The sequence below is a fragment of the Triturus cristatus genome, chromosome 8, assembly GCF_964204655.1.
Source record: "Triturus cristatus chromosome 8, aTriCri1.1, whole genome shotgun sequence".
Taxonomy (NCBI): domain Eukaryota; kingdom Metazoa; phylum Chordata; class Amphibia; order Caudata; family Salamandridae; genus Triturus; species Triturus cristatus.
Window position 1 is genome coordinate 1415000398 of NC_140591.1, and position 144179 is coordinate 1415144576.

Below are 144179 nucleotides of genomic sequence, written 5' to 3' on the forward strand. Positions count from 1 at the left end.
ATACTGCTGGTTTGCCCAGGTAACCTTCAAAGGTCCTTGAAATGCTTAACACTTATTTTGGCAGCCTCATTTGATTGTCTGCCAAGTAATCTGCAGACTGCTTCATTTTGCAGTGCATCGTTAGAATATGTGTTCTTAATAAGCTTTGAAAGGAAAGTATCTTTCAAGGGCATCCTAAGGTTAGGAAATGTTTTGGCTTCATTTGGAGGCTGACTCATCCTTTCCTGGTCGTGTTTCAACTCAAATAGCTGGTGGGACTTCTGGGGATGTTTTGCATTGGAATACTTTGCTGCATACCATAAATACGAAACAAAGCAGCAGCTGTAATTGCCCATTATATGACCATATCTTACTCAGCCGGATAAGTATCCCAATGCATTTAGTAAGCTATATAAAATGATACAAGCAATATTTATTTTTGGACCATATATCACAAAGAGTGATCAAAAGATGCCTCGTGGCTACGGACAAAGAAACGAAAAATGACATATGTTTGTCGATTTGCAAATCACTGAATTCCACAGATTTATGTTTTGAGATATTGGCCTATGTTTTTGTTGAGCACTGAGAAGGCTAGTGCAGAGACTGGAGCACTGTCCAACGTGTTCGTGTTAGACCACAATTATCAGCAACACTGAGTTCTACAAGATGGTTATATACACTGTTGGTGGATGCAGTGACCGCGGTTGTGCTTGTGCCAAGAGCATGTCCAGAAGTCAGCATTGCAGCTGACATGCTGACTGGAAATGTCAAAAAAGGGCATTCTTCTGACCTGAAGAGTACTTTGAGTTCTGGGGACACGACCAGGCACATAATGAACACCCCTAACGCGAGCAGAGGCCTAATACTTTATACCATTCACTCATGGCTCCTGAAGTCTACATTATTTATTTTGGTTTTTTTTAGAGCGAGGGCATGACACTAAAATTGTACGGGAGCAAAAATTAATTAGGAGCTCATGAGAGGTATTTTTGGAAGAGAAGTTTCAACTCAAGTCTGAAGGTGTCCAGAGAGTTAGTGGTTCCTGGATTTGGTGGCAGAGAGAATAAATGAATTCTACCTGCACTCACAGTGAAGGATTGCCCCGTTGACAACAGACGATGACTGGGACTAGGCTGGGTCTATTGAGTTCAGAATATCACGTGACAGAATATCTTTACAATATTGTTACAATATCCAGAGACAAAGGGGCATATTTATGAGCCCCTTGCGCACCTTGTGACGCTCCGGCGGTGCAAACCACAAAATCATGCTTATGAGGCCGCACAAAGCCACTTTGAATGGCCTTATAGAGATGCAGTAAGGCAAGGCAGCGCACATTGCTAAGTTGCCTTACTCTGCGCTAGGGAGGCGTTCCATGGGCATTGCGGTGGGTGTTCACATGCAACACCCATGGATCTTGACACTTCCCCAGATTTACAAAACCATGTAAACCTGAGGCTGCGCCAAAAACGTATGCCTCGAAGCGCAACGAGGAGAAATAACTTTATTTCTCCTAGTTTTTCCCTCTTTCCAAGTGTGCTGAATTCTGCAGCACACATAGAAAGAAGAAAAAGCCTCCTAGGATTGTTTTTGTGCAGGGAGGTGCCCTTTGCTGCACTAAAACAACCCTGCCTACAACACAAGAACCCTTGCACCGTCGTGGTGCAGGGCCAGCTTTAGCGCTGATTGCTCCCAGTGCGACAGTCATTTTTGGCGCCCGACACCTCATGACCGCCTCCTCAGATTCTCTCACTGCCACTGGGAAAAAGTGCCCCTCATCTCTCCAATCATAAGTTATGGCTAAACACAATAGAATGTAAGGAACATTCGAACATTGGTCAAACCTTAAGAATAAATCTTTGCACTTTCTGAGCTCTAAAATTGGGAACTGTAAGGCCCTGTTTGATGATTTTAATATGGTTAGGCGTATTAACTGGATTGGCCAGTCTAACAAGTCCCTACCTGGGGACTGTGTGGTGTTGAGCTTTAAGTCCCCCGCTTTGGTAAGTTATATATTGGAAGACACTCATCACCTTTCCTCAGCACCTAACTCGATTAAAATTTTACCTTTGGGCTTTTTCTATAGGCCAGGCTTTTTACAGCCTATGCGGGCTAATCGTGTTTTTCCAACCTTTCCTGCAAGGCCCAATTTGCCCATAGTGACTTCCAATCGTTTTGATATCCTCTCATCATTGGAGGACAACGATTGACGTATGGCTGGTGTCTTATGTTTTCCCTCGCTAGCCCCCGGGTCCCTGGGTCCTACCTGCAATCAGTGCCTAGATACTACTATTGGGTCTCCTCCCCCTATTGGTATTCCTTCCATGCCTAATGTAGATGGTACCAACCTATCATACCCTGTTGCAACTCACACCCCCCTGGTTGTTTTAGGACCAGTAGTGGGCTCGGGGGTTGTTCATTCTTTTTTAAAGATTGGCTCATGGAACATCGCAGGATTGGGGTCTAGGCTTGATATTCCTGACTGGGCTAACTTCATTGATGAGTCTGAGATATGGGCATTTCAAGAGACCTGGGCATTGACTACCCATTTCCGCACAGGTTTTTTGAATTTCTTTAAGCCTGCTGTCAAGGGACTTAGGGGCAGACCCATGGGTGGCCTAACCACTTGGGTCCGTCAATGCGAAGGTGTCACGGTGTCAGAGGTCCCTATTGACAGTCCGGACATTTTGATCACGAGGCTTCAATCCCGAAATGGCCTCAACCTCCTTATAATTAACATCTATGTAAGGGGCCTCCCGGGAGGCAAATGTTCCCCCACCTGTCAACTCTTGGAAAAATTTTGGGGTCTGAACTAAAATTTATCAACAAGGTTGTGGCAGGTGATTTTAATGTTTGTTTTGAGCCCTTGGGGGTTGACAGTGGGGACTACACCGAAGATGAAGATTCCTCATGGGGTGTTCCCCTGCTGGAATTGGAACCTATAAGTAAATGGTCCCAAGCTGCACTGTTTATGAAAGGCCTGTGTTTAAACCAGTGCATGAGAGCAGCTAATGGGCGAACTAAATCAGATAGGTTGGGGAGGATGACTTTTGATAATGGCAGAACAGGGAGCCGAATTGACTACATTTTAGTTTATTTGGAATTTTGGTCGCTCATTGACGATATGGTGGTAGTATGTAGAGTTGAGAGCGATCACAATCCTCTTGTGCTGAGTATTAATGATAACAGCTTTGTAATCCCTCTATCTACTCTTGAGGGCTGCATCCCTATTGATGTTATCCCCACAAATGATCTAAGAAGGGTGAGATGGCCGAAAATCGCCACCTGTGAAACGTCACGGGTCGCTATTAGGGAACTAATATCCAGCACTACGGCCACACTTAAACAGATGAAGTCTCACTGTGTGAGTATGAATAACATTCGTGATATTCACAACGCGCTCTTTGCCGAATTGAAAACATTCTTTGTTAAGTCCCACTCATCTTCCGGTAAAGGTAATGCACCGAGACCACGTACCTGGTTTAATAAGGATTGTAGGCAGGCCCAAAGTTCCCTGTTACAGGCCATTAAAACTGGCTCTCCCCCCACCATACGTAAGTGTAGATCTGTATATAAAACTGCCCAATTTAAGGCCAAACAAATTTGGGATGAGGACCGCTGGAGGGATTTATATCAGGCTTGTCACGACCGTAATATGGTCCAATTCTGGTATCTACTAAAATGGGGTAACAGCCCTTCGGACATTTGTCCCACTAACCAAGTGGAGCCGCAACAGTGGGTTGTGTACTTCGAGGAGCAATTTAAGGTTGGTGATAGGATGGCTAATCACTTCTTACGTCCATTTGCAGCTGAAAACCCTCTAGAATTTTCCCCTGGTGAAGTGAAGTTGGTGTTAAGATCCATCAAGAATGGTAAGGCCCCGGGTCCAGATTGCATCCCTGCTGACCTATTTATTCAGGAGCAGGATGCTTGGATCCCGTACCTGACCTTGTTGGCTAATGCTTTGGCGGGTGGTGCTGCTGTCCCAGACTCGTGGCTTGGGGCAGAGATATTGCCGATCTATAAGAAAGGCGATCGCTCTGCCCCAGGCAATTATAGGCCCATTAGTCTTATTGACGCAGTCCAAAAAATTATAGCCCGCCTTGTACTGGGTCATATTCAAACCTGGATGTCTGACTTTGATGTGCTGTCTCCCCTCCAGGCGGGGTTTCGCTCACATATTGGGACCCTGGACCAAGTTTTTAGGGTTGTACTCCTTTATTGGAAGGAAGTTGTTTTGGGTGGTGGCAAGCTATACGCGGCCTTCGTGGACCTTAGGTCCGCGTTTGACCTTGTGCCGAGGGACAAGTTATGGGAAGTTCTTTTGGGGATGGGCATGCCTAAAGAACTGGTATCCCTCCTGGTTACTATACATGAAAACACGTATGCCCGGGTTCGTTGGGGCAAACCAGGGGAGGTGACGGACAAATTTAAAGTGTCTAAAGGTGTCCGTCAGGGGTGCGTGCTCGCTCCAACATTGTTCTCTCTTTTTATTAATAGGGTTACAAATTATTTTGCTAACACCCCTACTGATGCCCCTTCTTTGGCTGGTGTGAAGATTCCCCTTCTCATGTTCGCTGACGATACTCTTTTGATCTCAAAGATGAGGCAGGGCTTGCAGTTAGCCCTGTCTCGCTTTGAGACCTTTTGTCGCGAACATGAGTTGGAAATCAATGTTGGGAAAACCAAGTTTATGGTTTTCCGTGGATCTCGCCGTATCAAGGCGCAGGTGCACCTGGATGGAGTTAGTCTGGATCAAACGGCTGTGTTTTCTTATTTAGGGGTTACCTTCAGCGAGACATGCAGCTGGTCTCACCAGCTGGATCTCCTCGCTCTCAAACATGCCCAATTAGGTGGAGCTTTGTTGAAAGAGCATAAACATTCTCTCACTAAACCTTTAGCTCCCCTAATGAAGATCTATGGCTTTAAGATTCTGCCAGCCATCTTATATGGCGCTGAGATCTTGGGTTTCAGTAACCTATCTAAATTGACAACAGCCCAGAATACATTTTTGCGGTCAGCTATTGGTCTTCCACAATCCACTCCGTGAATCCCCTTATTATATGATCTGGGAATCCAGCCTATAGAGGATTTGGCAGGTTACAGACCCCTGGCGTTTTGGCGCCGTTTGTGGACCACACCTGAATTATCAATCTATGCTAATGCCCTCCTGGAGGTTAAAGGGTTGGTGGGTTCGCACAGGATTCCTTGGTTGTCTGGTATTAAATCCCTGTTGACAGATCTTGGGATGGGTGACTTATGGACCCACCCAGACACCGCGGCATTTCCGTCGAAAAATGCCCTCAAGGTGGCCTATTGGGGTTTTATTAAGAATAAGAGATATGCTTCCCCCCCAGGGTCTTCAATGTCTGTTTCATTTTTATCTCTTAAGGATGAGTCTGTCTATGAAAGCTACTGGGATACCATTTTGAAGCATTTCGATCGTAAATTGTACCACCAGTTTAGAGTGGGTGCCCTACCACTGCGAGGTCTCACTAAAAGCTGGAGTCCTCTTGGTAGTGACAAGTGCCCCTTTTGTGTAGATATGATCGAATCCTTGGATCATTTTCTTTTTTGCTGCCCAACCTATTTACTCCCCCGTCGTGTTTGGCTTCGACCTGTTTGCAGACTAATGAGCACTCGTTCTGCACAGGTCGCTGGTAGGATCTTGAAAACTGACACAACAGAACCCATAGTAATAGGCGTTGCCAAATTTATTAGTTGGGCTTGGGTTCTTAGGGCACGGAAACTTAAATCAGGACCTGTGTTATAAAACCTTATTTGTTACCAATATGCACTTTATTTGGATTATGATGTTAAACGGTGTGTCCCTCATCGAATTTTATCATGTTGTGATTACTTTTTTAATTAATCAATTTACATTATTATGTCCTAAGATTTTAGAAGTTTTATCTTGTATTGTAATATGAATTTTTTATACTTGAATTGTCTTTTTTTGAAATCGTGTACCATGTCTTTTATGATGTGAATCGAAAAAAGACTTGTTGACTGACTGACTGCTAAACACAGCTTCCCCCCTTAGGTCACGCCCCCACCATAGTTCAGCACTCAGTGCGGCCGCACCATTAGCTTCGCCCTAAAGCCGGTCCTGTGCAAGGGTGCCTGCATTGGCGTAAGGCTGCCAAAATGGTGCCAGTGCAGGGGGAAAGGCCAGGAATGCACTGTATTTGATAAATAAGGTGCATTCCTGCCTTTTCACTTTGACGTAGGGCAGCCCAGGAAGGTGACTTGCTGTGCAGTCCTACTCCAAATCCCCATAAATGAGGCCCAAAATGTTGAAAGGTAAGTTTCAATACATATTCTATACCTAACTTCATACATATGTGCCTTGTTGATATATAAATATATTAATATACGTCTTTTTTTCAAGGTATGTAGATGTGGGGTTAAGAATAGGAAATCCTTATGTTCCTCTGTGGACTTAGTTTTCGATATTTTGTCTCTCTATATTGTTGTAAAGATATTCTTCCCCCTCAATATTCAGTAATCAATATTCCTTACTAGAAGCCGCTGATTGACCCTCCCCACTGAAGCCACCAGTGGATTGAAGGTAAGGGGGAGGTGTTGAAACGAAGGTATGTTCTGGAGGCATGGAGCCTGCAATATCCAGAGGTGACAGCCAATGAGGCCGCTAGGAAGGTGGAGGTTGGCAGAAGCGGCTTGTGGATCATTTCCTTAGGAGTGTTTTGCTACCTGTACCTGATTTTATTTGTAGGGTTTAATCACCAGATTTTGTGTTAAATAGAGTGAATCATTAACATCTTTGAAAGTAGGTACCTTTATTGTAGGTGCCTTTGCTTATGGAAAGCATAAAAAATCTATTTGCAGTAATTTATCTCCTAAAATTTAACAACAATTGTAGCATGTGAAATTGGTTTAAATTTGATTACATCAATTTAGGAGTTTAATTGCTGATGGGGAAAGTTGAGAGATCGATATACCCAATTGGAAAGTCACTGGTGATATCAACCGGAAGAGACAATGACTTACATTTCATTTTCGCATCACAGTGCAATGCTATTAAGGTGAATCTACTTAAAGATTCTCTTTTTATCTTTGTGTATAAGCAATATTTATGTGTTATCTTGAATTTCTTTCTAGATGGCAATTATAATATGGTTGTGGGTGAGGTCTCACATTTCTTCAAAAGTATTTGCCGGACATCCACCTGGTCTACCTGGTCACCCAGATTGTTTGCATTTTTTCTGGACACTATTTTGGCTGGTTTTAGATCTCTGTGCACTTTGCAGATGTTAACCATGAGTAAAGTGTCTGTACTCCCCTCCGAACAAGGATAAATTGGCTTATTCTTTTTTTTATGTTTGAGCGCTTTATTGAAGAATTTATTAATACATAAAGATATTAGCATACATAAAAAACACACATAAATCCAATATAAAGCCTTAATACTGCTAATATCAATGATAAAAGAAAACCAAAAAGCATTTTATGAGGATTTTAAAGCTAAAGGAGGAGAAGAGAAGGGAAGAGATAGGAAGGGAAAGGAGGAGGGAGGGATGAAGAACTAGTATTACAAACCATAAACTATTAAATAATTACGGCATACAATCAAGTTATATAAGTGAACAATACAAAATAATCAGTATAAGCAAGAAATAGAACTGGATAAACCTATAAAAGATAACAAAAAGGAGAGAGTTGAATACATTCAGGGGGGTTTAAAATTTTCTGAATTGATATGCATAGACTTCTTCAAAGCCAATCGATCAAGATATGTGGTGAGGGGTAACCAAAAAAGATCAACATTACGTATAGGTTTGCAAGTGGAGGCAAAGGAAACATCCAGTCTGTGAAAATGACATAAAGAGTTCCACCAGCCTTGTAAAGAAATGTTTGTTAGAGATTTCCAGTTAGAGGCGATGTGCTGGAAGGCAAGAGCAAGTGTCAGGTCGAAAAGACCATGTAAGGGTACGGATAAATTTAAAGATTCAGAAAGACTACCCCAAAAGAGAAAAGTGATTGAGAAAGGAGTAGAAAGAGTGAAGATGCGAGAAAGGCATGACCAAACTTTCTCCCAGAAAGTAGAGACGACAGGGCAAAGAAAGAACAAATGAAGAAGGTCAGCATTAGGAGCGAAGCAAGTCCAGCATTTAGAGTCAGAAGAGGATGAGAAACAAGACAAGGAAAGAGGAGAGAGATAAAGTCTATGATACAGATAAAATAAGGATTGAGTAAGAGAAGCAGAACGAGAAATTTTTAAAGATCTGGACCAAAGTTTATCCCAAAGAGCAACAGACCAATTACAACCAAAATCTGCTTCCCAAGAAAGCTCCACTTTAGTTTTGGCACGGTTTGGATTAGGAGATACGAAAAATGTATAGATAAGAGATGCTTTAGGAAGGGTAGTAAGAATATTAAGAAGAGGAGATGGAGGTATTATTGGGGACGAAGAAGGGAGAGAATAGTAGCGGTCAAGGATTATTGCCATGAGGGTAGTAAATTTCAGCAAAAAGGACCGAGGACAATGAAATAAAAGTTGAAATTGGGGAAAGGAACAAGGCAAAGCACCATCAAAGAGTTGATTGACCCACATTACACCCCTCACTCTCCAAGATTTCCAAAAGATGGGTCTATTATTGAAAAGGATAAGTGAATTATACCAAATAGGAGTTTTTAAAAAGGATGTACGTGTAATGATAGAAGGAAGAACCAAAGATCTTAAAAGAGAAGAAGTGTGTTTGAATAAGGGAAACAAAGAATAGGGATTCCTGACAGAAAAACACACCACTTCGGCGAAGGAGAAAGGTAATAATAATGAGTGTTCAATGAGGAACCAAAGAGGAGTGAAAGGGGAAAGAGTTGATGAGATCCATCTCGAGGCTTGTCGTAAAGAAAAGGATCTATGATAAAGACGGAAGTCCGGAAAGTTAATTCCACCATTGGATTTGGGTTTACGAAGAGTTGCAAGGGAAATCCTGGGTTTTTTATTCTTCCAGAGAAATTGCGAAAGGAGAGAGTCAATACGTTTAAAGTAAAATGCAGGAATATGAACCGGTAACATGGAGAAGGTATAAATTAGAATAGGGGCTATCATCATTTTAATTGAATCCAATCGACCCCACCAGGAGAGAAAAAGAGGATTCCAAGTTGAGAACAACTGGTCAATCCTAGAGACAACTGCAGACATATTTAGTTTAACTGAAGAGGAAATAGAGTTAGAGAACCAAATACCAAGATATTTAATCTTTGAACTATTCCAAGCAAAACCGGTAGAGGAAAAAAAATGAGGGAGACAGGATGTGTTGAGAGGGAGAATTTCAGTCTTATCTGAGTTAATCTTATATCCTGATAGCAAGGAAAAGGATTTGAATTCAGATAATAAGGAGGGTACAGATGTTTCTGGATCAGAAATAAACAATAAAATATCGTCTGCATAGGCAGAGAGCTTCAATTGATTATCACCGTATGGAAAACCAGAAATAGAAATATTATTACGAATGGAAGATAAAAAAGGTTCAAGAGTCAAGACAAAGAGAAGTGGGGAAAGCGGACAACCTTGGCGAACACCCCTCCGAAGAGTAAGAGGTGAAGAAAGCTGACCGTTCATCAGCACCGAGGCCTTGGGAGCAGAGTATAACAGAGAGATAAGAGATATAAATTTGGGGCCAAAGCCATGCCAATTTAATGAAGCAAACAAAAAAGACCAATCGACCCTGTCAAAGGCCTTTTCCACATCAACAGAAATAGCGGCAAGAGGGGTTGAAAGTGAGGAAGCTTTATTTAGAACATTAAGAAATAGGCGAGAATTATCCAAAGTGAGTCTACCTTTAACAAAGCCACATTGTTCTTTGCCAATAAGATGAGGCATGAGGGGATCTAAACGCATCACGAGTAATTTGGCAAAAATGTTATAGTCCACATTAACTCGGACGATAATTTTTACATAGCTGATGGTCACGCCCTTCTTTTGGGATAAGACAGATGGTAGCATCCTGAAAAGTACCCTCTGCCCTACCAGATGAATAAAATGATTGAAAAGGAACCAAGAGTTTGGGCAGTAAAAGATCTGAAAAATGCAAATAAAATTCCACAGGAAAGCCATCAGGGCCTGGGGTTTTACCTTTGGTAAGAGAGGTCAAGGCTTCAGAAAGTTCATGTAATGAGAGGTCAAGTTCAAGTTCTGGAAAGGTAAAATGAGGGTTGGATGGTTTAGGAAGTTTCTCAAAATAATCCTGAATAAGGGAAGTAGTAGGAGGGCATTCTGGGGTGTAGAGTTGCTGATAAAATAATTGAAATTGGTCAAGGATTTCCTTATCTTTATGGAGAAGAACATTGTCAGAAGAGTAGATGGAGTCAATAAGAGAACGTTCTTTACGGGATTTAAGATAATTAGCTAAGAGTTTTCCTGACTTATTGCGGCCTCCATAATAACGGGCACTACTACAAAGAAGAATCGAAGAGGCATTATCTGTAGTTAATTTATTGAACTCCAGTTTTGCTCGTAAGAGATCTGGTGACATAAATTTATCTGAAGAGGTATAAAACTGGTGCTCCAAAAATTTAATATGTGCCAGAGAAGTTTTCCGTTTTTGCAGATATTGTTTTTTTTTCCGAGAGACAAAATCAATAATAAATCCCCTTGCAGTGGCTTTAAAGGAATCCCAGAGAATATAAGGAGAGATACTAGGGTCACTGTTAAAGAGAAAAAATTCCGCAGCAAAAGAACGAAAAGAAGAGGAGAAAGTGGGATCGGTAAGAAGCGCGCTATTAAAGCGCCAGCGAGAGGGCTTGGGACATGGTGGGAGCAGATCAAGATCTGTTACAATAGGGGCATGGTCCGGGGGCGTGGCTAAGATGGCCGCCGAGACGGACGCGTCTTGCTGAGGCTCCGGGATCGGGCTTACCCCTCGCATGTTCCCGGTGTGCCTGGGGGTGACACATGTGTTCCAGCAGTTGCCCAGCGGCTCGGGGAGCCCGGCGCTGATGTTCCGGTAGCGGAGCGGCTCTCGGGGGCCAGTAATTGCAGCGGGAGCCACCCGAACGCGGAGGAGCCGTCCACAAAATGGCGCCCGTCCGGCCCCGCCGCGGCTGTTGACGCCCTGCGGACCCGGGACGGGGACACCAGCTAGCGGCCCCAGGCGAGGATCGCCAGGAGTGACGGAGCTGGGCGCAGTGCGGAGGAGCGGCTTGGCGGGGAGTGGCACGGCCGATGGCACTGGCCGGTGAGGATTGCCGCCATTGCTGTCCACCGCGGCTGTGAGCAACCCCCGGGGGGGACCACGAAGCGGCTTCCGTAGAAGACCGAGGCGCAGGTGGTGTGCGGAGCTGGAGGCGGCGCCCCCCCGGGGGGGGCGACTTCTGCGGGAAAGGAGCCTCGGATATCACCAACGAGAGCGTCTGCCTGACTCCAAGATGGTGGTGAGTGGCAGTCCGGCGGAGTGAGCTGAGCGGCGAGGCGTGGTGACTGTGGGGTGCGCGTTGGCCCCCCGGGACCCGGAGGTGCTGCCCGGACTCCGCTCCCCCGGCGGAGTTCCTCTGGGATCTGTCCAAGGCGCAGGGCGGCCGGCGTGGGACCTGTGAGGCACCGACATCGGCTTGGTCACCTGGGCGGCGCACTGCTGGCTTGGTGGCGGACCCGGGCCTGGTCTGAAGGAGCGCAGTGGAGGGCGCAGGCCATAGGAGCGGGACGACGGGAGTCTATGCCGAGAGTGACACCTGCTCCGCCAGCGAGACGGCCCGGCGGCGGAGGCGGCCGGGGGGGAGTGGCGGCGGAGCATCGGAGGGCCCGGGACTGGCCTAAGAAGGTCTCAACTAGCCCGGATTCCGCGCCTGATCCGCGCCTGAGATAGCCCTGCCAGTCGCCATCATGGGCAAGTCCAGGGCGGTGTTGCCAGCATCCGGAGCGGCGTCGGGGGGCCCGGCCGGAATGCGGGGAGTGGCCCCGGCGGCCGCTGGACTGGTCGCGGACCCGTCCTTGTCGATCAAGTTGGATCAGGTCCTGGCGGCGATCGAACAGTCGCGACTCTCGTTGGAGCAACAGCTGGGCACCCTCACTACAGACGTCAATCTTCTCCGCGACGATCACCGTAAGCTGGCAGATAAAGTTACGGACAACGCCAAAGCGGTCGCCGACCTCCAGCCTATGGTGGACACACACCGGGACTCTATGCGTGCCTTGCTGAGTCGCATGTCCGCCATGGAGGACCGTGTTGACGACCTGGAGGGGCGGTCTCGGCGCTGCAACATCTGCGTCATTGGGCTGCCGGAGGGAATTGAACGGGCGGACGCGGTGGAATACGTGGAAGCCTGGACTAAGTCGTTCACCCCTGGCAAAGACCGAACAGCCTACTTCTCTGTCGAGCGGGCGCACCGTGTGCCAGCTCGTAGGCCGCAGCCAGGAGCCCCACCTCGCCCGCTGCTGGCCAAATTCCTCCACTTCAGGGACCGGGATGCAGTACTGCGAGCGGCCCGACAGGCGGGCCCATTACGCATTGAAAACAACACTGTCATGATCTTTCCCGACTACTCACGGGCGGTCCAGCGCCAGCGGGCATCCTTCCTGGAGGTGAAACGGCGCCTTCGAGCAGACAACATACAGTACTCTCTCCTATTCCCAGCCCGTCTGAAGATCATCCATGGCGGGGTCACCCACTTCTTCACAACACCGGAGGAGGCCCACGACTGGGCGGACCAGAACTGTACGGGGGCCCGGCGGAACGGGCGCCCTAATGAACAGCGAGCGACTGTGGGAGGCCGCAGGAGGCAGCGCTCGCGCAGACGAAACCGCCCGGGTACCCCCGGGGGGCCGTCCCACACCTTGGGGTCGCCAGACTTGGAGCAGATCGTCCTGGAAAGGCGCCAGGCCATCAAAGCGGTGGCGGGCCTACGTCCGACTTCCCCGGCAACGGACCTGGAGCGGGTCCCCCATGTCTTCACATCAGAGGAGGAAGAGGACAGTGAGGCGACACAGTCCGGGATTGACTCGGGGGCACTGCCTTCAGTCACCCCGCGAACGGCTGACGATCTGATATGAGTGACTATGGACAAAGGGACACACATTCGCAACCTGGGCTGCCGTTTCCCCGCTTCATGTTACTACTGGTCCGGCGCTACTGGCGTTCTCCCCGCTGCCCTGGGCACTTTCCCCCCCCAGCAGTGTCTACATTCCTCACGTGGCTCATCTTAGATACCGTACACAGCCCACCCGTAGAGCCCGCTGCAGACGCCAGCCGTACTCCTCCTTCCTACTAGGTTCATGCTCCCATGCAACCCGGGAGTCTGTTTGGACGTATCGCGCTTGGCGATATGTCCTCCAAGTTGGGGCAAGTTCCGTTCGCCTCGCCATAGTTTCCCTTTCCCTCCCCATGCACACCTTTTGCACTATGTCTCTACCCATGCGCTGCTGAGCTACCGCGCTGTAAGGCACGACCCGTGGGGGTGGGGTGCGGTGATGGACGCCGGGGGACCTTTGGGAGCCTCGACTGACCAGCCCAGCGATGCGCGCTAGACACATGCACTGATGGCACAAGCCGGTAAAATCACACTTCTCACACTGAACGTGCGAGGCATGCACACGGCGCGCAAGCGATACTCCGTATACGCATACATCAAGCGTCACCAGGCACACATTGCGCTCCTGCAGGAGACACACCTTGCGGCGGGGGAGGTGGCGAAGCTGCGAAGACGCTGGCGGGGGACCCTGTATGCTACGACTTACTCTGCATTCGCCCGCGGTGCCCTCATATGGGTGCGACCGGGGGTTCCATTTCAGGAGATATCGCACGTAATAGATTCGGAGGGTCGCTATGTCCTCCTACTTGGTCGGTTAGACGGCCAGACGCTCTTACTGGGTAGCATCTATGGGCCGAACGTGGATCAGTCCAAATTTTGGGACACGCTATCCAATCCCTTAAGCGCATACGCGCAGGTGCCGTGGATCCTGGGGGGCGATTATAATTGCGTGCAAGATATCACCCTGGATCGCTCCCATCCGCCCCCCCCACTTCCCCCATCGTCACGCAAGCCAAGCGGTTCACGGCCTGGCTGCATCATTGGTCCTTGGCGGATGCCTGGCGGGCTCGGAACCCCACCACTAAGCTATACTCCTTTTACTCCCGTCCGCACAACCTTAGAGTGCGCCTGGACTGTTTCCTCTGTTCCCCTGCCGTCCTTCCCACGGTTCTGGACGCTGACTACCTGGGTAGAACTATATCGGACCATGATGCCCACACGATCACGCTGCAGTGGCGCCCGCCGCATCCCCCCGTCCCCACGTGGCGCTTACCTCGGGACAGCCTTGAAGACCCGGTCTTCCGCCAAACCTTGGTGGACCACATCGGTCATTATTTCAGGGAGAACGCCGGCACAGCTAGTACCCGAGCGTCGGAGTGGGATGCCTTTAAGGTCGTGATGCGGGGCAATTGCATCCGACATATTACGGGGGTCCGGCGGGTTCTTGAGGGAGACATTCTGCGGACGGAGGAGGCACTGGCCGCACTCACTAAGGAGACGGATCCTGCCAAGGTCACGCCGGCCGCGCGGGCTAGTGCCGAGACTGCATACGCCGTGGCATTGGCTAGCATGCGCCGGTTTAATTTCGCGGCTTACGCTGCCAGGGCCCACACAGAGGGCGACCGGGCGGGTGCCCTGTTGGCGTGGCTCATACGGCAGGATTCGAGCCTTCCGACCATCACGGCCATCCGGGACGTCCGGGATACTCTGGTGAACTCGCAGGGGCAGATACTTAAGGCCTTCCAAGAGTACTACATGTGCTTATACACAAGCCCCCGTCCCGTGGCGTCGGCTGCGGCCCCGGCGGACTTCCTGGACCGTATTCAGCTCCCCCGCATTGATCGTGATACGCGCCAGGACCTCGATCGCCCTCTCAAGGCAGCCGAACTTCGGCACGCCATGAAGGCATTAGCCACCCATAAGGCCCCCGGCCTCGATGGCTTCCCCCTTGACTTTTACCAGACGTTCGCGACCCAGTTGGTCCCTCAACTTGAGTTGCAGCTCCGAGCGGCTGTAGACACGGGAGTCCTGCGGGAGTCCGTCATAGTGTCCCTCCTTAAGCCAGATAGGGACCCGCATCAGCTAGGCTCCTACCGACCTATAACTCTGTTGTCGGCGGATTATAAAATTTATGGGAAGGCCCTGGCGGATAGGTACCCCACGGTCCTCCCACAGCTGGTTCACCCGGATCAGAGTGGGTTCGTGCCTGGTAGGCACACCTCTTCTAACATCCGGCGGTTGTTCCACGTGCAGGACCAGGTGCGGGAGCGGTTCCCTCGGGCAGCGTGTCTGGTGCTTGACCTTGAAAAGGCGTTTGACACGCTTTCCTGGGCCTACCTGTTTCAGGTCCTACTGCGCATGGGCGTTGGACCCAAACTGTTAGCCTACACCCGGCTCAGCTACTCCTCGCCCAGCTCCAGAGTGCGCATAGGCCCTCTCATTTCGGACTCCTTTCCGATCCGGCGCGGGACAAGACAGGGGTGTCCCCTCTCCCCCCTACTCTTCGCCTTGGCGATGGAGCCGCTGGCGATCATGTTGCGCGGGGAGAGTGGGGAGTGGGGCATTCCGATAGGCAATTCTACCCATGCAGTATCGATGTACGCCGATGACGTACTCATATACGTCCGGGACATCACGATCGATTTGACCCCGATATCGCGCATTCTGCATGACTTTGCAGAGGTGACGGGCCTCAGGGTGAACTGGGCCAAGTCCACTGTCTACCCCTTGACACAAGTTGTGCCCCAGGGTCCGATACGAATAGGAGACGTTGAGGTCTTGTGGAGTCCCCAGGCGGTCCGCTACCTCGGCGTTAAGCTGTACCATACGCCGCAAGATATCTATGAGGGGAATTACCGCGCGCTGATGGGCACCATCCGATCCCAGGTCCATTTCTGGAAGGGCCTCCACTTGGCCGTGCCGGGAAGGATAGCCGTTGCAAAGATGATCCTGGTCCCGCGCCTGCTGTACCTCTTCTCCAATCTTCCGGTGGTCCCTCCGCGATCACTGTTCCGGGAGTTGGATACTCTGCTCGGGACCCTTATTTGGGGCAGCGGCCGCCGGCGGATAGCCCTGGCGAAACTGCAACTGCCCCTGGATCAGGGCGGGTTAGCGGCTCCCTCATTCGAGGCGTATTTCCTTGCCGCCCAATTGCAGTGGGTGTCGCGTTGGACGGCGGGCCGAGCGCAGGAGGAGTTGATCACGGCGGCGGGGCGGATCCCGGTCCCGGCCGTCCACCGCATGCTGCTGCCGGGTGCAGCACCGCCGGTATCCCGGCCCCTTCAGGTTATGACGGCGCGCGCCTGCCTAGCACGAGTTCATCGCCTTAGCCGGGGCACCCCCCTGTACTCTCCACTGCTGCCGTTGGTGGGGCTCCCTAGGGGCCGGACGTATTAAACAGAGAAAATGATGCGGGCGTGGACGGATCATGCGATAACGGAGGTGGGCATGCTGTTCTCCGGTGAAAGTTTGCAGTCCTTCGAGGCGCTGGCGGGGGACTTCGAGCTGCCCGGGGGACAATTCCTCAGGCACCGGCAGCTTCTCATGGACTGCCGCAGGCAGTGGGGAAGGATGGAGGCGGAGCCCCCCACACACCCGGTCATTCATGCGATACTGCAGATGGGTCCCGGTCGCCATCTCGTCACGTGGATAGACAAAGCGGTGCGAACCCTGCGGAGTCCTATGTTGGCGACCCTCCGGGACCACTGGGAGGATGACTTCCAGCGGCCTCTACATGACAGGGAGTGGGCTAGGGCCCTCGAATACACCAAAAAAGTATCCCGCAATTACCGGTTTAAGAACATACAGCTGCATATCCTGCACCGGGCGTATCTAACCCCTGAAAAGCTGCAGAAATATTATCCTGACGGGGCGTTCGGCTGCCCTAGATGCCTGGAGCCCGCGGCCTCGTTCAAGCACATGTTTTGGGACTGTCCGACGCTACACAGTTACTGGCACACAATTCACACTGCCCAACAAGCGGTTACGGGGTTCCGGGACTTGGACACATGGGAGGCGTGTGCGCTGGGTATTCATGAACGTCACAAGTCGCAGAAAGTAGAAAGGAGGTTCGCTTTCTTAATGTTGCTCCTTGCTAAACGGTGCATCGGTATGCACTGGAAGTCACCGGGGGGGCCCCCGGCGGCGGCGTGGGTGGGAGCGGTCAAGAAATGGGGCAAGGCGGAGGAAACCACACTTAGAACGGAGGAGGCCCGAGGGATGCGCAAACACCCGATCTCCATGCCCTGGGCCATGTTATTACACACCTTCACGCAGGAAACAGCGGCCGCAGCGAGTACACAACCGATTGACCCCCTGGGGGCGCCAGCGACCTCGGAGTCCTCCCGGGGAGCGGCGCGGGCAGTCCGACCGCCCGGTGCCTCGCAGAGGCAGGTATCGCATGCTACGCCGCCGGACCCCTCATAGGCTGCGGCTGGTGCCCCGGCCCCCCCGGCGTGCTCCCCCCCCTCTCGGCACCCGCGACCTCCCCGGCTCCCCCCCCTCTCTATCCTTGCTCTCTCACGTTGGTCCAGCTCTCAAGCGCATAGCTACAAGCATTCCTGATAGCCGACATAGTGCACCCCCCCCCACCCCCTGGTTTCTTGCCCCCAGTTTGTTCATAGTTACCCACTGGCTGCATTTCTCTCGCCTTCGCGACACCACGCAAAGGGGTCCAAATACACTGCGCGGCACCCCTGCGGCGCAGAGATCAGGCCGCGCTCCGGTAGGACGTACACAGCGGCTGCCCCCGGGAACGCACCGGCGGCCCTACTTCGGATAGGGTCGGATGGCCTGGGCGCCCACAAGACTGTGCGGCCAAGAAGGCTGCGACTGCGCAAGCTTGCTAAGTAAATTTCTGTGCTACTGGCGCTACCACTTATGCCTGTGTATGTCTTTCCATATAAATGCCAATAAAAACGTTTTTAAAAAAAAAACAATAGGGGCATGGTCCGATATGACAATTGGTTCAATAGAAGAAGACAACAAGTTCTGAGATAAAGGTTTAGAAAGAAAGATATAGTTGAGACGAGAAAAAGATGAGTGAGGAGGAGAGAAAAAAGAGTAGTCCAAAGTATCAGGGTGTGAAAGATGCCAAGAGTCAATGAGGTGAGATTGTGAAATGGTGTTAAGAAATTGTTTGTGAGATTTGTGTTGTGCGAAGCGAACTGTGGATATACGGTCAAGGAATGGGTCAACAATCTGGTTACAATCTCCTCCTAAGATAAATGAATCATCTTTATGTTGGATATATTTCTTTGTAATTAAAGGCCGAAAAGAGCAATCCGGTTGCACAGGTCCATAAACATTGAAGATGGTTAAAGGAATAGAGTTAAGTAATAAATTGGCTAATATCCATCGTCCTTCAGTGTCCTTTTCCTGAGACAGAACCGTACACTTTAACTTTTTGTGACATAGGATGGCAACTCCATTCTTTTTATTGTTGGAAGGCGAGAATAAGACTGTACCCACCCAACTCCTTTTTAACTTAAGAGATTCAGTATCATTAAGGTGGGTTTCTTGCAAAAGAACTATATCCGGGTTATAAGAGGCTAAATGGGAAAGAACTCTCTGACGCTTGATAGGATTAATGAAACCTTTTACATTCCAAGTAACAACTTTGAATTTACAAATAACATAAAATCAAGTAGGGTAGAAAAAAGTAAAAAAGATGCACGCACAAAAAAGCCGAAAAAGAGAAAAATATGAAGAATATCGAAAAAATAGAATAGAATAGAGAGATAGGGGAAAAATAGAAATGAAGGAAACATGGGTTTGACCAACAATTAAAGGAAGAGAAAAGGAAAAAGGAAAAAGGAAAAAAGGAGGAAATTGCAAGAAGAGACAGTACATATCCCAAAAGGATGACTGAGGTAAACATACCTGAGGGGAATACAAGAGAAGACAACGGGGAAATGGCGACACTCAACGAGACAGGCCTCCCAAAACGGGAGTCCAGACCGGGTCGCACCAGGATGAAGGACTTGAACGAAGAACCAAATGGGGAAGAAATCAATCCATCTAGATAAAGAAATAAATAGCATTTGAGATCATAGAAATATACAAAGAGAAACCAAGAGCAAAATGTTAAAGAATAACAAACAATTAGAAGAAATGAGGATAATGGAGAATTGAGATGCATAGAAAGATCAAGGAAGAACAAAAGGAATACATTATTACTAAACAAGGGGAAGAAATAAAGTATAGCTAGAATAAATATTGGAAAGGAACGAATTCACAACATAATATATAAAGTCTAGCAAATGGAAACAAAGATAAAAAACATAATTAGAAAAACCTGTAAAGGAAGATAAAGTTAAACACATTCAGGAACCCTGTAAAAGAAGAAAAAGTTAAACGATCAGCCACAGGAAGAGGAGGAAGTTTCCATAGTAGAATTAGAACGAATATGAATGAAGTTTTTAAGTTCAGCAGGATCTTGAAAGGTCCATGTTTGATTTTGGTGAGTGACTTTGAAAGTACATGGGTGAAATAAACCATATCTAGCACCAAGAGATCGTAGAGGAGCACGCAGAGACAAAAATTCCTTCCGTCGAGAAGCAGTAGCATTCGAAACATCCTGAGTGAGGAACACTCTCTGACCCAACCAGGAGACATGACGTTTAGATCTAGCTGCTGAGAGAACAGAAAGAAGATCCGTGAATTTCAAAAAAAGAATAATGACTCCTCTTGGCTTGGTTGATGTGGATGAGCGAGCGCCAAGTCTATGAGCTCTCTGAATATAAAGAGAGGTGGTGGACGGCATTTCCAAAAGCTTTGGAAGAAAGGAGGAGAAGAAGAGCACAGGATCGTCCCCCTCCAGAGACTCCGGCAAACCATAAATACGAAGATTATTCCTCCTATTTCTATTTTCCAATTCCTCAGTATGTTGCTGGAGCGGCAAAACAGACTTTTCCAGAGAGGAAACTCGTTGAGATGTAGATTGAACATCCGAAATCTGTCGCTCCACAGATGTCACTCTGTTATTCATGGACGACCATTTCTCTTCAAGAAACTGCATTTTACTGTTGGTCTCTTCTACAAACGGGCGTAAAGCACGAATTTCCTCCAAAAGCATCTCCACGGAGATGGGAGATGACGACTTATCTGGGGAGGAAGAATCTTGCTTGAGACGCTTAGTAGACGTAGCTGGAGGCGAAGATTTATTCGAAAACTGCTGCGCTGAGGAGGAGCGAGGAAGAGACACTCCCGCCATTTGGGCTGCCTTGGAAGGGGAGTCCGTTGTTGAGGGAAGTGAGGATGTTGTCACAGGAGTGCTCCCCGAGGGAATAAAGACAAATTTCGGATTGCGTAATTTGCCCATAGAAAACTCTTGCAACCGTGAAATAGGTGAGGAAATCGTAGGATGAAGGAGCCTACTTTATGAAGGAGTCCACGCACATGTAATGTAATAGCAATGTCCATAGGAGGGCAATAGGAGTGGTGAGAAAGACAATTCAAGAGCAGTCAAAGCAGTTCATCCCCAATAGAAAAAGAAAGGGTAAGGTTTTATCGTGAAGGAGATTAATGAACGGAAAAAGGCCCAAAACTTGAACAAAATTAAACATCCACAAAAGGGCAGGTTAGTGAGGGTCTTCACCAAAAAATATGACTGCAATGTTGGCGCCAAATACATTAACGAATATCCAAGCCAAAGGTGCAGCGAAGTGCAGCAAAAGAAAATGTGGTCTCACATTATAAAAAAAACAACAGTGAGAAAATTAACTCATTCATGTAGTATGGAAACACAAAAGTGTCAAGCCATCAGTAAAAACAGTCCAGTATCCAAAGTGGATGAAAAGGCATCAGTGTAAACAGTTCAGAATCCAGGGTGATTGTAAATCGGTCTCCAGAGTATAAGAAAAACATCAAAGAGGCCAGTTAAGAGTAAATGTAAATGAATAAAAATAAGCCATTATCAAGCGCGAGCGTCGCGCGTTAAACAAAATGGCAGCCGCACTGAGGGAATAACGAGCGCGGCAAAAAAAGAGGCATTTCTGAACTGAAATTGAAAAAAACAGCGCTCACCAGAAGCGCGCTATGTTCCCACAATATAATCCGACCTCAGGTGGAGTCAAGAAGTGCGGAAAACGGGACCGGCATGGAGAAAACAGTCCGGTGCGCCGGAGGTCCCGAATCAGGCGGCCATCTTCGTCGGCGCCGTGACCACGCCCCCCAAATTGGCTTATTCTTGATTTAGACATTTAACTTGCCTGTAAGTCCCTAGTATTTGGTGCAGAAAATACACCCAGGGACTGGAAGTTAAATGCCACTTGTAGATTGTAGCACCTCTTCTGCAGCCCACTACAGTGGAAGTGCAAACATGGCTTCAGGTCTACACTGTGTAGTCTGACTGCTGCAGTGTAAATCCTGCAATGTGACCTGTCAAATAACCCTTTTTGACAGTTAAAGATCTCTGTTTTAAATATTAGTAAATCAGCCGTATGTAGGCCTTGTAGCCCACAAGGCAGGGTCCATAGTAGTAGTTAATCTTTATCAGGTTTAAAGATAACCATAGAAGATATACATAATCCATAAAAACATACCATAAAAATGTGTATCCCATAAAACTTCAATAAACACACAGTAAATTGTCCAGCTCCCAGGTCCAACAATATAGCGTTCCTTACAAAACCGCTTATGTTATAAAAAAGGGGTCTCCTGACATTACAAAAAAAAGAAGTCCAATAAAACTTCAGTGAACACATAATAGATTATCCTTCCCCCAAATACACCAAAATAACATTCATTGCAATACAATATACATCACAAAATGGTCTTTCAAGCATTTCAGATGGTACAAAGGGCATCTGTTCACCCCTGACAGAAGCCAGGAGAAACTGTAGGGCATGACTCCCATAGCTTAATTACACAGCTCAGAAAATTGGAAACGCACACGCAGGTGTGAAAATCCCTAAGCCACAGAAGGTGTATGTTAGATTTGGGGGTCTGTAGTTGGCAGAGGTAGGTACCTTTGACCAAATAGGTACCCTTGAGTCTAGTCAAGGAAAGGGGCTACACTCCTAAAATAACCCCTGCTCACCCCTTTGGTAGCTTGGCACGAGCAGGCAGGCTTATCTCAGAGTCAGTGTGTAAAGCATTTGTGAACACATACAGTAATACAGTGACAACACCATAGATGGACACCACACAGGTTGTATTATAAAAATAAGTATTTTTATATAGACTTAACACAAGACCAAACGACAAAAATCCACAATACTGTACTCAAAAATAGACTTTAAAATGGTAGGAAATGGTTCAGTTCTCTTAAGATCGTAAATGTGACTCTTTACTCTAAAAGTACCTTGGAAGCGTTGGTTCCTTACACTCAGGGGAGTGGATGCGTCGGCTCCTTACTGCTGCGCAGGGGAGTTGATGCTCGCTTCCTTACTGTGTGAGGAGGTGATGTGTCGTTTCTTACTGCTCTCCGGTACGATGCAACAAGATGGTGCCTCGATGCGATACTTCTCTCTGGTGCGATGCGACAAAATGGCATCTTGGTTACGATGCGACAACGTTGATGCAATGCATGCACGGCCGTGCGGTGACTCGATGATCTTCGGAGCCATAATAGAGCCTGCGACACGCTTCTCCCGTGATGCGACGGCGACCTCTGCGGCGGCGGCATGCTTCTCCTTTGATGCAACGCGCTTCGGTGATGCGATGGCGACAGGGGCAGCAGCGGCACGCTTCCTTGGCGATGCGACGGCAACTGCTGAGGCGGCGACACACTTCTCGTCATTGAGTCGGGCTTCCAGCTCCCAGCAACATGCAGTCTCTCAGAAGGCCCAGCACAACAGCAGGCACTTCAATTCCCAGAAAGGGAATTCAGGGGGGAGCTGGTTGGTGAAGTCTTGTATCCCTGAGACTTCAGGCAGGAGGCAAGCTCAAAGTTCAAGCCCTTGGAGATTCTTCTTCAAGTTGATGAAAAGCACACTCAGCCCCCTTCTCATTTTTTTGGCAATGAAGCAACCACTGCAGGCCAACCCCCAAACACACAGCACAGGGGTAGTCTCCTCCTTAAGCTTCCTGGTTCTTCTCCTCAGCAAGGGTTTGTCTTGATTCCCAGAAGTGATCTAAAATTCTGGGGTCTGGGTCCCCCTTTTTATACACACAAATCCTTTGTCTCTGAAGGCAGAGAGTGTCTGTACCCAGTCCAAACCAGTTCTGGGTGCATCCTGCCAGTGTACACCTTCTTCCCTGTCTCCTGGACCCCCCCCTCCAGACCCTGTCACTCAGAAACCAGACATGGAATACACAACCTAGCAGAGGCAGGCTTGGATAGTTAGGCAAGAAAATACCTACTTTCTAAAAGAGGTATTTTCAAACACAGAATGTTAAAACCAACTTCACTAAAAGATGTATTTTATCATTCTGAGTTCAGGCAAACTAAATTTGTTTCCCTACCATGTTCCCTGGGTCAGTTATGATTATAAGGTGTTATAATCACACTGCCCTTTCTGGCCTATGGGGACAGGTAGCCTTGCAATAGTGAAAAACGAAAATGGCTGTAATTCACTATCAGGACATGCCACACACATCAGGGCATTTCCTACCTTTCACATACAATGCACCCTGCCCTAGGGCCTACCTTAGGGGTGACTAACATGCAGAAAACAGAAGGTTTAGGGACTGGCAAGTGGGTGCACTTGTCAAGTCAACATGGCAGTACCAGACTGCACACAGGCTCTGCAATGGCAGACCTGAGACACAATTTACAAGCTGCTCCGGTGGGTGGCACAACCAGTGCTGCAAGCCCACCGGCAGCATTTGATTTTCAGGCCCTGGGCACACGCAGTGCACTGTACTAGGGTCTGACATGTAAACCAAATATGCCAATCATGGAGTCACTAATCCATACATCAATTTAACATGGGTAGCACTTGCACTGTGGCACTGAATAGCAGTGGCACAGTTCCCAAAGCATCTAAACCAGCAAAAACATATAGCAAAACACAGGAGGCAACAGCAAGAAAATGGAAGGGAGACCCACGCCATTGGTGCCAGGTCTAACAGTGTAACATAGCAGGCCTCGCTTCTGTACATTTTTGGTTTCCAAAAAGGGATATTCCCCAAAACTTTCTAAGGCAGGTAAAAAAACAACAAAACAATACATTAAGATCGAGAGTTTGTGCAGACGAATTGTCACAGGGCCCCATTGGATAGGCCCTTGGGCAAACCTAAACCTTGTTAACAAATGCTGATAATGAACATTAGTCACCCATGTCAGGTAAGGTTCTGTAGAGGGTACTATTTTTATTAGGCAAAAGGCATGGGCAGCAGGTTTCTGTAATTCATCACTTTCTCTAAGCGCAACAACATGAGTGATGAAAGTGTGCTTACCCCAACTATGGACTGATTTAGTAATATTTACCAGAGTAAGAAATAGATCCAGACAGCCCATTCTGGTGACTTCAGACTTTATAGAATCAAGCCAAAGTATTGTTTTCACGTTGTCTAATGAAAGACAGTCCCTGGTTATCAATCTGTTGAGGGTTGGCTCACTTTTGTACCACGCTGAAATCATCGTAACATGGGACTTAATTCAATGATGTCCGAGATATATTTAAGACCCTGTTCTTCAAGAACAGAAAACGTTGAGGTGCTCTGTGGGACTGCCAATAAGCGTTTGCACAACTGTTCTTAACCTGAATCATGTGACAATCCTTTTACCCCCAGATATCTCTGCCATAGGTTGGAGCGGGACACATATTTAGCACTTTGAATTTGAAGAAGGGGTAAAATCGGTTTCCAAGCCAACGTTGCACCAAAATCCAGTACCGCTCCCCCTGTCTGAGCAAGCATTAATCTTTTAGACATAGGAAGGGATTCCTACTATCAAGCAAAATACCCAGGTAAATAAAACTGGGGAATTGTGCAATATTAAGCTTGTTACAATAAAAGTCTTTGTGTTTGGTGGGCTTACCACCAACAACCATTACATATGGTTGTCTAGTAAAAGTTGAATACCCATGGCCATCCTCAACATGAGGACAGCATTGTCTACAAAAAGCAGAACTGATCTCAAGTGCTGACTTAGTAGGGGAACATCACATTTCTTCTCCACTAACACTACCTCTAAAGGGCCCAAAAGCATCCTTGCCTGACACCACAGGTTATTGGGAAAGATCTTGAGCAATGACCATCCATTCCAGATGCAGACATATCGCTATGTAGATCCCCCGGGAAGGACACCAATATTCTGTTCTATTCTGTACTTCTTATATAGCAGATGGCTACCCGCAGGCCTCCCAGTACTTTAGGCAGACATCGAGTGATGGTAGCTGTAGTGGGTTAGTTGCTAAACAGACCTTCAAGGCTATGCATTGAATTTGGTGTTTCCCAGGAAGCCAATGGAGGTCTCTAAAAGCCCTAGTAGTAGATTAATGTTTAGGGATTTTTATCAGAAGTCAACTAGAGTCCAATCACATCTCAAGGATCTTTATCAATCTTTTTGGGTTAGGAAACTTGCTCAAGCAATTTGGTAGGAGGCTAGGGACATTGCTGCAGAAGTTATTGCCTCGCAGTATAACTTACGTTTTGTTAAGTTTTAGCTTGCAGCCTGCCATCCAGCTGGCATCTTCCTACAGGCAGGGAATAAGAAATAAGTGACTAGAGCTGGGGTCGGGGGAAATTGGCATAGCTAACTGGGTTTCATTGACGTAAGAAACCAATGACAACCTGAAAGAGCACACAATCTCAGCAAGGGGAGCATATAACGATTAAAAAGTCTGGGGCTTAGGGAGGAGCCCTGTGGAAGGGCGCAACTCAGGTGAAAATTGGCACAGTAGCAGGACTGGTCCAAGACATGGAAAGTTTGATTCCCCAAGAAGGAAGAGATCCATTTTAGAGCTCTGCCTTCAATACCGGCATTGGATATACTCTGAATAAGGGTTAGGTGGTTCATGGTATCGAAGGCAGGATGGAGGATGATGGCTGCAGACCCTCCTTGATCCAGAAGATGTCTAAGTTGCTTGACAACTGCCAGCAACGCTGTTTCGGTGCTGTGTTGGGTAGGATGGAGGACTTCCTTAGATTCGAGGAAGGCAGAAATATTTCTGTTGACATGTTTTTCTAAAAGCTTGGAGACTCCAGGTAACAAGGAAATTGATCTATAGTTACTCAGACAGAGGGTGTCAGGGTTGGGTTTCTTTAAAAGTGGTTTAACTACAGTGTGCTTCCATTGATAGGGGACCTGCCCATCAGAGAGGAAAAGATTTAGTAGTTCTGTTAACAGAGGGATAATACCTTCTGCCCCCTGGCATAGAATATGGAGAGGGGTCGGATCTAAGGGAGAGCCTGATTTCATTGTATTTAGGAGATATTTTACCGTGATCACAGTAAGATTTGTGAAATCCATGAGGAGGCCCTCTTGATGTCCAGGAGAGGATTTATTACAAGAGGTAACAGCCAAAGTAGGCATATCAGGAAAATAAGAATAAATATCCATGATTTTCATCTGAAAGAGGCGAGTCAGGTCATTGCTGTGTTTAGCAGAGGCATTGGGAGTGAAGCTGATAGTAGTGGGCTTGGTGATTCTTTTGAGAATCTTAAAGATCTCTTTCGAGGAGTTAGAAGAGTTAGCAATTTTAGTACAGAAGAAGGCAGCTTGAGATGCTTTTATTTCTGCATGATAAAACCTGATGGACTTTCTATCTTCAAGTGTGCTAGTCTCATAATAGGTCCTTCACCAGCTTCTCTCCAATCGCTTGAACTCCCTTTTCAAAGACATTAATTGATTGTTAAAATCAAGGAGATTTCTGGGCCCACCTGGGATCTTTTCACCACCTTACTGGTAGCACCACATCCAGTGATTTAGTAATCTAATCATTGAACTGGAGAGTGGTCAAAGCGACATGCTTCAAAAAGTCAGGTTTTGATACTTCCATAGCATCTAAACAGTTTTCTAGATTAAGTTACAGCCATTGTCCAGAGGAGAGGAGCAGGGGGGGAGATGTGATCAGAGTCAAACGGATGAGAAAATTGTCCAACCAAGTTAAAGGTAACAGGTTCTGGACCTGGAGGTTACATATGTTACAAAAAATAACATGGGTCAAGCACTGCATTAGATGTAGGGAGGACATGTCATGTAAGAGAGTTTTGGAGGCGCTATAATTCATGTCATCCATATAGAGATTGAATTCGCCAAGTAGAGTAAAATTAGCTCTATCCATGGCTATCCCCGCAATTGCTTCTGGTAGAGCATAAAAAATTGTGTAGAAGGACTAGGGGGTCTTTACAAGAGTATACCAGAGAAGGAGAAGGTAGGGCATAATGTTAGCGAGCAAAACAGACTCTCACAATCCAGGATATTAAGCAGTGAAGTTAGCCACTTTAACGATTCCCTGAAGATGACCGCTATCCCACCACCACCTTCACCCTGCTTATCTAGCCTTAGGATGCAATAGTCAGATGGGAAGGCTTAAACAATATCCAGCCCAGAATCCTCTGATAACCATGTCTCTGTGAGAAACACTACATCTGGGCTAGACTCTGTTAAAAAACCCAAAGATGTACAGCTTGTGGGCAGCCAGGAAGTGGCACATGATCAGACAAAAATGCCAGACTGAAGAGGAAGATATAAGGGGGGATGACGCTGGCTAGGCCAGGCTAAAATTACCAACCACAGTTGTTACAGGATCAAGAAGATTGGCTGGGTTCGATGGAATGTGAACAGAAGAACCCTCAGTTACCTTCCTTTCCACTTCCCATAGTGGATAAAGGATCAAAGCACCAAAAACTAAAGGCTAAAGTTACCAGTTGCAACAAAAAAACCTGCTTGCACAGAAAAGGAGAATGAAAGGCTCACTCTTAAGCCCCTTATGCATTTAGAGACAGTCTTACCAAGGATGCTCAAACAGTACCCAGACACAGAGTCAAGGTGGGTCGCCCTGCCCTGTCTCTCCCTAGTGCAGAAGGACACAGTATAGGCCTGCCCATGGGTGAGTCCACAATGCTTTATAGCATCAATTGCTGTAAGGGCCTCCTCTAGCCCTCAAGGATCCTTGGTAGTCCTCTGATGACAGAGCATCTCGCGCTGCAGGTGAGTCCAATGCACTTAATAGCCTCAAACACTGTAAGGGCCTCCTCTCGCCCTCAAATATACTGGTACTGGTAGTCCCCTGCCACCTCTGAATGCAGAGCATCCCGCGCAGCAGGTGGGTCCAGCATGCTTTATAGTGTCAAATGCTGTAAGGACCTCCTCTAACCCTCAAGAATCCAGGGGCGGGTAGTCCACTGATTTCTCTGAAAGGGTGCTTGGTATCGAAAGGTGGGACAGGTACAACATTATTATTACAATGTCCCTGCAGTGACTAGGCCCAAAATGCTGTTTTAAATATGGCAGGTCTAACTCTCCTATGTAGAAAACAAGATTTAAGAGTAAAATGTTGATGCTGCTAGTGTGAGCAGCTAGAAAAGTATTTAAGAGACTATTTTTAATAGTTAATAAAAATAATTTCAAGGGTGAAGTCAAAATGTTAATAAATATTATGGAAAAGTGACTTATAGAAAGTTATCCTTCACCTACCTGAGTTTCCAGATGGCTAAATAGCAATAGCCTCTGCCAACTCCTAACCTGTGCTCAGCCTTGAATGAGGTGTGAAGGCATGTAAAATTCCTCTTAGGGGCTACACAGTAGCTTGACCTGACTGGGCAGGGATAACTTCTCTGATCCCTGCAGAATCCTCGAGGTGGGAGCTTGTAGGCATTTTGTTGACAACACAGTATCAAATCCTGCCTGATACATCTGTTTAAGCAACGGCTAACACTTTGGTACACTTGAAAGGAAGAAAATCGGATGCCAGGACAAATTGTGTTATATCTCCAGTGTGGGTGCTCTAGGATATAGTAGGACACAAGTGATTATCTCACTCCACTTCCCTACACACACAAAACCCTCAAAGTGAAAGTTTAGTGTGGCCGAAGACTTTCCCAATCTTTGCAAAATGCCCTGACACTTGCCATTTTGGACCTGTTTGTAGTAAGGCCAAAAGGAACCACTTAAAATGTAAGTAGATTTGCCCCTGGAAACTGTTGCTTTTTTGGTTAGGTTGGGCCCAGGAGTCATTCGTCCACTAGCTAATGCCAGGCATTAATGGTACCCCAAGACACCCCAGCAAAACACTTTTTGGACCTGCAGAAGAATAGAAGAGAATTGGACCTGCTGCCTGTGATGTGAGAGGAGCCTTGAATTGCTGGGCCCACTCTCTTTTGTAATCAGGGCAACCAAGTGGACTCCTAGGCTTTTTTGGCTGCTCTCCTCGGTGGCTCCATCAAGACAACAATCTTCAAGTGGCCTTTTTCCTAAAGTGTCCAGATAACCAGTGGCAACTGGACCTGGACTAGACTTTGTTGTTGGCCTTTGTTTGATACACTGAGAGGGCCCGATTCACAGAACTAACTTAAGACAAAATCCTAAACTTACTACCATTTTGGTATTCACAGAAGGCACTTACTCATTTTGGTATTCACAAAAGGCACTTACTCATTTCGGTATTCACAGAAGTTAGGAGTCCTAACTTTAGGACTCCTAAATGCCTTCTGTGAATACCGAAAGTCTTAAAATTAGGATTTTTCTCAGTTTAGTAGTAGTATAGTTAGGACTCCTAACTTTAGGACTCCTAAATGGCTTCTGTGAATACCGAAAGTCTTAAAATTAGGATTTTTCTCAATTTAGTAGTCCTAAATTTAGGACTCCTAACTTTAGGACTCCTAAATGCCTTCTGTGAATACCAAAAGCCTTAAAATTAGGATTTTTCTCAGTTTAGGAGTCCTAAGGTTAGGACTCCTAACTTTACAACTACTAAACTGAGAAAAATCCTAATTTTAAGGCTTTCGGTATTCACAGAAGGCATTTAGGAGTCCTAAAGTTAGGAGTCATAAATTTAGGACTACTAAATTGAGAAAAATCCTAATTTTAAGACTTTCGGTATTCACAGAAGGCATTTAGGAGTCCTAAAGTTAGGAGTCCTAACTATACTACTACTAAACTGAGAAAAATCTTAATTTTAAGACTTTCGGTATTCACAGAAGGCATTTAGGAGTCCTAAAGTTAGGACTCCTAACTTCTGTGAATACCGAAATGAGTAAGTGCCTTCTGTGAATACCAAAATGAGTAAGTGCCTTCTGTGAATACCAAAATGGTAGTAAGTTTAGGATTTTGTCTTAAGTTAGTTCTGTGAATCGGGCCCTGCGTCTTTAAATGCCCTACCCTGAGGTCCTTTGAGCAATAGAAGTGCACTTGTGAGGTTGTTTGATCATCAGACAAAAGTTTGAAAACTTCAAAAAGCTTTTTGCACAGAGCCTCAGAACTACCCACCGTGAAAAGTATACGACTGGCATCGAATTGAATTTCAACTTTATCCCATATGGAGATCCCCACACCTCCGAATAAATCACTACACTCATTTCTACATTGGAACTTAGAAGACTTTTCAACCAAAAACTGAATAGATCCAGAGCATTTGTGGGACCAACCTGTTTCCAGTATACAACCTGTTGTTCCACGACTGTGACTCTAGTTTCAGCTTCAAACCACATGGAGAGGAGTTTCAACTAAAAGAAGTGACAAAGTCTTGTTGAACTAGGACTTAGAAATGGTTTAAAACTTGAACTTCAATACTTTTCAGCTGGAACAATCTACTTGTTGTATTTAACCAAAGTTAATTCACTGTTGAACTCAAATCGAGCATGCGTCCTGTCCTACCATGATCATTAGAAATCATTCACGCTATGTGCCTTTTGTTGTCATTTCTTCTTAAAAATCTAAAAATTCATATCTATGGCTCCTCCTTATTAGATTTATGTCATTGTGCTGTTATTTTATTATATTTTACTCGATTCAAGATTATGACTGCTTTCTGTTTTCACTTTATTACTGTTTTGGTTCTGAAATACTTTGCACATTGCCCTAAGTTAAACCTGTCAGATCTGTAATGTAGCTTAGAGGAGATTGTGTGCAGGTTAATTTAGAGACATCTTTGGGTTTTATCTGGCAAGAGTTGTGATTATTCCTTGAGGTGGGCAGTTGCTCACCACACACAATAATACTATTTCTTATAGTATACTAAATTAACCCAATTGTACCAAGTCCCTAAGTGATCGGTGAGTAAAAAAATCAGAAATGAAGTCTGTGGGCACTTTAATTCCTAGACATAGACACAGTCATTTGCCACACAATTCCAATAGTCATGAGGTTACTACACTCTTGGAAGGTCATTGCACTCACAGATACTTAGGGGCTCATTAGAATAACGGGCGGATCGCCACCACCCGTATGGCGGTGGCGATCCGTCCGCCAAAAACCTCCACCTGCTGCAAATTATCCCCCGCCACATTACCATGGCGGGGGGGACCCCGGCGGATGGGAAGACCATCTGCCGGATTTCCGCCGGTAGGCAATACGCCTGATTGCCTACCGGGCGGAAAAGCACTTTATATGGTGGCGGTGTCTGGTAGACACCGCCATCCATATTACCATGCAGGCAGGGATGTGCTGTTGCCGCCACGGAAAGGCAGGCGGTTTTTGCCATTGGGGGCCCGTAGTCGGCCCCCATGGATTCTGGGGGGTGGGGGGTGCACATGGGGGGTGCCTATGGTACCCCCCTGCAGTTCCATGCACAACATTGCAGGCACCCCGCGGTGCCTGCCACGTTGTTCATGGAAGTGCATGACATGCGTTCTTGGCATTGTGGCGGGCGGTGCTGAGAGCACCGCCCGCCGCATTGTCAAGTATGCAGGATGCGCCCGCCAGTGTGGCGGGCGAATCCTAATAGCACCAACGGGACCCCCGCACCGATGGCGGCCGGTCCCATTCCCCGAGAGGATCCGCCATCCTAATGACCCCCTTATTGTTTGGATACCAGGGTGAGATTTTATTTGTGAGTGGGTTACTGAAAGCAGAATTCTCTGACCTTAAGCTATATGCTCACACATTATATTTTAGATAGGGGGGTTATTGGGGAATTCAAATTTTCTTTTACATCAAGTATTAATGTGGTCAGATAGGAGCTTGAATAATGTGTCTTTTGGTTTATATGATTAGGTCCCAGCCTCACTGCACAGAGAGTACCTCTGCATCTCTGGGGAACACTGTACAATCATTAAGAATTTATGTAGAGGCTGTAGTACATTATTTGCAAATTTTTAGACTGGAAATAGACAGTACTAGAAGTTCTCATGTTGTCTATTCATTTAAGACATATAATAAGCCGTAGTGCAGAGAGAAGGCTATGGGTCAGCCCTCTTTCCAGCCATTAGCTTTCATGTGTTTTTTATGCTCTACTGTTGCTTGACTATGCTAAACATCCAACACATGGCTTTTGAGGATGGCTATATTCTATCATTTGTGTTTCCTTTAGCCTTTGGTAATGGATATAAAGTAGTGGGTTAGTAAGACTGAAGATACACTATGCTGACTAGCTGCTAATGGAGAGACATGTGCGTTATTTGATGTATTCTAATTGTTGACATGATTAAATTGTGATTGTTGATGTGGGTTCTTTTTTGTTTAGAAAGTGCTTACTCTTTGGATGCTGTATCTTGGCATAAACTCACAGTGCTAACCACTAAATACCCATGCACTTTCATTTGTGATTATGACTTTCCTGTCATGATAACATGATGTTGGATTTAAGGCTTTAATTTGCTCATAAAGTAAAGACACAGATGCACATTAGTTTTCTTAAAGAAGCAAAGTATATTCTTTCCAATATTTTGCAGTATTTAGCTTTTTAAGTTCACCACTTACAGCACAAAATTAATTTTCTAAATCATTTCATAACACTCATCTTTGAGGGTTCACCTTATTTCTGTAGTGCAGACTATTCACCATAGCGACTATATGCCCTGGTTCCATATTGTTGAATCCCTTCCTTATGGGATTTTCCCACTATTGAAGATAGGGGTAAAAAGTTGCCCAACTATTACAGAGCACTTTCCTAACAAGCCACACCTACTGGCTTTGCCAACGTGTGCCACCTTATATTTTAACCTATATCTGCAGCTGTCCATTTGCACAGAGTCTCACTTCAAATGTAAACGTTTTTAAGGCAATGCTTTGGATGACATATGTATGGTGCACTGATAATATGGTATGATGTTTAGTAAACAAAAATAAATCAATTATCTTTGAGAAACAGATTAAAGTCTAAAAATGTTACATGTTCATGTTGGTGAACAATATTTTAGGTAAATGATCATACATTCTTGGGTATGCCATTCTCTTTAATATTAGAACACTACTACTGTTTTACTTTTACTTCAGTAGGTACCTAATGAGAAAAAGCTCCGGTATTCCAACACTTGATTTTGAAACACTTTTTTACATGCATTCTGTCTACGTTTAAGGTTATCATATACTGTATTTATCCTTTTTAACCCTTTGGCTGCCCTATTCTTTGTAAATATATGTCTTGAAAAGGTATCTCTATAATATTCTTATGATGTATATATACGTCAGTAGCCAAAGTGGCACCTTAGCCATTCTGAATAGACTAGTCACCCTGATGGAGGACAAACGTCTCTTGGGGTGGGGGGTGCAAAAAAGGAGTTTGCTAGTGCTCAATCCCTACTGGGCACTGGAAACCTCCTGAAAGAAACAGCCTTGTGCTCACTTCTGAGCAGCCTCATCAGTAAGTGTGTGACATAATGAGTGATGTCACAGACACATCTGATAGATCTAGAGGAAGATCCCTAGCCTCTCTCAGATCGCTCCAAGGATCAAACTTGTGGTTGGGGTACAGGAGAGGCTACGTGCAGTTATTAGTGCCCCCGGTTCCTCCATAGTCATAGCCACAGCTCAATCCTTGAAGAAAGGATCCAGACACTGTGGGGAATCTTTCATAGCCTCAGAAAAATCCACTAAGCATCTAGCTCCATTCTCAAGCACAGATACAAATGTCTATACCCCAGCAAGAGCAGGACACTCTTTCGATTTTTTTTATCGTAGGAAAAATCTCAACATAATCTGGCTGCTTGCTGAGACACAGACCCACAGCTAAGAACAATCCAAACAGAGTCTGAGTCCTTACTGGGCTACAGACACGCAGCTCCTTCCTCTCACAATTGCAGAGTGAGAGGAAGGAACTGTGTGCACATACCCTAGCAAGGAGCAATACATCATTTGTATTTCATACCCTAAAGTTAAGCATACTTTCAATGTGTGGTGAAACAGGTGTGAAACCAATGGGAGATCCCAAAATACTAGAAATTGCTGAAAATAGACACAATGCCTAATTCACCAAGCGATTATTTGTGCATGTTGCTCAAAGATTTTCCAAAGAAACCTTTCATTAAGGTGCAAGTGGTTTTGATATATAACTGTTTTTAAAGAAGTCTGATACACAAAATTAGTATTGCATGTGTAGTGTGCATGGTTTGTTCGAAAGCCAACAATCCAGTGGTAGTTTTTACTGTGTCCTGACCATGGATCACTTAATAATGAAAAATCTAATGAATCCAAATTGTGAGTGAATGAAAGCTTTCTACTTTTTAAATATCCCCAAATCTGTTCCGGCCCAAAAATATGTCTTACTTGCCATGATGTCAGAAATATTGTGGACCAGAATATCAGAAGTAAGATTATGTTTTAAAAAAAAAAATTTTTTATGATTGTTAAAATAATTGGTATGTGTTTTATCTTCGTTATTTAAATAACGTATAAGTGTACTTTCTCAATTTTTGTGTTTTAATATATTGTATTTCTTTTTTTAAATGTATTTTTTGTATAGCAATTTTGGCATCAACTTGTTGAATTTAAAGGGGCCTAAAGTGGGGCTTATTTTAAAATGTTTATTTAAAATTTGTTATGTTTATAATTGTTGCTGTATTAATTGATCATTTTAATTTTCACATCTTTGTACAATTTGTTTTTGGAATTATGTATTGTATTTTTAAAAAAATGTTTGATATTATAATTATGTAAAATTCAAATTTTATATGTAATGTTTCTAACTTTTTAGAAATGTATTTTAATAATGTTATATTTGTACATTTCTTATCTGTTTTTTTACATATAATTATATGAGAAGTGATTCGTTCCTTGATAATTAAAATGACATTACCTCAAAAGTTATTAATTTAAATAATTGGAATTATTACATTTTAATATATTTATTGGTTCTAATTAACATAATTTATATATATTTTTAATATGGATATTCTAAATGTATGTAATTCAAGGTTATAATTTTTTTTTAAAATAACAATTATTTTATTGATTTGTTTTGTTGTTAATTTGAGATTTATAGCATTTTAAAATATTTTGGTTGTACTTTCAATTTAAATGTTTATGTTTTGTGTTTACTATTTCTGTATAGTTAAAAGGGTTTTCTGTAATGCAGCATTTTAGTGTAGTCTCTAATATTGTTTTTTGTAAGTAGTTAATTATAACTTCTAATAGTCTAGCACTTTCCCTCTTGTCATTAAGTTTGGAGTTGGAATAATACATTTGCTCCCCCACCCTCCAATGTCCAAAACGTTCCCCAATGCGGTTGTGTTTGGAGTTGGAATAGTAAATCTGAACCCTTCAAAGTCCAACACTTTTCCTAATATGGTTACATTTTGGAGTGGTAATAGTAAATGTGCCCCCTCTCAAAGCCCAACACTTTCTGTAATGTGGTTAAGTTTGGGTTTGGACTAGTGAATCTTGCCTTTCCCCCTCGGAAAGTCTAACACCTTCCCCAACGTGATTACATTTGGAAATGGAAAAGTAAATTTTTCCCTAGTTTGGTTACATTTGGAGATTTGATAATAATTCCAACACCCTCAAAAGTCCAACACTTTTCCAAAGCTGTTGAAGCTGGAGTGGTTATAGTAAATTGGACTCCTTTGAAGTGGGAGTAGTATATTCAATACCCCCAAAAGTCCAACAGTTTCCTAAATGTTGTTACGTTTGGAATTGAAATAGTAAATATGAACCTCTCAATGTCCAATACTTTCCAAAATTTCATTGGAATTGGACTGGAAATTGTAAATCTGACTCCCCTGCCCACACTTTCCCCAATTCTTGGATTTAGAAAAGTTAGAAATTTAAATCTTTACTGCCATCTTTCCACCCCCAAGGGCCAAAACCTTCCCAATGTGGCTAAGTTTTTATCAGCAATAGTAAAGGTCATATTCTTAAATTCTTAGCATTTTGTTTGTATTTTACATGTATTTATTTATACCATTTTTCAATGCATTACTTTAGATAATAACTGCATAGTTGCAGGGTACATACATGTTTACTTGTAGGTACATATTTTTTTAAACATGTTGTACAATAACTTTTAGAAACCATATTTGTTTCATTTACTTACAATTTAAAACATTATAATATATTAAAATGCACTATATATAGTTTTTTTAATACATACTTATACATAAAGCATTTTTTAACATTTTGGCAAACCATTTGAATATGTTATTTATGATTTTCCTGGTTTCTTTGATTTTTTTATCTTTTTCTTCCTCATTTTGGTTTGTTTGTGGAGTTAGCGGTTGTGTTTTCCTGTTGCTGGTGTACAGTTAATGTAAAAGCCAAAGCTACATGATTGTTTATGTGGTGGGGGGAAATGTTAATCGCGGATTTGCACACTCTGGTGCCGATTACGATCCTGTAAAAACCGGGTACGAACCGTCGGACGGAGCATATTCTCCGTCCGACGCGTACCCGGTCGGAACAATATACAAACATGGAAGTACGATTCGCACGGAAATACTATTTCCGTACGATTCGTACAAAACACCGACCAACGAAAATATACATACAAATGTGATCCGAGAAAGCGCCGACGTGACGTCGGGACGCACGCAGCCTGCCTTTCACGAACCAGGAAGTACGATTCGCACCAACGTCATCCCGCACGGAGAATATTTTCCGGCAGCCAAAAACTGCCGGGAAATCAGGACGACGCGAACAAGGAGTACCTGCACGCGACAGACAGACATGGACCCGAACCTACGTGTCATCCCGGCCCTCATAGCAGTCGACCTCCTCTACAGGTTCCGACGCAGACGCCGCAGAAGGTCAGAACAACAAAGGGAGGGGGGAAAGGGGGGGGGGCAGGAGCAGGGGCAGGCCACAAAACCCCCACCCAAGTCACACAGCACACATGCCCTGGACATACCTGACCCCCAGGCCCTGGTCTCTACGAGGGGGTGGGGGCGTGGAGAGCATGACACAACGGAAGTGGTTGACGACGCGAACCGGTAACACAACAATACAGGTACGTCCCGTACCCACGCCTTAAGAGCGTGGGTACGAGTCGTACCACGCCCACAACTATGTCACCCCAACAATGGCGGGACGGCTCGTACCCACGTGGCAAAGGCCTGGGTACGGCCCGCACAAGCATTCCACAGCGTGGGTACGGATATGTACGGACCGTACCCCCACCCGCGTATGCATGGAGCGCACCCCCATCCCAACAGTGTACGTACGGACCGTACCCCCACCCCCGTATGCATAGAGAGTACCCCCCATCCCAACCGTGTATGTACGGCCCGTACCCTCACCCCCGTATGTATGGAGCATACCCCCCACCCCAACAGTGTACGTACGGACCGTACCCCCACCCGCGTATGCATGGAGCGTACCCCCACCCCAACAGTGTACGTACGGACCGTAACACCACCCCCGTATGTATGGAGCGTACCCCCCACCCCAACAGTGTACATACGGACCGTACCCCCACCCGCGTATGCATGGAGCATACCCCCACCCCAACAGTGTACGTACGGACCGTACCCCCACCCCCGTATGTATGGAGCGTACCCCCCACCCCAACAGTGTACGTACGGACCGTACCCCCACCCGCGTATGCATGGAGCATACCCCCACCCCAACAGTGTACGTACGGACCGTAACACCACCCCCGTATGTATGGAGCTTACCCCCCACCCCAACAGTGTACATACGGACCGTACCCCCACCCGCGTATGCATGGAGCATACCCCCACCCCAACAGTGTACGTACGGACCGTACCCCCACCCGCGTATGCATGGAGCGTACCCCCACCCCAACAGTGTACGTACGGACCGTAACACCACCCCCGTATGTATGGAGCGTACCCCCCACCCCAACAGTGTACATACGGACCGTACCCCCACCCGCGTATGCATGGAGCATACCCCCACCCCAACAGTGTACGTACGGACCGTACCCCCACCCCCGTATGTATGGAGCGTACCCCCCACCCCAACAGTGTACGTACGGACCGTACCCCCACCCGCGTATGCATGGAGCATACCCCCACCCCAACAGTGTACGTACGGACCGTAACACCACCCCCGTATGTATGGAGCTTACCCCCCACCCCAACAATGTACGTACGGACCGTACCCCCACCCGCGTATGCATGGAGCGTACCCCCACCCAACAGTGTACGTACGGACCGTACCCCCACCCGCATATGCATGGAGCCAACCCCCACCACAACAGTGTACGTACGGACCGTAACACCACCCCCGTATGTATGGAGCGTACCCCCCACCCCAACAGTGTACGTACGGACCGTACCCCCACCCGCGTATGCATGGAGCCAACCCCCACCACAACAGTGTACGTACGGACCGTAACACCACCCCCGTATGTATGGAGCGTACCCCCCACCCCAACAGTGTACGTACGGACCGTAGCCCCACCCGTGTATGCATGGAGCGTACCCCCACCCCAACAGTGTACGTACGGACCGTACCCCCACCCGCGTATGCATGGAGGCAACCCCCACCACAACAGTGTACGTACGGACCGTAACACCACCCCCGTATGCATGGAGCGTACCCCCCCCAACAGTGTACGTACGGACCGTACCCCCACCCGCGTATGCATGGAGCGAACCCACACCCGTGTATGTTCTAAGCGTACATATCCTGATATAGGACGGTTGGGTGCAGAGTCCTCCCAGCAGTGCCCCGACATAAGAGGGGTGTGTGCAGAGTCCTCCCAGCAGTGCCCAGACACAGGAGGGGTGGGTGCCTAACACTCACAGCAGTGCCCAGACACAGGAGGGGTGGGTGCCTAACACTCACAGCAGTGCCCGGACATAAGAGGGGTGTGTGCAGAGTCCTCCCAGCAGTGCCCAGACACAGGAGGGGTGGGTGCCTAACACTCACAGCAGTGCCCAGACATAAGAGGGGTGTGTGCAGAGTCCTCCCAGCAGTGCCCAGACACAGGAGGGGTGTGTGCAGAGTCCTCCCAGCAGTGCCCAGACACAGGAGGGGTGGGTGCAGAGTCCTCCCAGCAGTGCCCAGACACAGGAGGGGTGGGTGCAGAGTCCTCCCAGCAGTGCCCAGACACAGGAGGGGTGGGTGCCTAACACTCACAGCAGTGCCCAGACACAGGAGGGGTGTGTGCAGAGTCCTCCCAGCAGTGCCCAGACACAGGAGGGGTGGGTGCAGAGTCCTCCCAGCAGTGCCCAGACACAGGAGGGGTGGGTGCCTAACACTCACAGCAGTGCCCCTGCAAAGAAAAGGGTGGAGTACCCACAGATCCAATGCCCACAAATGTCAGTCAGGTGCACAAAGATCCTGCAGTACATGTACCACATGTGTGCGAGGCTGGGAGTATACACATGCATAGCGCCTAAAAGAAAACATGTCCACATGAAGTCATGTCAACAGTCTACATACACAAGTACAGTGACCACCAAGGACGCCACGAATGATGCAGGTGGAGACATCGCTCAGCATGCATGGCCAAAGTCTAACGAGTCCGTCACACACCCAGCCAATGTAGACACAGCTTGGGACGATGTCACCATGCAGAAACTGCTTACATGAACAAAGTTATGTAGCCAACAGCTTGTGATGGCACACAGATACCAGGGCCCACCCTATGACCAGCACAAGACGACAATTCCCACACACCCAACACATTATCACCACCCAAAATAATGGAGCAGGTCCACCAACAGCAATACCAGATAGACAGTAGTGTACTAAGGAAAAATAAATTGCTTTATTCAGCATCCAAAAATCTGTTTGTCCCTTGAAAGTTCAAAATGTACAATGCCCATAGGGCAATCCAAAGTTCAAATCCAGGTGGGGGACACAGTGGGATTCGTGTCCCCTAGCTTGCCTGCACAGTCAGACTCCTTTGTCTTCCAGAGGGGGGGGGGGCATCATGTGGGGGGGAAGGACCAGGCACCGCAGGGACATGAGGGCGAAGGGTAGGCGTCGTGGGTGCAGGGACGGAGGACTCCACCACAGGGGGTGGGGCAGCGCCAAAGGCGGAGGTCAGGATGGCGCTGCACACCTTAGCAAGGTCCTCCAGCGACTCCCCTGCACCCGAAGGAACCACAGGCCCCAAGGAGGGGGGGGGGTCGGAGGGATGGGTCGCAGCACCACTGGGGGAGGGTGTGGACAGGGGGGGGACTCAACTCCCCTGCCGGTGTCCTGCCTCCACCGCTTGCGGGGTGGTGCCACACTGGGGCTGATGGACAGACTGGGCAGAACTGACCCTGTATCCGACTTTTGGCCAGGAGAGCTGAGGGGAGGGGATTTGGAGAGAGTGGATTTTGTGGAATGCGGACTCCCACTCTGGCTGCGTGTCTTACGTTTGCCCCCCGACCCAGTGGGTGTGCCTACTTCACCCTGTGTGTGCGTGCCAGGAGGTGTGCGTTTGACCTTCCCTGCTGGTGTGGTGCCTGTGTCTGTTGTGGTGGGTGCATGCTGATGTCTGGGTGTACATGGGACAGGCATGGGAGTGGGAAATGTGGATGGGTCAGGGGTAGGGGGTTGGACGAAGCACTGCAGGAGACCCACTGCTGCAGTCAGTGTCGAGTCAATGGACCTCAGCAAGTTGCGTTGGTCAGCCTGCGATGAGAAAATGCCCTCCAAGTATGCCTCCATGTTGTTCAGCACTTGGCTGTGGCCATGGAGGACATTAAGCATCGCAGCCTGACCAACCTGCAACTGCCGCTGGATGTCCACAGACTCGGCATTGGCGGCAGCAGTGGAGACAGGGGCAGGGGGTGCGGTACCTGGCAGGAAGGAGACATGTGGTGACCGGGCACGCTGGGAAGGGACATGAGCAAGTGGGAGGCGGCTGATGGCAATGGAGGGGACGGGGAGAGATGTTGTGCCGCTGTCAGCTGGTGGTGCAGCCTCCGCCCACTCGGAGAGCTCAGCCTCGGACCCGTCAGCTTCATATTCTGTGGTGGCAGTGGACAGGTCCTCCGCCTCACTCCCCTCCGCCTCAGTTCCACTCGATGTGCCAGCCAAGATGTCACCGCTGGCACTGGTGCTCGGTCCCTCCGCTCGGTCTGTGCTGATGTCTCCATCCGTGTCCCCCGACGATGCTGTGGGCAAGGTGAAGAGACAGGAATTAATCATACACCTGTATACATATGTCACATGAGTCCAATCTACATAGGTTACAGTGCATAGCCTGAAAAGAAACATGAGTAATATCCACAAAACAAGGTACATATGTAGGCCCTGCAACACACAGTTGGTTGACCCACCATGCCACTGAAAAACTATGGAGAGCATGACACAATAGCAAATGACATGAAATGGATTTTGACAGAGGAGCCAGGCTCTGGGGACAATCCAGCACTGCATCTGCACCACACAGCGTTGCCGAAAATAGGGATGAGCAGGGACCATATCCATGAACTTTAGGCACATGCTGCATAGGTAATACTGAAAACATGCCCACCATGACTGGCTCACTGCACCTTGAGTGTATGTCCAGACAAACATCACACACTGGCCAGACCTAGCAAGGAGACATCAGGTTTTGACATGTAGGCTTTGCCCGCACCAACCACCCCCTACATGAGACAATTTGTTGAGACACAGGAAGCACTTACATCTCTTAGTCTGGGTGAAATACACAGGGGCTGCATAAATGCAAGATTGGACACCAAATACCCAAGGTGCGCCTGTCCAAATAATCATGTACAAATGGTCATCATCAGATGATTGTAACAAGACACACAGGCACTGGCCACCGTGAGTATGAACAAGGAAAATCAGATCAGGCTGTAGAGTGGACACTTGTACTACATTTTACGTCAATATACATGGTGCCAGGGGACAATGGCACAGAGCACAACCTATGCTGTAGACACTGAGAGTGTCCACATTTTGTGATGACACACATGACACCTAGGAAAATATGCCCCAGGGGACAGTAGTGGCCACACAACTCCATGGTCCTGAATGGGAATGACTGCAACACACGCCACCATCCCTGCACTATGCGTATCGCACACTCATGCACATCATGTAACAGGCCACAACATAGGACATGCGTGCTGTAAGGCATGACACTTGAGAGACTAACTCCCATGTCTGGACTCAGCATCAGTGCCAACTGATAAGGAACCCACAAGTACTGAACTGGACAGGGCACAGGCAAGGACCCAAAACCTGTTACACACCACCCCCACACATGATGCTACAGGCATTGTTCACGTGGATAAACTGCCAGCCTAGATAACTTTGTGAAGGAGTGACTACACACAGACCAGGGAACACATTGCAAGGAGGGGAAGTGAGGCAGGAGAGCACTGCTATACTGTGGGTAACAGGATCTGCACAGCACCTTTAAACCCTGGCAGTGTATCCATGCAACTGCGCACTTACAAATGCTGGTGACACACAACAAACACACATGTACCTACCCCCTTCCTGCTGCTGCTTCTCCTGTAAGCGCCTGTCCAAGTCTGGAAAGACCACCACCAGCACACGCTTGTGGATGTGGGTCAGACGGCGGCGCCCACGTTTCTCATGGGTCTCAGGTGAGTCCCCCAGCAGGACCCGTGCGATCCTCCGCGTCCAGCACCGGATATCCTGCCAGCGTTTTCTCACCTGGGCCAGGCGCCGCTTGCGACCATCCGTCCTCCTCACGGCACTGACGGCGTTCATCCAGATCTGCTTCTTGGCAGAGGCGCCTACCTGTGAGGATGAACAAGTGACACTACATCAATACACCTGGCACATGTCACAGAGACACATATTAGAACAAATTTGCTGGTTACAACAAGGCATAGTATGCATCCAACGCATTGCACCTTTGTCATAGGGACATTATCCTCTGGGGAAGGGCAAAAGCAGTACGTGCCATTGAAAGTACACAGGTGGAATGAGGGCAACGACACAATCAATGATCCAGGCTCACACTGTGCATCACAAGCTACACCAGGATTATGTGCAGCACCTCAAAGCAGTCACATGCCACAGGCCACTGACGCTACCTCAGCAGAGTACACAGACACACACAGGCACAGGACATTCACCTCATTGCCAAATGCAGCTACAAACCTCACACTGCACATGTGCCACTAGACGGGGGGGCTCACAGGTGTGGGGCTGGCTCTGCATGTCAGACACACAGCACTGCTCCCTGCTCACATCAGATGGGCAGGGTATATCCATCCCTCATGCAGCTTGGGTGCTACACTCCACATATGCACCCACCCACATGACAGGGGACTTACACACACACCGATGTCCAGGGTACGAACACATCATGTGGACACTCTCAGCACAGGTACACAGAACTAACACACATCTGTGGGTACAGTCACCTGTCACACTGGGCTGACCACATAATCACATGAGGACTGTAGAGGCAACATTCCCAGGAGGATAAGACAGGCAGAATGTGGCATGCACCATGCAGTGATTGTCACAGTAAACACAATGCAAGTGAGGACGGCAGACATGCACCACAGCATGCTCTGGCTGGGAGACATCAGGCATTCCCCCCCTAGGACCCCCCCTACAGTACATTGCATGTGTGTCACACCTGGACACAATGCCAGAAGTCACAGTCACAAAAAAGGGACACAGTCTCTGCTAGTGGACTCCGCACTCACCTGATACCCTGGTCGCCCATACAGCAGGGGGTACTGTGGGAGGATCACATCCAGCAATGCCAGGTTCTCCTCCAGGGTGAAAGGCTGGGCCCTCTCCACAGACCTTGACATGGTTCCAGGGAATCACGAGCAGCAGCGGGTCATAGAATCCAAAGATGTGCAGGCAAGTGCTCTCTCATGGGACCTGGCTGCCTTATATCTGCCTTGCTGGCCTGTTTCATGCACAGGAGTACAGAGTGATTGGTCACTCACATTTGCATCCTATGTTTCCTCCAATCCCTTTAAACCTAGCACAGTCAGTGGGTTTGTATTGTTTTTTTTCTTGAGCATGATGTCAACTCCACAACCACTTTGCAACAAAGTAGATTCATTCAAACTGACTTTTGCTGTGCACCTGCAGAAAAAAATTCATACTTTAAACTTGGTCTCCATGACAACCAGCATGCATGTAGGCCTTTATACTTGTCCCTCATGTGTCCCCTATGTAATTTGGAGATTCACACACAGGTACGGTGCGTTCCGGGGCCCTAGGGCACCCCAAATAGATAGCAACGGCCCGTACAGGCGTGTGTACGGTCTGTATCACTATGGGTACGCATACGCGAGCACACCCATAGTGATAGTGAGCGTACAGGCGTGTGTACGGTCTGTATCACTATGGGTGTGCTCGCGTATGCGTACCCATAGTGATACGGACCGTACACACGCGCGTACGCTCACTATCACTATGGGTGTGCTCGCGTATGCGTACCCATAGTGATACGGAACGTACACACGCGCGTACGCTCACTATCACTATGGGTGTGCTCGCGTATGCGTACCCATAGTGATACGGACCGTACACACGCGCGTACGCTCACTATCACTATGGGTGTGCTCGCGTATGCGTACCCATAGTGATACGGACCGTACACACGCGCGTGCGCTCACTATCACTATGGGTAGGCCTACGGCAGCACTCCCATAGTGATAGGGAACGTACACAGGCCCTCAGAGCGAATGTACGGTGCCTTTCACACATCACAGTGGTGACAGGCAGCACACAGGAAGGAATAGAGCTGACATACTTGTCCATGGATGGACATAAAGGCATTGTCTGGGCAGTACTACATGTGTGGGGCACAGGTGTGAAAGGCTGTGATGTGGCACATTACTCCTGAGTGAGAAGGCAATAGATGTATGATGAGATGTGTACAGATGTTATGTGTGACGGTGCAATATGTGCCAGACATGCCCTTAACTCCTTTGACATGTGTGCATGTCGTACTGCACACTTGGGATGAGCGTCACTGGCATGGCACAGTCAACAACACACGCAAGTGTCCCCTGATGCCCGCTACAGGGGTTACCACACCAGACATGTGACTACCCACGGTGCACGATGTGTCTATGTCATGTATGTGTGGTGTGTTCCCATTAGCTTGATGTTGGTGTTCCCTCAAAGGCATCTGCTGTTGCAGCAACCAACATGTGTCTGTGTGTAGATGGCCATGGCACACTGTTACGCACACCAGGCCACATGTGGTATCGGATGTAAGGTGTGTATGTATGCATGGGACACGGAGTAGCGTAACAAGGACCTGTCTGCATCCTCTCAATGTATGTGTGGTGAGTCATGACATGTACACCTTAATGGCAAGGTGTGTGGGCTGTCCTAGTGTAATGTCATGTGACCTGTGGCTCTAGTGTACCGCTACCTGTCTCTGCAATCGACATCCTACTTCTGCTGATGTGTTGATGTATGTCACCCCTGTGTTGCGTCTGGCTGTTCACTTACACTGGGACACAGCTAGTCCCATGCCATGACTGGGGGTGAGTGCTTGCAATGTTCAACACTCCGTCCATCATTTCCTTTGGTTTTTGCTTTGTTCGCCATAAGTTGGCAGGGTATGCTCAGACGTGAGTCCCTTGCTCACTTTGCCACTGGATTCAAGCAAGCCTGGCTGAAGACGGCTGAAATGCCAGAAACCGGTCCTAGGAAGCTTGTTTCCGGTCCAGGGAAGACATGGCTTGGCAGTTCGGGCTGGACTGTTCCCATGAGGCACAGGGTCAGACTGATTTGCATATGGCCATGTCTGAACTGGGGTGGCAGAGTGGGCTAAAGAACGGTGATGGATTAAACCCAGATCAGTTGACTGGGGGTGAGTGCTTGCAATGTTCAACACTCCGTCCATCATTTCCTTTGGTTTTTGCATGGGATGTGGAGGTTCACAATCTCCGTGTGTAGCTGGGTCTTGGTAGGAGTGTCACCTGGCAGCCATACGTGTCCAGGGCATGTAGCACATACCTGACTCCCTATGTAGCATATGTGTATTGACAGATTAACATGTGCTCAGTACATATAAATTGTTGTTGTAGTGCACTCACTCTTCCTTGTCACTTCCAAATTACTGCAGAGCGCCGCCTCTTCCCCGACCAATTCCGGACTTGGCTGACATGCGGGAGAATGACTGTATACGCTGCTACCGCTTCCCACAACCGTTGATTGAGGAGTTGACGGCAAGGCTGGCACCACACCTGCAACCGCTGCACAGGTATCCTACGGCACTGACACCCAAGCTGAAGGTAATGGCAGCCCTACATTTTCTTGCCACGGGTACCTTTCAATATACCATAGCTCATGTTGGTGGCATGTCCCAGAGCATGTTCAGCCGTGTGCTGCATGATTTCTTAGAGGCCATGTTGCTTCACCTGGATGAGTTCATCCATTTCCCAACTCCTGAACAGTTGACTGGGGTCAAGCGTGGATTCTATGCCCTGGGAGGGATGCCCCATGTCATTGGGTCCATAGATGGGACACATGTGGCTTTGGTACCACCACAGGCACAGGAGGTAGCGTACAGGAATCGCAAACACTACCACTCCATCAATGCCCTTGTGGTGTGTCTGTCCAACATGGTGATTTCACATGTCTGTGCTCGTTTTCCAGGATCAGCACACGATGCCTACATCATGAGCGTAGCAGGGTGCCTGAAATGATGACCCAGCTGCGCAACGAACGAGCATGTGTTGTTGGTGGGTACACTCTGTCTGTCCTGTATTTTGCGTAGACTTCCAGCACGACCGCTTCTCCTGTCCTACTTATGTCCATGTTGTTTCCATGTAGGGGACGCTGGCTATCCCAACATGCCATGGCTGATCACACCTCTCCGCAACCCCAGCACGCCGGCCCAGCTCTGCTACAACACCGCCCATGGCCGGACAAGGCGAGTGATAGAGAGGACATTTGGCCTCCTGAAGAGCCGATTCAGGTGCCTCCACAAGACCGGCGGCGCCCTCCCATATGCCCCGGCGAAGGTCTGCAAAATCTTCATGGTCTGCTGCATGCTGCACAACATGGCAGTTGAGAAAGCTGTGCCACTCATCCTGGATCAAGATGATCAGGACCATCCACCCATGGAGGACGAAGGGCTTGGCAATGGGGCTAGTGATGTGGAGGATGTGGTTCCACAAGAGGACATTCGGAGTCGGCTCATACGCGACTTCTTTGCTTAGTGGTGAGTACCAGTGTCTGAGTGTGCACGCATTGGTCCCCGTGTGGCATGTGTTGCGATGTGTGTGTCCATCTGCATGTATGCCACGTGAGTCAGAGGTGTGTGTGGATGTGTCACTCGAGTGATGGTGCCAGTGATGAGTGTATTTCCCCAGTCATAATTGTGACCTAGCATGTTGTCATCCTTACATGTGTCGAGTACATGCACATGCAAGTGGCTGTGCTTTTTGTGGCTGACTCCTTGTGTGTCTCTCATCCCCAGGTACTTGCGCATGCCGTCTGCTGGTTGCATTTTTGTGGCACTGCTATTCCTCATGGACACGTCATCGTGTGCAGACTCAGCGTTACACGCACGGACAAGTTTGGAAGTCTCCTTAGGGTAAGGGATGCATCAGGGGTGTATTGGGTGTGGCAGTTGTTTACGATGTGTGCACACTGCCCCTGTCGATGTTTGGTTCCTCAGCAGACATGTCGCATCACCATGGGACACATTACATGTAGCTGGATACACCTGAATAGATGGTCAGACTTGTTGACAGTCATCTGTGATGGGATAGTGGATTGTGATGATGGCATCAATGTGTGTAACACTGCCCTCGGACACATACGGTTTGCATTGGCTTGACATGGTGTGGGACTTCCACATCAGAGGATCAATGGTGTATGGCAGCCTCTCCGTGAGCTGCAGGGGGTGTTTAGCTGTTACCCGACACTTGTGTGCCAGTTCCATGGCTATCACGCATTTGTGCTGCAGAAGGGGGGTTCCAGTGTTGGACCCACATGTTACTCCACATGACCTGTGTATGTGTACTCCGAGTTGCCTCTGCATTCCCAAATACATGACTAATAAAGGTGTCCCTATGCCTCCAAGGTGCCTCTTCTCAGTCAATGCTGGTGTGTTGCCACGGTGCATACGGCATGTCTGGCATGGTTTTCCGTGATAGTGGCTATGTGTCTATGTGTAGAGTAGCAAGATGCAAGCTGTTTGTGTGGGATTAGACTCTGTATTGTGCATGATGTCCATGACTGTGTGGGTATTGTGACATGTGCCATCCCCATGCATCCAACGTTGGCCAGGCCACCATTCTCTGCATCCACCTGACTCAAGCTTGCAGGACATGGTTCTGCCACCTGTCTACACATACCTGGGTGCCCCCCAGGACACTCCACATGATCCCTGACCTCTGCGCATGACTGTCGCTGTACTCAATATGTCTGTCGGCACGGTTGTGCGGACACCCCCTCAGCTGGTTGGGCCCATCACGGGTGTGTATGGTGCTCCATGTCTGTCTTGCCTAATACATTGTGACCCATGTGTGTCCTGTGCCAGACTCAGGCCACAGGGTATGGATGGTTGAAGTCACATGAGAACTCAGGCATGGTTAGACTTTACAAGACACATGTAAGGTAATAATGCAAAATGTAGGCATCATCTCTTTATCGTGTAACTTTTTATTTGTGTTGGGGTACGTGTTGGGGGGGGGGTATGACAAGAGGGGCTTTCCGTGGAATCCAAAGTTCACTGGGGGAGTTGGTGTCCTTGCCATTGGAAATCATCAGAGTCCATGCCACAGTCTTTGTCAACATTGGTCAGACAGTGACAAGCAAGTCCATGTGGCAGTGAATGTCTTTTGCTGATGTGCTGCTGTTGGTCCAGTGGGCCAGGTGCCAGGCCAGGTGTCCTGGGAGATGGTGCTGTTGCGCCAAGCCTCACGGTCTTTTCCGTGGACGACCCGCCCTCCTGCGGGAACCCTCAGAAGCAGGCCGTGACGATGTTTGGGATGCTCCGTCGGATGTCTCCTCCTCCTCCTGATCCCTCCCTGTGGGTGGTGATGTTCTTGGCCTGGTGGCACAGGGAGGGTTGCCCATGTTGTCGGCTATCCAACGGAGTGTACGGTGAATTCCCGTGAACACCGTCACGAGCTCAGCCTGTCTGTCCTCCATTCGCCCTTGGTGTCGCAGTAGACAGGCATATTGCTCCGCATGTTGCTGGGCCTGCTGGGTCTTGATCTCCTCGAGGGTCCCCTTCATCTCGTTGAGGGTGGACACAACCTGGCTCATGCCCGTGGTGTCCTGCCGGTATGTGTCCAGGATGTTTCTGACATGGGAATATACCGGTTCCGCAGCCAACTGGTCAGGCTCGCGCCTCCGCCGTCCTCCACTCCCACCACCCCTGCCCACTTGCACCTGGCCTGCCCTTGTGGGCACATCGGGTCTCCGGGACCCCTGAGGGGTGGCATTAGCGTTGTCGCCTGCCTCCTCCTGGGTGCCCGGTACACCGTGTCCCTCCTGGTCAGCCTGGCTGCGTTGTGGTGGTGGGGCAGGGATCCTGGGTGTCTCCTGGGATGTGGCAGGAGTGGGGGTGGTGGTTGGCCCAGTTGTACCTGACGCAGGTGCTGCAGGTGGTTGGACACCAGAGGGGCCAGGTTGGTCGGGGTCGTCCACAGAGTGGTGAGAGTCGTCGCTGCCGGTGGGATCGTCATCCCGCAGAGCCGGGTCCTGTGAGTCTTCCCCCCCAGTGTTGGGGGGTGATCCACGACGTTGACCTGTGTGTGAGAGAGACAATGTTATTTTGGTTCCATGCAACATCCATGTTTCATTCGTTTCAAAGTTGGCACATTTCCTCAGGGTATTTGGATATGTCTTGCATTCCACTCACAGTGCACTTGTGCATGGGTATGTCCCTTGGCCACAGCTTTTGAGACTTTACCTATGTGTGACACAGTCTTACTTGCTGCGTCAATTGTGACTGCAGTCAGCAGTGGAGTGAGCAGGTGTGGCGAGCCATGCATTGGCGCCTTCCGTGTTGCACTGTACGTGGGCACATGGAGTTGTTCCACACACTTATATAATGCAGGTAGCTGGCGTTGTGCTCGTGCACAGGTTGAGACATGGCCCAGTGTTTTGCCATGGAGAAGAGAGTGGGATTCAGGCACTGGCCACCCTTGTCTACATGCACGCATTCCACCTGCTGACGAGCAGACATTCCCACACCACCCAAGGCTGAATTGGTCTCCCTGTGTCTCCCTGTGTCTCCCTTACTCACTCCCTCTCTGTCCCCCTCTCCCTCCCTCCCTGTGTCAGCCTCCTCCCTCTGTCCGTCTCCCTGTGTCTCCCTCCCTCTCCCTCCCCCTCTCCCTCCCTCTGTGTGTCACCCTCTGTCACCTCAGCCCAGCTTCCTAGGCACACACGTTTTTGCAGATCTTTGAATGGCCCTTGGCTTGTTCATGTGAGTTTGTTTCTGATCTCCAGGCACCCATTGGGTGTAGTGTCTGTGTCTGCGCTGCTGCTGTGGTGGTGTGTGCTGCCACTCTTTCACAGTGTTGGCTGTTCATTAGCTGCTGTCATGTGCAAAAAGTGCCTTCACCCCCATGTCTTAATGCAAGGCGTCCGCCATTTGCTGGCAAGTCTTTCCTGTGTGGGGACACACTGTTTGTCTGGCTGTGACCTGGGCCATATGGGCAGAGGGCATTGTTGTCTGCTTCTGAGTTGCACTATGTGATTTTTGAGGCCCACACTCCCGCCATCCGGGTTACCGTGTCTTGTGTTGGTGTTTTCTGTGGCCTGTGACTTGGGATTGTCCAGCTGGGTGCATGGGGCATGGTGGCGCTAGTGGCATGTGCGTGTTTATGGAGTGTGGTTGAGTCATGCGATAGCTTGGGGTGGTTGCGTGCATGATTGTGAGTTTGGTTGTGGATGACGTTCCCCCCATGTGAGGTGAGTTGTTTGTGTACTCACCAGGCTCTCGGAGTCCTTCTACTCCGTCCACTGCCACCACCGGCAGTATGGCCATCACCCTCTGTTCCCAGGGATGGTATTGTACGCGTCTGCGGGGCGGCCCTCCTCCAGTGATGTTGGCCTGGTTGTGGTCGTCGGTCATTTTGGCTCGGACCCTCCTCCGCAGATCGTACCACCTGGCTTGGCATTCATGCCTGGTCCTTCTGGTGGACGCAACAGCATTCACAGCATCGACAATCGTCTGCCACATGGCTGTTTTTTCGGAAATGCTGGTCTGTCTGACCAATGTTCCAAAGAGGTGTGGCTCGACTCTGAGGATTTCGTCGACAAGGACCTCCAACTCTGAGCTAGTGAACTTTGGATTCTTGTTAGTGGGCATGGTGAGGGGTGTGTGTGTGGATGGTTGTGAGGGGTGTGGGTGTGGATGGTTGTGGGTGTGTGGGTGTGGTTGTGCAGGTTTGTGTGTGAATGTGATGAGTGGGTGTTTGTGAAGGTGGTTGTGTGAAGGTGTGCAAGTGTAAGGTGTAGTAAAGGTTCAAGTATGGTGCTGTGGGTTGTCTGTGGGGTCTGGCAGCAGTGAGTCTGTTGCAAAGGCTCATGGTTTGTGTCTGTGGGCCCTTTTTATTGGTCCATTGGTGGGTGTGGCTGTGTTTGAACTTTGGGTGGGTGTGTTATAAGGAGTGGTTGTGTTTTGGGCCTCTGTTTGGGAGTTTGGCAGTTGCAGGTCAGTGAATGTGTTGTATTTGTGCTTGTTGGACATGTTTTGTGGCTTTGTGCGATTCGAATAGAGTATTCTTGTGTTGTTTTGCTTTGTCCTGGTTGTGTACGTGTGTTTTTAGCGTGTGAACGGTGTGTACATCGGCCATTTTGTTGTACAGTGCTGTCCTTGTCTCTGGCTTGGTACGACTCGTACATGCGCGATGGTGCTGGTGTTGGGGCCTGGGGTGCGCTCCGTACTTAGACTGTTGGGGTCGGGGTACGCTCAATACATACGCGGGTGGGGGTACGGGCCGTACATGCACGGTTGGGGTGGGGGTACGCTCCATACATATGCGGGTGAGGGTACGGGCCGTACATACACGATTGGGGTGGGGGTATGCTCCATACATACGCGGGTGAGGGTACGAGCCGTACATGTACGGTTGGGGTGGGGGTACGCTCCATACATACGTGGGTGAGGGTACGAGCCGTACATGCACGGTTGGGGTGGGGGTACGCTCCATACATTCGCGGGTGAGGGTACGGGCCGTACATACACGGTTGGGGTGGGGGTACGCTCCATACATACGCGGGTGAGGGTACGGGCCATACATACACGGTTGGGGTGGGGGTACGCTCCATACATACGCGGGATCGTAATCAGCACCACGGTTGGGGTGGGGGTATGCTCCATACATACGTGGGTGAGGGTACGGGCCGTACATACACGGTTGGGGTGGGGGTACGCTCCATACATACGTGGGTGAGGGTACGGGCCGTACATACACGGTTGGGGTGGGGGTACGCTCCATACATACGCGGGTGGGGGTACAGGCGTATGTACGGGGGTGTACATACACGGGTGGGGGTAAGTCTCGTACATACACGGGTGTACATACACGGGTGTACATACACGGGTGTACATTCACGGGTGGGGGTACGTCTCGTACATACACGGGTGTACATACACGGGTGTACATTCACGGGTGGGGGTGCGTCTCGTACATACATGGGTGTACATACATGGGTGGGGGTTCGACTCGTACGTACACGGGTGTACATACACGGGTGGGGGTTCGACTCGTACATAGGAGGGCTGGGGGGGTGGTTGGGCGCGTACATACGGGGGCTGGGGGGAGTGTTGGGCGCGTATGCGGGCACATGTCTCCATGGTTGCTATGGGAGTTCGGTGCGGACGGTGCTTTTCCCATCCGGTTGTAACATCGGACGCACGGGATGGATCGTACTTCCGCGGTCAGACTTCACTTTTCACATTTGTACGGTAATTTGTCCGGAGACGTGTCGGGCACATTTTTCGACCCGAGGACGTGTGGGGAATTATTCCCAATGCGATTCGTATGGACTTTTTCCCATGCGAATCGTAGTTGGCAGTTTGTACGGCACTTGTACGATTCGTACGGTAAAAAGACCGGATACGAGTCGTACGGGGAATTTTTTTGCGGGATCGTAATCGGCACCTCTGTATTGATTTTAAATTGTGACTGCGTTTTTATCAGAATTATTTGCACTGACCTGTCTGGCAACCAAAACTGCTTGGAAATTAAAATTACGCCACTACTTTAACTTTTAGATTGACCTCGCGGTGTTCATTTTTGAGGTCAGCAGTCTAGTCTTTCTCTCGCCCTGCCCTACTTAAGCAGCACGCTGGCGTGGCCGCGCGCCAAAGCTACATGATTGTTTATGTGGTGGGGGGAATGTTAATCGCGGATTTGCACACTCTGTATTGATTTTAAATTGTGACTGAGTTTTTATCAGAATTATTTGCACTGACCCATCTGGCAACCAAAACTGCTTGGAACTTAAAATTACGCCACTACTTTAACTTTTAGATTGACCTTGCGGTGTTCATTTTTGAGGTCAGCAGTCTAGTCTTTCTCTCGCCCTGCCCTACTTAAGCAGCACGCTGGCGTGGCCGCGCGCCAAAGCTACATGATTGTTTATGTGGTGGGGGAATGTTAATCGCGGATTTGCACACTCTGTATTGATTTTAAATTGTGACTGTGTTTTTATCAGAATTATTTGCACTGACCTGTCTGGCAACCAAAACTGCTTGGAAATTAAAATTACGCCACTACTTTAACTTTTAGATTGACCTCGTTGTGTTCATTTTTGAGGTCAGCAGTCTAGTCTTTCTCTCGCCCTGCCCTACTTAAGCAGCACGCTGGCGTGGCCGTGCAGCGGACGCGCTCAGCGGGCGCACCGCTGGTGCGCCGAAGGCGCGCCTAAGGCAAGCCTGTCTGCGTCCGTCCGTGCACCGGCCTCGTACAGCGCCAGCCATGCTGCTCGAATTAATGAAGGGGGTGATCATTGTAAGAATATTAGTTATTCCAGTGAGGCGCTAAAACAGATTGGTAAGTTAGCGAGTGACAGGATTGGCACACCCATTTGGAGGGCACAGCTGGTACCAAGCCTGACTTCGTTAGGAAAGATGTCATAATGGGAGGGTTGCTGAACGTTAGATCTCTACCAAAGCATCAGGTGGAGATCCAACTGTTGCTCGAATTTCACTTCTTAGATGCCCTTTTTATGACAGAGACCTGGACACGTTTGGGTCTGGAGGTAGAATTAGGCCTGGCTTGTCCTCAGGGCTATAAAATTCTACATAAACCCCGAAGTGGAGGACGAGGAGGTGGTGTGGGGATTATTTTTAGGGAAGCCCTGGACTTTATTCAATTGGAAATTGATGAAGTAGAGGGCTTCAAACTTTTCAGTTTCTCACTTAAAGATCCTAAAGGTTGCTTACTGGCGGGTATTGTCTGTTATAGACCGCCAGGAACGGTGAGTTTATCTCACCTGCAGGGATTAATAGATGTTATCTGCAATATGGCCCTTACCCACTCTAATCTGTTTATAATGGGCGACTTTATTTTATGGTGTAATGGAACTCTGGACTCTGGACACAGCAATCTTATCCAGGCCTGTGAGAGTCTGCAATTACGCCAGTGGATTAGTGAGGCTACCCATAAGGGGGGAAATACATTAGATCTAATCTTCTCTAAGGAACAGGCCTTGGGAGCAGTAGAGATCCTCCCGGTTGGCAGGTCCGATCATCATTTGGCCAAGTTTCAGATACTTGACCTTAGAGGAGCACGGCCCGTCACCAGAGAGGCTAGGATGGTCAGGAGTAGAGATTGGAATGGACTCCTTAAAAGGAAGACTAGCTCCTCCTCGGTATTCTCCCTTGGAAACATTTTTAATAATGAAAGAACAGTGGAAGATAATTATACGGACTTCTGTGACCAGATTGAAAGCCACTTGCCCAAATCGCCCCTATAAAAAACTCTAAGAAGATAAGCAGGCCGTCTGCCTGCTGGTACAATGATCATCTTAAATCCTTGAAATTGATCTGCCGGCAGGCGGAGAGAAAATGGAGGAAGACTTACTCGAATGAGGATAAGTCTTCCTGGAAGGCTGTACTAATGGAATACAGGAAGGAAATCGTTTTGGCCAAATCTGAATATTTTGCTAATATTATTTTAAACTCTAAAAATAACTCTCGAGCAATTTTTAAAATAGTGAAAGATATGACTGCCCCTGAGTGCACACAATCTAAAATCATGCCAACCCAGGCCCTGTGTGATAGTCTAGCAACATTTTTCATGGATAAAATAAGCAACATCATTGATGGATTAAAGATGAATGATCCTCCTGGGAAAGAGGGCTCTATTGTCAAAATTAATGAGATGAGGGAGCCGGGAAAGGCAAAAAGGACAGAGATAGGCCTGACATCCTTCATGAACACTTTGAGCCATTCTCGGAGGAGATTTTTAATAGAACTGCTGCAAATGTGTCTTCGGGATCCGCTTTGGATCCTCTTCCACATAAAATCTGGAAGGAGCTGGGTTCTGAGCTCTTTCCTATTCTGCGTCAGATTTGTAACAGCTCTTTAGCCTCTGGATCAGTTCCAGCGGGTTGGAAACGGGCAGTGATTACCCCACTTTTAAAAAAACGACTTTGGATCCAACCTGCGATGCTAATTATAGACCAATCTCTCTTCTACCATACCCGATTAAAATCATCGAACGATTGGTCAGCAAAAGTTTGTCTCAGTTCCTGGAATCCAATTTCAGGCTAGATAATGTTCAGTTTGGCTTTCGACCTGGCCATGGAACTGAGACTGCTCTAGTGACCGTATTAGATGATCTCTGATTGCGGGCAAACAGGGGGCAATCGGGTTTTCTCATTTTGCTTGACCTGTCTGCCGCTTTCAACACGGTCAACCATGATATTTTGCTGACCAGGCTGGAAGAAGTTGGGGTGTCAGGGATGGCTTTAGAGTGGTTTCGCTCCTATCTTTCTGATAGGTGTCAGGCGGTCTCTCTCCACCCATATCAATCTAAGTTCTCCAATGTCCACCACGGCGTCCCACAGGGATCGGCAATAAGCCCTATTCTTTTCAATGTTTATATGCGACCCCTGATTGAAATTATAAAGGCGCATGGTGTGAAGTTTGTGAACTATGCCGACGACACCCACATTTTTTTTTCCCTAGAGGGAAATCAGTCGATTCCTTTGACAGCCTTCCATGATTGCATGCAGGATACTGCGCGTTGGCTAAGAGCTAACTCACTTCAATTTAACTCAGATAAGACAGAAGTTTTATACTGTACTACAGGGAGAGTTCCTCCCCCTTTTCCTGGAAAACTTTGGTCCCCTTCATCCACGTCTACTCTGGCTCCGGTCAAAGCTGTACGTAATTTGGGAGTGATGTTCGATGCTACCTTAACTTTGGAAATGCATGTAAATAAGGTGGTGGGGAATTGTTTTTCTCTGATCAGAGCTCTGAAGAAGATTCTCCCGGTACTACCAGTGACGGCCAGAGCGCTGGTCGTTGGTAGCATCATCCTCAGTAGATTAGACTACTGTAAAGCCCTACTGTTGGAGGCCCCTACATTTTTGATTGAACGTCTTCAAAGAGTTCAAACTGTGGCGGCTAAATTGGCTCTGATCAAACCACGAAGTTCATCAGGCTTGCTGGCCCTCGCAGGGATTCACTGGATGCCTTTAATGCAGAGGGTCCGGTTTAAGTCCTTATGCTTGGTTTCTAAGGCCTTGCATGGCCTTGGACCCATACCCCTTCAAGAGACTTTTACATGGTATACACCAACAAGGTGTCTCCGTTCTGCCACTGCTTGTTTGGTGAAAGGCCCGATGATTCGGAGAGTCAGGTCAGGGGGCAGGTTCTTCAGCTTTGCTGCAGCCAAGCTCTGGAACAGCCTTCCTTTGGAATTTAGACAGTCTCATGATCTTATGCAGTTTAGAAAGAAGATTAAAACATGGCTGTTCCCCAGAGCTTGATGGTCTTGGAACTGTCCCACTTGACTTATTTCCATTTTTTCCCCCTACCGTCTGATGATGAGTCATGTACTATAGCGCCAAGGTACCCATTGGGTGATTGTCGTGCTTTATAAATACCGCATGTAATACAATACAATATTTTCTCAGGGTATTTTACATATATTTTCCAAGGGTTTAGTGGTGAAGAGGAGTTTAACTTAGTTAGGGAGTCTTTGTAGTTCTATGTTATTGCAGAGTATTTTCTTTTGTGTAGAATGCGTTTGTTTACAATATTGTGTTAGGCCTTATTGTCAAATGTAATTTTATTTCTATTATATATGTGTGTTCTTTGTGGTAATACTTTTGCAATATGCTTTGCTTTAGGGTTGTGAGTGTTTTTGGGTGGGTTTATATGTTTTTTCCTTATTTTATTTTATTTTTAAAAAAAACAATTGAGTTTTTTTTAACAATCATTTATTTTTATTTATCAGGTTTTGAATGGATTTCTTGGATTATTGGATTCATAGTAGATGTTCAGTTTTTCTCAGGTTTCGTTTTGCATTTTTTGGCTAATTTTTTATTGCTTTAGTTCAGGATTAACATTTTTGAATTGTGATTTTAATAACCAGGACTTCAGCTATGAAACTGTGTTATCTTATGATATTGTTAGGTGGGTAATGTTAATTTGTTTTTGATCCTTTGTGTGTTTTCTATTTATTGTCTACATAGACAATTTTCTATGGTGTTAGCGTATTTTATAGATGGTAGAAAAGTATGCATTTCAAATAATGTTGGCTATTTTACATTGCCTATTTATCCTTTAATATGCATTATAGTAAATATTAGTATAGATCTGAATTATTGTCTTTTGATTTTTTTTTTATTCAGGTTGGTGTTTTAAATATGATGTAATAGTATTTAGAAATAAATATTAATTAAGTATGTGGCTTGATTTTTAGAAAGGCTAAATGGTGTTTCAGTTTAATTTTTCAAGTAAGGTTCTTGATAGCAAGGGCCTTATTACGAGTTTGGTGGTCCTGCTGCAGCACCACCACTGCTGCACTGGCCGGACGACCGCCAAGCGCCGATGCGGCAGCTTGCCGTATTCTGAGTTGAATCTAGGATGGGCAGGTGGTGCAGTGGCAGTCTCATGGCAGCAACTGTGTTAGGCTCATAGGAGAGCCTTAACAGCAGACCCCAGTTGTGACAGCACCTTCGAGCATGTTCTGGCATACACCATGTTGTGCATGCCACACTGTGCAGGATTTTGGGTGCAATTCCAGGGGGCACAAATGTGCCTCGCCCCGTATGCACCCCCAGGCCTGATGTGTCAGGGGGCCTGTTAGGCCTCCCTTAGTTGTAGCTCCACAACCCTTTTCATGGCAGGCTCACTGCCATGAAATGAGCGATTGAAAGGCACCACGGAAAATGCTCAGCGGTGCTGCAGCGGCACCGCCAGCATATTCCTGCCCCTTTCCACCACACCACCACCATGGGATCCTGGATCCCTGCAGAGGCAGTGGTCCTCAGGCAGTCTGACTGCTACACTCGATATACTGTGGGCAGACCACCACCAAGTAGGGTGGTCCTGAGGACCACCGTACTTGTAATTAGGCGTTGTGTCTAGATAGGGTAAGTCTGTTTTGGTAATAAATATTCTTTTTTTTTTTTTTTTTTTTTTTGTGAAACCTTTATTACAAATTTCAATAGATATACAAGTATGGGCCTTCAACCTTCAGGCCGGCCGCTAGTAGACAGTAAGACCATAGAACACATTTATAAACACAAGCGGCAAGCAGTAAAAGTCCCACAGATCAGAAATATCATTTGCGGCTACAATGCCTGAATATCCCAAATGGCGGTTTCATTTTAAATGAAAAACGAGAAACAAACCCACAAGGCGGCAAAAGTCTAAGCAACATCATGTGCTCCCCTCGGGAGGGCCCTAACGACCTACAAGAATAGGAGGGGGGGAAGGGCAGGGGGCAGAGACAAGGTAATCACGGTAACACAGAATCAAGGGAATGTGCAGACTAGGGAGACAGGGCCGCAGCCGAGTCGCGTGTCAGTGGCAGGGTACAGATCCCGCCACGATAGGAGTTCCAGGGGCCCCACACCTTTACCCATTTCCCAGGCTTGCCTCTCGCCACATACACAACCTTTTCTCGGAACATACACCAATCCATATTTTCCTTCCATACCGAAATCGTGGGTGACCTCTGGGAGCCCCACAATTGTGCTATGTCACGCTTGGCCACCATATATCCCAATGTCACCCACCACGTTTGCGTCACCGTGTAATCAGTCGGCTCCCAAACATTCAACAAACACCTCCTCGCCTCGGGGAACAGCGCAACATGCGTGACCGCTTGCAACACCGCATGCACACCGCGCCAGAATCGAGTCACCTCCGGACATTCCCACAAAATATGGAAGAAGGTCCCTAACATACCACACCCACGCTTACACATCCCATCCACCGCATATCCCATACGCATCAGGCCCGGCCCCGTAACGTAGACCCTGTGGAGTATCTTGAGCTGGATGAAACGAAGGCGGGCCGGTATGGCCACCTCTTTCGGGGAGGCCACCGCAGACACCCAATCCTCGTCGTCCAGCTCCAATCCATCAGCGACCCATGCCTCACGAAGGGCAGCCAGCAGTCCCAATCGATCGTTGATGAGCTTTTTATAGATCAATGAGATAGTGCCATCCGGTACATACCCGTCTAGCACTCTATCTTCCAATGGGGAGCACTCCGGGATGGACGCGACCTCCGGGAATACGGAACACAACGCGTGACGAACCTGCACATATCGGAAGTACTCCCTGTCATGCAACTGGTATTCCGCTTTCAGCACATCAAACGTTTTGAATCCCCCTTTCGTCCAAAGATCCCCCACCCTGCTGATGCCGATCGTGTCCCACTTCTCAAAGCCTTTCGTCGTCCACAAACAACCCAGTCGCTCAGAAGCATACAATGGCGTTGCCCGGGTCAACCGATCCTTCCACCCCATCGCCGAGTTTGCCGCATGCCACACCCGTACCGCGACCCGTGTCGGACCTGTCAAACGTGCGTCGAGCGATCTAGAGTAGAGCGCACGATTGTAGTCGCCACCCGGCAACAACAATTTGTCCATTTCAAAAGCCGGATTAAGAGCGGGCCCATAAAGCCCATGGTTTATCGCCGCCAGCTGGGAGGCCCAGTAATAACGTTTGATGTCGGGGAGGGCGACCCCCCCATCGTACCACGGGAGCGTCAGCTTCGCGAGGGCGATCCGCGGCCTCCCATCCCAAAACAGTTGGCGCTGCAGACCCTCCACCTCCCGAAAGTAACTAGCCGGAACGACATCCATCGTGTTCTGTAAGGCATATAAAAACCGTGGCAACGACATCATTTTAAACAGCGCCGCCCGGCCAAGCGGTGAGAGCGGCAGACGCCGCCAACGCGCCACATCCGCCTTCAAACGTTGGAGGGGAGGGAATAGGTTCTGTGTGTATTGGGCCGCAGAGTCCAGGGTAATAAAAATTCCCTGATACTTAAATTACTGTTGAGCAACCTGGATAGGACAACCCCGCGGGAGGATAGGAGCCTCCCCTGAAAGAACATATACACAGGACTTAGCCCAGTTGATGACTAGGCCTGAGTTACGGCCAAAGGAATGCAGTACATCCACTAACACAATCAACGATTCACGCGGGGAAGCAAGATACAAAAGAATATCGTCCGCATAGAGAGAGACTCGATCCTCATACTCGGGAGTCCATCGGAGACCACGGATCGAAGGGTGCCACCGCAGCCACTCCGCCAGGGGCTCCAAGGCGAGCGCAAAGAGGAGAGGCGACAGCGGGCAACCCTGTCGCGTGCCCCTGCCCAATTCAAAGGGAGCCGATACTCTACCATTCACCACCACCTGTGCCAGCGGTCCGGAATACAACAATTTCACCCAGCCAATGAATCCCGGGCCAAACCTGAACTTCTCCAGCGTCGCCCAGATATATGGCCACTCAAGCGTGTCGAACGCCATAGTGGCGTCCAGGGACGACAAAATAGCTGGCTCACGTATGAACGGAACCCTCGAGAGCACCCCATGCAGACGCCGCAGGTTAAGCGCGGTGTTGCGATGAGGGATAAAACCGGACTGGTCCTGATGGGTCAGATCGCACACCACGCTGACCAGCCGATTAGCCAGCACCTTGGCCAGAATTTTCGGTTCCGCATTCAAAAGCGAAATGGGCCTGTAAGACGTGACCCGATCACGCGGCCTCCCCTCCTTGTGAATAACCACAATAGTGGCTAGACGCTGGTCCAGCGGGAGGGAACCCGCTGCCCGGGCCGCGAGGAACATGTTACGAAGATGCGGCGCCAATGTATCCGGCCGCAATTTGTACAATTCAATGGGAAGGCCATTAGGACCCATGGCCTTGCCAGAGGCGACTGAGCGTATGGCCAGGGCGATCTCCTCGGATGTCAGAGTCGCGTCCATCAACGATTTATCCTCCTCCGAAAGGGAAGGCAACGCAATATCTTTAAGCAGGTCGCGGGAATCGTCTTCCGAGCGAGAAGAGACCGGGGAATACACCCCGCGGAAATACTCTGCGAAGCAATCAACAATTTCCACAGGATCAGTAACACACACACCATCCACTCTCTCAACCAGCGGGACAACTCGACTCGCTCTCTCTTTTTTATCCAGCCACGCAATCAGTTTTCCAGCCTTGTCACCCATATCATACAATCGCCCCTGTTGCTCCCTACTCAGGCCCCTGGCCGCTTCGGTGACTAGGGCCTTGTAGTCCGCTTGTTTGAGTCTGAGAGCATGCAATTTGTCTTCCGTGACACCACAATCCAGGTCACCCTCCAACTCAGTTATCTCAGACTCGATACTGGTGACCTCCTCCCGCTCGCACCTCTTGGAATGGGAAATGAGGGACAGGGCTTCCCCCCGGAGTACCGTCTTGAACGCCTCCCACAGAGAAACAGCAGACGACACCGATCCCACATTGTCCCCAAAATATTGCTCAAGGGATTTAATCAAATCTGCGCGAATTGCGGGATTACGCAGGTACCAGGGGTTGATCGGGACCACCCTCCCCTCCACCCCCGGGACAATATCGAAGTGTAACAAGAGCGGGGAGTGGTCTGAAATGCCCCGAGCAAGATGTCGCACCTCCCCGACCCTCCCCGCCTGTGCAGCTGGCATCAGAACATAATCAAGTCTCGAAAGACTACCATGAGCCCCGGAATGAAAGGTATATTGTGCCTGCGCAGGGTGTTTTAGCCGTCAACAATCCACCAGTCCCAGGGTATCCAAGAGGCCAGACAACCAAGTTTGGGCCCGGGGGAGATCCCTGGGTGGGTAACGATCCTCAGCTCCGGAGACCACAGCATTAAAATCCCCTCCAACCACTAGAATCCCCTCCGGCAGCCCAAGAAGAAGGCGCCCCAAATCAGCAAAAGTAGTCGTCTGCAACCCCGGCGGGACATAAACAGAAACCAAAACAACCACTTTACCCTCCCATCTACCCACCAGAGCCGTATAGCGCCCCCTGTCATCATGGAGCACCTCGTCAACCTCCAACGGGAGCGAGGTTTTAACCATAATGCCCACACCCCTCGAACCAGAGGTGAAGCCCGAATGAGCCACAAGGCGATAGCCCCGCCTATTCATAGCACAGAAGGAATTACCAATAAGGTGTGTTTCCTGCAAGAACACAATATCAGGTGAAATCCGTTTTAAAAACTGCAGGACCACCCCCCGTTTTATCCTGTCCCCCAGTCCATTAACATTCCAGGAAAGAAGTCTCAGTCCCCTACCCCCCATCACAGCCAAAACCAATCAGTCCCCTCCCAGAGAGCACATTGAATATAACACAACAATATTCCTGCCTTGTGGTACGAACAAACAATACCCAACCCCAACCCAACATTCCAAACAAAACTCCCCCCTCCCTGCACCCCTGCATGAGCCCAAACAGCCCCCCCAACTTGCAGTGTGCCTGTCGCCCTTGCATGAACTAAACTACAAAGACCCCCTAGAGGAGGAGAGAGAACCCCCTCGAGACACACCACAACCTCCAAGCGAGGGAGAGCAAGGCACAACAGTCAAGAAACCCTGAGCACAGTCGAAAAGTGGCATCATCAGGAATTAGCCCCAGCGTCAATACCTCAGGCCCGGTCCGGTGGGCACTCTCCTCCCGCGGCCCCCATCCCCTCTCGATCATGTCCCCTAGGCAAAGTGTCCAACCAGTATCCCGCCGTCTCCGGACGGTCAAAGAAATGAGAGCGACCCTCGGACTCCACACGCAGCCTGGCCGGGAAAAGCATGGCGTATTTCAAGTTCATATCTCGGAGCCGCCGCTTAACGCCCATGAAACCCAGCCTCTGCCTCTGGACCGCTTGCGTGAAGTCAGGATAGAAGTTCACCTCAACGTTCTCCAGCTTAAGCGGCCCCTGCACTCTAGAGGCTTGTAAAATCGCATCCCTGTCCCGAAAGTTGAAGATACGGGCAATAAGAGGCCGCGGGGGAGCTCCGACCTTCGGCTTGCCACCAGGAACTCTATGGGCCCTCTCCACCGCAAAGAATTTACTCAAACCTCGAGGCTGCAGACGATTAGAGATCAAATCCTCCACAAAGAGATCCGCTGCCGAATCCTCCAATCCCTCAGGCACCCCGATAATGCGAACGTTGTTCCTCCGGGCCCTACTCTCGGAATCCTCCAGTCGCCGATCCGTGAGCGCACTGGCCTGCCGGAGCCGACGCACCTCCGTCTGGAGGGCCGCCACCTCAACCGTGAGGCCCGACGCGGTGTGGGCCAAAGAGTCAACCCTATCATTTGTCTTGGAAAGATCAGCCCTAACAAGGTTAACATCGATGAGAACCGCGTCGAGTTTGTTCGTCAGGGTATCAAACTGTTGACCCACCGAGGTCTTCATCTCCGCTATGGCGCCCATGACGTCCTGCAAAGTCAGATCCGTCGGCAAATCCGGGGCATCCGCGGACCACTCAGGAGACTTATGCGACCCGCCGGGAGAACCTTTCGGTAGGGTATAGCGATCCATAATGTTGGCCTGAATAGCGGCGCCACGCCGGGTCGATTTGGCCTTCAGCCTCTCTCCATCCTGCTTCGTCGCCATCGCCCTGTAACCCGTACACCCACGGGTCATGCAGCGGAGAGCGAGCAATCGAGGCCAAGGACCCCCGAGGTCACCTCAGGAAGGCGGAGCGGGTCCCGCGGAGCAGGCAGGGTCCCCCAGCTAGGCAGCCACCACACAAAGGAGCGCCGAGATCCCACTCGCGATGATGGCAAGGGGGCTCGAAAACGAAAGTGAAAGTGTGGGGTGCGCGTCCCGCCAGGCACGTCCCGCCGTTGTTATTCACTTCTCCACTGGATCACCCCCCAACTCAAGTCCGGGGTCAGGAGAGAAGCAGGCCGCAAACTTCAAGCGATGCCCATCACGGCACCCGGGGTCTGATTCGAAAACGGAAAACGGGCACCACCTCAGCTCAGGTTCACCAACAAAGTCCCCTCAACCGAATCAGGATAAAAACAGGATAGATGTAGGAGGTCGCGGAGGTCCTCGGGAGCCTCGCACCTACGCGGCCATCTTGGTTGCGCGCTAGGCTCCTCCGGTAATAAATATTCTTACTTTGAATGCTAGGGGTTCATACATTTGTTAAGGTAAGTTGGAGATTATTGGTTTCAGTTTGGTTAGGAATTGTTCCATTCTTAGCTCTGGTAGCTTTGTTCTTTTTTGAGAATCTCTAGGAACTGGTAGAGTATAATGTGGGTTCCTACAAGTTTTTCTTGGAAACCGTTGTGCCACTGTGAGAAATTGGGTTACTGGCTGAGGGGGGTAAAACCTTACTCCATTATCAACCACAATTCTTGTCAGGGTGAAACACAAGCAAACCCCAAATTACCCTGTGCCTAACCCTCTGGTAGCTTGGCAAAAAAGCAGTCAGGTTTTCGGAGATGCAATGTGTAAAGTATTTCTGCAGCACACTAACATTAATAAAGTGAAAACACAACACAAGAAAAGTCCCACACCATTATAGAAAATATAGTACATGTTAATAAATTATTTGACAGCAAAACAACAAAAGTCCAATTAGTAGACCTGGAGATATGCAGTTTTAAAGATTTAGGTGAAAATAGTGCCTAAAAGCACAAAGAGCCAACTGTGGTTATCTAGTTGGACTGGGAGAAAGTCACACGTTCAGGCCAACTGTGATAGAGAGTGGGCCGGATACAGGAGACAAGTTAGTCCAGCTGAGAAATGTGCCTTAAATCATGGTTGCGGAGCATTGTGCCATGCAAAGGCTGTCCTGAGGAGCAATGCAAGGTCTCAGTCGAGGATGCCTCATGCGGTGGTCGTTCCGATGAGCTGGTAGGGCTGTGATGTGGGTTTGCTTTGAGGCTGCATTGAGCTGTGTCAGTTCCAATGAGGTGGTGCAAGGGCCTCATCGACTATGCGTTTTGCAGCAGAGGCTCCAATGAGCATCTTAGGAAGCAATGTGGGCTTCCATTGGGGCTGCGTTGGTTCTGATATTGTAGTGTAGTCCTAATAGTACCCTGTCATGCAGGACCTACGCTGTTTACGGATAACATATACTGTGGGTCTGGTAGCAGACTGACTCTGTGCACCCCTCCGCATATGTTAGCCTATGGTTTGCATTAGCTAGCTCGCAGTGCCACTAGAATTTCTTTCTATCAGAGAGATTCGTTTTTGGCAACCTCAGAACACAATAACCTCAGACTCGTGGAAACAATATACTACTTTTCATCCAGTCACTCGTGCTTGCTTGTTTTGCTCTCAGAGAGATACAGAGAAGAAACAGTTGAGCGTTTTTCCAATAAGAATTTATTGTACCGTAGTTCTTCTCATGAAGAATAAGTGCGCTGTTACAACTGTAACACAGTAGCAGAGATATAGAACCAGCAGTACAGTGACAAAAACTGAATAGCATTTTTTTACCATTTTGCAATAGTCAAGAACATATACATTAATATGAAATGCATTTATAAAAATAAAATGCGTACTCCTAAGATACCTGACTAGATGTACCTGAGTGTACCTTGCATGCAAGTAGGTGTGAAAGAGCTACTGAGCCTAAAAGCCTAATAGTCTAGAATCTAACAGCCAAGAATCCTGCTGGGATTGAGTCGAACCCCCAAACCTGGATAGTGAGAATGTAGGACTTCGTCCTGGACTTGAGCTGGACACCCCGCAAGGGATAGTTAGACCACTGTCAGCTGGAGCGATGTCATGCCGGAGCCACAGCGTCTCCGGTCAGTGTGTCAGCCTTAATGTCTCGGGTCCCTCCTGCCTTCTGATAGCAAAAGGTGCTGTATTTATACAGTCGATGTACGTGTGTTACCCATTGTTCAGTATGAGGATGACTTTGGGGATTAAACCTTGTGCGTTGATGGGAGAGGTGAAGTATACCTCCTGGAGAGTATACTCATTAATTATTCATATGTGCTAAGGATGATGTCTTATCAATATCGATTGGGAAAAACCCACCCTCGGCACGGAACTAGGTGAAAGGTTTACTGCATAAAAAGGCTACAGTCCTTATAAGGGGTGATGTCCCTATAAGGCATTCTGTCCTTATTTGGAGTTATGTCCTTATAAGGCTCGTTCATATGAAATAACGGGAGCAGATGTAGGGAAAGTGTACGATGTCCCCTGGACCTATATTACGGAACCGATACGAAATATAACAATATGTAGGGCTGTGCAGTAAATTGCGCTCTGCCAATGGAGTTTTGCTGCTAGGTGCTCCGCTTGGGCGCAGAGTTAGGCAAAAACTTTGCCAACCTTCAGTGTATGTTTAATATGCATTCATGAGGTAAAAATGGTGGTTAGGATAGAACGCCAGAGAGCAAAAGTGATCATTCTAGTTTCTCACAGCACGTGATCAGCATGTGAACATAACGAAGTAAAAAAAAAATAATGACACCTTTAGCTACCGTGGTTGAACGCTTGCCTGAAGTAGGCCCAGGACTCAGTCAGACTCAGGAGGACACATCGGGCCTCATTACGATATCGGGCGGTTACACCGTTGCAGAATTGGGACTGACCAACCTCTGGTCGGCGGTCCCGACCGCAGTATTAGGATGCGACCACACATGGCACGGTTGCACACTCCCATTTTGCTATGCAAGCTTGTGCTGCAGTCGAAACCGGCTGTAGCACAAGCTCCCACAGAGAAATGGGAGTTCTTGTTAATCCCTGCACCTCGTGGCAGGCACCACTCGGTGCAGGGATTGACAGGGGCCACCATATGTGCCTCCCAGGCCCACAACCGGAGGCCGCTGTTGCAAGGGGGCCCTGCTAGGGGCTCCCAAAGTCGCTTTCAGACCGGCTTTTCATGCCAGAAAGCCCAGCATGAAAAGCCTGTGGGAAATCGACATCGCAATCCCAGTCGGCAGAAACGCAGTCCTTAAGAGATTACGTGCTGGTCCCAATTGGCATTAGGGCTCCTTGAGCCCATCGGAAGCCAGCCAGAATGACCAACCAGTTTCAATTCCAACCACCGTATTCGTAATACAGCAGTCAGAATTTAAACCGAAGATGTCAGTCAGAAAGCCTCCGCCCTCCATTGTGGCTAACTTTTATCATGCCGGTAGGATGCTGCCTGTAGTGTTGGCACAGCTACACAATCAGTTTGTTATTAACTATAAAAGCCATGTTTCAGCAGCTCATCAGCTGCTTTATCAAAGCTACTGCATTTGAAAGATGAACATGGACTTGTTTTGTTCATTTTAATCTCAACAAATTGCTATGTCGAGGCTCGACTCGTTTGATGTTTTAGTGGTTTCATAGAAATCAGAAAAATAATCAGCTCTATGAAGGGCAATTGTCAGATGATCCCTGATAATGTTCGTGTCTTTTTGATGACTGGCGTCAGCAACTTCAATTGAAGTTTGCGACTTCAAGCCTGATTATTTTTTTTATTATTTTTTAGATTCAGTAATCATTTCTACACATTCAAATCAAGTACATCGCTAGGATTTGGCATCGATATTAATTAAAGCTAATGACATCGAAACAAGTCCAAGTTTGTCTTTCATAAGGCTTCTAACTTGCAAAGCACGCATTGGCTGAAATAAATGATGGAAAAATTAATTGAATAAGGATAAAATTTCAGTTCAACTGCCCTGATTTGATATCCAAATTGACTACCGGAATTTATCCACATCTCGGAGGCGAATGTTTAACTCACCAAGACAGTAATAGTTGATTTATTTATTTATTTATTAATTATCAGCAAGTGCGCCCTACCCTTTTAACATGTAGAATGATCGTCTCTTTTTTCATGTATTTCATTGTATTTGCTTTGTACACTTTTGAACGGTTGGATAGTTGTTAGGGAGTGCTAGTAGTGGGGGCGGGGGGTAGAGATATGAGTTATGGCAGAATGAACACTTCTACCAACAGTGACGTGTTGAGCGTTAAAGCCGTTAACCGACCATGATTCCAGATTTTTTGCATTTCTGCGCATGTAGAGAATTTAGTTTATTTGGAGCGAGCACAATCGTCCTGCTACATTTATACGTAATGAATGCACCTATATTTCATTTCATTGTATGCATGCTTTGCTGATTTTTTTGCCTCGTGAGGTGTATTCGAGACATTTCTTATTTTAGTTTTAAGTATCCCTGATACAAAATAATCCTATAAATGCCACGTTTCCAACTCAGAAAAAAAGAAAGAGAAATGCATGACTAGCCAGCGTTTGTGCATTTTTTCCACAAATATAATCCAATTTTGCATATGTGTGCACATTCTGAAGTCATGCCTGTCTGTCTGCTGTAGGTCACATGATTAAAAGAAAAAGCTATTTTTTACTCTATTTACTGTAATTAGACAGTTGCCTCGCGCAGCCCGCGTGCGCTGGCTTTCTTCTTCCTGACAATGCGGCCTGTGACAGGGGTGGTACTTCACGAGCTGACGAGCATGCGCTCATGACAGGATGGCAAGCTACTGCAAGTAGGGCGTGCAGGACAATTTGAGCAGCTGCTGTTATTTTGTCAGCAGCAGTGCAAACATTGAACTTGCTGATTAAGGACTGTCATGCTTTCTTCAAACGTTCTTGTTGTCAGGAAGTTTTCACTTTCAACTTCTTCAAACACCAGGTGCATTGTGGAGTGAGAGCGGCATTATATAATACACTCTGCCCACTGACAGAACTCCGCGGAATCACATAGAGTTTTTCGGTAATTCATCAGAATTCTACAGAGTGAAGGTCCGTGAGTTCTGCTCAGGCCTGCCAAAGAGGGTCTGCTGTGAGCTTTGTGTGGTTTGTGTTGCACTGCCTCAGTTCTGATAGAGACCATAGACCTGGTAGAGTACCTTTAACCCAACTTTAAAGGGTCCAGGACTGGAGGGACACTGCTTGGGAGCTTACGACTCACAGCAGGCAGAGTCCAGGAGCAGGATTTCCAGTAGTTGGAGCTTTTTCTCTCCCTTAGGCTCTGATCAGCACGGTAGCAAACTAGCACTTTCAGTCACTCGGGTGGTCCTGTGTTAAAGATGCAGATTCAGTTCTTCCTACTCAGGCAGCAGGGCAGCAGAGGTTCTGGCCAACAGTACTTTTGAGTTTTATATATCCTGGTAGTGAAAAACTGCTAAATTTGTTTTTCACTATTGCAACGGCTATCTCTCCCACAGGTTAACATTGGGATTGCCTTAACACATCTTTAAATGTAATTTCCAATTGGGAAAAGATAGAGATTTGGAGTTTGGTGCCTCTGGATTCGCAATTTAAAAATCCCAGTTTACGATGATGTCGCATTTTAACTTGTCTAAAATGACACTTTTAGAAAGTTGGCCTTTTTTAATTTAACCATTCTATGCCTCTGCCTGTCTCTGAATATACGCCTGGGTTAGGTGACAGCTGGCCTTTGTGCATTCCTCCAGACAGTCACACAAAGGGAGCAAGGGTGTGACATTTGCATGCTGATGGCCCATCACCAGGCTTTTGGGCTTTCCTGAGGTAGATTGAAAGGGAGGATCTGACACTTGCACCTGAATAGAGCTATGCCTGTACCCACACACATAACTGCATACCCCCCTGTAGTGATCCTGGAGCCAGGGCAAGAAAGGCAGGTACAATGTGGTCTTCAAAGGCCTCTGAGCACAGGTTAATTTAGGGTGTGTTTCTGACTAACCCTGACTAGGATTGGGATCCCTACTTGGACTGGGTGTATACCTCTACCAACTAGAGACCCAATTTCTAACATATGCATTAATAAAGCTAGTTTTGTTTCAGGTTGCTGCTAATAAAGGTATTTGATTAGCCACTAACCTGGGTCTGGTGGCTTAGGGGACTAATCCATCCACTGCAGGGGGCTGTGTTCGACCTCATGGTCATAGGTTCAAATTCCGGCAGGTCCACTCAGCCTCTCATCCTTTCTGAGGTCAATAAAATGAGTACAGTTGGGTACCAATAAGCATCTGTTATTCAGCGTTAAGATGCCCTTTTTAGGGTGAATGTCCGCTTTACAAATACACCTATGTATATCATAATGTTTAGTGACTTCTGTCACAGGGGAAAATGCTAACGCTATCATCTTTTTTATCACATCAACAAATTTTAGCTGATTTGCTTATTCTGTGCTCAGAGTGGATTTTTGTAGGTGGTTTTGGTTAAAGTGGTAGTAGCACCCCTCAATTGTAGTGTGTGGGTCGAAATTATTGCATGTTCAAAATCTATGATGATTTTGTGTGGGTTGTAGGTGCTGTTTATGTGAGTTCGCATTTTATTGTAAGCTGCACTTTGTTAAGTAACAGTGCATGAACTATTGGAATGCTTGTATTTTGATATTGACTGTGTATTGTCTATAATTTGACTGAATGGTGGAGGCCACAACTTAAAAGTACAATCCATCATCCATGTGTTACATTGCGTTGAGGTTGGTAAATTGTTATTGGTAGCAATAACAATAATTTTCTAATCTTTATTGATATTGTCATATAGCAAAAAGGTGTATTTTTATGTGTGCTTAGATAGAGGCCCATTAGGATGGCGTAGTCTGCCCACCACCCTAGCGGTGCTGGGACCGGCCGCCAGCAGTGTGGCAGTCCCGCACCACCAATTAGGATGCGACCGCCACCTGGCAGTCGCATTCCGCATCTTTGACATTGCGGCAGGTGCTGCTGTAAGCAGCACCCGCCACAATGCCAAGGAGGCATGTTGTGCATTGCCATGCACAATGTGGCAGGCACCGCGCAGTGCAGCCCCCCACCCCCTGAGGGCCCTCAACGGGCCCCCAAAGCAATTCCCTGCCAGCCTTTCCATGGCGGCGAAGCCACCATGGAAAGGCCTGTGATACCCAGCATCATAATATGGATGGCGGTGCCTTCTAGGCACCACCATCCATATTATGCCCCACCTCCGCCCGGCCGGCAATCGTAACGATTGGCGGCCGGCAGAAAAGCGGCGGACGGAATTTCCATCCGCCGCAATACCCCCCCCCCGCCATAATAATATGGCGGGGGTATATCTAGTTGGAATGGCGGGCGGATTGCCACCGCCGAGCAGGCAGTGGTGATCTGCCCGCGATCCTAATGACCCCCAAAGTGTTGGGGTATCTCTATATCTTCATATTTTGTAGGAGTGACTGCTGTTTCCCTGGCTGTTCAATGTGTTCTGGAAATTAATCTCTTTAAGATTATTCTAGGGATGATTTGGCCTGTTGTGTGTTCAGGAACATTTGGTATAACATGTTTAAGTATTCTTTCTGTTGGATCTTGTGCTTTCTTCCTGGTTTCTTTTAGATCCTGTACAATAATTCTGACTTCTCTTTCAGAAATGTGAGGGGGATAGTTATGCTTTTAATGCATTCAACTATTTCATTTTTAGTTGAATATTATTTGATGCATTTCAAGTGTTTTTTTCATTGGTGACGCTCCCCTTACTTTAAGTATACCCTTTATAATTAATAACAGCTTCCCATTTTGGGATTTGATGTAATTCATTTGTTGCTTCCAACAGTTTATCTCTATGTTTTAGAGTATAGAAAATATAAATAATTTGAAAAAAAAAAGATTTTTTATTTAGTTTAGCATTTTTACATTGCAGGTGTACATTTCAAATTATGTATGCATGTTGACTTTACGTCATTTTAGTTGTAGATTTTTGCTTCGCAGCTCAGTTAGCTGTTGTTTTTGCTACACTTTTCTTTTGTTGCAGTCTGTCAAGATGAAACATTTCTTTGTTGTGTTGGTTTATCTCCTAATGTAAAATGTAGGTAGGTGGTTGTTTTACTTTACTTTAATATTAATTTAAGTTTGGGTGTTTACTTTTCTTTCTAGGTTTTTTAAAAATTCAAAGTCATTATCTGTTTTTTTCTTTTCTTTTCCGTTTCTATTACCAGTTTATTGAAATGTAGAAATCTGTGTGGATTTGCAACCCGGCAGTGTTGCTGTCTTGTTGTTTTTCTTCAACACTAACCTGACATATAGTAGCACTTTCTGAATCTTCACAGAAGTGACAGTCTCCCAGCTTGTTTTGGGAAAAATCCCATAGACTTAAATGATTCTTTAAAACAGAAACTAGAGGCCAGATTTACTAATATTTCACACCAAGAAGAGCAGCAAGGCAACTTGCTGCGCTGCATTGCGTACAAAGGAAAGACCAGAAATGCACCAGGTCTACTAATATATGTTGTACTTCTGGTCACTAATAGCACTGGTACACTTTGTGCTACCTAGCACCAGCGCAGGCACCCTTGCGCCATGAGGCATACATATATGTATAGAGCCATCAGGTCTAAGTTACCATATGTACATGGCATATACAATTGTATCTGCATTCACATATAATCTGTTTGTTTAATTTATGACTGTGTTATGTCATTCTAATAATTGTTTGATTTATTTTATGTTCTCAAATGTTTTCACCCATTATAGACTGCTCATTCACATTTGATTAATTTTGTGTCAAGGCCCACACGGCATGTTTGAAATATTTTGTTTATTTCTACTTCACGGCGGAAGAGTCACGTGTCACGGATCAGCTAATTGGCACAATTTAAAAGAGCATGTCACATCCACTTCGGTTAATAGAAATTTCTTTGAAGGATTGATGAGTTTCAATTTGTCCGACTGCGGCAGGTAAATTATATTATTTAGTTTAATGATGCACTATTTTGAGAGTGGCTTGTGGCTGACTATTTTAAACAAAGGTGTTATAGAGAGGCCATTACCCACGCATGTTTCTGTCGGGGGGTTTCTCAGTACAGAGTGCGTTTTGAGCATTTGTGGGCACATCAGTTGTTAAGAGATGAATTTGTTTTTTTTTATCACAATTAGGTATTCCTAATTGTTTTACATAAGTCTGTATTTTATTAATAAGTTAACTGGATGCATTTGGTGAAGGATTCTTTTCACATCAATAAATACTTAAAGTTTTTCACATAATTAAACAGTTAACTGTTTTGCAGTGATGATACAATGAGCACAAATTAATGTTTGATTATAGGCTAGTGAATGGTAGTTCTGATGTGATCTTATTTGCATCACAGTTACCCCTGATGAAGGGCAGTGCTCTGAAATGCATTGGGTCAAGATCATCTTCGTTGATTCATGGGAAATGGTGATACGCCATGCGCTGTTAGAGAAAAGCTTGATTCACATCTCGTTGAACTTGTTGTTTGACATTGTTGCCAGGAACACTGAAGAAGGAAAATTCACTGGATTAAAACATTTGAAGAAATTGTTAAAACTAATTCAAGACTGTTGATTGCATAAAATTCTGTTCTACGGTAGTGCATCCCAGGCTGGGGACACCTAACGAGGCTCCAACTTTGTGACATGCCTAACAAAAGTGGCATTACCATGACGCAAAGTATTAGGCCCTAGGTGTTATACTAATTTAGACCGTTAAACCCAAATTGCAGGTAGAGAACTTATCAGGAAAGGTAACAAAAAGGCATACAAAAATAATGTAAGCTGCAATCCATGTTACAAAACATAAAATATTATGAGAAGCGTAAGGGCCGACTATTTTAATGTGCTTCTGGGTTTGAACTGTGTAGCCCTAGTGACAGTCATGAATGCTGACCTGGTTCTTGATGCAAATTCCAGAAAAAGAAACATCAGTGGCAACAGCTACACAGCGGCACTATGTATCAAGTGAGAGTTCCCAGTTCTGAACATGTAGTCTTCCCAGCGACTCAATGTATGACATGGGTGGCTCTATCATCTTGTACAGAGCAGACCCAAGAACACCACCACCAAAAGGGCAATAAAGAAGTTTGGAATTAGTTTGATTTTTAGGATGTGGATTAGTGAAGTATTTTTGGCCTAAGCTTGGTCGGCACCTAGAGAAACTTACCAACCTAGAGATTTCTGAAAACAACTCACCATCGTACCAGTGTGGTATTTCTTATGTGGATGACACCACTATTTAATTTCCAGTATGCCCTACAAGTGCAAAAACTATGGTTGAAGAAACGGAAGTCCCTCAAATTTCTGTGATGGAAAGTTCTGAAATCTGAGGGGAACAGCAAATGTTCCACCACCCAGTGTTCCAACATTGGCATTGAAATAATTGTACTCTCAATGTAGTCTTCATACAGTCCAAATGTTGGCCTATTACTCTTCCATAAAATACGCCCACACACATAGAGTAACAGTTTTATTAGAAGTGAAAGAATGTTGGTTACTGGGAGTTTTGCAAAACTTTTTTGCAACGCTCTGCAAATCAGGATTTGAAGTACTTTGTTAAGCGGGCCTTACAGGGTCCCTGTAGCCAGCCCGCACTCCATTGCAGTCAGCTGGAACTTGTGACTTTGTCCCAGTCTGGTGTGAGCAGAAATGCTCTGTTGGCGCTTTGTGGTTTTGGGTGCTATTGTCACCAAAGTATTTGAAATTTATCATCTGCGGTTCTACTGATAATTTTATTTATTAAAGAAAGTTCTGTTTTTCAAACTTGGTGTGGGATCCTTTTAGTTCGGTGGTTTCACGTTATTACTGTTTGAAGTGTTGCACAAATACTTCAGACATTGCCTATATGTTAAGCCTGACTGCTCTGTGCCAAACTACCAGACGGTTGAGCACAGATTAATTTAGGGTTGGCTTGTGCCTCACCCTGACAAGGATTGTGGTTGCTGCTTGACCAGGGCTGTCACCATAGTCAACCAGTAACCCAATTTCTAGCATTGATACTGGAGTGTTACCATGTTTCGAGAAAATATGCTAAAGTTCTGACAAATGTAATGTTCAGAAGAATCTCCTTACCAGCCAATCATGGTAAGGGAGGCCTGGCACACAGTGACCTAAATGTAGTTGGCAAAAGGATCTTTCTTCCCCTGTCGAATGAGCAAACGGATCCCCTTTGAAACCGTGCTACCTGAAGATTATGATATTAGAAATGGAGATGATTGTCCCTCACCTAACGTCCATGCTTAATTTGACCATCTCAATAGGGCTTTTTCCTTTTAACTGGAAAACAACTGTGGTTAAGCCTTTACTAAAGAAAACCAACCTGGACCCTTTAGAACCTAAAAGTTATTGGCCCATTTCACTGCTATTAGTCCCTGCCAAGATTTTGGAGAAGCACCTACATACCCAACTAAGCACCTACCTTGAGCAACATCTCCTGCTTGACGGCTCTCAATATGGCTTCAGGAGTGGCCACAGCTCTGAGACTACCCTAATATCTGGAGTAAACAACATACGTACCCAAGTATATGCTGGGCATACCTCTTTGTTAATACTTTTGCACCTATCTGCGGCTTTTGATACCATCTCACCAACAAGGCTGATTAACCGTCTTCAAGAAATTGGGGTATCAGGCTCCGCTTTAGAGTTTTTGTCCTCATTTCTCTCAGATAGGTCACAAAAGTAAAGATGGACCAATTTTACTTTTACTCCATTTCCACCTTTTGTGGAGTTCCACAGGGTTCCTCATTCAGTCCTATTTTATTTAACATTTCTGTCTCTCCTTTGGCCAGGGTAATTATATCTTTAGGGCTCAAGGCTCTGTCGTATGCTGATGACTTAGAAATAATTATGTCTATCACAAACAGCATTGAAGCATCCGCAGCAAATTTTAAAAGCTGCATGCGTGCTGTAGCTGATTGAATGATAAACAACTATTTATGACTCAATGGGGTTAAAACAGAGGTCCTGGATTTTGTCAGCCAACAATCTATATGGTCACAATCCTAGTGGCCTGAAATGCTTGAACCTTGCCCTGCCCTGCTGTATCAACAAAGAATCTGGGTGTTATAGTCGACAGCTCACTCTCTTTTGACCCCCAGATCAATAGAACTACTGCAACCTGTTTCGGGGTCATCCATGTCTTTCTCTTTCTTCTTGAAAGCAGGTAGTTGTTGCCCTGATCTTGTCCAGGTTGGATTATTTTAACGCCCGCCATCTGGACAGTAAAAAGGGATCCATCCATTAGCTGCAACTTGTACAGAATGCAGCAGCGAGACCCGTGCTGTATCTTCCTAAATTCTACTCAGTTTCTGTGGCAATTCAAAAACTACATTGGCTTTCTCTACAATAGCAAATTCTGTTTAAGACCCTATGCATTGTCCAGAGGGCTCTTCATAGTTCTGGTCCTGAAGGAATCAAAAGACTCTTCCAATCGTATGTCCCCACCAAACAGCTGTGGTGTAAGAATAAAAATTGGCTTGCAGTCCCCAGGTTCAGGAGGGCTAGGTAGGGGGAAGAGCCTTTGCCATCGCCACCTCTAAGCTCTGGAACACTCTTCCCATCAACGATCTCTTGTCAAGAGTTGCATCTACTTTTTCGCAAATCTTTAAAAACATAGCTCTTCACACTTTCATATCTGAAGCTTCATCCCTACAATTCATGACCATTAGTTCTATCCCGAGCGTTTTGGCGCCTTTGGGCAAAGTTCGCGCTCTATACGATCATCATTCATTCATTCATTCAAAGGGTATGGTTGTGGTATGTTTCCACGCAGTCTAGGGTACCATAAAGAGGAGTTTATTTCCTTGGGGCACCCTAAACCCATACAAAACCCATACATATTTGATAATTCCCTCCTCATAAGACCCAGTGGAATAAAGTTGAGGTTCAAGCCTTTGAAGGATATGTTCCTGTAGAATAGAGTCTAAAGTGAATTACCATGCTCTGAAATAAAAAAATACTACAAATCTGACAAATGTCATGTTCATTGCAGTCTCCTGACTAGCCAATCAGGATAGGGGGGATTTGGAACCCAGCAATTAAAACCCTTATGATATGTAGATGTTAAAAATGTATGGTTAAGATTTGTTTCCATAATGCCTTTAGGTACTACCTGTGACCAAGTGAAAGATATCCCGAACTGATGTTTCGCTTTCAGTTGCTTTCCACATTTCCCAAATACACTGCATCACGTTTATCACCTATGGGCTCCTTGAAACAAACACATTTCTGGTACCCCCCTGCTCAGGAGAGCCAGAGGAGCAAAGTTTGCTATCAAGCCTTGTCAGCGATGCATTCCTGCATGAGGGAGACTGGGGAGAGCTGCAGTGTTTAGTAAAAACAAATGCTGGAAATCAGACAAATGTCAATTTCAGCATGACCAGCTAATCAGGGTGAGGGAAGCCCGGCATCCAATGATATAAATTGCTGGACGTGTAGACGTTAAGAACATATTGTTGTGGTATGTTTCCTGTAAGAAGGTGGGTTATTAATTGGGTACAAGTGGAGGCAGGGCTCCACACAGGTCATAGACAGCAGGCCCTGTCCTCGACTGTTCTTCCACATGTCCTGAAAGTGTTCTGCTGAGCTGTGGGTGAGTTGCCAGTTTTGTAGGATTCTTCAACAAGTGGATGGAGGTGACTCCTGGACACTCCCTAACCAATGACAAAAGTGTTCCAGGGGCAACCCTTACCTGATTTTGCAGCACATCCAGTTTGCCTTACTCCAAACTATCCCAGAGTGTACTATTAGAAAATAGTAGCACCCTTCTGCAATTGAGCAGCCCCATGCTCCTCAACCCCTCCAAACTGGGCTGGTGCCAAGCTGGCATGGATGTAGATGACACTCTTGTAAAGGTGAAAGGTGGGGCAATGGCACCATTTCCTAGACGGATCCAGGTCGATGATGTGGGAGGTCAAAGGTAAGGTAGGTTCTGTCGGGAGTTAGGTAATTACTTTAACAGCATTTATAAATAAAAAGAAAAAAGGTAAACACACCTAGATTGATGTAATTAATATCAATTGTATTTGTAAATTAATTCATTTTTTCGGTATACAATTAGGGTTATCTCTTAGGCTGCCACAAAAAAAAAATTGTTTTTAAAAGGGCGGCGCAAGTAATAAACTAATCAGTGAAAGGTGATCTAGAGGTGACATAGTGCTTTGTGTGAATAACATATATACAGTGCTGTACAAAATGTATATACAATGTTCATTCTGTAGATATCAATCCCTATTTTATTGAATCTCCAATTATACATGCTTCTGCTATTACATGGAGTGTAGAGAATGGGGAAAGATTGTGTAGGCACATCGTTGTTTCGACCCAAGAAAGTGCGTGACTCAACTGAAGTCACATTGGGTCGTCTTCAGGACGAGGTAGGACAGCCAGTAGTAGTAACCATCAAAGATCTAATGAGTGCTTCGATTGGTCGATCCACCAGGGGCAGTTTTTCATTCTCGACTAGAATCCAACCCCTGGTGGATCAACCAACTGAAGCACTCATGAGGAGCTCAGCAGATGTCACCCCTGCACCATAACCAGCAAAGACCCAATACCTGCACCCTTGCTAATGGAAGAGCAGTCTCACCCCATGATCAAAGGTCAGCATCGACTTCCGGAGTTTTTCCGATGGGTGCAACACCCTGCTGGTCATGGACTCATACTCCAAATTCCCTGTGGTCAAACTAGTTATCTCCATGGCATTTACCCATGTCCAAACGGCACAGGAGAAGACTTTTGCATTGCTAGGTCCACCTGAGGACGTATAGTCTGATAATACCCCACCCTTCAAGGTCCAAGAATTCCAGGACATCTTGCTCTGGTGAGCAGTCCAGCATGGAAGAATTACCCCCCAATGTCCGCAAGCCAATGGGAAGGTAGAGAGGTTCATAAGGACACTAACTGAGTCTCCCAATCGGGGTAGACCAACACCAAAACACTGAAGTCTGTCTCCATCAATTCCTTCAAGCATATCGACAGACTCCACATTTAATTACATGGTGTGCTCCTGCAAAGCTGCTATTCAAGCGAAAACCTTGAGACTTTATCCCTGAAGATCATGACTGGGTGCCCCTGAGCATGGATGTGGGGAAGGCCCAACGGAAGCAACAGGCGACAATCGAAAAGGCCAGCCAGGATCGGAAGGCGAAAATCCCGACTCTCTAGGTTGAGGCACAAGTTGTTCTCAAAGACCGCCACCCAGGGTGAAAATTAAGAACACCATATGGGCCCAAGTTGTGGACTGTCTTACAAATCAATCAAACAATCAGGGAATTGTAAGCAAGCTTCTCACCCAAGAGGGTCTCAAGGCGCAGAGGTGTGGGGGTGTCCGCAGATCTGTTCAGTCGAAGAGCCAGGTCTTGTGAGCCTTCCTGAAGGTGTTCATCTGATGTCGATCGGGAGCTCGTTCCAGGTCTTGACCGCAATGTATGAGAAGGCTCTTCCTCCTGTATTGGCTCTGTGGATGCATGGGGTTTCAGCGAGTGTGAAGTTGGCAGATCAGAGGTTTCTTTTGGGTGCACGGAAGGTGATTCTCTCATTGAGGTATTGGGGTCAGGTGTTGTGGAGGCATTTGTAGGTGTGGGTGTGTATCTTGAAAGTGACTCTCTTCTTGACGGGGAGCCAGTGGAGATTCCTTAGGTGTTGGCTGATATGCTCGTGCCGAGGATGAGTCTGGCGGCGGTATTTTGTATCATCTGGAGCTTGCGGAGTATAGACTTGTTGATGCTGGCATAGAGGGTGTTTCCGTAGTCAAGTCTACTGGTTATGAGTGCGTGGGTTACTGTCTTGCTTGACTCGGGGGGAGGATCCATTTGAAAGTCTTATGGAGAATGCTGATGGTTTTGAAGCAGCTGGAAGCTACCGCGTTGACCTGTCGGTTCATGCAGAGGGAGGAGTCCAGTACGATGCTGAGATTTCTGATGTGGCCCGTGGGGATCAGAGGGTTGCCGAGGGCGGTGGGCCACCAGATGTTGTTCCATGCTGACGGGGTGGTTCCGAGGACAAGGACTTCTGTCTTCTCTGAGTTGACCTTCAGGCAGCTGTTGCTCATCCAGGATGCAACGTCCTGCATTCCTTTCTGGAAGTTGAGTCTGGTGGTGATGGGGTTCTTGGTGAGGGAGAGGATGAGTTGGGTGCCGTCGACGTAGGATACTATGCTGAGGCCGTGCTGTCTGACGATGGCAGCGAGGGGGGCCATGTAGATGTTGAAGAGGGTAGGGCTGAGGGATGACCCCTGGGGTACTCTGCAGTAGATTTTCATGTGTTCGGAGAGGAAGGGTGGCAGCCTGATCCATTTGCTGCTGCTGGTGAGGAACAAGCAGATCCAGTCGAGGGCGGTTCCTTGTATGCCGGAATCGTGTTGCCTGGCCGCGAGTGTCGGTGGAAGACAGTGTCGAATGCTGCTGACAGGTCATTTAGCATCAGGGATGTGGTGTGGCCTAGGTCGGGGAGGGTGCGGATGTCGTCTGTGGCGGCGAGTAGGGTGGTCTCGGTGCTGTGGTTGCTGCGGAATCCAGATTGGGAGTGGTCGAGGATGGAGTTGTCTTCGATGAACCTTGTTGGTTGTGTGTTGACAGTCTTCTCAGCGACTTTTGCTGCGAAGGAGAGGAGCGAGTTTGGCCGGTAGTTCTCGAGGTCTGTGGGATTTGCTGAGGGCTTCTTAAGCGGGGGTCTGACTTTTGCTCATTTTCAGTCGCCGGGGAAAGTGCCAGTCTGGAAGGTGGCATTGATGGTGCATCGTAACTCTGGTGTGATGGCAGCTCTTTGGTAGATGTGGGGTTGGCAGGGGTCTGTGGGGGGCCCTGACTGGATGCCTTTCATGGTTGAGGCAGTCTCTTCGGTCGTGACGTTCTTGTAGGTGGTGTGGTTTTAAGCGTCTTGCTGTTTCTCCAGTTCTTCTCGAGGCGTCTGCAGCTGCGTCTGGCTTCCTGGAGGTCAGTGGTGAACCAGGTGGCTTTCCTGGTGTACTGTCTGTCAGAGTTGCGTAGCAGGGGGAGCTTGTCTGCGCAGTTGGAGATCCATGTGTGAAATTCCCGGTTGAGGGTGGAGTTGAGCTGCTCCTCGGTGACTCTGCTCCAGTTCCTTTGCGGAGGGTTTGTTGACGAGGAAGTGTACGCAGTGGTGGTCAGTCCATGGGGGTTGTGTGGTGTGGCTGAAGTGGATGCTGGCGAGGTTGTGCATGAGGGTGGTGGAGTTGGGGTCGCTGTGGTTGTCGAGGTGGAAGTTCAGGTCTCGGATGAGTATTTAGTCCATGGAGGCGATGGCGTGGGGTGCGAGGAGGTCGGCGAAGAGGGCTCAGGGACCGGGTTGTCTGTAGACGAGTGTGCCACGGAGTGTGGAGTTGGGGCTGGTCTGGACCTGGAAGTGCAGGTGTCCGGCGGCGAGGAAGATGTCGCTCGAGGTGGAGAGGCAGAGGGAGTTTTTGGGCACGATGGTGAGTCCTCCTCCCCGGTGGTTGGGACTGTCCTCCCTCTGGATCTTGTAACCATCTGGGATGGCGATGTCAGTAGGGGAGGAGGTGTTGGTCCAGGTTTCTGTAAAGAAGACGACGTCGGGTGAGAGGGTGTCCAGGAGGTTCCAGATCTCTATGGCTTATCTGTGCATGGAGTGCACATTGAGGAGGATGCACCTTAGGGCATCAGTGGGGTTGGCGGCGGGGGCGGTGGTGAAGGTCTGGTGGCAGTGGTGGCAGGAGAACTGGCTGTGGGTCGTGTTTGGCATGGACTGTTGCCAGTTGTTGTCTATTCTGGGGTTGAATGCGAGGAGGGCGACTGTCATCATAGCGGTGGATGGTCGGAGATCCAGGGTCCCTCACGCTGGTCGTGGTCTGGTCGCGGATGCAAAAGTGGCATGCTTGCTGCACACATTTGCTGCGCACGTCCGCTGCACGGCCGCACAGCTGGCCACCATTAAATAGGGAAGGGGACGGGAAGCGGAGCTGGGAGGCGGAGAGGGGCCGCTGGGGCAGCAGCCGCAGGAACGGGACGAGCAAAGCACAGGGCAAACCCGGAGAGAAGGGGCAACCAAGCAAAATACACTAGAGCAGCTGGCAGGAAAAAAACACAACAGCACAATTGAGATGAGCGCAATTAGAGGATATACAGACTGACAAGAATGCCCAGGAATGCACGGGCAGAGGTCAGGGGCACAATGCGAATTGAGACAGTGGGTCTTGAACACCAGCAGGCGAGGTGTAGGCAGCAGTGGCAGACCAGTAGAGCTGCAAGGGTAGAGAGACGGGGCCCTGGCCAAGAGGTCAGAGGGACCATGGTAACAGCGAAATGTGGTCAGCAGACAGTTGCAAGAAACATATCCTGCTTCAAGGGGATACCGAGAAGCACTGAGCCCACCAGTCAAAGGAGGGGTGACGACGATGACCTGGAAGAGGTTGGAGACAGCCCGGACTGCCAGAAGGTGGGAGTGTTCCTTTGTCCCCTCAGCAAGTGGAGAAGGACGCAAGCGCCGCGTGGATGCCGCTTGACAGTTTCCCAGGGTCTCTGTCAGCACCATCCAGTGATGTTCCAGAACGGGAGCAGCAAAGCGGGCAGGAGCCGTATGCGATACCCAGGAGGCAGAGGTACTAACTGCGCCCGAACTCGGCACCCAGTCAGATATTGAAGACTTTTTGTGTGAATGTTATGGTTGTGTGTTTCGTTATATTCTTTGATTAAAAGATGGGAGGGATGTAGAGAGACTCTACATCTAAATGCAGCCACTACCGCCATCAGGGCCGGGCTTCGCCCGAGGGTCTAAATAAAAGGGCTGAAGGTCGCTCGTGGTCTTAGCAGAGAGATACCAGTGGTGTGTGCCTCATGTCATTCCGTGGCCGAAGAGGCCTAGCTACCCATCACTGAGGCCATTTCACAATGCCTATCTGTGTTATGTCATTCTAGTAGATGTTTGATTTTTTTTTTTTTCCAAAAACTTTTTCCAAGCAAACCATTATAGTCTGCTTATTCACATTTGATTAAGTGTGTGTCAAGGCCCACATGGCATGTTTGAAGGATTTTGTTTATTTCTATTTGATGGAGGATCCATCACATGTCACAGATCAGCTATTTGGCAGAATTTAAGAGAGCACTTCGGTTAATAGAATTTTCTTTGAAGGACTGATGAGCCTCGGTCTGTCCAACCACGGCAGGTACATTTCGTTGTTCAATTTAATGATGCACTATTTTCAGTGTGGTTTATGGCTGACTGTTTTACACAAAGGTATTATAGAGCGGGCATTACCCGCAAATTTTGCATTTGCGTGCGGGGGGGTTCTCAGTACAGAGCGCATTTTGAGCATTTGTGGGCACATCATTTGGTGCGAGATGAATTTGTTTTTTGTTGTCACTATTAGGTATTCTGAAATTCGATCAGTGCATTCTATCAGCAAACTAGTTAGGGCAAGAGAGGGCTGGCATTCAGCAACATACACCTTACGATGTGGAGATGTTGACAATATATATACTTGCAGTGTTTATTTTGTAAAAAACATAAGTGCCAGGTGTCTCGTCGGGAACCCACTGCCAAACTGCGTGACACTCCAGGTGTGGGAACACATAGAGAGAAATATTGCCTTTCAGCGGGAAATGGTATAGTCCAAGCTCTGTTTTTAATATAAACTCAGGGCCTTTCAGTGGACATACCACTGAAAATACAAGATTTGAAAAAAATATTATTGTCTACGGGATCTCGTGGAAGACAATCTCTATGGACTGGAATCTAGAGAATGCTAAAGTGATTCTGGTATTTTACTGACCTCTGCTGGTCGTTTTCTATCAATAAAGTTAAATAGAGGCAATTGCCAGAAAAATGTAAAAAAAGAAAATCCCTCAGCAGAAAGCAATTCTGGTATTTTACTGACCTCTGCTGGTAGTTTTCTATCAAGAAAGTTAAATAGAGGCAGTTGAACAGAAAAAAAGTCCCTAAGCAGAAGCAGACAAGTCATTGGGTTGTACTCCAGAGCCCACAAAGTACATACACATATAAGTATATACTTAAGTATATAAGTATATACTAAAATTATATACAAGAAGTCTCGAATGCTCGACCTAAAAAGGGAAAAAGAGAGCGCATCAATTGTTTCCTCTTCTGCCATCGTTAATGAAGCTTGTTCCATTGTTGCTTGCTCCCCTATAGCTTGTGCTTTCCCTGTGCCCCTGCTTGTGTCCTTCCTTGCCCATGGTCCCTCCTCTTTGCACCCTCTTTCTTGCCCATTCTTTGTGCTTGCCCCAGGCCTTATCTGAACTGTTGTGTCATGACTTGCCACCTCCCGTTGTTTTTTGCCGCTCTACCATCACCCCCCCACATGATTCCACTCCACACCACATACTTCCACGCCACACCACATACATCCACTCCACTCAAAACCAAAACACATGGGTAAATTGTCATATACTCTCTCAAACTCTCGCAAATACAAGACCTATTGGCATTGCCATTGCTTGTTTGCAAAGTGGACAGCTGTGGTTTTTGGGCCCTAGCTCAGTCGGAAACTCCGCAAAGTTGCACATTTTTTAAAACTAGACACCTGGAGAAATCCAGGGTGGGGTGACTTGTGTGACTCTTACCTGTTTTATTTACCCAGAATCCCTTACAAACCTCCAACTTTGACTAAAAAAATATTTCTTCACATTTCTGTGATGAAAAGTTCTTGAACCTGTGGGGAGCCACAAGCGCCCTTTCACCCAGCATTACACTAACTTTCCTGATAAAACAGTACCTCACTTGTGTGGGCACGCTTAGTACACGCGTCAGGAAATGGCCCAAAACACAACTTGGATACGTCACATTTTCCCACTCAAAGCTGACCCTTTTTTTGCAAAGTGTGCAGCTGTGGATTTTGGACCCAAGCTCAGCCGGCACCTAGGGAAAACTAGCAAATTGCACATTTCTGAAAAACAGACATTTGTAGGAATCAAGGGTTGGGTGACTCTTGTGCCTCTTACCAGGTTTTCTTTACCCAGAAGGCCTTGCAAACCTCAAACTTTCAGCCAAAAACACATTTTCCTCACATTTCTGAAATGTAAAGTTCTAGAATCTGCAGGGACTTACAAACTTCCTTTCTCCCAGCATTCCCTCAAGTCTCCTGATAAAAATGGTGCCTCGCTTGTTTGGGAAGGCTGAGTGCCCGCAACAGGAAATGGCTCAAAACGCAACATGGATATATCACATTTTTACACTCAAAACTCACCCTGTTTTTGCTAAGTGAGTAGTTGTGGATTTTGGGCACGAGCTCAGTCAGCACCTAATGAAACCTAGCAAACATGAAAATTATTGAACACTAGACACCTGGGGGAATCCAGGGTGACTTGAGGAGCTCTGGCCAGGTATGTCTTTTACCCAGAATCCCTTGCAAACCTCAAACCTTGACTAAAAAACATTTTCTTTGCATTTCTGTGATGGCAAGTTCTGGAATATGTGGGGAGCCACAAACTTCCTTCAATCCAGCATTTCCATAAGCTGCCTGATAACAAATGGTACCTCACTTGTGTGGGTAGGCCTAGTGCCCGTAACAGGAAACGGTCCAAAATGCAACATGGATACATCGCATTTTCCTACTCAAAACTGACCCTTTTTTGCAAATTGGGTAGCTGTGAATTTTGGGTCATAGCTTAGTCGACACCTTGGCAAACCTGAACATTTTTTAAAACTAAACAACCAGAGGAGTCCAGGTGTGCATGACTTGCATGGTTCTCATCATGTTGTTTTACCTAGCAGCCTTTGCGAGTGTCATTTTCCTTATATAATACATTTTCCTTATATTTCTGTGATGGAAAGTTCTGGAATCCCACACGTGTCCCGATAAGAACAGTACCCCACTTGTGTGGGTGGGTGAAAAGATAACGACACAAAAGGCCCTAAATCTCTACGTTGAAAGATAAGCAATAAGGGTATTTGCTGTATTTGGGGCCATGCTGTGGCGCTACTCATGCAAACCTACTCATGAAGGCTGATGTTGTTCAAGTTCTCCAGGAGGGAGGTGGAGTTGGCATTGTTGGGGTCATTGACATGGAAATTGAGGTCAAAGAGTAGGATGTGGTGGTAGGAGTCGATGGCTGGGGGGATCAGGTTGACAATGACATCACAGAAAGCCGATCTGGGTCCTGGGGGTCTGTAAATGAGGGTGCCTCTAAACGTGGTCTTGGCGTTGGCCTGTAGTTGGAATTTGAGGTGCTCAATGGGTGGAGTGGGGTCGTCGTTGGTGGCGATGCATCAGATGGTTTCCTTGAAGATGATGTTGATGTCCCATCCATATTTGTTGCAGCAGTCTCGGTGTATCATCTTCTAGCATTTGCGTGTTGCTGTGGTGATGGCGGGGTTTGCGGAAGGGCTGAGCCATATTTTGGTGATGAGGCACAGGGTCAGACTGATTTGCATATGGCCATGTCTGAACTGGGGTGGCGGAGTGAGCTAAAGTATGATGATGGATTAAACCCAGATCAGTTGACTGGGGGTGAGTGCTTGCAATGTTCAACACTCCGTCCATCATGCCCTTTGGTTTTGCTTTGTTCGCCCTAAGTTGGCAGGGTATGCCCAGACGTGGGTCCCTTGCTCACTTTGCCACTGGATTCAAGATAGCCTGGATGATGAGGGTTATGAACCCGAAACCGGTCCCAGGATGCTTCTTTCCGGTCCAGGGAAGACATGGCTTGGCAGTTCGGGCTGGACTGTTCCCATGAGGCATATGGTCAGACTGATTTGCATATGGCCATGTCTGAACTGGGGTGGCGGAGTGAGCTAAAGAATGATGATGGATTAAACCCAGATCAGTTGACTGGGGGTGAGTGCTTGCAATGTTCAACACTCCATCCATCATCCCCTTTGGTTTTGCTTGGTGATAAAGGTAACATCTGGGGTGATGGTGATGATGGTGTCCCAGATTTCAGTGGCATGTCTGCAGAGGAATTACAAGTTTAGCAGAATGCATTGGAGCGGTTACAGGTTGTTTGTGATCATCTGGGCGGTAGCGACGTGGACTCCAGTGCAGGACGGTGATCCTGTGTTGCAGGAGAAGTGGCAATGGCAGCAGGTGAATGGTCCTTTGGTGGATCGAGGGGAGGCAGTGCAACAGCTGTTGTTTCAGTGTCCGGGGTGCAGGGCCCAGAGGTCCTCGGTGGTGTAGAAGAGACTGGCAGGAGGGTCAGGGTTCCTGACGCTGTGTGCGGTCCAGGTATGAACGGGCTTGGATGGGTGCTACATCCTCCATAAGTAGTCCTGGGAGGTGGGAGGGGCTGGCAGGGAAGGTGGATAGTGGGAACCTGTGGAGCGGGAAAGACGCCAGGTGAATACAGATCAGCAGCTGATCACATTGTAAATAACTCTTGAGAGTAGCAGCACACTCGATCTGACCACCAGGCAAAAAACAAATCCAGAAGCTAAATTAAGTTCAATTAACCCAAATGCCCAACCCTGTCATTTAAAATAAGGTGAACTAAATGTAATCCACCCCACCGTGCTCCTGAAATGCCCGAAGTTACCCTTGCATATCCTACGCAAATCTAAATAGAAAATGTTTTGGATACTCTGGCTCTCTAGTCTCCTCCTGTAAACTGTGCCCACTGAAGACTAATAAATGATAAACTAATAAACTCCACCAATTGAAACATCAGGGCAGAATGCTAGAAAAATACTGGCAGAAAACCAAACTACCCTCTGGCCTCATAGTCTACAAATCAGCTTGTGCCAGAGCAAAGAAATACTACTTAAAATCGAATATCACTTATTCATTATACTGAACCAAAGAACTATTCTGCAATGGTGAGGAGATGGTCGCTCCCAATTCCTCATCTAAGCATGCCAGCACCCTCAACTGACCTCTGTGACAAATCCTCTGACATTCTTTATCCACAAAATTTGCATGCTCAGTGTTCAGATCACCACCACTACCACAAACCCATTCTCACACACCTACACACACTTTGTGATGCCCACTTGATCCCCACTCTGTTAGCTGCCAACAGTCTCTGAAATTGACATTAGCAATATCCTGTCATCTGTCGAAAAATCTTCCATTCCTTGTGATATCCTTGATGCCATATTTATCAACCTGCATCTCACATCTCTTATACCAATCATCACCTGCCTAATAAAGTCCTCCTTCTCCAGTGGAGCCATTCCTCTGGTCCTCAAGCATGCAATCATCACCACTATGCTAACTAAATCCACCGCACATCCAGTTACTTTTTTCAACTCTGAACCTATCTCTAGCCTCTTGGGCGTGACTAATGTGACTGAAAAAGTTGTCCCCCACCACTTATATTCCACCTGGTGGTAAATATACTCCAGAGCCACCATTGATAAAGACTTAGAACTTGTTGGGGCGAACAAACCAATTTTTATAAACACCTTGGAAGAGCTATTCAACTCCCACGAACAGGGTCACTTCTTCATATTGATCCTGTTAGATGTTGCTGCTGTCTTCAACACTAATAAACATCAGGAGATAATATAAAAATAATCCCCTTTGTCTACATCAGGGGAACTGCATTGTCATGCTGTGCATCATGCTGATAAAACTACTACCACTAAGTCAAATTGGGTCAATTTTGTTGCAAAATAGCAAACAGAAAATGTAGCATTCTGAGGTGATCTGCCTTGTCACCAGCCCTACTTAATGTTTACATGGCCCCTTGCGGTCATGTTAGACTACTACAAGTGAGGATATCAAGGGTAAATGAATGACACATAGTTTCACATCAAATTCAAAGAGGACCATGGCAAATTCCTTAACGTGTCTCATTCTCACACAAAGGTCCACCACTAGATGCAGACTAACTGGCCTTGCCTCATCAGTAATAACAATTACACCTTGCTCCATGTCCCTCTTAGTTCTATCTACTTCTCTTTATTTAGAAATGAAGAATTGGACTGTACCCCAACACCCATGGGAAAAGCTTGGGGGTACTATTTGATATTTGATAATGACTTAACATTTATTTTCCTACTAAACCACTCCAAAACGGCATTCCACCATCTATGCCTGATAACAATGGTTCTACCCTTGCTCCTCTGCTGTCAGAAAATGTTGCTACATCTCAACTTGCTCAGGGCTCACATACACTACTTCAACAGCCTATACACTTGCCTTTCCAAGGTTTCTTTCTGAAAACTCCAGGGAGGTCAAAACTATGCAGTCTGTCGGTTGGTTAGCTTCAAACAACAGGACCAGATCACGCTGGCCATGGAATCCATAAATCCATAAAAAGAAAGAGCCAACATCAAAAGATTTTAACCAGTACCTAAGCAGCTCCATGTTCGATCACTAAACTATCCCACAAAATGTTTGTCAATTATCTATCCACTAGTAGCCCCATGTGTGCCAAGAGATATCACTAGAATGCCTAACCAGCCAGCTACAATGAGCATTGGTGGTCTAAGTCTTCATGTTCAGGGCTCCTCTTTGTAGAATTATTTGCCACCACATCTGTGACTTGATGGAGACTTTGTCAAGTTTACATAATCTATAACGTCTCTCATATTTTTCTCGCATTTGGATAATCTAATTCTCTTCAACTCATCCACTACAGTTGGTTTTATTGTTTTTGCTTGTCAGGCACCTAAAACCAGCATATGTGTTTCGCAATAGACTTTCAGGATTCTCCCCTTTATGGTTTGTCATCTTTTCAGACTCAGTCAATGGGACATATCCTTAGTATGTCCCACATTCCGTGATTGGAAACATGGTTCTTCATCATCAGACAGTATAAAGCACTATCCTTCTCCTCACCATTATTATATTTACCCACGTCTAAAGCATTCTGGGGCCAATTGGGGGTGTTTAGTAGCTCTTTACAAAAATGGTCAATTAAAATAAAATAAATAAATAATATGATTGAGCAAGACTTGATGAACTTGTTGTATAGTTCAAAATGCATGGGAGACAGTGAGAGTCTCTGCAGGAAACTTGAAGAGATGTCATGAGCAAAGATTTGATGATCTGTGCTCCATTTTGCATTGCCTAGCATCAGCCTAGGATTCCAGGATTAAGCGCAGGTATTCTTGATTTGTTATTCTGTATATTATTCTATGATATACTCTATGTCAGCAGCGGTTTCTGCATGAGGTCGGGGGAACGTCACGCCCCTCCACCCCCTGCAGCCACGCTGAACATGAAAAATAAAAGGGTAATGAAATTATTTCATTGCCATTACATTTTTCACGTGGCGCGCCCCAGCCACCAGCTTGCCCCCAGCCAGCAGAAATAGGTGCATGTACTCCTGTGCTGCCAATTGGCAGCATAGAGGACTGGAGGAGCAAAGTGGACACTCTAAAGTATGCATGTCAGTTCTTGAGATGGCCAAAATTACATGTGCACTTTACAACTCTCCACCAGGCTGTCTTAGACAGCTGGGTGAAGACCAAGCACAGGCCTCCAGGGCCTGAAGAAGTCCAGCCAGCTCGCTCCATCTAATCCTGGTTACCAGCATGAGAGTAGTGTCAGTATTGGTTAATGGAATTGGCTGGAGCAGGAGCACTCGGAGTCGAGGGACGGGAGTGAGGAGGATGTGCAGTAAGCAAGGTAAGTGACTTTATTTTTTTTATTCATAGCCACTCACCTTGCCTGCATGCATGCACGGTGGTCCTGCCAAGCATATTGTAGCCTCAGGACTGCCGCACCACCTCCCAGGAAGAGCGGTGCCCTGGCAGCGGCAGCAGTCGTATGGCGGTCCGACTGCCCAAGTCGTAATGGGTCGGGCAGACCGCCAGTGCAGCAATAGCTGGACCACCACTGCCGCAGATCCATGAGTCTGGCAGTGCTCGGAACGCCAGACTCGTAACTGGGCCCTTAGCAGATTCATTTTCAGTGATGTAATCTGACTCACGGCTTTTCATTATCAATAAAGCTCTTCAGATGTACTAAACATTGTTACATGGTGTTGACTCTAAATGTTGCAGAGCAATTAAAATTGCAAAATCATTTTCTTTTTATTTCTACCCAATTCTATTGCCTTTTTTAGGAATTGATGTTCGTTTTTGTACATACTTATTTTAAGATTCATTACATTTGTATTGCGTTCAATCTTCCTGATCTGGGATTTATTTCCATGTCAATGATGTTTTTCAAATTTTTTCTAATTGTTGCACATTTTCAAAATGTGACTTTTTCACTAGCATTTTTTGACGTTTTGGATTCTGATTCTATTATACCACATACTACCGCTGATTTACTTTTCCGGTAGGTACATCCAGCAACAAGGGCACACAACCATTCCATCGCACTGACAGGAATTCACAATTCACAAATGCATTTTGTGAGGGCAAAATTCCACCACCTATGCTTGAGAGAATCACGCTCTGAAATTACCTTCACAAATGACTTTGCCAACAAGCATTGGCAAAGCCAATAATTCTAACCTTTGGTATCTATTGACTTTGCCAATACGTTTTGGCCATGTCAGTATGCTGTGCAGCATGGCAAAAAACTTTTTTTTTTAAATTTGTGATGACGTGGCCGTGCAACCACACCATTTTGTCAGCGCACCTTCAAATGAAACAAGTGCCATTTTTTTAATTTACAAAAGCGAGAGGGATCCGTAAAGTTTAAAAAAAGAAATAGTAGTGCAAAAGCACTTTTAAGGCAGATGGTCCAGCAGCAATATGCGGCCTTATCCTCCACATAAAATTATAATAATACATTAAAAAAGAGACTACAGTTGTGGCAGGGGCTGGGGGCGGTGCAATGAATGATAATTGGATTTGCATTTTTAGAAACAAACAAGCTCCACATTGTTTGCCAAGTTTGTTCTGGTATTCAAATTCCTAATTATGGGTTTACTGTATTTAGTTATGGTGGAAGGGGTGGTGAGAGATAATTCTTCTCAAGCACAAACATCAAAATAAATGCTGATTGACATGTTCCGCATTCCAGGCGCTGTTAAACGTGAACAATAAACGATGCTGAAAATTGTGCTGTATTTTACCATCTCTGACACGGAGAATTTGGAAGCGATGAGTTGTGTGCTTTAAAAGCTTTTGACAGGAGAGCGGGAATGTCTTTTGACTTGTTATGTATTATTAAGCTGCTTCCATTTTCTTTAGATTATCTTTTCTGTTTTCAACGTGTTTCCATCTTTCGTATGACCCGTACTACCAACAACAACAAACCCCACAAATGTATTTCTGTAGTTCTTTCTTCCTTTTATGACATTTGGCAATTACATACTCAGGGCCTCATTTATGAGGAATTGGCATAGTCTTCTTGCTGCGAGGACCTATGCCAATGTCAAAGAGCAGGAATGCACCGTATTTATGACATTCAGTACATTCCTGCTTTCCCCCCACTGCGTGCACAATTTGCTGCCTAGCGCTAACATAGGCACCCTTGCACCATGGTATGGTGCAAGGGTGACCCCGTTGCAGGCAAGGATTGTTTTTGTGCCAGAAGGGGCACCTTCCTGCATGAAAACTATCCTGAAAGGCGGTTTCCTCTTTCTATGTGTGCTGCAGAATGCAGCACACATGGAAATAGGAAAAAACGTGGGAAAACATATATATTTCTCCTCGTTACTACTGCTCTGGGGAAGCACAAGGTTTTGGCACTGCACCAGATTTACACAATTAAGTAAATCTGGGGCAGTGTCAAAATCCATCGGTGTTGCATGGAAACACCCACCTAAGTGCCCATGGGATGCCTCCTTGACACAGAGTAAGGCAACACAGCAACTTGCGCTGCTTTGTCTTACTCCGTATCTATGAACCCATGCAAAGCCATGCAGAGTGGCTTTGCGAGGCCTCTTAGATATGGTTGAGAGGCTTGCGCCACCGGAGCGTCAAAAAAATGGACAATTCGGTGGCACAAGCCTCTCATAAATTATCCTCTCAGTTTCCTTAGGCCTGTGTAATAGTCAGGCCTGGATGTAGTGGGCGTAGTGGGGCTACCTGGAGCAGCGCGTAGTGTGGCAAAATCTACGCACACTCGCGCGCTCCGTGTAGCCCCACTACGCGCCGCCCGCCTCTCACCCGCCCTAATTTAAAAATAATTTAAAGAAGGTTAAAAGTAAATATAAACCTCCTTACCTTCAGCGCGGCGTCCCGGGGCTCCCTCTTCTTTCTGACGGTAACTTCTTCATGCAAATGCGCATGCGCCCGGGCATGCGCATTTCTCGCGAGAAATGCGCATGCGCGGGCGTCCGCGCATGCGCATTTGCATGAAGAAGTTACCGTCAGCAAGAAGAGGGAGACCCGGGACGCCACGCTGAAGGTAGGAGGTTTATTTACCTTTACCCTTCTTTAAATTATTTTTAAATTAGGGCGGGCGGGAGGCGGGTGGCGGGCAGCTCTGCTTCACTACGGTGTGTACATAGCGCTGCCTGCTACGCCTACTTCGTAAACGGCAAAGCAGGCAGTGCTACGTGCACTCCGTGGGCGAAGTGGAGCACGAAGCCCAGGGTTAGTAATAGTGTGAAGAAACATAATAAGTCATGTGTCGGCCTTTAACACAGTGAGTACGTAGGCAATCACAAGACTCATGATGCCAGATGTGCAGAGAGCAGACACCAGCAATGGCATTCTTGAAATGTACGTGAGCCAGCCCTTTAGATGAGTGGGCAGCAGTTATCCATTAACCTTCAGCATAAGACCTGTGAAAGGTAATAGATGGGATGTCAAAATTGGGTATTACAGATGAGACATCTCTGGCCTGGCATTTGGCGAGTGACAAATGTGTTTCCCAGTTAGCTTTTTAATATCCAGTCTACTGAGGAGACTTTTGTCTGGTTTCCAGTTCGCAAGCTTATTTATGAATACTTCCTTTTCGTTTCCGCTTATTAGAAACATGCATGTTTTAAAATGAGCATTGGCAAAGCCAATAGGTCCCGCCTTTTAAGAGATTGGATGTGAAATGTTGAGAACATGTGTGGTAAATGGGTGAGTAGTGCACGCAGTGAGTGAAACATTAATTAACTGACATAAGTGAAGTATTGAGTGTGATATACTAAGGGCGCTATGAGTCTGGCGGACCGAGGACCGTGGTGGCACGGTGTGAGCAGATCCATCCACCACTGCACCATAGGTCCAAACACCTGATTATGACTCGGGCAGTCGGACTGCTGGCTCCACCATGAACCGCTGTTCCCTGGTGTAGGAGTGGCGATCAGAGGCCGCAATATGGTTGGCGGGACAACCATCCTCCCACCAAGCATATTACGAGTTTTCTCTCAGCCAGGCATTTCATGGCGGTTCTACCGCCATGAAAAGACTGCCAGAGAGGAAACAAATGGGGCCCTACAGGACCCTGCTGTGCCTCAATCATATGTGGGTGCACACAGGGGGGCATAACATGTGCCCTATCTGTGTGCATGCACATAGGCTCCTGAACAGCATGGGCTTTCGAGTCCATGCCATGCAGGAATCTTGTGAGGCGTTCCCATTGCGGTGCCTTTTTAAAGAATCACACAGTTTCAGAATCCAAATAAGAAGAAAAGAAAACAATCCTCCCTTTAGAAGGCGGGATCATTCCATGGAGTATGAGGCTTATATAAAAAAGGTACAGGATTATATTGCCTTCTACTCTGTTCCTTTTGACATAGGACAGCACGATAGGTATGATGTCCTTAACTACAGTTCATGATCCCCATGCCTCTTATAGATAAGAAACAAATGTCACAAACTCCCATGGACACCCGGAATGCACAAGCTCGTTTCCACCACCCTAGGCTGACTACATTAGTCTTGGATCTACCTCCTTTTAATTGCTAGGTAATCAGAGACCTCAGAAACAGATGTCCATGCCTGGCAAGGGTTACATATTGCGTATGGCACTAACACATTTAGGTCAATCCCTGCATTTCTGGATTAGTCATATATATCTTGCCTGTTCAAGGTTACTGCTAATTAATATCGGCAGCCATCAGAAGTTTCAATCGTGTTCTTCAAAGTAGTACAGTTCGGTTGCACTGTGGGAGAGACATGCAACTCACAGCCTCAGCTGATGAGCTTTATTTGACCACCAGAGTAGCTCTCCCTTTCTGTGTGGATGTGGTGTGAGCATAAGGCTTAGCTGAGCAAGCCCATGGAAGTCAACCAAATGATCTAGTCAATCAGCCTCTGCTGTTCTTTGACACAGTCACTAGAAGGAGGCATGACTAGACCAGACTGAAACTCCTAAAGTCCTCTTAGGTGAGCACAGGGCAGGTAAATCATTTCAAATGGGACTGTGGCCAGCAGCAGAATTTCTTGTGCTTAAGTGGGACATCTGCTCCTAGAGTACACTCAGCAGAGATCAAGGCGAGCACAGCATTTCAGACAAGTCTGTGGTCAGCCCTACCAGGTTCCGGATAAGTGGGACTTTAGCTGCTCAGCCACTCAGCAGAGCTCAGGGATGGAACAGCCTTTCAAATGGGACTATAATCAGGATTGTCAATTTTCTGATATGTAAATTGCACATCTTTTGGTAGTTTCCACTCAGCAGAGCCTAGACCAAAACAAATGTTTTCACATTTCAAATAATTAACAAAATTAACAAGCTCCACTAAGAGGTTCAGAGGGGAGAAATCAGGATACACAAATCCAATAGTGATTTATTGATTATGGAAGGTCTCTAAACTTTATAGAGCTAAAAAGTGTATTCTTTCTATCTGTCTTTATGGGTCTTTCACATTGGATTAAAGCAGGATGATAGGTAAGTAAGTCTAGTCTGGGCGGAGATTTCTGCATGGAAAAGTATAGGGAAAATGTTAAAAGATTATTTAACAAAAAAAAAAAATATTGGAACTATTTTATGTGAAATATTAATTTAAATTAATTTGATATATTTACTTTTGTTGTACAATAAAATAGAGAAATGCTACAGTACGGTTAAAGTAGTTTTGAATTAATACTTTAATTAAACAAAATGTATTAAAAAATATCTTTCCAAAGTTTAGATTTAAAAATAAATTCCCCCAAAGGAAAAAATAAATAATGTGCATTAATAGTTGTCAAAAGTGATGTATATGAATTAATTAAACCTACTAAAATTGCTTTCAATACAATTTAATGTTATATACTTCCATTATTCAGTATGGGAGTATATTGCAATACCAGTAGTTGGCCATGTGTAGTGCTGGACTTACTACAAAAGTGTAAACTACTATAAAAGTGCAGTTTGTGAAGAGCATTTTGTAGTACTACTGTGGTACTACAAAACTGACTACAATGTGCGATTTGTGAATCAGACCCCCAGTATTCAGTTTGAACTGTGTTGAATGTAATTGTGAGATATGTTTACTGCTATGGGTTCTCAGCTGTGGATGTGGTTTAGGTCTTTTTTTACTTTAGCACAAGCTTTTCACCCAGACGTTTCTATGAATGTTGAAGTTTGCTCACACCCACTCAAGGTGCTCCATCTTTAGGGTGCGGACCTATTTCTCCGTCCTATTCCTCTGTCATTGCCCCTTTACTCATCAGCAGCGGCAGCTGTCACAGGTAAACGCGGTGCTACTGGAAGGGATGCGTGAGGTGGGAGTCGAAAGACGATGGAATAGATATAAGTAAATAAATAAATAATACCTATTCTGTCGTCTGTCAGCTTCCCCCCTGCCGCGCCCTGCCCCACCCCACCACGCTTACCTGTGCCGGACGCTGCTGCTCATCAGTAAAAAGATGGAGGGCTTTGTTCTACCGCAGGTTACATCCGATAATGCTACATCTGATTTAAATAGTACCCTGTGTGGCACATTGAAACTACCCTTATTTGATATGTATCCTAAGCTTCAGCGTCATCTTAATTCAATATTGAGCTGTGAGTGATACACCAACACACCACAACCTAAAGTTCTGTCAGGCTTATCCTTTTTTATATCTTTTAGCATGTGCTATTTTGGTGTGCTTTGGTAACAGTATATTGTAAATTATTTTTTTTGAAGCATGCTCCATGCTATCTACAATATTATCTACAGGTGTATGTCTGAGTGTATGTGTGTATAGTTTTATATTCACTGAAAAAAAGTTTAGGTATTATATTATTACATCATTTTACATGAAAAGAAACCCTTATAAATCCACTGAAAAAAATAAAGGTTATAAGGATGTTATACTTTGATGAAATTATTAGTTAAAACATTCAACTTTCAATATACAAAGTCACTGAAATTCACCAGTTATAGTCATCTCAAGCATCTATAACTCATGTCCTAAAGTAACTATAGCTTGAGCCCCTGCCATATCTTTGTTGTTCCCATGCATCTTATTTGTTCTAAATACCCTATTCAGAGTTCTGCACTACTGCCATGGCACATCTCTTTCAGTGTATATTGTAACCACTAAGGGTCCAATTACAAGTTTGGTGGTGCGGGAGCAGGTGGTATACCAGCGGTGCTCCCCCACACCGCTGAGACTCCTGCAGCCCGCCCCTTCCATATTACAACTTTTAAGATGTCTGGCAGGTGGGTGATGTGGTGGTCCCATGGCAGTGCCTCTTTAAAAGGCAGCAGTGCCTTTTAAAAAGGCACCACAATGGGATCCACAACAAGGTTCCAGCAGGGCATGGCCTCGAAAGTCCATGCCGTGCAGGAACTGGTGTGCATGCACACAGGGAGTCACATATTATGCCACCCTCTGTGCATCCACATGTAGTGAAGGCAGAGGGAACCTGTATGGCCCCCTTTGTTTCCTGGAGGAGGAACCTCCAACACAGCAATATTCTTGGCAGCACCGTGGCGGTCCCACCAAGCATACTGCGACCTCTAACCACCACACCACCTTCAGTTCGGCAAGGCAGAGCACTGCCATATACTGGTATTGCTTCCACCTCAACAAAGGTGTGGTTCCGACGCTCTATTTAGAGTGGGAGGACACAGCTGGCTTAAATCTGACAGTTCATCTGCTACTGGACAGGAAAATCACTCACTTGCCCCTAGTTGCAGGTGCAAAACCTCGCTGTGCATCAGATTCATTAATATTTAGTTCTAACAGAATACAATCCTGCTTTTGGCATTTATTCTTGAAAAAAAAATACTTTAAAACATTCAGCAAAGTTGCACTGCCTATAGTGCAGCCACTGTAGTGCAGTTCCACTGAAGCTTACACAATCACCACCTGCCCAGCTAAAATCCCTCAGTATGGTGGGCAGGTTTCCATTGGAAGGATGGAAATAATGGACATCACTGACCTGCCAGCCAGTCTGACCACTTACCATAAAGTAAATAACAGCATTTGACTTTTATAATCGTTTTACACTCAGAGGGAATGGCAGAAAAGGGGTTCTATCATTTAATATTTTATATAATAGCAACAACCATCTACTAAACAGTGTTTCGTGAATACATGAGCAGATGTGTGGGTAAACTGGACTATTCTCCAGTGGGCTTAAAGGATTTTAGCATATTCTCTGGGAAAATCCTGGAAACTGCACTTGGGAAAGGACCTTTGTGTATCTACAGGAAGCAGCCCAATTGTTGGACTACTTCACTTCCACAAGATAATCAGGAACTCGTTTGATGTACTAGACACACACACACAAAAAAAAGAAGTATTACTCATAGTTTGACATGTTCTCCATGTTGGGTTTTCAGGTATTAAAAGGTGAGATTTTAGTGGCTCTGTCACAAGCTTTCCTCAGTTTTGCTGTGGTCACTTTGCTGTAGGAAAATACCTATGGGCCTCATTTAGAATTTGGCAAGCAAGGGCTACTGCCAGAAATCAGCATACCTGCCGATTGGCACCATTCCATTCAGCTGAGCCACTGCTACAGCAGGTCTAGTGAAGGAAGCAACCTAATAGAGGGTAGTGTCATGCCTTTTAGGTTAGTCCCGTCATGTGTACCCCATTTTTACATATATTGTCCCATCCATACGACAATAACGATTCTAAACAGGTGACCTTTTACCTAGTAGCTTGCTCCTGTCTCTTCAACACCAGGCTCTAAGTATTCCATCATAATCCCTGTACCTGACATACATACACATGTTCCCAGGCACGGCAGATTTATTCTGCATAAGGGTCACCACTTATTTTCATCCTTGGCTAACAGCCAGCTAGGCATGATTGCATTTGTTTAAAAAAGCATTGGTGATTGTTTTCAAAGCATTTATGATTGTTTTTAAAGCATCCATGATTGTTTAAAAAACATATTGATTCTAGAAAAAACCCTGGAGTTACCAGTTTAGTATAAAAAACCCTCACCCCCCCTACAAATTAGAATCTTCTACATGCAGCGGTCTGACATCCCTTGCGGGCTTTCATCTTCGACGCAGAGGCGGGGTCCTTCATTCTAAACCATCAGGTGAGGGGGCTAGTTCTTCCCTGGGGGTTTCTTGGCTACAGAAACACATACCCATATGCATATACTTGCTACACATACAGATCTAGGCTAGGTACATTTAGGCAAATTACTTAGGGCGCGCATTTTAGAAATATGCAAGTGCTACTGTTTTTACCTGAACTACTTATATTCATCATATTAGCACTATGGTAGAAATGTATCTACTATTTACTATATTGGTACTAGCAATCTCTTTCGTATGCTTCTGCCTCCTAATTGTCACAGCATATATGTTTTACACAAGAATCTCGCTGGACCTATAAATGCTTATTGAAATGCCCTAATCGCCAACCTAGAGTAAGCAAGCACGGTTGTGTCTGAGCGAAACATACTGTACTGTTTCCCACGATCCCTGAGGAAGGAGGGTGGTCATGTTCAGTGGTTGCCAGAGACTACCTACACCACTGTAGAATACAGGGGGTTGGTAGAGGCACTGTAGAGCTAGCTGGTCTAACGGCTGACATATCCTGTGGGGGTGTCCAGAAGTGGTTGGGACACCAAGCCCTCAGTTTAGGTCATCCAAAACGCGCAGGTCCTGGGGGACTGCTAGGAACTACATGAAATGGCACTGCCAACATTGGTTTGGTCCTTATATTAACAGTTTAAATCTCAGTAGTTCAGTCATGCTTTCTCAGAAAGCCCTACCCACACTTTTCAGTGATGTCTGAAGTGTGAAGGGAAATCCACCTCAGCTGAGCAGATATACTCTGTGGCTGAAGGTTTAGCAAGCTTGTAAGGATAAAAGGTTCACCATATTCTGTAAAACCCTACCTCTTAACTTTCTTCTCTTCTAAAATGACTGACCCTGCAAGTAGCTCGGGGGAAGACAAACTTGCAAACGCTCTTAACATCACAGAGAATTGCAGACATGCCGTAACTATAAAGCTGTTAGAACATGGTGTACCAACAGGTGGCTGTACTACCTTCGTGATTGAGGCACACAACGTGTTTGGATCAGAAGTATTCTATTCTTGGGTTCAGTTCCCACCTACAGATCAGGTGACTAAATTGTATTTGAACCACCAGAAGAATGCATTTCATACAAAGACATTGAATTTCTGTTAACTTACCAGCAACACAAAAACTGATTTAAAGGCGCCCTCCCACACACGACATCTGTCGTGAGACTCGGTCCGCTCAGCAGAGAAAGAGCGACCTGGCCAGTCTTAGCGACATACATTCCACATCCCGAGATAGATACACTACCATTGGATGAAGTCCGTAAAATATACAAAGACATAGTCACATTGTCCAGGTGTCATGCGAGCATTAACAGTCTAACCTGGAGGAAATGCTCCACTGGTCCACATCAAACCACACCTACAATTAACCCACAGACACTAAAGTCAGTAATAAGGACAATTCCTTCCAAACAGAAGCAGATTGCGTTCTGGATAGCACAAAAAATTGCACAGCTGGAAGCAGTGTTTCCTAATACGGGTCCGCAGGAGAAACACAGAATGCTAACCATTTGCTTGCCAATGGGGATGGTTCCTGCCATAGAGGATTGTACCACTTGGGGAACAATCTTTGATGCCGTCTACGTTAGAGTACATGGTACCCCTTCTGTAGCAGTTGTTACTGATGTATTGAAATAGATACAGAACAAGTACGGGGCAGGACCTGCCCTGGACTTGGAAAGGAAGCTGATGGGTAACTTTGCCCAAGACTCTGCAATAGTTCTGAGCAACATAAAGGGGAAGGCAGCAGCAGAGGCCATACACAGCCACCTAAGGGAAACAGCTCCTATCAATAGGGAGCGAGAATTACCAGAAATTATCGAAGAAACCTATGCTGAATTGGGTAGAGGTAATTTGGGAACCAAAGCCGGGAAGCCACAAATGGCGGGTAGTCCCGAAAAGGCCAACTCAAAGCAAGTACCCGCTTCTTCTATAAAGAAATGGGAGGACAAATAATCCAAAAATAACTATACAGAAAAGAATTCACGATCAAGGGGTGGGTCTCCCCAACAGGAGTCCTCTGAAAAGAGGTATAACCATAGGAATCATGATAACGTTAGGAAACCTGATAGGTATCAGGAAACTGATACACATTCCTTTCGTTCCTTTCAGGGTTCATCAAAAAACTCGGAGAGGGACGGGCGTTCAGAACAAAAGAGTGAAGATCAACCAAAGAAAAAAAGGGAAACGCATCGTACTTCGGATTACATTATCAAACAGGAAGAACAACCTAAAACCAAACGTATATTCAAAAACAAGAAAGTAGCTGGCTTAAAAATTAGACATGCCCACGTTATTGAGCACTTAGCTTCTGAACGGGCTTTGACGATGCTAGACAGTGCGGCAGAAGTAGCAATAGCTCGCCAGAACCTGAAGGATTTCTGGTGACAGCAGAATTGAGTGAACACATCACAGTGGAAACACCTGATACAGGAGTTAGTGTCCCACATAGAGTTTACGAAATTACACTCCAAATAGAGGGGGACATTTCAAGAAAGGTTAAAGGTCTCTTTTGGGAGAACATAACATATGGATATGACATACTGCTAGCAGAGAAAGATTGGCTGCCTGATTTTGTGTTGGGATTGCCCAAAGAGTGAAAGCGTTATTTTGCCTGCTTTCTCCGACCTTGTTCCAGAATCTTTAAAACATTCATATGCGCAGGAGTGGGCGCTAGCACTAACTTCAGTATTGTACCACAACCATGTAGGGTGGAACGTGGAGTCTAGTCACCATGAAATACCAATAAAATCTACTTCAAGTCCACAGAGACAGAACCCTATAAAAAATGATGCAAAAACACAGGTCAAAGAAATCTCAAACCAACTCAAATACAAAGGTGTGATTGAGACTTGCACCTCCCCGATGAATAAACCTTATGTAGTGATCTGCTTCTAATGTTATGCATTTCCCTTCCCCTGGTTCACTGTGCTATGTGATGTCATGTAGAATGTTACATTGGTTTCGGAGGTAACTGAGAAGTATAGGGAGGTGGATTCCCCCTGTGCGGTAGGTGTAAGTGTACAGATGTTACTGTGCATGCAGTAGAGGGCATGTAATATTCCCTGGTCCTGCTATTTGTTTACATTTGTTTATTTCTATCTTTCAGTCTATTACTTGCATTATTATTATTACATTACTGTTATTACATTTACATTATTATTGCTATTATTACAACAAGAGAAGAGTTTTTCTTATTTTCAGTTCTGTTGTTATATGGCGTTTATATCTAGGATGTTTATCTTCTCTTCCTACGTTTATATAATTGTATACCATTTCATTTTGTTAATATTAAAAGAGGGAAGATATGTAGTGATCTGCTTATAATGTTATGCATTTCCCTTCCCCTGGTTCACTGTGCTATGTGATGTCATGTAGAATGTTATGGATGTGGGACCTGAAGGGTGGCAGTTGGAGGAGATGGGCTGAGCAGCCAGGAGGCTGCTCCTGGTGGGGCTTACATTAAGACTTACAAAGGAACCTGTAATGATGTAACTGAAGAATAAACTACAACTACAAGATCCTGTCTAGGAGACTTCTTTCATTTCTACACCTTTGTTTCGGTAATGAAAAATGACAACTCATATCGCCTAGTTTTCGTTTACAGACATTTAAACACATGCAAGCAAACATTTGCAGTTCAGAATGCACACAGTGCCGCATTAATTGAATAACATTGTGCGGAAGAAATACAAAATGACATTAGATATCTCGAATGGATTCTTTTGCCCAAATACAGCTCCAGAAAGCAGTTATTTGATAGCATTTTCTGACCTCGGCATTCAGCGTCAGTCCCGTCATTTGCCTCAAGGGTATCAGAACAGCCCGGGGCTTTTTTCTGCAAGCGTGTCAGAAATATTACAAACATGTGATGAGGAGGCAGTGTCCTATGTAGATGGCATCTATCTGATGGACTATGAATTACTTAACACTTGAGCAGGGTGAACAACATAATTGTGGGATTCGCCAACTTGACCTACACATTTAATTTCAAGAAATAAAAAATTGCCTATCTCAATGCCCTGTTTTTAGGATATGAGCTATCAAGTGAAGGCAAAAGCCTGGCGGTCAACTTTTTAGAAAAGAGTGCGCTGCTCCTGCCTCTAAACAATTCTAAAAGGTTTGCAATCCATATTAGGATTTCTACATTTTGGCAGAACATACATTCTAGATTACGCGGAAAGACTAAAACCTTTCTACTTTTTAATCGTACATGATTTCACACTACATCAGTGGACACAGCAACACACAGATACTTTATGTTCAGTTCAGGATGGCATGATAGCATCTACATGTTCACACATGTGTAAATTGCACAAACGTGGTGAACCGGGTTGTCCCTGGTTTATCAGGATATACCTATTCACTTTCAATGAAGGCGAAACAGTTCCAATTGCATACAAATCACATTTATACACAAATGCTGAGATGCGATTTGCGGCAACCGAAAAAATATTGACCACAGTACAGACTGCTGTAGTGAGAGAAAGTTACACAACAAGAGCACCTGGCTGTCAATTTTACTGCTTTTTATTGTAGCAGACTACAGCTTAGACCCTTAGGTTCTCAAGTGAATTGTGTCTTATTCACAAAACATTTTTTATAAAACATTTGAATTTATTTTAAACATTGTTTCATGTGTGAGTCAAATACATATAAAAAAACACAATGACCATCAATCTCAGAAAGTGATTATATACAACAATGTGAATGTGATTATAGGCACCAATGTGCTCAAAAAAATATATAGTCATAAATCATATAGAAATACAAGAACAAAGCTGAAAATTACACCAGCAAATAGTTGACATCAATAATACAAAGCAGTTCCGAAAGGCCATATTACTTGGCAAAATTAGGAAATCTGCTGCTACAAGGGATTTATACTACTCTATGGGATACATCTTTCATCTGCGCCCCCTATAGAGGACAAAAGCATTTCTTAATGCCCTGTGTAGCCAAATGAATAAGGAATAGTGAGAGAAAGAGCACTAGCACAGGGGAAACGCATAATTATTGTAACCCCTGTACCAACTTTAGAAGCTGTTACCAAATTGAGCATTCCAAATGCGAAAGTACTGCATCTACGATGGATACAATGGGCAAATTCTATCACTGCAATAGATGTTGATTACAAATACGATTCTACATTAAAAACACAAGCATTCCTGCAGCACGAACAAGAATACATGAATTAAATCTTGCATTTAGGAAAATATTAATACATCATTTACATTGATGGATCTGCTCAGCCTGCCATAGGAAGTAAACAGCAATATAGCGCAGCATGTGCTATAGTAAAGGGACGTATGCGGGACTGTAAGTTCCATCCCAGCAATATGACTACACAATCCCAAGGAGATTGTACTGGACGGTTGGCAGTGCTGAGAGCCCTGATACTAGCACTACAATATACGGATCTGGAATTCCCCACACTGATAGTGTGCAATTTATTTTACTGTGTGCAGTCCTACAATCAATATCTTCATTACTGGGGCCAGAATGGGTTTAGAGATTCCAAGGGTTGCACCATTAAACATAAATTGTTATGGGAACAAGTGGCAAAGCTGAAAGCATGCCTGCCACGGGCTCAAGTTATTCACACCTTGAGTCATCAGTGTGTTGGCATACATGTTAAAGGAAATTTACTGGCTGTAGAAGTAGCCAAGGCGACAGTGTAAACTGCTGCCGTTGCTGCAATCACTTGTTCAAGCACAAGGATAGACAGAGAAATACTGATAGCTGTCAACTCCTCAAAGAATGGCTCTGCCATCCTGAATGGCTTTCAACTCAAATATTCCTATAAATTAGATGCACAAAACACACCGTATGCTCAAATTCCAGGAGCAGGGGATAGAGTTATACCAAACACAGATCGCAGATTAGGTTTAATACCAGCTGCACATGAGGGTCTGGGGTCTGCACATGAAGGAGTCAACACTACAGTTTTAATACTAAAGCGGTGATTCTGGTGGCCAAGTTTGTCAAAACAAACAAAGGCTTATGTCTTAAAGTCAGCAGATAAAAGGTTCCACTGTAGCACGGCCACCACAAACACCATCACTAATTTTGGACAGACCTCTCGCATGTGTCTATTTGGATCACTGCAGCCCCTAAATTCAGACGGAGCTTACAAGTACATCTTGGTGGCAGTAGATTCATACTCTAGATTTCTATGGGTTTGGCCTCAGCACTCGACTGATGCTCTAACTGTTATAAAGGATTTGCGAGTCTTCATAGGGGCATACACAATTGTCACGTTCCATTCCAACTGTGGCCCTGCGTTTAGCTCTTAGGCTTACAAGGAAGCCATGGAAAGTATAGGTGTGGTCTTGCGGTTCTCCTCCCCCTACCATAACGAGGGAAATTCGGTGGTGGAGAGGAAAAACCAGGACCTAAAGCAATCCTTAACAGCAAGGGTATTAGGTGCGGCCGGTAGTTGGGTCAATTACCTATATGGGTCCAGAGGGCAATAAACAATATGCCAAGAAAATCCCTGGGAGGACATCCATCCTATGAGATCCTGTTTGGGACAAGAATCTGGGTACCTGACCTCGATTGTGCCAGCACAGTGGCGGATGTTAAACCATTTGAATTGAATGATAGTTTGGCTGTTTTCCAGGAACTCAATAAATTCCGGGCATTAGAAAGCAACATCCAAATAAAACGCACCGCCACTGGGGAAATGAAACCGGTTTTGGCAAGATCTGTCTGGGTCCCGAAGATTGGGGACCTGGTCAGAGAAAATATCGTGGATAAGAAGGAGTTTGGGCCATCCTACAGAGCACCTGTGCCTGTTCTGGCGGTTCAAGGAACAAGAACAGTACTTCTGCCTCTTGCCGGCAAAAAAGAAAAAAGATGTGTCTCCATTGATCTGATAAAACCACACTATGTGGCTGATTCTCAACAGTAGGCCGCGTGGGGTCATGAGTAGTCGCAGATTTCCTCTTGCTACTATACAGGAAGTTCAGATGGAAAGACTAATAATGTTTCAAGACTCCTCTGCGCAAGATGTCGGAGTAGCAAATAATGGAGTATGAATCACACCATTTGAAACTGAACAACACCAAAATGCAACTGAAACGCAAATTGCAATTCGGCCCAATAATGAACTTTACATCAACGTGCCTTCACAAGAAGCAGCTGCCAGTTCTACAAATACTACTGAGCTCCCAAAGATAGTTCGAACTGTGTCCTGCTACTTCATCAACTTCGATGACTTTTCTTCAGATCCAAGTGAATCTAAACAAATGCCACCCATTTCCAAGAAAGAACAATTTCGATATTTCTATCTCTGGCTGAAAAAGACTTACTTTGTGTCCCTTTGGCTGCATTTTTGGCTTATATTAGAGATCCTGTTCCTGTTCATTTGGATTGGTATAGTAACTGTATTTTTCCTACTCCTGAATGGACATTACCTCCCACAATGCTCTGCTGTACAACATGTGAACTTGGTCCTGGAACCACGTACTTCATCACACCATGAACAGAGAGACCTGTCCCTAGTGAATATTTCAGGAGTTCCATTACCGGATGGTATAGTTTGGGATAGGGTTTCATATGATGTATTTGGTTCTACTGAACATTTGAAAATTCCACATGTATTCAAAATTTCAATGAATGATTTCATTACTCCGAGTACACTCTCTGATGATTGGGACATTGAGACTGTAAATTCTATGCTCTCAGATTTTGAACAAACTTCTGCATTTTCTTTCAGGGAATTGTACAAAGATACACCTGACTTCGACAGTATGTATTGTTATCAACATTATGGTCATCACTTTTTGCACAGAGCTAGTGTTCCACGCACTGTCAACACTTACCATCAAAGAGAACATTGCCCGACACAACCGAAAGGTAGTTCTGCCAGATTTGCACAGAAATTTGCATATTTTTCAGGGTTTAATACATCAGACCCTATGTCATACTACTATGAGTTAGTACAGATGAATGCAACTGCGAAGAAAATGATGCTGACAAACACCAAGCTCATATATTCAGCACCTTTCATCTCCCAACTGTCTATACACGGTTTCAACTATTGGAGGTACACGATAGACACAAAATCCATCTGAGGGACGAAAGATTGGCAGGTTCAGGGAACAGAGGCCTTATTTAGAGCTTGCCTCATACCATTACAGATAATATTCCTGAACAGAACAGTGCAACAGACTACCTGCTGTGGGTTTGCAAAAATCAAAGACTTGAAAACACCATGCATCGCCTTACCCACAACTATTGAAGGTTTATTAAATGACACAGTGTTAAGTGAGGAAATGTTGGGTGAAATGATACAGAATGGTACATACAATTCCTCAACTCCAAATTGGAAGGGATGGTTGGTTAGGCCTATTGACACAAATAGGTGTCAGTCAATATTCAAGGGTACCACCGGAGGGTTTAGTATTCATAGGCCTGACCCACGCTATGTACACACAGATGACGCAGGGGTAGTGACTTATTATAGTGTTGGGAAGTTGTGCCTAGAATGGCAAAAAACCTTGACACTACAGCAGGTGAAACAACACGTGTCCCTTCTAGCTGCCAACTTGGATCTTAGGGATTTCTTGTTAGGTCCCAAGGAACCGCATGAGAAATGCTTCTAATATGCCATCTGCAATGAACTGTAGAAAGTCTTCCAACAGTATGCTACTGAGAGATTACATGAAATTGATAGGATTAACCTAGAAAAGGCCTTGGCTGTGGTAGACAATGGTATGACCACACTATCTTCACATATTTATTCACTGGGCAACATTGTGTCCCCAGCAGTTGACATCATGGAACAAGATTTGTCTATTCTACAACATGGGCAATCTCAATTAAGATCCATTTTGCTTTTGAGCTGGATGCTACAATCATTGCGTTCAGGCAACATGCCATGGCGGTAAATTAACAGCACAAGTTTGTTCCCGGTTTACAATCTAACCGACCGACAATTGACTATGGCACTCAGAGATGCAAAGTACACCATGCTGCTCATTGAAAAATTAGAGAAGTTACCTTTTACAGTAGCTGAGTCACCGTCTACTGAATGGTTAATTCATGGCTATATCACACTGCCAATTATGACATTTCAATTCCAATACTGCCTTAGATACATACAAGCAGGCAGGTATGAAGCGTTGGGTGAAGGGTACGTACAGGAAACCTGGGAGTTACTGTGTAGATATAGGTGCAGAAAGAAGGACACTGAAGTCTTCTTGAGTGGAACAAACTGTGAAAGGGCTTTAAGTGGGTCTTTAGTGTGCAAAGAGGTGTCGCTTCATGGAGCATGTAATGCGTCAAAAGCAAACTTATCTTGCTACTTGAAAGGCTCCCCAGCTGTAGTGATTCGTCCAGTTTTCAAGTTACTTTCGAATGGGAGTTATTTATTGCTGAATGATCAAGGCTGTTGAGGGATGGCACCAGGCATCGCATATCTAGTCATGGTAAACTACAGGGCTGTTTGTTGTAAGCAAGTATTGTTTCCCCCGGCTTGCACAGTTAGGGAGGCACCACTGTGGCATTCATTGAATGTTTCCAGTATACGGTTTGATTCGCTGAGCAGACTGAAAGCCATGTTGTTTCAACAAAATGTGGTCTTAAGTTCAGCCTGAAACACTTTTGATCTCCAGGTTGCAAGGTCTTCACCAGAGATCCAGGCCCTGGTCCGTACGAACTTCCCGATCCAATTCAGAGAAATGGCTCATTTTATCTTTAACATGTCTGATACGAGTGGGATCGTACACTTAATTAGGCGACTTGGATCAGGTCTCTTAACCACCTTTAAGACCATCTTCGGAGTAATTCCAGCCTTCATACACTCCGTACTTGGAAGAATTTTTGTTGGGCTTCCCTTTTTTCCTGCTTTCGGTAGCGGGAATCCTGATTTTAATTCTCTTGCTTCGCAATGGACGTCGCAATACCTCACAAAATGGAGAGAACACTGCAGGAACAATGTTGTCGTGAGCACCTGGTGTTCTTCCTGACTACGCCTCAGCTTCGAGAGCTGAGCGAGCATTGGTTTCTGTCTTTCAGACAGGTGTCCTGCCTGTGTTCCGTTGCCTCTTCTGCGGATTTGGCTGCGTGTTGGACCTGTGTCTGACACTTCCATCAGTTGCACCACCAGACATAGAAGCGCTACTGGCACCTTTGCAGGCCCACACATGCATTTATCCACAGCGGGTTCCCATGTTGATGACGGCTTTCCTAGTGCCTCCAAGGGATGCTTCCGCTCCTGTTGGAAGGGAAATCGTCTCTGCTCCAGAGATACAGGCATTGGTATCAGGCATCTAATTCTTCCCTGGCGGCTGCTGTGGGAAACAGAGATGACCATTTTTGCTCACTCTATATGATATTGGAAGTTCTGGAGGGACTGCGACATGCAGATACGATGTTCAGCCATGTTGAGTCTTCATCGCAGGATTCTTAAACAATCTGGCATTTCCTGTGCTGGGAACCGTTTGGCAAGTTATTTAAACATTTACCAAATTGAAGTTTGAATGTGATTTTTTATGTAAAAATGGGGTATACATGATGGGACTATCCTAAAAGACATGACACCCACTCCTCATCAAAAGGTCAGCTAGGAAATAATAAAGCTAACGCTATTAAAAGGCATAAAAATAATTTACAATAAAACATACTAAAAGCACTTTAAAAAGTCTGTAAAAGATTGTTTTCAAAGCATCCACGATCGTTTTAAAAACATATCAATTCTAGAAAAAAACCTGGAGTGACCACTTTCATATAAAAGACCCTCACTCACCCCTACAAATTTGAGGAGAAACCCTTCCAAGCTGAGACGGGGTCCTGCAAGCTGAATCTTCGACACACAGTGGTCTGATATCCCTTGCCGGCTCTCATACTCGATGCAGAAACGGGGTCCTTTGTTCTAAACCATCAGGAGAGGGGGCTGGTTCTTCCCTAGGGGGTTCTTGGCTACAGATATACATAGCCATATGCATATACTTGCTACACATACAGATCTAGGCTAGGTACATTTAGGCAAATTATTTAGAGCGCGTATTTTATGAATATGCAAGTGCTACTGTTTTTATCTGAACTACTTATGTTCATCATATATATGGTAGAAATGTATCTACTATTTACTATATTGGCACTAGCAATCTCTTTTATATGCTCCTAATTGTTGCAGCACATAGGTTTTGCACAAGATTGTTGCTGGACCAATGAACACTTATTGAAACCTCCTAATCGCCAACCTGTGTATTTTCTGAGAGTAAGAAAGCATGAGAATCTGAGCAAAACGTACTGTACTGTTTCCCACAATCCCTGAGGAATCAGGGTTGTCATGTTCAGTGGTTGCCAGAGACTACCTACACCACTGTAGAATACATGGGGGTGGTAGAGGCACTGTAGATCTAGCTGGTCTAACGGCCGATATCCTGTGGGGTTGTCCGGAAGCGGTTGGGACACCAAGTCCTCAGTTTAGGTCATCCAAAACCCACAGGTCCTGGGGGACTCCTAAGAACTACAGAACAGTAGCACCCCAATAGAGAGTAGATGCTCACTTCTCAGGATTAAGCCTTCAACCTTGGGCCATAGAAATGAAGGGCGAGGCAAAGGTACGTTTGAGAAATCTTTAATTTGCTTTTGGGAGCTTGTCCTTTATCATCTTCGTATCTGTTCATGTGTCTCCCACAGAATGGTTGGTGGATTTCTAAGTGCCATGCTCTCTTAAAAGGTCTATATGAATAAATAAATGGATACATGCGATAATCACAGATAACCCACTTGTGATGACTTATGGCAACATTTAGAGTTTCATGGGGTGTCAACAGTGATATAAATCTGCCCCTGACCCACCACACTCAAGGTTTCCATGCCTCATTTATGATGAAGGGAGCAACTCGATTGTGATAGAGAAGCCTGAGCTGGCCCTCCGCTGCAGCAACTGCATTGAAGGCAACGACATCCCCACCTTTTTTATTCAGTTCTCTAAGTGTGATGAGTGGTCAACCCCTGGGAACATGGCACAATGGTTTCCACTAACATAGTAGCCTGGAGGTCTGCCCAATATACTCTTAATATCATCCAGTGTCCAATTCAGAGCAGTCTATCCTTTCAGTGCTTAAAGCTTAGAAGAAATCAAAAGAGAAACTTGGCATTCATCTAAAAAGTGTGGGCCAAGGCTCACTACATTTGTAGCAGTTCTGGGCCGTGAAAATGTTACCGATGCCTTAAAGGAACAAGATGACTGTGCCATATGGGACAGGACTTCATGTGATGTAGTGCATTTTGCAAGCAAGACAAACCTGATTGCGTGTAAAAATGGGGACACTAAATACTAGGGTGCATATTTATAAGCCCTGTGCGCCACTGGAGTCACTTTTTGTGACATTCCTGTGGCGCACAGGGCTTACTCCATATCTACATGGCCTTGTAAATATAGAGTAAGGTGAGGCAGCAGAAGTTGCTGCCCTGCCTTACTCTGTGTGAAAGAGGCATTCCATGGGTGTTGCTCTGGGTGTCCCCACTTAACACCCACGGTATTTGTTGCTGCCCCATATTTACAACATCAAGTAAACCTGAGACAGCGCCAAAACATTGCGCCTCCCTAGAGCAGAGATCACGAGGAGCAACATTTATATTCCTTCTTGCTTTTTCCTCTTTCCACATGTGCTGCATTCTGCAGCACACATAGAAAGAGGAAAAGGCCTTAAGTGTTTTTTTTGTGCAGTATGATGACATATCCTGCACAAAAACAATCGTGCCAACAGCACAGACATCCTTGCACCGGCGCCTGCGTTAGTGCACAGCTGCACAATGTGTGCTGGTGCTGGTTGAAAGGATGGGATTGCACCGTATTTTGTAAATACGGTGCATCCCTGTCCTTTTAAATTGCTACAGGCCAGTGCAGCAAAATGATTTGCGACGCTGTCCTACGCAATTCCTTGTAAATATGCCCCTAGAGGATGTTTGTTATTGGCATATTGCATAGAAATGTAGACTAAGGGCTGGATAGCGACTTTGGTGGTCCTCCAGTGCTACCGCCACCGCACCATCCTTTGAAGGAGTGCGAAAGCTGTGTTGTGCCCGCACACTGGATTACGAGTGTAATCAAGGTTAGGCGGGAGGTGCTGTGGTGGTCTCACGCGGTGGGCTGTTAGGCTCATAGGAGAGCCTAACATGCAGCCCACCGCTGTGACAGCACCTGCAGCACAGTCCTGCACTGCGTGACATGCATGCCACACCATGCACAAATGGGAGTGCAATTACAGCACATACACCCCAGGCCCAGATCCGTAGGGGCCCTGTGAGTTGCCTCTCCACCACTCTTATCCTGACGGCCACACCACCACGAATCGGGTGCTGAAAAGGCAACTCAGAATATGCTTGGTGGTGAAGGCAGCAGCACCCATAGCATATTCATGCCAGATGCAGATCGCTGGCCCAGTGGGTTCCTTGATCCCAGCAGAGCCGGCGATCTCGTGACGGTCTAACCACCACATTCTGAATACTACTGGCAGACCCCCAGTGTGGTGGTGGTCGGACTGCCACCATGATTATGACAATCCTGTGGACCGCCGATCTTGTAATTAGGCCCTAACTGCTTGAAGAGTAATGTGTGCTCAAAAGCAATGTTTTGTTTTAGAAGCTTTATTTTTGCACGTGCTGTGACTGCGAAAGAAGAGACCATGCAGAGATCCATTTTGGAAGGAAGAAGGAAAAAGTAGCGGTAGCTTCCATAGCCTTCGTATGATGTGCGATGGAGTATTTTATTGACATTTTTGTAGCAACCAAGCACAAATTACCGCTATTTGCTCCAATTGACATGATTGGTAGTAAAGATATACAAGGTACCGGTACAGGAGGGGTGTGGGATAAATGCTGAAGGGCAGAATACTAACTGCCAACCTGATGGCAACATAAGGTATGCAAATAAACTATACATGGCTCGGCATAACTAGAGCTTAGTAATTCAATACAGCCAAACAGATAAGCATAACATATAATGTGTATTTGTAAAGTGCAGGTTCACCGCAAAGGATATGTTGGTGCTGAATAACAGATGTTTATTGTTACCGAACTAAATGGTACTCATTTCATCAACTTCAGAATGATAAATGGCTGAGTGGACCTGCCAGGATTTGAAGGTGTGACCATGAAGTCAAACACAGGCCCTTACAGTGGACACATTAGTCCACTAAGCCACCAGACCCCAGATAAGATGGTTGACAATATCTAGATACTTTGGGTACGTAGTAGACTAACACATTAGTGATATCTTAATCTGTCAGCCCATCAGTCACTTGGGTGCCAATCACAGTGACCCTTGCTCTGCCCTAATTTGGGTGGGGCAACCGTCACTGGATTCTCTGCCTGGGTCCAGCATACTTCACGTGGCAGGGGAAATGTGCAACAGCCCTGTATGCAGGGAGAAAACTCTGTGGCTGTTAGGGCTTATTGTTTAACACAGGCAATTCTTGCTTTGGGAGTTTGTGTAAAAAACAAAAACAAGAATGATGCACATACGAAAAAGACATGACACCCCTCAGCATTCATCCCTGCTACAGTGCATCCACCGCCCCAGCGAATGCATTGTAGGTAGAACATCTCTCCAGTCAGGAAGGGAACTGTGGGAATGGAGACAGCCCTCTTTCAGAGAAGTAAATGCCTTCACCTCGGTGAGCTGGCAGGCAGGTGGACCACCCACCACATCTTAAATGAGATTCTATTCATCTGAAAGTCAAATATTTTGTGATCACAGGACACAAATGGTTGTAAAAGAGGACTTAATAAGTATTTCCAGAAAGACCCCCAAAGTCAACCTCTCAGCTCCACAGCCAAGCTTCTCTGCAGGACTCCACAAACCGGATTCCAACAGAAGAACCTTGTTGCTAGGAGCTGATCTAAATCATAATATGTAGTGAAAACATAACATATCTCCCTTGCTAAAAATAGAAATAAAAAAAAACAATCATGAACAAATATAATCATCAAATTTCTTGGATCTTATTTTTTGACGTGTGCTTAGAACTCTTGTGAAATCATCCATGGACTTCTCAATAATTTCTGAATTTTCTTTTAACCAGAATCCTAACTCAGCATCATTACATTTGTCAACCTTGCAAATGTTCCACCATTTTCCATCCGATGTTTTAATTATATTACCCTTAATTTCCAAAAACTTCTTAGGATTGGATAATTTAGAATTACCTTTCTTCACTAAAATGTTAGGACAAACTCTTACAAAATCTCCTTGGTTTATCTCTCTCTTGTTCTTACTAATTTTGTCATTATGTCTTATTTGATAACCCATTTGATAACTGGCAACCTTGTCACGTATTTCCATTTCCTTCACAACTTTTTTACCACTTCTACCCATCCATGCAGGTACAGCCGCAGTACAAGGAACTCTACCCTTGAGAAGACAAAATGGAGTTTCCCCAGTTACAGAATTTGGATTAGTTTTGTAATTCCACAACATTTGTTTTATCTGGGATCTCCAACAAATGTTTATAGAAGTAGCCAATTGAATGTGTTCTACCAAAACTCGGTGGAAGTGCTCAACCAAACCATTCCCCCTTGGATGATACACAGGTGTCCTCAAATGTTTAACACCCCATTTATTTAAGAATTCATCAAATTCGTGTGAAATAAATTGTGGACCATTGTCTGACAGTATCTCTGCAGGGCACCCCTCTCTACTAAAAATCTCTTCACAAAAGGCAATGATGCTACTAGTCTTGACATCAGTCACAAAGGCCACTTCAGGCCATTTAGAGTAATGCGTACTTGTCCACTGAACCTAAACCCTCAAACGGTCCACAGATATCAATTCCAAGTCTCTCCCATGCTTTCTCAGGTAACTTCATAGGTGTAATGGGAGAATCTCTTAAGACATGAGACTTGTCACTGCAAGTGCAAGATATGCATTCCCTCACAAACCTTTCTATATCTCTATCCTTATTTGGCCACCAAAAATCCATCCTGGTCTTCCTTTTTACAGCAGACATTCCTCCATGACCTTCATGCAATAAACCCATCAATTTGGCTCTCAATGAAACTGGTACTACCAACTTGTCATTTCGTCTTATTATTCCATTCACCACTGACAATTCTTCCCAGACATCCTTATACATTACAATATCTTCTTCCATTTTACCACTCACAACAGAAGGTAAAACCTTTATTACTTTAACTAATGACATATCAGAAGCGATAGCTTCCTTCCATTCACGTTCGCTAATAGCTTGATGAAGCTCTTCAACATTAGCAATTAACAAATCATCTTCCTCATTGCCTTCATAAAATTTGCAATCTACAGGCAAACTCGACAAACAGTCAACATTGATGTTCCTCACTCCTGGCACAAATTTCAATTCGAAAGACTATTCTTGCAACCTATATAACCACTTTGCTATGCGTGGAGTAGCTCTTCCAGCACCTGTGGTAGTAAAAAGGTCCAATAAAGGTCGGTGATCTGTGCGAAGTTCAAATTTAGTACCCCAAATGTATATACGGAAATGTTGTACTCCCCACCAACAAGCTAATGCTTCTTTTTCAATGGTGTAGTATGATGGTTCAGCACCCTTTAAAATGTGTGATGCAAATGCAATCACATATTCTTCACCAATATGCTCTTGCCTCAATATAGCTCCCAACCCGTACCCACTAGCATCAGTCACAATAATGGATTTATATTGCGGATTAAAAGACTTTAAAGTAGTGGCATTAGCTACAGCTTTTTTTACAGTATCAAACGCATTTTGGCATTCTTCCGACCATTTAAAGTTCACACCTTTCTTCATTATATTACGTAAAGGTTGTACAATGTCAGAGAAATGGTGTACAAATTTTGCATAATATTCAGCTATGCCAAGGAACGATCTTAGCTGATCCTTATCCACTGGTGGTGGAGCTTTTTCCAAATCTTCTACTAAATTTAATTTAGGTTTTATCCCCTTGTGAGACAACGTATGTCCTAAATATTCTACCTCTTGTTGGCAAAATTTACATTTGTTCAAACTTATTGTGAGACCAGCAGCTTCGAGTTTCATCAACACACCTCTCAGAATCTCATCATGTTGAATTTCATCCTTAGCCCAAATGAACACATCATCTTGGAACACCAATGCGTTTTTAACATCCTTCAAAAGTTTTTGCATTATTCTCTGAAAAACGGCAGATGCCGAGGCCAAAAGAAATGGCATTCTGATAAATTGAAATGCACCTTCAGGAGTAATGAAGGATGTTAGATGTTTTGATTCCACCTGTAAACGTACTTGGTGATAAGCTCTAGATAAGTCTAAAGTGGTGAAACACTTTCCACCATCAACACTTGATAACATCTTGTTTATACGGGGTAAAAGGTATCTATCAATCCAAATACAATCGTTTAAATCCCTCAGGTCCACACACATGCGAATCTTGCCGTTGGGTTTGTGCGCGATCACAATTGGACTTAACCAATCTGATGCTTCTATCGGGTCAATAATCTTTTCTTTACATAATCTTTGCAATTCCCCCCTCAATTTTCCCCTCAATGCCAAAGGCACATTGCGCACCTTATGTACCTTAGGTTTGGCGTCTTTTTTTACTATTATCTGGTGTTCGAATCCCAATTCTTCTTTGAACAAATTGGGAAATTCCTCCACCCATTTGTTAGTTTAATCCGCCTCTGTTAATAACACTTGTAAAGGATGGTTGGGATCCAAGATGATCCCTAAACTTTTCTGCTCTCTCCACCCCAATAGACTTCTGCCAGATTCCACCACATAAATCTTAGCTATGGTAGAACGTTTTTTGAATTGTATTTTTGCACTAAAGTAACCTAACTGGTAATTTGACTCCACAATAACCAAGTGGTTCAACATCAGTGGGAATTAATGTGGTAGACCCTAAACTTTTCCAATTACTCTTATCTATTAAGGTGAAAGGAGAACATGAGTCCGCCCGCATATGCACTTCCGAATTGTTAATAGATATTATGCACTTAGGAGGCGAATAAGTATCCTTTAAATTATTCTGTAAACTGTTCACATTTTCTACTACCATTATTTCAATGTCACTCTCAATTTCATCATCTACCTCGTCTCAGGTGTGATTCATTTCAGATTCATTTATCGTATTTACAGTTTTCCTTACACTAGAAACATCATTGGTTTTACACACCTGAGAAAAATGACCAATTCTCTTACACTTGTAACAGCGACTTTTTGCAGCAGGACACTGTATAGCGTCTGCACTGTGTCTGTAACTACCACATCTGTAGCAAATTTTTTTATAATTCTTTTCTAACCTCTTTCTCGCATTGGTGTTTTCATCACTGTTAGTTTTGACCATTTTTTTAAAATTGGAATTCAATGCACATACTTTGTTGGTATCTGTTTCACTTTTAGAACTATTCTCAGATAATTCCTTCACATATCGAGAGGTGTTTTCAATACGTCTAGCAATTTCGATGGATTTTTCTAAAGACGGATCTTTTAGATCTAACAATTTTTCCTGTACTTTCTTATTGTTAGTTCTGTTTATAAGTTGATCTCTAATAATATCATCTCTCAAATCTTTAAATTTACATGTGATAGATAATTTTCTCAACGCTGCTACATATTGTTACATTTTTTCACCTGTATGCCTCTCTACAACTATACTTAATTTTTTCCCAAAATTGTCAGCTAACGCCGTCAAAGCCATTTCGTAAACGTCTTCCTCATCTTCATCTGAAGGATTATCAACATTCCTAATATTAGGTTGAAAGTTAGGTAAGGTGTTCAAAACATTTCTTCCTTCAACTCCTAAAAATACTTTTAATATGGCTAACTTCCTTCTAGCAATTAACACATCCCCACCAATAGCTTCAAGGTAGGTGGCGAAAGCTTCTTTCCAATCTTCCCACTCCATACACGGAGAACCAGGTTCTGGAAGAAATGTAGGTGGAGTGGGAATGGATGATTGCGTAGCTATAATTTGTTAATAAATAAAACGCTGGTATGAATAAAATTCAGATGTTTAAGAAAGCAACATTTTATCTTGTTTACTTTATGCTTCAAAATATGTTGAATAATTTGATAAAATGGCTTCAAACTCTGTCCATCTGAACTTTTATGATACGCGAGACCAATTGTAAGAATGGCCCAGATTATTCCTGCATCCTCACTGTCACTAGTGTATATTGAGACAAGAGGTAAAACCAAGTCACTCACCGTGTGATTCACTAAAACAGAAATAATCAAAAGCAGAATTCTTACACTTTACAAAGTTTATCTTATTCCTTTCCCAACAAGAAACGTTTACCAGCTAAATCGCAATAAACACACGCTCGCTGCTTCCTTGGTGTGTGTGTATAGTTGATAAAGTTTGTTGCTAGGTTACTGATCGACTCTCCATGCACGTTCCTCATACGCCACCACATGGAGCATCGCATTGACTCCGTTGCTGATGTCCTTTCCTCAAATGCACCGTTGCGCATCATGCATGCACCAGTGTTGTGTCGTCACCTGTTTCGCCGGAAACGATGAACTCTACTCAGATGTAGAACGGACCTCTCGTAGACTTGCAAAGCGCAAACATGGAGATTTCACACGAGGATGTCACACACCTCCAGCTCGCGGATACGGTACGACAACACACTCCTCGTGAATGCGGATCCTCTCAGCTCGTGGACACAGCAAAACACGGTATGTCTCTCGTGCACGTAGAGCGCAGCTCTCTTTGTAGATTCAGCTCGCGACTCTCCGTACGGACATCGTTACTTGATACGATTCAAACAGCAACAGTCTTTAGGAATCGTGATAAATTAACACAACATCTTAATAATTTCCAATCGTTAGAACACACAAGGGACTGGCCTTAAGTGTTGACGGTTGAACAAACTGTCTTTCAGTTCTTTTTTTTTTCTTTTCTTCGTGAAATGTTCAGAAATATTAGACAGTCCAGATAAGAATTCACATCCAGAATCTTCTGAAAATTGTCCTCTTCAAATACAGCATCCCATCCTCGTTGACATTTTTGTGATCACAGGACACAAATGGTTGTAAAAGAGGATTTAATAAGTATTTCAAGAACGAACCCCAAAGTCAACCTCTCAGCTTCACAGCCAAGCTTCTCTGCTGGACTCCACAAACCGGATTCCAACAGAAGTACCTTGCTGCTAGGAGCTGATCTAAATCATAACATGTAGTGAAAACATAACAAAATTGAACCTCAAGACTTTTCCAACCGAGTGTCAGAATGCAAGAAAGAGGAACGGGAATATGGTCTTGCATATCTGAGTGGGTGTAGGCCCAAAATAATTAATTCTTTCTTAACTTTATTAAGTCACGAGGAGCTTGCTGCCATCTGATCATCAACTATAAAAACAGGTACGTCATGTGAAAATATGAATATCAGTGTTGACTGTGACAAATACGTGTGTAAAGCATAAGGTTTATCCAAGAGCATGAACCCTCACCATCTGGATACTTAAGAGGAGTGATATAAAGAATGATGCCTCTGAGGCCTCAGGGAATTATAGGGAAACAAGAGAAAACAGGTAACATCTGATGCGCAAGAGCCTGCCAGCAAAACCACCCTATCCAGAGGGATACCGTGTCCATTGCTAAGAAATTAAAGGCATGACCAGAGCTTACCAATCATATCCACGAGGTTGCCTCAAAGTCCTCATAAGAAAGTTTTGCAGTCTCTTGTCCTTAACTGGGCCGTAACTGAAAGTGGGATAGACAGTGGTGAAGTTTTCAACATCTTGCTCTGTCAACGTGGCAAAGGACAGCTAAAATCAAAGGTGTAGGAAAGTGCATCTCTTTGAGTAGTACCCCCATTTTATTGTTTATGTTTTGCTGGCGTCTTGACCCTGGGCACTGTGAGACTGCGATTCCATCTCCCAGTGCATGTGATCTTACCTGTAAACATTGTGTAAAGATGGCTAACCCTGCTTAGCATTTTTACCTTTAAATAGAGTTACAGTAACATGGCCCTGCATCTATGGCATACAAGTTAAATATCACTTGTGGACCGCAGTGTAAATTAACACTACCCATAAAAATCATGGCTTGAGACGTACCACTGTAGCCTTACAGGCCACAGACTAAAACTCTACAGCAGCACATGTAAAAACAAACTATTCTGACATATAGAAAACCTTACTCTGAAACAGTAGGTAAGTTGTTTCTAAGTGTGCCTTATAGCCACGAGGATGGATCTCAATGTGCAAAAGACATAACAAATAATAAGAATAGCATATTAATACAACTGGGAAGGCCTCTGTGTGGTGAAAAGTAAAGTTTTTAGTATTTAAAAAAACTTCTAGTACAGTGTTGTGGGTAGTTTGGTGCTAAATGTAATATAAATGTGACATTATAAAAAGATACTTTTTGCTACCTAGAAGCTTTGGCAGTAATTAATTCAATTTGCTGGTATGTTTCCTTTGTGACAGTGATTATCTTTTGTTGAGCTATAAAATATCTCTTTTCCAAGAGACAATAGAACCAGCTGTGCTGGCAGGTAGACAGTGAGGAGTAATAACTTGCTACTTTACCTGGAATGCTGAAGAGTGAGAGGGAGAGGGACATCAACACAGATGAAAATACAAAGAAACAAGCTAGGACCAACCCTTTTCTCATAGTTACACTACACAGTGCCTACCATGATAAAGGCATTTGAACTGGGAACTCCCCTACCCGTTTTAGCCCTGGTTCCAGTTAGGGGAAATCCTCATTCTAGAATCAACATGCAGAGGTTTGGGAAGGCTAGATTTTCATTTTAATAAAGTACCCTTAGAGTGGAAATTAAGAGAAACAAAGACCCTTCCATCTTATTTGGCCCCAGAACGGGGTGTCTTGAATCAAGCTAGTAGATAGTGAATTCACTTGCATGTCACAATCATCTGTACTAGTATAAGCCAAGAGACGAAGGCAGGCATTCCTGGAAATATGCCTGAAGGGAGGAGACAGGAGACACAAACAGTTGAATGGACTTCGGATACACACATGATCTTACAAGCAATGTCTCAACAAAACAGGGAGGTCTCAGCAAGAAGGGAACCAAGATAAGTGAAGTAACCAGTGATGTCAGGGACAACTTTTCCAATATAATGGCACTGAAGAGCATCGGAGAAACCAGGAAATACACCAACACATAAGAGATGGGGACACAGCCTGCTTGGTAGCAAACACAGGTTAGAGCAATAAGCCGTACTAGGTTTGCAATACTGAACCATACTGAAAGGGGAACCAGGAAGGTAAAAGAAACCAAATGCCGAAAAAAACAAAAGTTGAGTGCAGACAACAGAAAGCAGAAATGTCACAGCAAAAATTTGCAAGGCATTGTGACTTCCTTCTGACTTTATATATAATGACCGGAAGGACTTTTCTGAGCTTTGGCTAGGCCACATCCTACCTAGCCAGTGTGCCACAGCCACCACAGGCTCAGTCTTCAAGTTCTCTTTTGGGATCTGCTGTAATGGTATTTAGACAAAATATTGAGGACAAAATATCATGATACGAAAATATTGTGTCAAGAATATCAGGATATCAGAAATAATGTCTACAGGAACATCAAAGGTAAAAATATTGGGGCTGATAATGATGACAGTGGGACTTACACCGACAGCTCGTCGGTGGCGATCCCACCACCATCGGAACCATGATATCTGCCTGAATGCATCCAGAATGCAGAACAAATCAAAACATTCATCCCCAGTCAAGAGATCTGGGTTAAATCCATCATTCCTTTGCTCACCATGCCACCCCAGTTTAGACCTGGCCATATGAAAATCAGTCTTGACTCTGTGCCTCATGGGAACAGTCCAGCCGGAACTGCCAAGCCAGGTCCTCCCTGGACAGGAAACAAGCATCCTAGGACTAGTTTTGGGGTTTCACCCCTCATCAGCCATGATAGCTTGAATCCAGTGACACAGTGAGCCCAAGACCCAAGTCTAGGCATACCCGGCGCACCTAGAACACGAAAGCAAAAGACACACAATTGATGGATGGAATGAGGAACAAATCAAAACATTCACCCCTCAGTCAAGACATCTGGCTTAAATCCATCATTCTTTTTCTCAACATGCCACCCCAGTTTAGACCTGGCCATATGTAAATCAGTCTTGACCCCGTGCCTCATGAGAACAGTCCAGCACGAACTGCCAAGCCAGGTCCTCCCTGGACTGGAAACAAGCATCCTAGGACCGGTTTCGGGGTTTCAAGCCATCCAGGCTGATGACGGGTGAAACCCCGAAACCGGTCCTAGGATGCTTGTTTCCAGTCCAGGGAGCACCTGGCCTGGCAGTTCAGTCTGCACTGTTCCCATTGAGCGCAGGGTCAAGACTGATTTGCATATGGCTGGGTTAAAACTGGAATGGCATGGGGAGGAAAGAAACGATGTACTAGGGTGAATGTACGCCATTGCTCTGCATTCTGTCCATCAATTGTTCTTTTTGCATTTGACACCCCGAGTGGGACGGGTATGCCCAGACGTGGGTCCCGTGCTCTCCATGCCACTGGAGTCAAGCTATCCTGGCTGATGAGGGCTGAAGGCCCAAAACTGGTCCTAGGATGCTTGTTTCCAGTCCAGGGAGGACCTGGCCTGGCAGTTCGGTCTGGATGGTTCCCATTGGGCGCAGGATCTCTGTACTGGGGTGAATGTATGACATTGTTCTGCATTCTGTTCATCAAATGTTCTTTTTGCCTCATATTTCAATGGTGGGAGGATAGGTGGTGGTGACCGACCACCACACATGCAAGGGGCTCCTTGAGACCGCCGGTGTGGCATAGGGGTTGTATTCCCTACCATGGTGGTGTGCCTTCCAGGCACCGCCGTAGGGATTACAATGTCACTTTCTGCTCGCCTTTTCATAGTGGTTACCCCTCCATGAAAAGGCAGGCAGAAAGTGACTTTGCGGCCGGAAGCAGGCCCCCCTTTCTCTTTGACCCTCGGAAATAGGCACTGGGGGGGCACCACATATCCCTGCACCATGTGGCAGGGACCACCATGGTATCTGTCACCCTTTTAGTGTTCAGCACCGTCCCCACTTTGGTTTAGAATAAAATGGGTATAGTACATGTCAACCCTTTAGTATCTAATGTCCTCCTCAAATTGGTTTGTATTGGAGTGGTAATAGTAAATGTCACACCTTTAGTGTCCAACACCTTCCTCAAATTGTTTTAGATTGGAGTTTGAATAGTAAATGTCAATTCTTTATTGTTTAGCACCTTCTGGAATAGGTTTTGATTGGCGTGGAAATAGTGAATGCTACCCCTTCATTGTCCAACACCTCCAAATGTGTTTAGATTGAAGTGGGAATAGTAAAAGTCACCCTTTTGGTGCCTAATGCCTTCTTCAAATTGGTTTAGATTGGAATGGAACAGCTAATGTCACAATTTTAGTGTCCAACACCTTCCTTAAATTCTTTTTTTTGGTGTGGGAATAGTAAATGTTACTCTTTTAGTGTCCAACACCTTCCCCAATTGGTTTAGATTGGAGTGGGTAGAGTAAATGTTACCCCTTTATTGTTCAACACCTTCCCCCTATTTGGTTGGTTTGGAGTGGGAATGGTAAATGTCACCCCTTTAGTGTCCAACGCTTTCTCCAAATATGTTTAGATCAGAGCGGGACTAGAAAATGTCACCCCTTTAGTGTTTAACAGTTTTTTAAATGATTTATTTTGGAGTGTGATACTGTTTTGATTTCGATTCTGAAGTATTATATTTTACTTTTATTTGAATGTAGTAGAAATACTTGGCACCCGATTACGATCATGGTCAGAAAGCCTCCAACCTTAGGTCAGAGGCTTTTTGATCGAGATTGTCGGTTACACTTTCAACCACCTAATTACAATTTAGGCGGTCGGAGGTTAAACTGGATGATCCTTCCAGCTTGATTCCGACGGGCATTCTGACAGGCTTCACAACGCTGGCTTCCAAAGAAACACCTAGGATGTAGATACGACCTTTCCTCTCAGGCAGAACACAGAGAATAAGAATCAGATCAGATGTGGAGTACCCCAAAGACTCTATCTCAGCCCCACGCTCTTCAATGTCTACATGGCCGCCCTCATAACCATCGTCAGGAACCACAGGCTTAACATCCTCTCCTACACTGATCACCCCCAGCTCATCCTCTCCCTCACCAAAGAATCCTACATCACCAGGCACAACTTCCAAGAAGGGATGAAAGCTGCACGACCTGGATGAGAAACAGCTGCCTGCAGCTCAACTCGGGGAAAATGGAAGTCCTCATATTCGGCTCACCCCCTCTGCATGGGACAGCACCTGGTGGCCCCCTGCCTTCAGAAACCCACCCAGCCCACCAGCCCATGCACACAACCTCGGCATCATACACTACTCATCGCTCACCATGAATAGCCAGATCAATGCAGTATCCTCCGCATGCTTTAACACCCTATGCATACTTCGCAAGACGTTCACGTGGATCCCCCCACTCCAGGAATACCGCCACTCACGCACCAATCACTAGCAGACTGGACTACTGCATTGCCCTCTATGCTGGAATCAACAAAAAACTCTTCCGCAAACTCCAGACCGTCCAGAACACTGCAGCCAGACTTACCCTCGATTTCCCACGGCCTCCACTGGCTCCCAGTCGAAATAGAATAACATTCAAGCTGCTCAGAGATGCCTACAAAGCCCTCCACAACACCGGGCCCCAATACCTCAATGACCGAGTCCCCTTCCACCACCAAGAGAAACCTTCGCTCAGCTGACTTCGCTCTAGCCACTGCTCCACGGTTGTACAGGACCAGAACAGGTGGAAGATCCTTCTCCTACCTCGCAGCCAAGACCTGGAATGAACTCCCCCTCCACCTGCAAAGGAGCCAGACACTGCACCAATTTAAGAAGGACTTCAAGACCTGGCTCTTCGAATGACCCTAACGCAGCTGCCCGCCCCCAGCACCTTGAGACCCTCACGGGTGAGTAGTACGCTCTACAAAACCCTTGTTAAATGGTAGCGGCACCTTCAGTCGATAACCTTTCAAGTATTGCCCGGCGGTAATCGCCTCTTATACCATTCGATAATTTAACCAACAAAAGAGGCAGGCGCCGGAGACTGGAAGGCAGGAAACAAGGGTTTATTCTCTCCGGGGGAGAACACATCAGATCAGACAGCAAGGTATCGTCACGAGGTGCTCTGACCACATCTCTGAGGCCTGGCCTCTTATACACAGGTTTATTGCTTTATTACACGTGACACATTCTTGTTAAGACTTTGATGTACGGAAAGGCATCCTTGGAATCCCCACTTCAAGCTTGTTCCTACACATATCTACAATGGAAGTCCCCACCCTACCCACAGTAAGAGATGGATGTGGACATTCCGCCAATTCCCGGGGGTGTGTGCGACTGGTCGGGTCTCAGGGGGTGGGGGCCTTGATCTACTGTAATCCCTTTGATGTGAGGTGTTTCCCTTACAGTGGGGGCAATAAACTGCATCTGCAGGGCTAGGTGATGGCCTGGGATCGGTTCGGACAATCGTGCGCAGAGGAAGGGGGTTATCAAAAGGACGTATGACCATGTATGGGATGAAAGGAGGTGTTGGTCAGGCGCGGGATGTGGTTCCATGGCAGGGTCGCGCAGAAGGAGAGAGTTTATGGCCCATGTATGAGAGAGCGGGGGTGGCCGGCGCGCGGGGGGGGATGTTTGCAGCACCAAGGGAACGCGCTGGTGATCGGCAAGGGGCAGAGGGGCCATGGTGCTTTCAAAATGGCTACTGCTTAAGTGAGCGTACGGGCCTGAGAGGGGACAAGGTGGCGCCGATTATGTTGACATCGCAAACCAGATTTTAACAGTCCTCCCTTTTCAACATATCTAGCCAGCTTGTCTAGCCGACATCCATCTTCGTTAAATTCTTAGCCACGACATCGTAAATGCTTTCATGCGTTCCTGTTTCAAAGTACAGAGTCTCAGGACAGACAGGAATAATCTGACACAATTGTACATAATTACATGTAGTTGATGTGATAGGCGAGGAGGTAGCGCATACAGAGTTACATCAGCTGCGTCATATGTCAGACCCAGAGATAGGTGGAGGGAAGCACAAACCTGATACCGCAAAGAGTGGTCTGACAAAACAAGGAATATTACGTACATTACTTAAGGCCTAGACTTCGTGTGGATCAAACTAGACAGCATAGTCATGTGCACGGCTGGTGTTATACAAGTGTCATTATACAAAGTTAATGTTTCTTAACTATCAGTGTGCAGTTGGAAGTGACCGATAAAAGACCTTGGGAACTTGATTGGAGGATAGTCAATTCAAAGGTGGTTGGGAGAGGAATTTCAACTCAACAGGAGTTACAGTCAGAGAAGGGGGGGGGGTAATGTCCACAAGGGAGTTCTTCTTTCCAGTGTCCTATTACCGCGAGCCATCACTGTAAGCTCTCATTGTTCTTCTTCTTTCGTTGGCACTGTTGAGCACCGGCGGTGGAGCTAAGGTCCAGCTCAAATCCAGGTTTTCACGTTGCAGGGTGTGACCACTCTTTGCTCTCGGATCACAGTCCTGTTTTGTCCTGTTCCTTAACTGATCCTATCATAGGTACCTTGAGACGGGGTACCCGCATTTCGTTCCTTTTTCGTCAAGTCAAGTTCAAAATCCCATATGGAAAAGAGAGGGGGGGGGGAGTAGGGGCGTGCCTTGGGAGGCCGAGGGAAGAGGGGGTGGAGTGGGATCGGATCAAAAAGCGGACCAAGGAGAGCAGAAGCTTTTAGCACTGAGCCCATCAATCGCGTTCGACGGGCCGGGACTTCAGGCATGAGCTGATCAGTGAGCAGGGGGCTTCGGGATAGCCCTTCTTTTTATCGCTTTCCATGCTGAGAATGGTGCCTTGTCCCGCCTCTTTTTGCTCCGTGGCTCCCCCTTGGTCGAGGCCATAGATGTTCCATGATCCGCAGCCAAGCTGTGCGACACGTCCGACCCCTCTTCTCCGATGACCACGTGTGATCTTTGAACGAGTACAAGAAACAAAATCTTAGAGAACTGGTTGGGAAGACATTTACACACTTCATTCTCTCTCTCCCAACCCCAATTGGTCGGGGAAACGTTTATCGGTCGCTCTATGGTGGAAGTCTATTAACTCTTTAATCATTGCTGTGATGCAGGTTTGTGAGTGTTCTTGCAAATTTCCATCATTAGGTCTGCTAGGTGTTGATTCCTGTACCTTATAAACGTAGCAAGAAGTCTGACATCTATCAACTTCCTGGTCTATCGAAATTCGAACCGGCTTCTCCGGCAGAGACTCGTCTTTCTAACGCAAGCCCTGCTGATTCATATTTTTCTCCAGGGACTGCTAAGTTTATGAAAAAGTGCGGGGTGCTACTGTCATGGGCTCACAAATATCTGTTTCGGGGAGGAACACGGGCTAAACATTTTTCTTGCTGGAGACAATAGTTAACCTTTATCAGTTCTAGGCGATGTATCTTTAAAAACAAGGTCATCAGCTGTATTGCTTACAATATAACTAGGACTATTCTGGAAGGACGGGGTGTTTAGGCGCTCTATTTCTGTGCAATGGGCGGGGCGATTCTGAGCGATGGAGGTGGAGTCGTTAGAGCCATAAAACAAAAACCACTGACAAATAGTTCCCGTGATAAGGGCCAGATTGGGAAACATCAGTCGTCTTACCTGTCCTTTCTTTCTCAGCCAATTAAGTTTCAACATTTTACAGAAAGGAGAGGTAGTAGTGTGGTAAACTACGGTCGTTTTGCTTCTGTCAATTTGTTCGAACACCGTCGTGTCTAGGCCAATTATACATATACTGAGGACGTACTGTTTCGTCATCCATTCAAAAGAGGGCAAGGGAGCTTTCAGCGAGGAAGAGAGAGAGAGAGAGAGAGAGAGAGAGAGAGAGAGAGAGAGAGAGAGAGAGAGAGAGAGAGAGAAGACGTGCGCACCAAGTAGGCTATTTGGTACACATACGACATAAAACGAGAGAGAGAGAGAGAGAGAGAGAGACGTGCACGATAATAGGCTACTTGGTGTACTCACAACATAGAGCAGCACGAGTCAGTTTTACGTCCAGGAACACAAGCTGGAGGAAAACATAAATTCAACGTTCACGTACACACAAATACCGGATAGGGTGTAACAGTACATACATCAAGCACAGCAAGTTTCTGGTGTAAGTCACCCTCCAATTTACTAGCTTCCGGGAGAGGGAGAGTCGTTTCTTCAAACGAGGAGTTACCATATTCGGGCTTATTTTCCCATCCCCTTGATCGATAGACAAGCATTTCAGTCATACAAAGACGTTCTCTCCAGCGACCCAGGCATATGCAATACATACACGTTCATACCGTTCAATCAGGGCACATACGCACAGTCATACCATACAGTTTTTCACGTTCCCAGTGATGGTCTGCACTCCACGCACCATCTCGCAGTGCATGTCTATGTCTTTCCCTACATGGAGGACGGTGCGGTCTATGTCCACTCCATTCTTCAGTCGGAACTCCGATGTAACCTACAGAGAAGAAAAGAAGGGGGGGGGGGCAGCATTCAAAGCACATCAGCGCGCATAAACACGAAAAAGTTCTACTTACCACGTACCAGACTAGCTGTAGGAGCGTTTAATACCACAGATCTACTCTATCCTTCCTTTTTACTATACAAAGATGCTTCATTTTATTTGTCCCTAAATTCGAGTTCCCTCGTCGTGCAGTTGTTTCTCAATCAGTCGTATATTATGGGGCAGAGTACCATACCTTGCATTCGGCAGATACCTTAAGCTACAGTCAACCATTTTCTAACAACTCTGGAAAAAAGACAGGTGTGATGGATACAAATTTTTCATCAATCCACGATTCAGGCAAAAGGGTCTGTATTATCTGTCTTCTATTGTTTGGGAATATTGGTCATTATTAAAAACCTTCGCCAACCCTAATGATTTGCTATGACGCTGATCCCATAATTCATTTGAAAACCCTTTAGTGTGAAAATGTACATATACAAATACGGGCCTACAACCGTATAGGCCGGCCACGGTGCAAGAGGCGTCGAGTATCATGAGCAATACTACCTTAATGCGAAAAATAAAAAATAATCAATAATGAGAAGACCAGCATCAATAAGGTTGTCCGCATGCCCAGTCAGTACCCTCCCCGTCCCCCGCCCGTCATGTGCAAAAAAAGAGACCGTATATCCCTTAACATCAATGCCAAGTAACTTGGAACGCCATAAGGAGTTGTAGGCCCCTCCTACATCGGCGCCATTTTGGGGCGAGGTCGGGTGGGTCCAGGGTACAGTCTAGATGTTTCCACTAGCTAACGGTCGGACCAGAATCCCTTTCGGCAGTCCAAAAATTTCCATTAATGCCAACAGAAAGAACAGACAGCATGAATCGTGACTCGAAGGTGGGGAAAGCAAAGTTGTTTCCTACCGGATCATGCTGAGGTTCCACCAGAACTGATTCGGGTTGGTAGACTACAGTGTCTCCTGGTAATTCAAACGGAAACTGGCGTCCGCATGAGGACACCACCATCTCGCAGCGACGCCGTGGTCCTTTCGGAGAGCAGGACAGCAGGCGTGTCTCTCCGCCGATACCCTGAATCAGTCTCTCTCACGGCACCAAACGGGAACAAGGTGGCTGCCGCCCGGGGCGAAGGCAAGTTAATGTGGAATGATCGAGCGATAGTGGCGGTTGCCCCCACCGGAAGTCCGCGGGAGTCGAGGGCCAATGACTCCCGTAGAATCTGCAAAGCTGAGAGGACGTCTTCAAGGGTGGGGCCCACACCCGAGCAGGCAAGCTTTCGAGTTCCAAGGTAGCCCAGAGCCATCTTAGTGGACCAGGCCCGAATCCGAAGAGCCGGCCGCCATTTTTGAGACTCCTGTGGCAGCAGCAGTTCTCCACCACGGCCACCAGAGTGGGTCCCCCGACCAACCAACTGCGGGGGCCCACTTCTTGGGTGGAACGCTAATGGAAAACTTGGTGCAGAAAGGAACTTCCGCCTGGGTGGTCGTCCGGCAGGTGAAACGTTTAATGGCTGCCCTGCTGCAGCTGGCCGGTGAGTGAAGCGTCAAGGGGTGCCCTACTGCAACTGGTGAGCCTCCACCTGGGGAGGCGGGGGAGGCCCGTTCGCGTCGCCTCCCCCCAGGGCACCCCACGCCGTCTTTCGGTGCTGCATTGTAGGACGGCCAGGCCGGCACTACAACTTGCTGGACACCACCTCGATGCCGTCCGGGTATCGGCGCATCGTGTTGCCTCCGGCCTCTTCGCACAACGGACCGTCACTGATGCCGTCTCACAGGCGGATGGATTTTGTAGGCCCTTTTTATAGCCCAAAGCCGACTAAGAGACAGCAATGTTGCTACTTTGAAGAAGGAGGGGCGGGGACTGTGTTACGCGGACGGTGAATGCTTTGGGATGGATGTTCCAGCAGGCTGCCATGTAAATAGTTGTGTTTTAACGTGTTTTACCCTGTTGGAGTGTTGCATATACCTACAAGTTATTAAAGCGTTTTAATCATACTATTTTGTTGGAGTGTGGTATATATAGGTTGGGAGGGAGCGTATGGAGGGGGCATATAGGTGATCGGAGGACCTAAATCAATTCATCGTTCGCCCGTTGCTTGGAAGGCAACTCAGGGTAGAGCGTAGAGGGGGTCCTAACAGGGCACTGGCCTGACGTTTCAGATTCTTGTTTTTGTTTAGCTTCCTTTCTCTCCTTTATTTCTTCTTCTAACTTTCTAGCGACAAGGTGAGCTGCCTTTCGTAGTTCTTTTTCTGCCTTTACTTCTTTTCTCTTTTTCAGTTGCGTTGTTTCTTTGCGCCACATGCCGATACTATCGAGCATAGTAGGCGTCGTTTTATTACTACGTAGAGCTATTTCTAGCGTTTCTATTTTATGATCATCAAAGGATCCCATCAGTGGCCACTGACTTTCGGAGTCCCTCTTTGTATATTTATGCCATAGTTTGCTATAAGCTACAGCGACTAGTCCATATTTAGTAAACATGTCCTTATTAGGGGTGCCTTCCAGTGGAGCCGGATGGTTCATCTCTAATAAGCGGTCCGGGCATAACCAACTACCAATCAGTGGGGAGAACATAGGCATGACGGGTTACAACGGGGACAAGAGTCTGCACTACCTATCTTTTCACTGCTTGCAAAGACTAGATAGAATATCTCTATTCTACGTTATTTGCAAGTAGAGAATACCTCCAAAGAACCAATATCGAACAACCAATGTTCGGACAATCAATCAATCAAATGGTGAGAAAGAGATAGGCACGACGGGTTACAACGGGGACAAAAGTCTGCGTTACCTACCCTTCACTATTTGCAAAGACTAGACAGAATATTTCTATTCTTCGTTATTTGCAAACAGAGAATATCTCAAAGAACCAATATTCTTCAAAACAATCAATGTTCGGACAATCAATCAGTGGGGAGAAAAAAATAGGCACGACGGGTTACAACGGGGACAAAAGTCTGCGTTACCTACCCTTCACTATCTGCAAAGGAAGAAAGAGTATTTCTACTCTTCCCCGTTTGTAGACAGCGAATATCTCAAAAGGAACAATCAAGTAAGCAATACTAGTATTTTCAATCAATCAACCAATCGTTTCGCAATTCGTCGTGTTACACGACCTTACCCGGACCGCATGGACAGTTTCCCGTCTTCCGCCTCCAGCGCCCGATCGTCCTCTACTCTCCGTATTTGCCGTGGCACTCCTGACGGTTCCCAGTCAGGACCGTAGATCACTCGAGAGAGGTCTGTTCGGAACCAGTGAAGTTCGGATGATCGGCTGCCAGACGAGGGTCTATCAGGCAGGAGCTCTACCCGATCGTTGCAGTCGTTCACTTTGTCGTCAGGACCTCTCCCACTGGATCCACGTGTCGCTGATGGGCCCCACGCTTGGGACGCCAATTGTTAAATGGTAGCGGCACCTTCAGTCGATAACCTTTCAAGTATTGCCCGGCGGTAATCGCCTCTTATACCATTCGATAATTTAACCAACAAAAGAGGCAGGCGCCGGAGACTGGAAGGCAGGAAACAAGGGTTTATTCTCTCCGGAGGAGAACACATCAGATCAGACAGCAAGGTATCGTCACAAGGTGCTCTGACCACATCTCTGAGGCCTGGCCTCTTATACACAGGTTTATTGCTTTATTACACGTGACACATTCTTGTTAAGACTTTGATGTACGGAAAGGCATCCTTGGAATCCCCACTTCAAGCTTGTTCCTACACATATCTACAATGGAAGTCCCCACCCCACCCACAGTAAGAGATGGCTATCATACAGGTGGACATTCCGCCAATTCCCGGGGGTGTGTGCGACTGGTCGGGTCTCAGGGGGTGGGGGCCTTGATCTACTGTAATCCCTTTGATGTGAGGTGTTTCCCTTACAGTGGGGGCAATAAACTGAATCTGCAGGGCTAGGTGATGGCCTGGGATCGGTTCGGACAATCGTGCGCAGAGGAAGGGGGTTATCAAAAGGATGTATGACCATGTATGGGATGAAAGGAGGTGTTGGTCAGGCGCGGGATGTGGTTCCATGGCAGGGTCGCGCAGAAGGAGAGGGTTTATGGCCCATGTATGAGAGAGCGGGGGTGGCCGGCGCGCGGGGGGGATGTTTGCAGCGCCAAGGGAACACGCTGGTGATCGGCGAGGGGCAGAGGGGCCATGGTGCTTTCAAAATGGCTACTGCTTAAGTGAGCGTACGGGCCTGAGAGGAGACAAGGTGGCGCCGATTATGTTGACATCGCAAACCAGATTTTAACACCCTGATTGATTGGTTGGTTTGACATGCCTGTCGTAGAGCGAGTTTGGGGTCCCCTAACAGGGCCCCCTTCAGTTTACAGCCTCCGGTTGGGGGCTGAGGGGGCACTATGTGCCCCCATGCTGATCCCTGCACCGTGTGGCAGACACCCTGAGGTGCAGGGATGAACAGATCTCCCATTTCCCTATGGGAGCTTGTGCTACCGCCGGTTTATGGCCGTAGCACATACTTCCATAGGGAAATGTGGGTATGCAACAGCACCATATGTGGTCGCATCGTAATTAGGCAATCGGGACCGCCGACAAGAGGTCGGTCGGTCCCATTTCCACAATGGTGTCAGGTGGTCGCAAGTCTTACTGACATTGTAATAAGCTCCTTGGTGTTATGGTGTTGTTTTAGTAGTATTGTTTGTGATAAGGAATATAATTTTAAAAAGCATGTTGTATGCTTGTAATGAATAATACTATTATTTTTGGGGGTAAAATAAAGATGTGACACATTTTTTGAATTTTATTAATGGTTTCAAATTGTATTTATTGTTTATTTTAGAAATGTTAATAATATGTACATCAAGTTAAAAATAAACAGTTACATAAAGTTCAGAGAATACATTTTTTATTTTATTTCTAATAATGAAAAAACATGTTAAAATATATTTTAATACTATTGTAAGTTGCATATTTTCAACTTTTAATATCCAGTGTTTAATAGATTTTTAACATTTGTATACACCTTGTTTCAATATTATTTTAACATATATATCTTTCAGTATAATTGAAATAATTGTATACATTATAAACTATTATTTAATTTATACTTTAGGATTTTTTACATTTTATCACAACCTTTGTGACATCTTTAATACTCTTTTTTTCGTTTTTTAAGCATTTTTTATTCATTTCTTCAACATTTTTACAATATTTCTTATTCATTTCTTCGGGGAGATATCTTTTTATATCTATTTTGTAACCTATTTGTGTTATTTTGTCTATTTCCTTGGAACCAGGTTGCGGTAAGGTGCTGGTGTTCCTCTGAAGAGGTAGGTCTTTTTTTAGGGATTTTTAAGGTTTTCGAGGGTGAACGGTTTAGGTGGAATCTGAAAGTTAGTTATAGTGTTTTTTGTGGGGTTTTTGTATATTTCTATGTGTTAATGTTAATGTTTTTCACTAGTTTGTAGTGTTGGCTCTTTGTACACTATTATAGTAATGTATTCTATGTTATGTTACGTTGTGTAATGTTAGATATAATTAGATCATTATATGTATGTGAATTTTGGAAATGTAATGTGTTTTGTGGGCTGGTATTTTAATTTAATATACAGATTTTTGTCAATAAGATTGTCCTATGGGCATTGCAAGTTTATGTTTTTCAATTTAAGGAAATCATTTTTGGTTTTTAATAAACCAATGTTTTTATTAGGAATCATGTAGGAATGCTGAATGGTAGGAAATTTGTAGATCCCCCATATATTCGGGAACTTTCCCTCAGAAATGTGAGGAAAATGTGTGCTTTTAGCCAATGTTTGAGGTTTTGTAAGTCTTCCATGGACATCATTTTCGGGTTACCAGGGGTTTCAACTGTGACCTCGGACATGCCCTAGCAAACCCCTGGCATTGCTTATGCGACCCCTGCCCTCAGAGGTGGCAAAATAAATGCCAAAAACACAGGGACAGCTTACTCTTTTGGTTGTTGGGGATGAGCTGTTCTTGTTGGATCACTGACATAATATCGACTACAACAATATCGACCTACTAGAATATCGTGTCAAGAATATCGATGTCCAGAATATCGACATCCTATCTACATCATGGTAAGAACAAAAATATGGAGAACAAAATATTGTTGTTTAAAATATCGAAGTTAAATATATCAGGTTTTTTTAAATGTTAAAAAATGATTGTAAAATAAGGTGAAATATACTATTAACTTAAAAATTAATTATTTACATTTATTTGAAAATGGAAAAATGTATAAATATTAAATTTAATTAAAAAAATAAACATACATATTTACAATGTAATATATATATATTTACTTTAAAATAATTAATAAAAAATATTTTTATTTCATTATAACATATTAGAAATATATCAAACAATACAATTAAATATGTATACACAAACACCTCTAACATAAATATTATAAATAAATAAAATTATTTTAAAATGTTAATATCTAAAATATTAATTAAATTTTAAATAATAATTTAGTACAAAAAGTAGGGGAAGTGTTGGATAGCGAAGGGTAAAAATTACTATTACCACTCCAACTATCGTAACAGTAGGGGAAGTGTTGGATAGCGCAGGGGTTAAGATTACTTTTCCCACTCCAGTGAGTGCAACAGTAAGGAAAGTGTTGGATAGCGGGTGGGTAAAAATTACTATTCCCACTCCAGCGAGTGCAACAGTAGGGAAAGTGTTGGATAGCGGAGGGTAATAATTTACTATTCCCACTCCAGCAAATGCAACAGTAGGGAAAGTGTTGGATAGCAGAGGGGAATAATTTAGTAGTCCCACTCCAGCAAAATATTTAACACTAATTACCTAATAATTATTTATTCAAAAATAAATTACCTCCCACCATATTCCCCTATTAACGACACCACCAATATTGTAAAACATGACAAAATTAACATATCTAATTGATGATTAATTCATTAACTAATAACAATTAACAAGCAAATTAAAAACACTCACTTATAAATTAGTTCACACAATTAACACTATAAAATAACTTTAAAGTAATATTATAAAAAAATAATAAAAATGGTATACACATTTAATTACTTCCCACTCTACTCCCCTATCAACGCACAACAAACTCTTAAAAAAAGACACAATTAACATAATTATTAACTAATAAACAAGTATTAATATCCAAATACTAATTAATTATTAATAATTTAATAACCAAATTTAACAATATAAAATATTAAAAACATAAATATTAGTTATTAAAAACATACATTAATTTAATTATAATTAAATTACTTCCCACCCCACTCCCCTATAATCCCAAAGCCCCACTCCTAAAAAATGAGACAATTAACATATTTAACAACTAATTAATAATTATTAACAACCAATTAATGAATCATTAATATTACATTAATTACCACAATCAACAATAGAAATATTAAATATATAAATATTAATTAATACAAATTATGACTTAATTAGTAATAATTAAATTACTTCCCACCCTATTCCCCTATAAACCCACAAACCGCTACGGAAATAAAATGCATCATTTAATAAAAAAATAATTAATACTTTCTAAAAATGATTAATAAATGTATTATAATTAAATTACTTCCCACCTTATTCCCCTATAAACCCACAACCCGCTACGGAACTAAAAAGCAAAATGTTGTTAAAAAAATATAATTACTTATAAAACTGTAACACATATATTAAAATACAAAAGCAATACTCACACAAAAATATAGAACATATACATTTAACTTAAATACTAACATTCATAAAACTAACTAAAAAACCAATATTTTTAACATCAATATTTTAGAAAACAATATTTCTTACCTTCAACTCGATATTCTTGTCAACGATATTCTGACTGTCGATATTCTGGCATGATGATATTTCAACATCGATATTCTGGTAGGTCAATAATTTTAACTCGATATTGTTTTTCTGTTTACCGATCTCATTGACTGACAATTTTTTTGTTACACTAAGGGGCCGATTCCAATCTCAGTCGGAAAGCACTCCGACCGTCCCGGGTCCGGGGTGTTTCCCGACCGATCCGGACTCCTGCAGTCCGACCGAGCGTGTACGAAGCGGCCGTATGCTGTTGGACTCGGTTTGGTCGGACTCCCATAGAAGTCAACGGGAGCCGGTCGTACGACGCGTACATGAGCTCCCATTGACTGAATGGGTACGTCGCGGACAAGTGCGCCCCCTACAGTGGGTACATGTCGGTGCCATCCGCACCGTACATACCTGTGTTGGTGAGACCCACGGGTCTCCCTCTGTGTCCGAGTCGTAAGGCTTCGGGTGAGGGGGGGTCCGACGTGGACCCCCGAAGTCCAACTCCGGGAGCTATTGCGAGCCGGACGCTCCGACTCGATCTGGCTGTCTGAATCGAGCATCGTACTAGCTCGGTCGTGAAACGTCTCCATTGCGCGCCACGGTTTGCTTGTGACCGAGTCGTAAGGAGCGGTTCGGACCTGGAAACGATTCGGATGGAGATTTCACGCTTGTTTGCATCGTCCTTTGATGTACGGACCCGTGTATGACTCGAACGGAAATGAGCCTCCGAATCGGATCCGCTAATGCCGAACCCGATTCGGTGCCCTTCTGACCGAGATCAGAATGGGCCCCTAAAAGTGAATAATAACTTAATGGCTTCTGGGTATAAAAACCTTTATGGGGCCACGCAAGTCACAGCACCCTGGACTTCCTTGAGTGTCTAGTTTTCAGAAATGTCTGGGTTTGATACGTTTCCCTGGGGCAAAATATGCCCAGGCCCAAATATCGTAGCTACCACTTTGCAAAAAAGTGTTGCATTGTTGGGCCTTTCCAACCACAGACTTTAGGCCTATCAGCACAAGTGGACTACTGTTTTAATCAAGAGACATATGGGAATGATGGGTGGGAGGAAATTCATGGATCCCCACACATTCTGGAACTTTCGCTGACTGAAATGTGAGGACAACGTGTGTTTTAGCCAAAGTTTGAGGTTTGCAAGGAATTTGGGGGAAAAAAACATTATGGGATCCACAAGAGTCATACCACCATGGCCCACCATGGACTCTCTTGTGTGTCTTGCTTTTAAAAATCTGCCTTTGGGCATATTTAAAAAAGTATTGATTTTGCTGGAAGAAATGTGATGTCACATGGTCGCGTTTTGTTTTGTGTTGCAGACACTGGGCCGCGCCACACAAATGAGGTATCCTTTGGAAGTCATGTGGGAGCACAGATTAGTGGAACATTTGTGATTACCAATCGGTTTTCAAATGTAAGCCAGTGTACAAGGAAGAAGACATTTTGCATAGTGTGGTCTGAATCACATGATAGTATGACTAACCCCATAAACATAGATGTACAAAGAACCACTTTTTCTAAAGTCAGTATTTTGTGTACATTTCATAAATACATAGGTGTACTACATACCCTGTTTTCATTCATTATATTTAAGGCTCCCTGTTTTCTGTTTTTACTGATTTTTACAGATAAAGACAGACCGAAAACATTCATTTTCTTGTCTGTATTTATTTTTAAATGTGGATAAAAACGGAAATTGGGTTGCTTTTTTGAGTAATTCTCAATACTGTCTGCCATGACTCACAGGCCAATAGATGGATGGATTGATAGATAAGGGGGTTGAAAAAGAGAGGAATTTTAGTAAAGAGGCTTTAACAGCAGTAGATAAGCACAAGGTTGATATAGAAATGTGCAGATTTTCATATAAGTGCATTGATTTATCTTCTGCAGGTGTTCACAGCATTGAAATCTGGCAGGGATTCAAGCATGAGTGCATATTTATCGGTTAAATAAATGCGGAAATATACACATTTTAGCTTAATTTATCCACAAAACCCAAAATAAATATGGATAAATACAGATAAAATTAGCAAAAAATAAGTATGGATAAATACAGATGGATATGGCAAAAAAATAAATACCATAAAACCGGGAGCCCTAATTATATTTTACCATATGAATTGCTTCATGGTCGGTACGTAATCAAAAATCTTTCAATGCTTCAGCTCAGTTATTGGCTCTGGGTATTACTTTTTTAGAGAACCTACAAACCCTATATATCCTTGTGACCAGAAGGGTCTTTTGGACATAGGGGCAGATTCCGATCCGGGTCGGAAAGCACTCCGACCGAGCCGGATCCGGAGTGTTTTCCGACCGAGCCGGAGTCCTGCAGTCTGACCGAGCGAGTACGATGCGGCCGTATGCTGCCAGACTCAGTTCGGTCGGACTCCCATAGAAGTCAATGGGAGCTGGTCGTATGACACGTACATGGGCTCCCATTGACTGAATGGGTATGTCGCGGACAAGTGCGCCCCCTACAGTGGGTACGCGTCGGTGCCATCCGCACCGTACATGCCTGTGTTGGGGAGACCCATGGGTCTCCCCCTGTGTCAGAGTCGTAGGGCTGAGGGTGACAGGGGGTTCGACGCGGACCCCCAAAGGCAACCACCTGGCCAATTTCCGAGCCGGACACTCCGGCTCGCACAAGCTGTCCGACGCGTGCATCGTACTGGCTCGGTCGTGAATCGCATCCATTGCACGCCACGGTTAGCTTACGACCGAGACGTACGGAGCGGTTCGGACCCGGAAACGAATTGGCCGGTGAATTTCATGTAGCTCACATCGTACTTGCTCACTCGTACAGCTGTACGAGTCGGCCGGAAAAAACGCGTATGGTTCGTAGTTTTTCCGGCCGGATCGCGTTCGGTGCCCTTCCGACCCGGATCAGAATCGGCCCCATAGTGTTAAATTGCTTTGTAAATCAGCCACCATGACAAAAAAGATACAGCTAATTTCATTATTTTATTATTTCAGTGATTCGTTTCTTTGGGAAAACCTCCTTGCATCTACATAAATTATACCTTGATGAATTCTAAATTTCAGAATTGTTTAGCTTTTCTCAAGATTCGTGGATTTCACACCTGTTTTCTCTACAAATTAAGTTTGGCAGATCAAAAATGAGGAAACATAGACTCCCACTTGTTTTTTGATGCAACTTTTGAAAACTAAGAAATTGGTGATCCTAGCACAGCAAACGTTTAGTTGGTGGTATTTTTACATAGAAATGCATATGCTTTCTTGCTCCGCATTGCTCAGCATTTTCCCCCCAAAATACCTTAACTGTGCTATATTTTGACAAACCTTGGGTACCCTTTACAATCAGGAAAACGAGTTAAAGAGAGGGTCTGAGGGATCACACAACCGGCCTGGACAAGTCCCCCTACCCTTTACAATCGACAAGCAGTTGGAAACAATGACACGCATTTGGCATGAATACCTTCTGTGGAAAAAAGTTATTAAGGCTTAAGTGCAATATCATCCAAAAAGGAACTTAGCAATGGGGGAAGTCCAAGCAGTCAAGAGTTTAAACAGATACATAAATGCATTTATGGCTAACAAAATGTGGCTCAGCGAGTCCTCAGGCCATGAGTGCAGTTACTATTCCCCCAACAACAAATTCTATGTTATGCCAGGGGTGGGGAAACCTGGGGAGATTTGCAATTGTTTTTAAGGAGGGTTACAAAGTTACCATCCTAAATACTCCCCAGCATGTTAATCAAATATATTTTTACAAACATTGCCATGTCTCTGCAAATGTATTGTTTTATTCACTCTTTTCTATCATTCCTCACAACCTTATCCTGACATAGGCACATCACTAGCGGGTTCGATTGCCTCCTATACCCTGCAATCATCCTTTTTCTGTGGAAATTTGAACATATGGAGAAAAGGTCTATATTCTACTGATACAAAAGACACATGTTCAATATAACACAGTGGCTTATTGTCCCACTTGTGAGGCTATTGCCAGGATTGCCACTGGGCCAGGTGGGCTGGTAAACCAGGAACAACTAAACATTAATTAACCTTTTAAGGAGCTATTCTGTGTGTGGTCAATAGCATAGAAACATGACAGAGTTGAGGAGTATGGCTCGAAGCCTAACACATGCTTTAAGTACAGTGAAGGAGATAGAGAAAGAAAAGTTATGAAAATGGGAACAAAGGATGTAGAGAAAAGGGCAAATGGAAAAATTAAGGCAAGAATTGTGGTAGTTTGGAAAGAAGGAAGATGAAATGAAGGAAGGATGGTGAAAGTAAGGGTGGAAGGAAGACAAGGTCAAAAGAAGGGAGGAAAGATGGAAGGAAGGGTGAAAGAAAGAAAAAGTAATAATTGCACCTACCCATGTCTCTGTGATTGCTATCTTGTTAAATTATTCTCATACATCTTTCCTACTTTGGCTCCATTTCTGTTAGTCCATAAAGTTAGGACTCATGCATCACACATAGTAATAAACAAGGCACACAATGAGTTTTGGTTTAGTCATACAACCTGAACATCACATAACATTTAGTACTATGATAGGTTAGGGCATCAACATGCATTGTAATATCAATGGGTGTATAAAGTCACAACAAGAGTATCAACACAATTAGCAGTGGTTAATGTAAACAATTGTTAAAACATGTTACAATCATATCTCCTGCTTCCGCCGTTACTGATCATGGTCCTCTTTTACAGGCAAAAGTGAGTCTGCAGTACAATCAGGTCAGTACAATGGCAGTCGTTCTTTGCAAATTATCAAGTCTGCGTTTTAAATCAGATATGCTATGCGTGCACATAACATGACAGGTTACCGCCACATTTGTCTTTGGTTTAGTTCTGACTTCTCTCTGCTTTTATCTTCTATCCCTAGGTGAAGTGAGAACCAGGCCAGGATCTGGACACCACTGAGGAGCCAGGAATGAGACACACTGTGCTCAAGTTAGGAGTCTGAACAGCAATCGGTGTTTCGAGAATGGGCGTGGCTTAAATAGCAGCCGAGCCCAACCCCACTTGCTGTAGATCTCACGAGATGTATTCTTTTGTGCATTTCCACATGGCATGATCTGGAATTATGTTTATGCGGTGATTCCTGCTATTTGGGCAATGTTTCAACAATGTTTATATGGCAATTTCTGCTATTTGGGGCAATGTTTTAATGACAGCAGGTTTGCCCTTCCTCAGTTCTTGTCCTTATCTCCCCAATAAGACTCTGCAGTGGGCTAGGTGGGGTGCACATGCTATGTGTACATAGAGGCCATTGCTGCAATGGGTCCACAGACCTGACAGTAATGCAATGGATGGTTGGGTGAAGGGTAGTGAGGAAAACACCTATGAGGGGCTGAACAATTTGATCGCCCGAGAGCACATGATCAGTCACTGTTTTCCAGAGCTACACCAACACCTGGCTGCCTGCAAGCTTACTGCCCACAGGGAGCTTACAAGTGAGGCATAACTCTGTGTTAGTACCAGAGTGTCTGGTAAGGCATTGAGAAGTGATCCTAAGGAGGGTAGTTCAAGTTCCCTCAACAGAGTGGGGGGTACACAGTGACCCATACCGGTCCCAGTATAGTGTGGGAGAGGGGTTCTTATGTTCCTTCTAGGCATAGATGAGGGGGTTTTGATGGGCAGTGGCCGGGGGAGCCCCATTTATAACGTCAGTGTTTGGATTGCTCCCAATTGGGCATGGACTTGGGGACCTGGTCTGTACCAAGAGGCAATCCACTAGTGGGAGCTCCCCAGTGTCAGAGGAGCTAGGTGGGGCAGCCGCCCACGGAGCCCTAACATTACCATTTTCTGAGAGTACCACTCCACAGCAGAGGATACAGAGGCCCAGATGGAGGGGCAGGAGGTGGAAACAGTCCACAGTGGGAGGTCCAGTGGATCAGGGGTTGCCAGCTCAGAACAGAGCAGTCCAAGGCTAACCCTGGTGAGGACACTTCTGACCTGGGGGGCTCCCTGCGCTATCACAGGGATAGAGGGATAGTGACCCATGCCAGGCAGACCCCTACATGCCACAGACAGAGTGTGTCACCCTTGACGGGGATGGGGGTTCCCCCTTGAATTCCTGGCTCGCCAGGCAAATGTTTAGCCTAAGGGTACAGATCATTGGCTGAGTGGCCAGTCTCAATGTATCACTCCTGAACTGGTAAGAGATAGAGTCAGAGTAGGGGGCAAAACACCTTGGGCTACTGCCCCTCACTCTGAGAAACCTCAGAGGTCAGAGTACCCTGGATGGCCAGGGGCCTGCCTCTTAACACTGACAGCTGTCAGTGACCTCTGTTGGTTGCTGTCCTTATGGGCAGTGTTTTCCTTGGGTTGGGGACAGAAGTCTTATCCAAAGGGTGGAATGGGCCACATCACTTTGTTGGCCATCATGGTACTCTCTGCCTACTGAGATGCATCTGTGAGCAAGTTAAGATTAGGTGCTGCACAGACGGGATCCACAGTTGAGGAGAAGTGTTTGCCATGGGTCAGTTCAGTGGCTCAGGACGGTTTAGGCAGAGGTGTTCAACTGAGTTCAGAGAAGCATAGAACTAACAAGTGCCCCTGCATAATAGGGTCTGCGTCCACATTCTATCACCTAAACAGGAAAGCCCACCTAGGTATGTATTAGTCTATGCTGACTTTTGGCTGGAGGGGCGGGTTGAACTTGGTCCTTTCTGCAGGGTCATCCCTAAACATTTTGCCTTTGCTCTCCACTGAATTTGTTTTTGTTGGCCTTAGGATACTTTTTCACTGCTGATCAGTGCTAAAGTGTGTGTGCTCTCTGCCTTAAATATAGTAGAATTGGCTTTTACCCAATTGGCATATTAAGTTTCTTATAAATCCTTAGTAAAGTGTCACTACATGTGCCCAGAGCCTATAAAATAGATGCTACTAGTGGGACTGCAGCACTGATTGTGCCACGCACTTAAAAGCCCTTCAAACATGTCTCAGGCCTGTCATTAAAGCCTGTGCATGCACACACTCCTAGGGTATGCCCAGGATGGCCCAGGGGGAAGGGTGCTGTATATTTAAAAGATAGTGCATGTACTTTAAAGGTTTACATGTTCTGGTAGCAAAAAACTCTTGAATCCGTTTTTCATTACTGCAAGACCTATCTCTCCCGTAGAATAACTTGGAGTTACCTTATTACATTTTATAAAGGTAAATTCTGAATGAGAAGAGATAACTAGTTGATGTTTGGTGTCTCTAGAACTGGAATTTGAAATCCAAACTTACGATGAAGTCGGATTATATATCACAATTTTGGAATGCCACTTTTGGAAATTTACCCTTTTGCTACTATAGCCATTTAGTGCCTTTATCCAGTCATTGGTCACATAAGTGGGCCATCACTTGTATGATGGAGGGAAGAGCTGGGCACAGCCCCACTTACACTTGAACAGTCTGTGTACTGCTTCCACAGAAAGGGCTGCATAACCCCCTGTAGTCAGTCTGGAGCCGGGACATGGAAGGTAGGATGACTGGGGATTTCAAAGGGAAAGCTCTAGAACCTTCTCCCCCACTTCAAAGACACAACTGGGTATAAATAGTGGACCTCAGGCACCAA